At 42.3% G+C, this 132699-nt stretch overlaps 1 protein-coding gene across 1 annotated transcript; it reads left to right on the top strand.

Moving 5' to 3' along the window:
- Nucleotides 1-63374: 63374 nt before the first annotated feature.
- eif2s2 (eukaryotic translation initiation factor 2, subunit 2 beta) lies at nt 63375-119992 on the top strand. Its single transcript, XM_080204601.1, has 9 exons — nt 63375-63526; nt 75334-75517; nt 84661-84755; nt 94338-94464; nt 96277-96377; nt 101455-101603; nt 108042-108098; nt 117967-118052; nt 119309-119992. The coding sequence occupies exons 1-9, from the start codon at nt 63512-63514 to the stop codon at nt 119482-119484; spliced, it is 990 nt and encodes a 329-aa protein (XP_080060727.1). The 5' UTR covers nt 63375-63511; the 3' UTR covers nt 119485-119992.
- The last annotated feature ends 12707 nt before the right edge of the window (nt 119993-132699 follow it).

Raw genomic sequence — 132699 nt, forward strand, 5'->3', positions numbered from 1 at the left:
GAAGGAATTAGCACATAATTATTTTTGATGGCCAGGTCTCAAAACTCAGATTGAAGAAAAAAATGGAACAGTTGTTCCTGTGCATGAAAAGAAATATACCACCATTGTCTCCTTTACAGCCTTGGGATTGGAATAAAATGCCATGGCAATGATTGCATGTAGCTTTTACTGGTCCGTTTGAGGTTACATGTGCTTAGTCATAATTGATGCACACTTAAAGTGGCCAGAAGTTTTTATCATGAGATTTAGCAGAATTTGAAATGATTGAAAAACATAATGATATTTTTATTATATTTGGTATACGAGAACAGACTGTTAGTAATAATGGTTACAATTTACTTCACAAGAGTTTGAGGATTATTTCAACATAAATGGTACTCAGCATACAAAATCCACACCTTATCATCCATTGACAGATGGATTAGCTAAAAGATTCATACAATCCTTGAAACATTCTTTGAAAGATTCAAGCGAGCAAGGTTCATGATCACGTTCTGGCATCATGTAGTAATACTACTCATGTGAAAGAGGAAGCTGAGAATGACATTTGATTTGTTATTACCTCCAGAAACTTCAGAGACAGTACAGTGTCAGCAACAATCTCAAGTTGCTGGATGAGACGTGACAGCAAAGCAACAGTCATTTCAATAAGGAGATCAAATGTTAGTGTGTAATTATACCATGACTGAGAAATGAGTATCAGCCATAGTTTTAGCAAAAACAGTTTCAACTTCTTACCCCATTCACACTGAAGATGAACTAGTTTGGTGACGTCACGCTGACCAATTGTCATGTTCAAGTGATTTCTCAGAATCATCTCCAGAAGTACCAACTTCTTTAGTCCCTAGATTTGTGAGCACTGATATAGAAGACTTAATTGAATCTTAGTTGCCTGATAATTGTGTCATTGCTACAATGCCATGTGAGAATGATGCAGAATTAGTTCAAAAAGAAGAAGTGTCTACTGAATAATACTTCTAGGGTCAAGGACATCCATTGTATACATGATTTGATAGGAATGTCATTGGGGTGTTTCACAGGGTCCTGCTTTAATATCATTGCAGTTTTGTACATGCAACAGCTCCAACAATAAATCTATTGCTTTTATTTTGAATTTGTGGGCAGGATTTTACAGCCTTGCTCATCCCAAAACCTTAAAATCCCACCTGAGGTCAACAGACCTTCCCATGCTCTGCCCCTCCACTTCTGATTCCCAAAATTCCAGCCTATGTGTGCAAAATGCATTTTTTTTAAACCCACAATGCCTAAAGGGTGGCACAGTGGTTAGCATTGCTGCCTGAAAACGCCAGGGACCCAGGTTCCTGCCTTGTGTGGAGGAACATGTGTGGAGTTTGCATGTCTTGTCTTTTCATTTCGGTCTCCAGTTTTCTTCCATACTCCAAAGATATTCAGGTTAGGTGGATTGGCCATGCTAAATTGCTCCTTAGCATCGCAGGATGTGCAAATTAGGGAGATTAGCCGTGGTCAACCAGAAAACCTTTGACAAAGTGCCTTACAGGAGACTGCTAAATAAGCTAAGAGCCAATGTTGCTAAAAGCAAGGTACAGGCATGGATAGCAGATTGGCTGACAGACAGGAGGCAGAGAATGGGGACAAGGGGGTCCTTCTCAGGATGGTAACTGGTGACTAGTGGTGTTCCACACCGGTCAGTGTTCGGACCATAACTTTTCACTAGATACATTAATGATCTGGAAGATGGAACTGAGAGCATGGTTGCTACATTTGTGGATGATACAAGACATGTAGAGGGACAGATAGTGTTGTGGAAAGGGGGAGGCTGCAGAATGACTTAGACACGTTAGGAGAGTGAGGAAAGAAGTGGCAGATGGAATACGATGTGGGAAAGTGTGAGGTTATGCACTTTGGTAGGAAAAATTGAGGCGTAGACTATTTTTTAAATGGGGAAAGGCTTCAGAAATCTGAAGCAGAAAGGGACTTGGGAATCCTGTTTCAGGACTTTCTTAAGGTTAACCTGCAGGTTCAGTTGGCAGTTAAGAAGGTAAATTCAGTGTTAGCGTTCATTTCTAAAGGGCTAGAATACAAGAGCAGGAATGTACTGCTAAGGCTGTGTATTGCTTTGGTCCGACCCCATTTGGGATATTGCGAGCAGTTTTGAACCCCATATCTAAGGACGAATGTGCTGGCCTCTGGCGCCCAGAGGAGGTTCACAAAAATGATCCCAGGAATGAAGCATTTGTCATATGAGGAGTCTGGGTCTATACTCAATGGTATGAGGGAGGATCTAATTGAAACTTACAGAATACAGAACAGGAGGTCGGTCACCAGTGGAATGCCCCAGGGATCTGTTCTAGGACCCTTGCTGTTTGTCATTTTCATAAATGACCTGGATGAGGAAGTGGAGGGATGGGTTAGTAAGTTCGCCGACGATACGAAGGTTGGTGGTGTGGTGGATAGTCTGGAGGGATGTCAGAAGTTGCAGCGTGACATAGATAGGATGCAAGACTGGGCGGAGAAGTGGCAGATGGACTTCAACCTGGATAAATGTGTAGTGGTCCATTTTGGCAGGACCAATGAGATGAAGGAGTACAATATCAAGGGTAGGAGTCTTAGCAGTGTTGAGGAGCAGAAGGATCTTGGGGTCCGAGTCCATAGGACTCTTAAATCGGCCTCACAGGTGGAGGATGCAGTCAAGAAGGCATATGGTGTACTGGCCTTCATTAAACGAGGGATTGCGTTTAGGAGTTGGGAGATAATGCTGCAACTTTATATGACCCTTGTCAGACCCCATTTGGAGTACTGTGCGCAGTTTTGGTCGCCTCACTAGAAGAAGGACATGGAAGCTATTGAGAGGGTGCAGAGGAGACTTACAAGGACGTTGCCTGGATTGGGAGGCATGCCTTATGAAGGTAGGTTGAGGGAGCTAGGTGTCTTCTCCCTGGAGAAACGAAGGTTGAGAGGCGACCTGATAGAGGTTTATAAGATGTTGAGAGGAATAGATAGGATGGATTCTCGGAGGCTACTTCCCAGGGCTGAAATGGTTGCTACGAGAGGACACAGGTTTAAGGTGCTGGGAAGCAAGTACAGAGGAGATGTTAGGGGTAAGTTTTTCACTCAGAGGGTGGTGATTGAGTGGAATCGGCTGCCGTCGGTGGTGGTAGAGGCGAACTTGCTGGGGTCTTTTAAAAGACTGCTGGATGAGTACATGGGATTTAATGGGATTGGGAGTTACAGATAGTTCTATGGCCTGGTAGGTATGGATATCATCAGCGCAACTTGTGGGCCAAAGGGCCTGTTTGTGCTGTAGTGTTCTATGTTCTATGTTCTAATACTGAGAGACCTAGCTGGAGTGGATGTAGAGAAGATGTTTGCACGAGTGGAAGAGACTTGAACTGGAGGGCACAACTTCAAAGTGAAGGGACTGTCCTTTAAAACTGGGATAAGGAGGAATTGCTTCAGCCAGAGGGTGGTGAATCTCTGGAACTCATTGCTACAGAGGGCTGTGGAGGCCAGGTCATTGAGTGTCTTTAGGATAGAGATATATCAACTCTTGATCAATAAGGGGATTAAGAGATACGGGGTGAAGGCAGGAGAATGGGATGAGAATCATATCAGTCATGATTGAACAACTGAGCAGACTTGATGGGTTGAGTGGCCTAATTCATATCCAAAGTCCTGAGGCATGGTACACCAGCAAGACCATGCAACGGATGAATGGACACCACACGACAATCATCAGGCAGGAGTGTTCTCTTCCAGTCAAGGGCATTCAGCCTCCAATCTTTGGGTAAGTGTTCTCCGAGGCAGCCTTGGAGACACACGACAATGCAGAATTGCTGAGCAGAAGCTGCTAGCCAAGTTCCGCATGCATGAGGACGACCTCAACTGGAATCTTGAGTTCATGTCACACCAAGTGTAACCCCCAGCATTTGGCCTGGGCTTGCAAAATCTTACTAATTTTCCTGATTTAAGACAATTCACACCTCTTTAATGTATGATTATCCCTCTTTCCACTCTACTGTCTGTATCTGTAAAGAGTTGATTACCTGTAAAGACTCAATTCCAATCATTATCTTGCAGTTGTGTCTCTGACTATACGTATGCCATGTTTGTAAACCTTCCTCTTCACACTTTCTTTCTGGTTGTATCACAACTTGGTATGGTTCCTGCTCTGCCCAAGACTGCAAGAAACTACAAAAGGTCGTGAATGTAGCCCAATCCATCACACAAACTAACCTCCCATCCATTGACTCTGTTTACATTTTCTGCTGCCTTGAAAAAGCAACCAGCACAATTAAGGACCCTGCACATCCCTGATATTCTCTTTTCCGCCTTCTCCCATCAGGAAAAAGATACAAAAGTCCAACCGACTCAAGAACAGCTTCTTCCCTGCTGTTGTCAGACTTTTGAATGGACCTGCCTTGCATTAGTTGATCTTTCTCTACAACCTAGCTATGACTGTAACACTACATTCTGCACTCTCTCATTCCTTCTCTATGAATGGTATGCTTTGTATGGCATGCAAGAAACAATACTTTTCACTGTATGTTAATACATGTGACAATAATAAATCAGATCAAATTAAAAACTCACCTGATTAAGGAACAGCGCTCTGAAACTTGTAATTCCAAATAAACCTGAAATGACTCTGTTCACATCACGTCCATATATGAAGTAAATTTGGCACTATTCCAAGCACAAAGAGAAACTCTTTGTATGACACAGTTTAGGGATTAGGGGTAAGGAGCCGGTGAACCCAATAGTCATTTCATCTTAATTGATTGATCCTCAGCCAAATCAGAATGCCAGTAGTAAGGAGATCAAAGTGAGATGGCACAGGCTGTTTCAGTAAATCAAGGAAAGTATCAGCTCAGCTCACATTTTTTCACCTATTTTTATTTGATATTCTGTTTCATTTCTTTTCCAGATGTTGGGCAGAAACTTCCCAATAAAATTCTAGTATCATAGAAGTCTGAAAGTAGTAGTGTTCCATGCTAATCTTTTGGGTGAGTATTTGTATCCTTGCACAAGATTGACAGTATCCTACACTTTCTTCAACCTATGAGTGTAGTCCTCGCCACCAGAAATAACTGCGTGCAAGTTCTTTCATATGTACGACTCCTGAATGTCCTTCATGAACTTGATCCAGTATACAACTCTACTATCATGGAGGAATAATCACTCCAATCCCCCATAGAAGTACATTTGTATCCTTAATTTAAGTTCCCTTGTTTGGTGTAGCTTGACTTCCCCTCTGTATTCCTTTCAAGATCATGTCCGTGACCTTTCCCATCATTGGCTCTGACTGTGAGTGTCTTTAAACTTGAGAGACTGTAATAAGTACACTGTCAGCCTAGGAAAAGTATGAGATGTTCATATAGTTCTCTTGCGATTTGATTTTTAAGAAGCGGGTTGATGGGTTCTTGATAAGAGAGGGGATTAAGGGTTATGGGGAGAGGGCGGGAAAGTGGAACTGAGCTACAACAGATCAGCCATGATCTTATTGAATGGCGGGGCAGGCTCGAAGGGCTAGATGGCCTACTCCTGCTCCTATTTCTTATGTTCTTATGTTCTTATTTGTCCCAAATTGGTAGACCCGATAGCATCGGCATTTGCATGTTGCTGAACTCATGTGTATTTTTCCAACCCATTGGTAACCTGCTTGCCCATTTAATTTGATTTTGTTTAAACACATTCTTCTGAAAAGTACAGAAAAATTCTCTTTCTCAAAATCTAATGCTAATTTTTCAGATTGACCACTTGCTTCAAATTACAATATGATATCACCCTTCACTGGAACCAGCTCATTGTGTAAGTTCTCAGGATTATATTAGATGACTTTTAATGGTACATACTTGAGCTTTTGTTGATATAAATTTTCTGAGATAAGAGATACAGTGTCTCCTGTATCTACTTACATTTTAATTTCATTCCCATTAAGCTTTGGATAATCTTTGTGTATTGCCTTGCATTGATAATACAGTGTGTTTTAATTCATCAACCTCCACAGAGATTGTGGGGTGAGTTTTACTGTCCTACCAGCCACAGGAATCAGAGCGGACGAGAGTTGGATCACGGAAAGGTCCGTTTACCTCAGGTGAGGTTTTGGGACGAGTGAGGCCGGAAAATCCCAACCCGTGTTTTCCTGGGAATCTTCATTGTCTTCACTCATTCTATAGACTCTTGTTTTGTAGAATTGGGTGCTTCTTGCTTTTAGTCAGGTTTGAGGATACTGTCTGGTCCAACGTGCCTTAGTTATGTGACCTCTCTTGCCACAATTATGACAGTCAGAATTTTTTGGCTGCTCATGCCCTGCTATTGCTGCAAGTGAAGACAGAAAATTTGGCACTCTGCCGAATCTGTTTACTGCAGTGGGACCAGAAAATCCTGCTGACGTGAAAGGCCTGAAAGCTCTCGACACAAACATTCCTATGGATGTGCTATCTGGGCACACCTATGGCATGCTTGCATATTGAGAGGTTTTCTCATCTTGTGTATTTTGGCGCTAGCTCTGATTTGAGAAGCTTTTTTAGCGGCCAATTCCATTGACACTGCGACCTCAATAGCATGTTTTAGTTTTAAAGAGCTTTTGGTGAATAATTATCTTTGAATTGCTTCATTTCAAAGCCCACAAACAAGTCTGCCTTGCAGAGTGTCTTCAAGGGTTGTACTAAACTCACAATTCTTTGCTACTTTTCATGCTACAGCTACAAATTATGGAATATTTTCACCTTCTTCTTGGCTCTGTTGATGAAATCTGAATCTTTCCTCTATGATTAAAGGCTTGGGGGTGAAATGATCTTCAAGGATCATAATTAATTTCTTGTATATTTTGTAGCAGACTTGGCAGAATGTACAAGACTTTGTATTAGAAATAAGGTTTTCCATCCTGTTACACTCAGGAAAGTTTCTATGTTAATTTCATTTGGTACCCTGTTTGCAGCTGCCTCATATTGAAATCTCTCTTCATTGGTACTCCATGTTTCTTCAGAAGGAACTCTTCAAAATGCAGCTAATGAAAATACAACAAAACTTACTCCAACTTATAAATCAAAGAAAGAATTGAATAAAGAAGCATCATTACGCCAAACTTGGGGCCTCAGCCCAGGCCACTCCAAGCTCTCCACAATTCTACATAGTTTCTTATTTATAGTGAATCAGCTGTTCAGCTGACTATTACATCACTCTGTAATTGGTTCCATGGTTTACTGGATCAGCTGACCCTTACATCTTGTTCTCATTGGTCACATTACATCCAATACAAAGTTGTCACTGGTTACATTCTAACACTCCGTGACTCTACATTCTCGTTGAATAGTTCCAAAGCACCCCTTGTCCCAACATTGCTCTTACTAGTTCTTTAACTTCTCCTCCCCTCTAAATTATTTTATTTTCCAATTTGGTTTGTATTATTTATTTTGTTGTTTTTTAAATTTTCTTTTGGTTGGACTATAGCTTTAAGAATTTTTTCTTTTCTTTGCAAACACCAATCTGTTTTAAAAACAGAAACTTTCAGCTTTAATTCTGCTTAATCTTGGTTAGTATTGCATTTTTTTTCAGTTACTTCTCCAAAAGCAGGTTTTCCTCCGCCTCTGTGTCTAACTGGGTTTGAGGACCTGACGCTGCAGCCTGCCACATGTGATGCCACACAGCTAGAATAGACTCCCTAGCTTTAGAAATTAAATGTACTTTTACACAGCCTGCTCCCTTGTTTTGCTACCCTGCTGTTTTTCTCAGAGACTTTGAGCCCAGCAATTGTGTTAATTGACTTGTATTACTGTTGATGTGCTGGCTAAAAGACTTTTTTCTTTTATTGCCTCCGACTCTTCAAGGGCTGTAGAGGTTGCGGTCAAATAAAAAAGATTAAGTACCTGTCTGGATGTACACTCTTGGCAAAGACTAAAATCCATTTCCAACAATTCAGATTTACAACACTTCAATCGGTGTTGGAGAATGGACTCCTAAAAATCGGTCCTTGATTTGAGGTCCAGGTCTGAATTCTTTCTTCCAATTGTTTCTACAGGAAAACCACCTTTGTCAGCAGTTTTGTTTTTTACTGGTGTGGTCTAAAGTGGTTGGCTCACTTTAACAGCAAAGAGAAAAGAATGAAAACATAAGAACATCAGAAATAAGAACATAAGAAATAGGAGCAGGAGTAGGCCATCTAGCCTCTCGAGCCTGCCCCGCCATTCAATAAGATCATGGCTGATCTGTCGTGGCTCAGTTCCACATTCCCGCCCTCTCCCCATAACCCTTAATCCCCTTGCCTATCAAAAACCTATCAACCCGCATCTTAAATATATTTAGCGAGGCAGCCTCCACCACGTCAACGGGCAGAGAATTCCAGAGATTCACCACCCTTTGAGTGAAGAAGTTCCTCCTCAACTCCATCCTAAACCACCCCCCCTTTATCTTGAGGCTGTGCCCTCTAGTCCTGCTGTCCTTTCTGAGCGGGAAGAGCCTCTCCACCTCTATCCTATCCATCCCATTCATCATCTTATATGTCTCAATGAGATCTCCCCTCAGTCTTCTAAACTCTAACGAGTACAAGCCTAGTTTATTCAGCCTCTCCTCATAGTTCAACCCCCTCAACTCCGGTATCAGCCTAGCAAACCTCCTCTGCACTCCCTCCAAGGCCAAAATATCCTTGTGTAAGTGCGGCGACCAAAACTGCACACAGTACTCCAGCTGCAGCCTCACCAGTGCCCTATACAGCTGCAGCAAGACCTCCCTACTTTTATATTCAATCCCCCTCGCTATGAAGGCCAGCATCCCATTAGCCTTCCTGACCACCTGCTGCACCTGCAGGCTGGGTTTTTGCGACTCATGCACAAGGACCCCGAGGTCCCTCTGCACCGTCGCATGCTGCAGTTTTTCGCCACGTAAGTAATAGTCCTTTGATACCTTTGGTTACCTTTGATGCATCCCACCCAGCCCTGGTGCCTTATTGTAATCACAGTTTGTTTTATGCCTGAACCAGTCATTAAACAGCAATCTACAACCCATCTGTGCCTTTACAGTTTTATAGTCAGTGTTGTAATAGTAATTGACTACATAAGTTTAGTTAGCACTTTGCTAAAATACGTTGAACCAAAATATTAGAATTAGCATGACAGAAACATGATAAATTAAAGAATAAAGCCAACAGAGGTTGTAAAATTGTCAAAAAAACTATAAGACTAACTCAATTTGAGGCCTAAATTACACAGGGAGATTTCAGTGATTAAGAAAATAAATTGACCATTGCGAGAATTGGCTCACTGCACTCCCAGTTAAATTTCCACCTAGACATGTTGGATTCAACTTCTCCGAGATCTGAAAGTCTACCCTATTACTGACCCGATCTGGCTTCCAGGCCTGTGGGCTATAGCTCCGAAAAACAACTGAAACTTGAAGTTCATGGTTGCAATTTGTTATGGAAATCCCTGGATTACACAATAGAATTACAGATATAATCTCAAATGCTTGAACCCAGTCATTTCGTGCTAGCTGCATTTTTCAGTTTAATATGGCAAGGGATAAAGCTTTCCTTAATTGTTTTCTTCAAATGCAATGGAAAAAAATTACTTCTAAAAGTTTCTAAATAAACAGAATGAGGGATTCAGTGATGGTAACACTATTGAATGGCAAGGGGCAGTGGTTAGAATGTCTCTTATTGGTAATGGTCATTGCCTGGCATTTGTGTGCGCAAATATCTGCAGACCATGAACTTGGAGTTGAGGTTTCAGTTTTCAATCACTGTTCCTCAGACATCCAAAGGTTGCACTGGCACATTGGAGTCGATGCTGGATTTCATCGTCAATGTCTGCTTGTGCCGAAAGGAGGCTCCCAAGGTATGGGAAATGATCCACATTGTACAGGGGCTCTTTATGATCGGAAGGCAATTTTGTGTGGCAGGAGCAGCTGGTAGAGGACCTTTGTTTACTGGATGTTTAGTCTGAGATCCATTTTCTAAAATGCCTCAATGAATACATCAATGATGGTTTGTGGTTGAGTACAATACTGCTGCTGCTGATGGCCCACAGCAGCTCATTGATGCCCAGTCTTGAGTTGCTAGATCTGTTCAAAACCTATCCCACTTAGCATGGTGGTCGTCCTGCATAACATGATGGAGGGTATCTTCAATATGAAGAAAGGAACTTGTTCTTGTCTACACAAGGACTGTGTAATGGTTACTCCTAGAAATGCATCTGGGGGAGGCAAGTTGATGAGGATGACATCAAATGTATTTTTCCCTCATCACCTGTTGCAGTCCCAGTCTAGCCAGTAGGTACTTTAGGACCCAGCCAGCTCCGGTTGTGGTCGTACTATCAAGCCACCATTGATGTCCCTCACCCAGAGTACATTCTGCACCCTTGCCATCCACAAGTTGTATTCAACATGGAGGAGTACAGATTCATTGGGGTGGGGGTTTTTCAGAGAACATCAAGGCAAGATCCTAAGAAGGAAAAAAATTGTGGGTCTTCATAGTTAGGACATTACAGATAGGATGTGACCAGCATTGTCCAGTAAGGATCAGGGCTAGGGTCTCAACCTTTTACCACACTCATTAACAACTTAGATGATAGGTTAGAAAACTTGATATTCAGGTTTGCTGATGACACATAGATAGGTGGCATTGTATCAAATCTAAATGGAAACATTACATTACAAAATTATATTAATAGATTAAATGACTTGACAAAGCTATCACAAATGGGCAGCATGATGGCACAGTGGTTAGCACTGCTGCCTCATAGCGCCAGGGACTCGGGTTCAATTCCTGGCTTGGGTCACTGTGTGGAGTTTGCACGTTCTCCCCAAGCCTGTGTCGGTTTCCTCCCACAGTCCAAAAGATGTGCTGCTTAGGTGCATTGGCCATGCTAAATTCTCCCTCAGTGTACCCAAACAGGTGCTGGAATGGGGCAACCGTAATTAAGGAAAAAATAGCGAGGCATCTTGAGGAGAATTGTTTGATAGAACAGACGCAGCACGGTTTCGTTAAGGGGAAGTCGTGTCTGACAAATTTGTTGGAATTCTACGAGGATGTGTCTAGTGCGGTAGATAGAGGGGAACCGGTGGATGTGGTGTTTCTTGATTTTCAGAAGGCATTTGATAAGGTGCCACACAAGAGGTTGTTACAGAAGGTTAGGGGGCATGGAGTTGGGGGTAGGGCGTTAGCGTGGATAGGGGATTGGCTGTCAAATAGGAGGCAGAGAGTGGGTGTCAATGGGTGCTATTCGGATTGGCGGTCGGTGACTAGTGGAGTGCCCCAGGGATCGGTGCTGGGGACTCAGCTATTTACCATTTACATAGATGATCTAGAGGATGGAACCGAGTGTAAGGTGTCGAAATTTGCTGATGACACAAAGATTGGTGGAACAGCAAATTGTGCGGAGGGTGTGGAGAGTCTGCAGAAGGATCTAGATAGGCTGGGCGAATGGGCGAGGAACTGGCAAATGAAATTTAGTGTTGGCAAGTGTGAGGTTGTTCAATTTGGTAGGAATAATGGTAGGAAGGACTACTACTTACATGGCGAAAAGCTGCAGCATGCTACGGTGCAGAGGGATCTCGGGGTCCTTGTGCATGAGTCGCAAAAACCCGGCCTGCAGACGCAGCAGGTGGTCAGGAAGGCGAATGGGATGCTGGCCTTCATAGCGAGGGGGATTGAATATAAAATAGGGAGGTCTTGCTGCAACTGTACAGGGCACTGGTGAGGCCGCAGCTGGAGTACTGTGTGCAGTTTTGGTCGCCGCACTTACGCAAGGATATTTTGGCCTTGGAGGGAGTGCAGAGGAGGTTCACTAGGCTGATACCGAAGTTGAGGGGGTTGAGCTATGAGGAGAGGCTGAATAAACTAGGCTTGTACTCATTAGAGTTTAGAAGGATGAGGGGAGATCTCATTGAGACGTATAAGATGATGAATAGGTTGGATAGGATAGAGGTGGAGAGGCTCTTCCCGCTCAGAAAGGACAGTAGGACTAGAGGGCACAGCCTCAACTTAAGGGGGGTGCAGTTTAGAACAGAGTTGAGGAGGAACTTCTTCACTCAAAGGGTGGTGAATCTCTGGAATTCTCTGCCCGTTGAAGTGGTGGAGGCTGCCTCGCTAAATATATTTAAGACGCGGGTAGATAGGTTTTTGATAGGCAAGGGGATTAAGGGTTATGGGGAGAGGGCGGGAATGTGGAACTGAGCCACTTCAGATCAGCCATGATCTTATTGAATGGCGGGGCAGGCTCGAAGGCTAGATGGCCTATTCCTGCTCCTATTTCTTATGTTCTTATGTTTAACTACAGATTTTCACAGTAACTTTGTGTGGTGTTAATGTAAGCCTACTTATGACACTGACAAATAAACATTAAAACAAATTAATTTTTGCGCGAGCAAATGTGAGGTTATCAACTTCAACTAAGGATGGAGCTCCACTTCCTGTGGCAGACAGAATGGTAAGATTGGCCCCGTAGAATTAAAATATCATGAACAAGTAAAGAAAATTAGTAAAAAGACAAATGGAACATTGGCTTTTATATCCAGAGGAGTAGAATAAAGGAGGTAGAAGTTATGCTCCAATAGTACAAAGCCCTGGTCAGATTACATCTGCAGTACTGTGAGCACTTCTGGGCAATTCACCTTAGGAATAATGTATCGGATGTGGATGGAGTGCAGCATAGATTTACTAGAATGATGCCAGGATTCCGGGGATTGAATTGCAAAGCAATACATAAGCTAACTATTCCATGGAATTTAGAAGGTTAAGGCGTTAATGGACTGAAGCTTTCAAATGAGGGCAGATGTAGAGACCTATTTCCATTGGTTGTTGAAACTAAGATTAGAGAACATTGTCTAAAAATTAGAGCCAGGCTTTCAGAAAATCTCTCTTCTACGCACAAAATATGGTAGAAGTTTGTGACTCCTTTCTGCTTCAGCAGTTGATGCTAGATCAATTATTAATTTTAAATATTGAAAGACGTGCAACCCCCATCCGCACATCCCCCTATCCTTTCATTGTTTACCTTTCTCCAGGGATCCAATAATTAGTCCTGATGAAGGCCCAAGTGTATTACCGCAGCAGCCACTACGCTCGGTAATAGAGAGCTTACAACCTCACATTGGCCGGCAGTTCTAGGAGGTGAGATATCCACCCTAATGAGCAGGTGTTGGAGTTAGATTTCCACCGTAAAGCCTCCATGAAGCCAGGAGCCCCAGAGTAGGGTTCCCACTGAAAATTATCGAGATTTAATTCCCTTGCTTCCAAAGATTGGATTGGTGTAGGTGTCATAGGTGGAAGATATAGCAATCCCCCTTCCCCCGACCCATGGAGCTAGGCCATGATCTTAACCATGATCTCATGGTGGAACAGGCTTGAGGGGCTGAATGGCCTACTCCTGTTCCTTTGACTTCCTGAGAAGAAGTCTCATCACCAGGTTATGAGCACCAACAGGATCACCTGATAATTGCCGACTTTGGCAGTTATACTCACAGTCCAAGCATGAATAAACAAAGAGAAAAACCAGAGGTTTAATGAGTGGTCACAGGCAGTATGGCCTCGAGCCACAGCTTAAATCAAATGCAAAAAAGAAAATTACTCCGAATTAGGAAACTGCAGATGTGAAATTAAGCCATTTTCTGTCATCTAGAAATATATCAATAACAATTACAGTGCAGCTGCCTTTTCAAAGGGCCCTATCTTCATAGAAACTGCTCGCAATAACTGTTCGTGGTGGGAATATGGGGAAAATAAGAGGCTATATATAGAGTTCAACACTTCTTCTATCATGGTGAATAAGTAGCAGGGTGACATATTGTAATGTGAGTTAAATCATTTCTGTTGTTTCACTAAATGAAGAAACAAAAAGGAAAGTACAAATAGATTAGGTGCAGATCGAGGAGCTACAGGTCAGTCAGCATTTATGAAAAAGAATAATTGAAAGGCTAACAATCTAATGGATCCATTCCTCTGATGAATTAAACTTTAATCTGTTGTACCCCGCATTGTTGCTGATATCTAGCAATTGGCTTTTTCCTTTCAGCTCAAAATAAAATAAAAGTGGCCCATCTGACTTCTTCTTGAGACTTTAAGTAACAAACCTGTCTTTCCTTTCTCCCCCCACCCCACAGGTTCAAGCTGACGAATAATGATTTAATGCCTTTGGCTTTTCCCTTAATAACCCAGCCTGTGGTGATTTTCTAATGGAGGCATCACAGGGTGCATGAAAGAAAACAGACACCATACACACATCCTCCCAAGGGACAGAATTAGGCACAAGTCAACCAACAATTTTCACTGCATGAGGCCCACTTTAGGACTGGCATTTCAATGTTAATTAGACCCACCTGTTTCAGCCAGGTCAGACAATGATGCTGCATATAAGGAGGCGATTTGGTCCATCATGAATGTGATGGCTCTTTGAAAGGACTATGTATTCATTTGCACTTTCACTTCTCTTTCACTATCGCATTTATTTACTTTTCAGATATTTATTCAGTTCCCTCTAATAACCTTTTAGAAAGCATACTTCAGATTGTAACAACAAGCTGGGTGAAAAGTATAGCCTATTGCCCATAGTTCAGCATTGCCACACACTTGTTTGAGAAAGTGACTATTAAAGAATTGGATTTCATGCCATAGCATTCCTGTTCCACCAGAGGGCTGCCAATCAGGACAGCACGGTGGCCCAGTGGTTAACACTGCTGCCTCACAGCACCAGGAACCCAGGTTCGATTCCCGGCTTGCCTCACTGTCTGTGTGGAGTTTACACATTCTCCCCATGTCTGTGTGGATTTTTCTCTGGGCGCTCTGGTTTCGTCCGAAAGTGTTGGTTAGGTGCATTATCCGTGCTAAGTTCTCCCTCAGTGTACCCGAACAGAGTGTGACAATGAGGGGTTTTTCACAGTAACTTCATTGTGGTGTTAATGTATGCCTACTTGTGATACTAATAAATAAACTTTAAACAAACCCCATCAAGTTTTCTTGTGGCCTTCCTGGAGAGGGAGCCTTTTTGAAGTAGTTGGCCCCTTTAAGGGGCCATTGGTACAATCTTGTGACCTGAGCACCCATTGGGGAACGAGTACAGGGCTTTTTCAGCCAGAGTGGATCCTAGCGCTGGAAATGAGAACATTGTGAAAGTACTCTGTGTACGTATGTGTTTGTAAATAAACCGTTATAGTTCGTTATACTAACTGGTGGTCAACAATGATTACAGTTACTATATTGGTGATGAGGATAAGCAAAGCAATTCTGTTTGCAGTGAGGAATTTGAAGAGAACATTGTTACAAAAGTGCAGAGTGAGTCAGATTGATCCAAATCTGAAAAAGAGGGAAAGCTTGCCTCTTTTTGGGAAGTTAGAAGTCCTTGGTATGAGCTTATAATTTCCCTTGTCGTCCATGGTTCTTGAATGCTGCCATTTCTATCCTTCATGTTTGTCCTGCACTTCAATTAACTGCCTTTAAAAGCCTCCTGCATGCCAGATGTGGATTTGCCCTCAAATAGCCACATTCTGCTGGAAAGACTGTTTATTATTGCAGACATCCCATTCCGGGCTCCACTAACAGTTACAAGCACCAGGTCTGGTAGACGTTGCCCCAACCAAGGGAGGTTGGTAGTAATAATACGGCTCTTTATGCTGCATGAACTCTGCAGTGCTCCCTACAATGGGAACCCATCTCATGAAAGCCAGGAGGATGCTTTCCTATCATCTGTCTGAACTGTAAATCATTTCTGGAAGCTAGTTTGCATCATACGTCCAGGTGAGTGCACACAGGTTTCTGCTTCATGGTTTCTTCAATGCGGACCTTCTCACAGCCACTCACAGCTCCAGGTGAACACTGAGCTCAGTCTGCCTCAAGCTGCTGCTAATGCTTGTGATATCAGATATCTGTATGTGGGGGAGGGCACCATCCGAAGGGCCAGCTTTGTGCATCCCACCAACAACCATGCAACTACACTGGGGGTGCTGAAGGCATTGTGCCACACCACGTGAAGGGAGGGAACAGCCATGTACAACACCATTGGAGACCATGAGGGGGCATGGACAGTGCCCGTGGCCACTAAAGCGATGATATGGCAATGGTTGGCAGCATATGTGGCGCATCACACCGGGGATGGTGTTGGGTTGTCAACATTTGGTCCCGTGCGGACATGGGGTGTTAGGAAGGATTGAGGGCCCTGGAGGAACTGTGACTGTTGGGATTGAGCCAGCAGATCTGGCAGAAGTTGCCTTTGTTACTGTGGCAACTCACAAATATCATATCACCGCCTGCAGCAAGGCTAACTCAGGCTGGTGTGCTGCACCAGAACAACAGGGCCTGCTGGTCAGAGTCAGGACCCGGCCACTCATCGGCCCAAGGAGGGAGACAGAAGATGGTGGAGATGGAGACCTTGACTGTACAGGACTCATATGTCCTATAATGAACAGCTGGACACCATGTAGGACTAGGGGGCACAGCCTCAAGATAAAGGGGGGGCGGTTTAGAACAGAGTTGAGGAGGAACTTCTTCACTCCAAGGGTGGTGAATCTCTGGAATTCTCTGCCCGTTGAAGTGGTGGAGGCTGCCTCGCTAAATATTTTTAAGACGCAGGTTGATGGGTTTTTGATAAGAGAGGGGATTAAGGGTTATGGGGAGAGGGCGGGAAGGTGGAACTGAGCCACGACAGATCAGCCATGATCTTATTGAATGGCGGGGCAGGCTCGAAGGGCTAGATGGCCTACTCCTGCTCCTATTTCTTATGTTCTTATGTTCTTATGTGCTGCTGAAGACTCCGCCTGAGCAACAAGAAGGTGCAACACTTGTGCTATGTCCTTGTGGACCTGGAATTTCATGAGGAAGGTGGATACCCACTCCAGCTGGAAGTGCCCAACATTCCGGGCCAGGCCCAACAAGATGCTTGGGCTGCAGACTTTGCCATCATCGCCAGTATGCCTCAGGTGCAGGGAATTATAATGGCATACATGTCACTCTACGGACCACATAGAATCAGGGAGTGCCCTTCAGTAACTGCAAAAGGTTCCACTCCCTAAATATTCAAATTGTATACAACCAGCTGCTCAACATGACCAGTGAGCTTGCACAAGCCAATGGCAGAAAGACTGTAGCCAGAGTGAGGGTATTGTTATGGTTCAGGTCAGAAACTCCAAAGTGTTTTCTGAAGTCTGCCTGAATCATAAGTTTTGCATCTTGAATTTGACTAGGATAAGCATGAGATGTTTCACCACAGGTATGATTCAAGTGACCCACTAGGGAGCTTCTATCAAACAAAATTTATTTAAGAATATAGCTAACATGTATGATAATAAAATTAACAAGAACTTTTATCAATTACAAACAAGAAACCAAACAACTACAATAATGTATAACCCTTAATGAATATCTCTGATGTGTTCCAATTAAAATCAAAACCCATAGACAATAAAAAAAAACATTTTCACAGTTTTAACACAGCACAGCCCAATGCTCACATGATACAGGAATCCAGTTCCCTGGGTTGAATGCTGATTTCAAATTATCTTGAAAACTCAGAGCAGCCTGCAGTTGTATCAGCTCTTAAAAGACCCATCGAGTCTGCAAGACCACACTGCCACCCACCCCTATCCCCATAACCCTATGTATTTACCCTAGCTAATCCCCCTGACACTAAGGGGCAATTTAGCATGGCCAATCCACCTCACCCATACATCTTTGGATTTATCTACTGTGTATCACAATATCTAATAATATGCTGGCTGCTATTGATGTGTACTCATGACATTTTTACCAAGTTACAAAATGCCTTAACCCTTTATAATGATTGTATTGCAATTGACAATCATTTATTGTGCCTAGCCAACAAAATATATCATTTTTATATTGCATCTTTATTGACTTCAGGATGTTCCAAAGTGCTTTACAGCCAAAAAGTACTTTTGAAGTGTAGTCACTATTGTAATGTAGAAAACCCAGGAACCAAATTATACACAGCAAGCTCCGAAACCAACAGCAATGGGATAACAACTATATAGCCCATTTTAATAATATTAATTGAGGGATAAACATTGGCCAATGCAGGGTTTTCCTCTATTTTGTACAGGTTAATTAATACCACACTTGATCAAATGCTACCTTGATATCAAGTCACTCTCACTTTACTAGATACTTTCACTTAACTCTCACTTCATTTCTGAAGTTCAGTTCTTTTATCCATGTTTGGACCAAGGTTGAGATGAGATCTGTAGATAAGTGGCCCTGACAGAATCCAACAGACATTAGTGACCATTGCTAGATCAGTAGCTCTTGCTTGAATTGTCAATTACATTATCCATCAATTTGATATGATTTGAGATCAATAATTGGCTTGACTGGATTTCTCCTGCTTTTTGAGGACAGAGTGTATTTGGGTGATTTTCCACATTGTTGACTAGATGCCAGAACAACTTGGTTAGAAGCTTGCAATCATAGAGTCGAAAAGCGCAGCAAAAGGTCCTTCGGCCCATCAAGGCTACACCCACAATAACCAGTAAAGTCATACTAATCCTATTTTCCAGCACTTGTCCCATGTCCTTGAATGTTATGGTGTTTCAAGCACTCATCCAAATACTTTTACAAGGTTGTAAGATTTCCAGCCTCCCCTACATTCCCAAGCAGTGTATTCCAGGTTCCACTCTCCCCCCCCCCCCAAGTGATTTTTGTTTCTCAAATCCTCTCTGACTCTCCTGCCCCTTATCCTAAAACCATGCCCCTGCAAGATTGACCCCTCCATCAAGGGGAACTGCTGCTCCACACTCACCCTGTCCATGTGCCTCAATCTTGTACACCTCAATCACATTCCCCCTCAGCCTTCTCTACTTTAAAGAAAACAATCCAAGCCTATCTCGCCATATAGTTCAAATGCTCCATCCAGGCAACACCCGGATGAATCTCGTCTGTATCCCCTCTGGTTCTATCGCATCCTTCCTATAGTCAGGCAACCAGGACTACACTCAGTACTCCAGCTGCGGCCTAACCAAAGTTCTGTACAATGTTCTGGTGTGGCAACAATAATCTCTCCCTCAATGTCAACAAAACGAAGGAGACTGTCACCGACTTCAGAAAGCGTAAAGGAGAACATGCCCCTGTCTACATCAATGGGAATGAAATAGAAAGGGTCAAGAGCTTCAAGTTTTTAGGTGCCCAGATCACCAACAACCTGGTCCCCCCATGCCGACACTATAGTTAAGAAAGCCCACAATGCCTCTAGAATAATAGAATGCCACGGTGCAGAGATAGGCCCTTCGGCCCATCAAGTCTGCACCGAACACAATCTCACCCATGCCCTATCCCCATATCCCGACCCCATTTACCCTCTAACGTATATATCCCAGGACACTAAGGGGCAATTTTAGACTGGCCAATCAACTGCACATCTTTGGACTGTGGGAGGAAACCGGAGCACCCAGAGGAAACCCATGCAAACACGAGGAGAACATGCAAACTCCACACAGACAGTGACCCAAGCCGGGAATCGAACCCAGGTCCCTGGAACTGTGAAGCAGCAGTGCTGACCACTGTGCTACTGTGCCACCCACAATGCCTCAACTACGACTCTCACCAACTTTTACAGATGTACCATAGGAACCATTCTTTCCTGTTGTATCACAGCTTGGTATGGTAACTACTCTGCCCAAGTCCGCAAGAAACTACAAAAGGTCGTGAATGTAGCCCAATCCATCACGCAAACCAGCCTCCCATCCATTGACTCTGTCTACACTTCCCACTGCCTCAGCAAAGCAGCCAGCATAGTTAAGGACCCCACAAAACCCATTCTCTCTTCCACCTTCTTCCTTCGGGAAAAAAATACAAAAGTCTGAAGTCACGTACCAACCAACTCAAGAACAGCTTCTTCCCTGCTGCTGTCAGACTTTTGAATCAACTTACCTTGCAACAAGTTGATCTTTCTCTACACCCTAGCTATGACTGCAACATTACATTCTTCATTCTGTCATTTTCTTCTCTATGAATGGTATGTTTTATCTGTATAGCGCACTAGGAAAAATACTTTTCATTGTATGTTAATGCGTGTGACAATAATAAATCAAATCAAAATCAAAAACTCTAACATAACCTCCTTGCTTTTATACTCCGTGCTACAACTGATAAATATAAAGTGTCCTATAGGCTATTTAACTAGCCTATTCACATGCTCTGCTGCCTTCAAGGATCTCTGAATAAGTACCCCAAGATCCATCTGTTTCTCTGAGCTGCCTAGTGCCCTGCCGTTCATTAAATAGTCCAACATAACCTCCCTCCCGGGGCAGCATGGCGCTACAGTGGTTAGCACTGCTGCCTCAGAGAACCAGGGATCCGGATTTGATTCTCGGCTTGGGTCACTGTCTATGTGGAGTTTGTGCATTCTCCCCGTGCCTACATGAGTTTCCTCCAGGTGGTCCGGTTTCCTCCCACATTCTGAAAGACGTGCTGGTTAGATGCATCGACTTGAACGGGTGCTGGAATGTGGCGACTAGGGGAATTTCACAGTAACTTCATTGCAGTGTTAATGTAAGCATTACTTGTGATTAATAAATAAACTTTTATTTTACTTTAAATAACCCCTTGTCTTGTTACTTCTTCCACAGTGCATCACCTCGCACTTATCAGGATTCATTATCTGTCCCTGTTGTGCCCATCTGACACACAATAAGAACTCTCCATTCACCTGATGAAGGGGCAAGCCCCAAAAGCTTGCGAGTTTACTATCAAATAAATCGGTAGGACTTAAACCTGGTGTTGTCAGACTTCTTATTGTGTTTACCCCAGTCCAACGCCGGCATCTCCACATCATGACTCAATAAGGGACCCAGCACTGAGTCTTTGATATGTAACTAGACATCAGCCTCCAGTCATCAAACAGCCTTCTACCACCACTCTTTGGATAGGACTTTCTGTTCTCACTTGCCCTGAACCCAGAAAATCCTGCACGAGGTCAACGGACCTTTCCATATTCTGCCCATTTCCCAGTCTGATTCCCATGGTGGGTGGGACGGTAAAATTCATCCCCTTGTGTCCTATTACTAAGCCAGTTTCAGATCCATCTCGCCACGTTTCCCTGAATTCCACGTGCTTTAACCTTTCCAAGCATGGATAGTTCTCATGCACAAATCTTCAATGTTGTAACTAGGTGTTGTCAGGGCTCCTATCTTTTGTTATCCAGCACCTTCAGCCATGTCTTTGTATCACAAGGAGTGAATTGAATTGTCTGAAATTGACATCTTTGATCCTGGGACCTCAGGAGGAGGCCAAAATGCATCATCCACTTGACACTTCTTGCTGAAGGTAGTTTCAAATGATTCAGCCTTGTCCTCTGCTTTGATTGCTCGATTTACCCCATCACTGAAGATGTCTTCCTGTCACTAATTGTTTAATTATATTCATGTTACATAAAGAAAGATAACAAAATTTACCAAATTACTCCCGAATGAAGAAATTAGCAACAAGATTAACTTTCTATAAATTTAACAGAAATCCAGGTCAATGCAAATTAAAGTTGAATTAATGGGAAATAACAGGTAAATTTCACATTGAATAGTTGATACAACCACAAGCATCCACACCTATCCCTTCACACGTGTGGCACCATTTGCAGTTCCAAAATTCTCTGACCTTCGTTTTTTTGCCTCCCCTGATCATACCAGCACTGTTTTGCCAGCAAAATTGGCTTTGCGCCCTTAAGCTGATTGAAATATTAATGGCACGGAACAACATCCGCAATCCTCCAATCCTCCGGAACCTCTCCCGTCTCCATTGATGATGCAAGGATCATCGCCAGAGGCTCAACAATCTCCTCCCTCACCTCCCACAGTAGCCTGGGGTACTTCCCATCCGGTCCCAGCGACTTAGCTAACTTGATGCTTTTCAAAAGCTCTGACACATCTTTCTTAATATCTACATGCTCACGCTTTTCAGTCCACTGCAAGTCTGCACTACAACCACCAAGGTCCTTTTCCATAGTGAATACTGAAATAAAGTATTCATTAAGTACCTCTGCTATTTCTTCTGATTCCATACAAACTTTTCCACCGTCACACTTGATAGGTCCTATTCTTTCACGTCTTATCCTCTTGCTCTTCACATACTTGTAGAGTGCCTTGGGGATTTCCTTAATCCTGCCTGCCAAGGCCTTCTCATGACCCCTTCTGGCTCTCCTAATTTCCTTCTTAAGATCCTTCCTATTAGCCATATACTCTTCTAGATCTCTAACATTACCTAGCTCTTGGAACCTTTTGTAAGCTTTTCTTTTCTTCTTGACTAGATTTATTACAGGCTTTGTACACCACGGTTCCTGTAACCTACATAGCTTCCCTATCTCATTGGAATATTGCTATGCAGAACTCCAGACAAATATTCCCTGAAAATTTGCCACATTTCTTCCATACATTTCCCTGAGAAAACCTCTTTCCAATTTAAGCCTCCAATTTCCTGCCGGATAGCCCCATAGTTCCCCTTACTCCAATTAAACACTTTTCTAAGTTGTCTGATCCTATCTCTCTCCAATGCTATTGTAAAGGAGATAGAATTATGATTACTATCTACAAAATGCTCTCCCACTGAGAGATCTGACACCTGACTCATTGGCTCATTACCCAATACCAAATCAAGTACAGCCTTTCCTCTTGCAGTCTTATCCACATGCTGTGTCAAGAAACTGTCTTGAACACACCTAAACCTCTTATCCTAGGGAGATTCCAATCAATATTTGGGAAATTAAAATCTCCCATCACGACAACTATGTTATCTTTACACCTCTCCAGGATCTGCTTCCCAATCTGCTCCTCAACATCCCTGTTACTATTGGGCGGCCTATAGAATACACCCAGTAAAGTTATTGACCCCTTCCTGTTCCTAACCTCTACCCACAGAGACTCGATCGACAATCCCGCCATGATGTCCATCTTTTCTGCAGCCGTGACACTATCTCTGATCAAAAGTGCCACTCCCCCACCTCTTCTGCCCCACTCCCTGTCCCTTCTGAAACATCTGAAACCCAGCACTTGAAGTGACCAGTCTTATCCCTGAGTCATCCAAGTCTCTGTAATGGCCACCACGTCACATTCCCAAGTAGTGATCCACGGTCTAAGCTCATCCACTTTGTTCACAACACTCCTTGCATTAAAATAGACACATCTCAAACCTTCGATCTGAGCGCTCCCTTTCTCTATCACCTGCCTATCCTCCCTCTCACACTGTCAACAAGCTTTCTCTATTTGTGAGCTAACCTCCTCTGTCCCAGTCACTTCAATTTGATTCTGTGCCACAAAAACAGAAAATGGCGGAAAATCTCAGCAGATCTGACAGCACCTCTGGAGAGAGAATAGAGCTGAACGAGCATGAGAACGGGAGAGAATCATGCCCATCTTTTAGGTGAGTAAAAAATTCAAATCTTACCACATTTGGAAAAAAAGAGGCAAAAAAATGAGGCACTCTCCACCACCCCCTGGCGGGGCCTCAGTGGCCTCCGGTGCCACTAGCAAGGCCATCATGTCATTGGTGGGGAACCGTAACTGATCCTCGCCCGTGAGGACCTCCACCGGAGAGACCAGTAGAGCAAGTAAACTTGGACAATTTCATCCCAGTCTCACTAACAGTAACCAAATTAGGATTTAAATATTTAAATCAGCTTTGTGCCCTTCCCCGTGATGAGATGGTAAGATCATACCCACATGTTTCAGGGCTGGGTGACTCTTTGTCAGATTAATGACATCAGTTGAATGTGATTAACAAGTCCCAGATGCTATTGTCCAGCTCACTCACCTTTACCACCTCACTAGCCTCGGCTCCCCCTGATGAGAATCACGAGAATGGTCTCCACCACCCAGATGTGTTTGCCTCTCTGGGAGCATCGTAGGCTGTTGAAGTCCCACAGTGGTCAGTGGCAGGGCCAGGCAAGGCCCATGAGGCAGTTGCAGCCTGACAGTGCCTACATGTCAGCCTGGCACAGCCTACCAGACATCCTGGCTCTGCCCACCAGGCACCATAACTGTGCTGGGAGCACAGCCAAGGGGACAGAGCCAGAATAGGGGCAGAGTCAGAGTAGTGCAAAGCCAAATTGGGTGGCCCATGACAGAGGGCAGGGAAGCAGGGGTGGGAGGGAGGGAATTTGCCATGGTGGGGGGGAAGGAGGGGGGCAATTAGTGGGAGGAAGGGAGGGGGATCTCTGCTAGGGGGTGACCAGCGAGGGTGGGTGGAAAGGAAGGAACTTTGTCAGGGGGCTGATCGGCAGTGGGATGAAGAGGGAACTCTGCCAGGGAGCAATCAGTGAGGGGGGAGGAAACTCTGCAGGGGAGCAATTGGTAGGGGGAATGATAATGCCCATGGGGGAGAGGGTCCTGATGTCCGTGGGGCGGATACAGGTTTACAACAATGAAACCTGGACTTCAGCAGTTAAGTTACGAGGAAAGATTATACACGTTAGGCCTGTTTTCTCTAGAATTTAGAAAATTATGGGGTGATCTGATCAAAGTCTTCAAGATATTAACAGGAAAAGACACGATAGGTGAAGATAAACTATTTTCACTGGTTGGAGATTCTAGAAATAGGGGGCATGGTGTAAAAATTAGGACCAAACCAATCAGGAAAGATGTTAGGAAGCATTTCTGCAATCAAAAGGCTGGTAGAGGTTTGGAACTCTGTCCATAAATAGCAGTTGATCTAGATCAGTTGCTGTCTTTAAATCTGTAATAGATAATATTTTGTTAAGCAAAGGTATTCAGGGATATAGGCCAAAGGCAGGTATATGGAGTTAGGCCACAGATCAGTCATGAGCTCATTGGATGGTATAACAGGCTTATGGGGCTGAATAGCCTACTCCTGTTCCTGTGCCTTCTCTGTTCTTTCCCTGCTATGGTTGCATAGTGGTTGGCACGGTTGCATAGTGGTTAGCTCTGCTGCCTCACAGCAGCAGGAACTTGAGTTCAATATCAGCCTTGGGTGACTGTCTGTGTGGAGTTTGTACATTCTCCCCATGTCTGCATGGGTTTTCTCTGGGTGCTCTGGTTTCCTCCCACAATCCAAAGATTAGGTTAAGTGGACTAGCTATGGTAAATGCGTGGGGTTACAGTGAGCTGTTCTATAGGAGAGTCAGTGCAGACCTGATGGACTGAATGGACCCTTTCTGCACTGTATGGTTCTATGTTTTTTTGGCTTCTTTGCCTCTAGCCATACAGCATCCGTATCTTAACTCCCAGTTAGAATTACCAGGTCACCTGGACCAGTATTTCTGATTCATCAAGAAAATCACAATTGATCCTTTTACTGTTAATTCAAAATGTTAAAAATCACTTTCAAACATTCTTAAAGCCAAAAATAGATCCCATAAATATTTTAGAGAAAGCACAATTAATCCTTGTTGCTTCCTGGTCAACAGTTGTCATAACCAGTATTCACAACTGGATGTGACAGGGTCTGCAAAGCTTTGTTCTATTATGAGGTTATGGAAGCACTTAGTAATGTCTTTAGTGAGTTGCTTCTGCCGTTTAGAACACATTCTGTGTTGTATCTTCAGTAGGCTGGTACATCAGTTTTAGGTGCACTTGGTGATGCTTCCGACATGCTCTTCCATGCACACATTGAACTACGATTGATCCCATTCTCAGATGCACATGCTGACATGAGGGATAGGTCATGCCAGGGAATTACTGATTGTGGTGGAATACAATTCTGCTGCTGCTGGTGGCCTGCGGTGTCTCAAGGATGTTTAGTTTGCATTGTTAAAGCTGTTCTGAATCTGTCTCATTTAGAATGAGGTGAGTGTTGCATAGCAGAGTAGTGGGCACGTTCAGTGTGATGATAGGACTTTGTCTCCACCAGGACCATGTGAGGTTGTCACTCCTACCAGTACTTCCATGAACCAATGCATCTGTGACAAGTAGATTGATAAGAGCGAGGGCAAATAGGCTTTTCCCTTTTGTTCGTTCTCTCACAACCTATCCCAGTCCCAGCCTGGCAGATACATCCTCTGGACTCGTCCAGCTTGGTCATAGAATCATACAGTGCAGAAGGAAGCCCTTCGACCCGTCGAGTCTGCACCAACCACAATCCTACCCAGGCCCTACTCCCATATCCCTCCATATTTTACCTGCTAATTCCTCTGACCTAAGCATCTCAGGATACTAAAGGGCAATTCTTTTAGCATGGCCAGTCAACCTAACCAGCACATCTTTGGACTGCGGGAGGAAACCAGAGCACCCAGAGGAAACCCACGCAGACATAAGGAGAATGTGCAAACCCCATGCAGGCAGTGACCCGAGTCAGGAATCGAAACCAGGTCCCTGGAGCTGTGAAGCAGCAGTGCTAACCACTGTGCTACCGTGCCGCACTTCCAATCCACTCTTGGCGATGAACCTTAAAGTCTCCCTCCCAGAGTACATCCTGTGACTTGCTACACTCAATTCTTCAAGAATGGCAGAATATTAATTAATCTCTGAGGAAAAGCAGTAGGTGTTTATCAGCAAAAGGTTTCTTTTGCTCGTGTTTGACCTATTGCCGTGAGACTTTGTGGAGTCCAGAGTCAATGTGAGGACACCCAGGTCCACTTTGCCTCTACTGCTGCTAGGTCTGTCCTGCCGGTGATGGATCATGAACAACAATGTTTGGAAAAGCAGACCTGACTCGATGGGAATTATGGCAGAGTAGGAAGTGCCTATCTCCACAATGGAACAAGCATGGTTGGGAATGCCAACGGCATGCTTTTGTCAGGACCCAGCATACACCCTTTAAAGGCACTCTGGAAAGTCAGGGAGCCTGGGAATTGAGACCCAACGTAGTTTTTAAAGGGCTCTCCAGTTATCCCAGTTTATCAATTGGTTTCAAATTCCATCAACTGCTAATGTGGAATCTGAATTTATGGACAGGAATTCATGGGCAAGGCACCAAAACGTATCATTGCAGGCAGAACGGGAACATTTGGAGACCCAGAAGTCAAGACTCATGTCCCTGGAGTATTAGTCCAGACCTCTAATTACATGTCCAGTAATATTACCTCAACACATTTCATTGTCCTTTGCTGCTGCAAATCTTGGTGTCATATGCAAACTTACTTATCATTCCCTCCACATTCTTATCTGTATCATTTATGTACATAAAAACAATAAGGGACCCAGTACTAACCGTTGTGGACCACTGGTCACTGGCCTCTGATCATTCAAATAGACCTCAGAGCCCCTGCAATTTCCTGCCTCACCTCCCACAGCAGCCTGGGGTGCATTTCATCTGGGCCTGAGGATTTGTCCATTTTTAAACCCGTCAAAGCCTCCAATGCTTCCTCACTTTCTATTTCAACATCGACATGGATCATCGACATGGATGACATCATCTCACGTGAGAATACCACCCACCAGGTACACGGTACATAGTCTTGCAACTCGGCCAATGTTGTCTACTTAATACGCTGCAGGAGAGGATGTCCCAAAGCATGGTACGTTGGGGAGACCATGCAGACGCTACAACAACAGATGAATGAACATCGCTCGACAATCAGGGAAGACTGTTCCCTCCCTGTTGGCGAACACTTCAGCGGTCACGGGCATTCAGTCTCTGATCTTCGGGTAAGCGTTCTCCAAGGCGACCTTCATGACACACGACAGCGCAAAGTCGCTGAGCAGAGACTGATAGCCAAGTTCTGCACACATGAGGAAGGCCTCAACTGGGATCTGGGGTTCATATCGCACTATCTGTAACCCCCATGACTTGCCTAGGCTTGTAAAATCTCACTTACTGTCCTGTCTGGAGACAATACACATCTCTTTAACCTATGCTAATGCTATCTCCACTCAGATTGTCCGCATCTTTAAGACTTGGATAGCAGGTTAGCTGCAAAGACTTTCATTCTAATCAGTATTCTGTAAATTGTGTGTATCTTTATAATGCCTTTCTCTGATCAGAGCCTTCCACACACCTGACGAAGGAACACTGTTTCTGAAAGCTTGTGGGATTACTATCAAATAAACTGGTTGGACTTAAACCTGGTGTTGTGAGACTTCTTACTGTGTTTACCCCATGCATTTACCATGGCTTATCCACATCTTCAGACAATAATGGCCAAACCACATCTTTGGGATGTGGGAGGAAACCGAAGCACCCGGAGGAAGACTAGGCAGACACAGGGGATTTTCACAGTAGCTTCATTGCAGTGTTAATGTAAGCCTATTTGTGACTAATAAATAAACTTTATCTTTAGGGACAATGTGAAAACTCCATATTCACAGTCATCAAGGCCAGTGTAACCTCTGCACTTTTGGAATCAATTTCTCTCACAATAAATGGTAACATTCTGTTAGCTTTCTTAATTACTTACCCTTATACTAGCCTTCTGAGATTCATGCACGTGGACACCCAGAACCCTCTGCAGCTCAGAACTCTGCAATCTTTCACTGTATAGATAATTAGCTTTTTATTCTTCCTGCCGTAATGGACATACAGCTTGTGCTGCAACAGAATCTTAGCTACAAAAGGCTGCATTTTGGCCAGGCTTACACGTGCTTAGATGAAGCTGGCCAGGAAATGGGGTTGGTCTGCCAGGCCAGGGGGAGTGTCTGTCTGTCTGTGGGGTTGTCTGCACAGCAGGGGAATGGGATTGTCTGCACTGTGGGATGGGTGGATGTCGGAGATTGGGGCAATCCAGGGGTGGATGGTCAAGGCTGGCCCAGGAATGATTGGAGGGGCTACAGTTGGGCTGTGGGGGCATGGGGAAGGTGGCAGCATTGTGAGGGTCCTGGGCTGGCCAGCGATCGAGCTCACCAGCAAACGGGAGGCTGACAGTTCGGTGTCACTGCACACGCGCAGAGGCGCTCTGGTTTCACCCTCCTGGCCCCCCTCCTGCCCCCTGGAATCTAATGATTCCAGCTGGTGACCTCTGCAGTGCACAGATTGTGGGAGATTCGAGTGTGAACTCCCATTGAAAATACCAGCGTGTGGATGAACACAGCTCCCTTGGCCATCAAACCCTGGAATGGAGTTGGAACCCAGAGTTTCTGACTCAGAGGGAACGATGCTACCCACTCCACCAAGACTTCCTACATTTAAATTACCTTTTTAGGAATATTCCACAATGGGTTTGATTCAAAGTTGTGCAGATTATTAAATTATACCCTAAACTGTTGCAGCTACATAAATTTGTGAATTACTCATTTTTCCCCGAACTCAACGCTCAGAATGTTTTTGGGAGAATTCCGCTCAGGATCTTTCTCTCTTCCTTATCTGAAGTTCAGGTGTTTGGAACCAGTTGCTTACAATCCTGCAGTAAAACATTGGGCCCAATTTTACCATTGCGAAAATGTGGTAAAGTCAGACGTGAGGCCAGCTGAGCCCACCTCCTCGCCGATGTCCACTTTATCAAGGCCTGAAAATGGCTGCGATCTGATTCGCGCTTGAAACAGTCACAATGGCGATTTAAATCCATTTGCATGCATTTAAATTGAATTAATGAACTGCCCATCGAACTTCATCAGCATTTCCCCCTTTACCATCGCATTCGCGCGTCCAGATTTGGCGTGAAACAGACATGCTCAACAGAGATCTGTTTCAGGCGCTCCAGCTTTCAAGTTCAGTGCTTCCAACAGGTGTCCGAGTCAGATTGGGGCAGAGGGGGTGGCGGGGGGGGAGGCCAGATGTATCTCTGGTGGGGGGGGGGACAGTGGGAGGGAAGAAGGAGGCCCAGTCGTTGTTTGGTTGGGGGGTGTGAGGAGGGAGGCCAGATGGATCTTGGGGTGGTGGGGTTGGGGGGAGGGGGGACCGCTGCCACTCTGCAGGCGATCAGTGGGGTGAAAAGGGGTTAGGAGGTTGTGATCAGTCTGGGTAGGGGGATGGTGAGTGGACAAGGGGGACAGTTATGTTGTAGGGCTGGGTGAGGTCTGTTGGCTCCATCACTTCCGGGCCACCTTATCCACATTTTGCAGCCTGGGAGCGATGTGACAGCAGCACGATTTAAAATTTTTTTTTCTAACTGCGCTTGCGCGGTTCAGAGCTCCAATCGTTTCAGCCCCACCCACAGCGCAATTCAGACTCGCAATTTATTTTTCAGGCTGAGTGTGTACCGTGGCGCCAGAAAGCAAATTTCCAATCGGATCTGAATTGTGCCCAGATTCAGCACTTAGAATGAAAATGGTAAAATCGGACTCATTAGGCCCGATTTTACCATTTGGAATCTAAGAGCCAGATCAGGGCATAATACAGATCTGAGCCCAGAATCCTCTTTGCAGTGTGCCCATACGCTTTTTGCTGGCTCTGGTCCATTCACGCAGGGTTTAGCGCTGCCAGAACGATTGGAGTTCTGAACTGCGCATGCACAGTTCGAAAAAAATTTGAAAAAGTATGCCCGGGTCAGGAAAGAAAAAAGAAGCAGACAGAGTGGCTCTCTGACATAGATCATCCTCTGGGGGTTGGGGGGGTTGCAGGAGGAGGAGGTGGTTCAGATGTATCTCGGTGGGGAGGGGAGGGCGGAGTGAGAGGGCTGATTGTTGTCTGGTGGTGGGGGGGAGGCCCATTCGCCCACTGATGGGGGGTGGGGACGGATGGATCTCTGGTGGGGGGAGGAGGCGGGGGGGTGGGGGGGGTCTGCTGCCATACCTCCTCCACCAGAGTAACAAATCCCTCCTCCCAAAGTAGATGTGCGGCCACCCCTGCCCCCCCCGTCCCTCCCCATCGATCGCCCACAGAAAGCAGCGGACATCCCTGCCCCCCGACCAGAGATCCATCAGACCCACCTCCCTCCTCCCCCCACCCGCCAGACGATGCTCTGACCCGCCTCCCTCCTCCTTCCCCCTCTCTCTCCCTTCCTAGCAGATGATCTGGGTCAGAGAGCCATTGCAGGCTCTGAAGCTGCTTCAGAGGTTCCCCTGCAAAATCAAAATCGGCTTTGGATTTTTATTTAGCAGGTTGCTAAAAGCGCGGATCCGGAATGGACTAGGAGAAGGTAAAATGGGATTTGGTGGTAGAGTTGTGCACGCGCTTCATTAAATCAATTTAAATGCATTTAAATCATCGGGCCATCCGATTCGGGTGAAGGCCGGATCTGCGCCCAAATCAGGTGTCGGTAAAGGTGCAATCTGCTCGGATTCGGGTGCAGATCGTGTTAAAGGTCTGATGCCCGAATTTACCATGATTTCACGCCTGAAAACAGGTGCAAATATTTGGTAAAATTGGGCCCATTGTGTAGGCTTTGTCTCTGATAACCTTTCACAGGACACAGTTATTAACATGACTTATTTTCCACCATAATTATTAGCATGGGTATTAATCCCCCTCACCATCCCTAACTGTCCTCCATTTCAGAAGGAATTTGACAGTCAGCCACATTGCTGTGATCTGAAGCCACACGTAGGCCAGACAAGGTCAGGACAGCAGATACCCTTCCCACAGCCCATACATGCAGAAACAGAGGGTGCCACCAATTGAGCCATATTATACATTAACTTGACAATTGTTTTTTAAATCAAACTCCAAACAATTTATTTTGATCAAACCTGTACTAATCAACTAAAGAATTGTGATGGTGAGGCTCCAATTTTCCTTCCATAACATCACTGATCAGGAATTCTGAACACAGCTCCCTTGGCCATCAAGTCCTGGAGTAGAATTGGAACCCAGAGTTTCTGACTCAGAGGGAACGATGCTTCCCACTCCACCAAGACTTCCTACATTTAAATTACCTAATTAGGAATATTCCACAATGGGTTTGAATTAAAATTGTGCAGATTATTAAATTATACCCCAAACTGTTGCAGCTACATAAATTTGTCTCCTTATATCCAACAAATCTTTTTCATTTTGAATATAATAATGTTAATGATGCAGATCCTACATCCATCACTTCTGCCTATCTTCCATCTTGATATCATTACTGCGAATCGAATGGTCATGATCATTAGATTACAAAGAACCAGAAATGTATTGGATGAATCCTGGAAGACAACAAGGACCATTTACAAGTGCCTCTTCACTCAAGTTCTCCAATCTTGTTGCAGAAAAGCATTGGACCTATGTATTACTTTGGCATCTCCTCCACTCAGTAAGATTCAGACATTTAAATTTCATCTGGACTGATTTTCAGACCAAGAGCTGAGGATTGACGGACATACAGGTATACACTGCTGCTAGTTTATTTTCAAAGAGCCACACTCCCCACCCCCATTCCTGGTGAATACCACATGGGATTGATTGCTTCATTCAACTCCTGATTCAGATTACTCAGGGATCTCAATGCAGACAGATTGCTTGTGGTATGCTTGTAGATGTAGCTGCTCCAATCCCACCAATTACCAGTCTGTAACAATGCAGCTTTGTGATATTATTGCCCTCTAACATGATCTCCTTTTATGTGGTCCCAGTGGACATCAGCCCTTGGGCTGTGCTAGATTTTCTCAAATCAATTTAACTTTTAGTTCGTAGTTAAGGTTGAAGTGAAACCCTTTGGAAATAAACTAAACACAAAACAGGTTTCTGCCTTTATAATAAAAAATATAGCTAAGTCCTTTGAAGAAATCAGAATCCCTCTAATTAAGCTGGCTAATAAACATGCAAACAACCTCACAACTGTTGAATGTCATGTTAGTGTACAAGGACGAGAAGTCAAAATCAGACTCATGGGATCAAATATAGGCAGCTTGACTGGAAACTTAAGACTTTTAACACTTTCTCTCACCTAAGCCCAGCTTTGAAGCAAAGCTTTTCAGACTGGTATTAACTGGCTGCAACATTTGCTTTTAATTTTTGCTAATATTTTTTTAACTTCTTTGATGAGCAGTCATTTAGTTTCACATCTGTCTGATGTTTGGTAATGGTAATGTGGGGAGGGTAGATCTTGAAGAAGAACAGGATGGGAAATGCCTTAGAAAAATTAAATTGGAAGAAGTAATCAAATCAGCAGTATAGGCCGTGAGCAAGCTATCGTCATTCAGGATGTATCGTTGGGAAAGGGAAAGAAGAGAAGCTGGAGAGGGTCTCATTATCCACCAAGGGAAGATTCAGTAGCGTGAGTACTATTTGGATTAAGTTGCCTTTTGGAGAAGTTTTTTTGAATAAATTCTTAATTAAAACATTACTAAGGTTTTATTTTGCACAAGCACAAACCTTTCAGATCACATTGCATACCTCATAACCTTATCAATAAAGGCGGCCTTTTTTTTGCAGATTAGATCTCACTCAGATGGCTTTTTGTGAAAAAATAACGATTTACATAAATAGTGCCAAAATACAACAATGAGCTGAATGGAGGAGTCGTTATAATTCATCCAGCCACACCCCCTGGTGTTGTGAGATGATTTGTTTTTCTGTTGGTGTTTAAGGGAATCCAAATTACCAAGGTTAAATTACAAAAATTGCCCAGACCTCAAACTGAAAATGTTTTTAATTAATTTCAACAATCAGTTGGGAAGAAGATCAACTTAATTATCCAAAACTTTTTCCAATATGGACTACTGATTTTTATTTTCTTCAATTAGTTGCCAAAAACAATGGCAATAATCCAATCAATTTATGTTCAAAGTACTTTTATTTTAACCACTGACATTTCAAAGAAATTAAATGTAAAAATGAATAATTCTGCCATAAAATAAAATATGATCAGGATTTCTGTGTAACCTTTTGCGTGCGATGTTAAATGTTTCTAAGTTCCCTATATTTGTTTTTTTGGTAACATTTCATTGAATTTTGTAAAAGATGCATTGCATTTAAAATGCTAACCATTGATTCCAGTAAATTTAGAATTCAAATTTCTGAAGATATTTCATAGGGATATATTTTTTCCTGCTGTTTTGTAAATTGCCTTCTGTTTCTATTCTCTGGTTAGCAAATTTGTTTTATAGTTGCAAAATTTGGAGAACTGGAGAATTAACTGGTAGGAACCAAAACTCTGACATAAAGTGACTTTTTTAAACAAGAGAACAATTGGCAAACAAAGGAGGGGGAAGTGGAACAATTTAAATCTAAAAGGCAATCAGAAAGTGCTAGGAACACGCAAAAGTGTTTATTCATCCATGGAATGAGGAAAGGTAATTTAGCAATTCAGCTAAACAGCTTTTAGAAACAGCCTGAGTCCAAACCATTATATTTTGTTTCTAGACCTCGCTAGAACTGTCCTTGTTTTTACGACATTTTCAACTTGCTGCCTTTAGAAAAATAAGTCAAACCTTCAGACCCTGCATCGGGCATCTGTTCACTGAACACAGCTTTTAATAATGAGAAATCAATATACAAGCAATTCTCTGTCTGCAAATCCATTGTGAGGGAAATTATGAAAAGACTCTTTTAATATCTGATACACCTCAAATAATTCATAAATCCTTTTTAAAAATATGATAACACAATAAATTGGAATATAAGTGAAGAGATGCAATAAATTCCTTCAGCAGATAAACCAAATTGAACACATTAGACTGCTTATGTTTTGGTGTTTAATGGTCATGTTTAGCCAGGCTGGTTACACACAATAAAAACAGGAATTATGATTTGCTGCAATGTATTTCCAAATAAAGCTCCCATAAAATAAAGTTTTTCTTTATAAAGAATCTATTTCTAACCTGGAAGTGATATTTATTGTTAACCAACATATATATTAAAAAAACTGATTCATTCTAGTTACATTTAAAATGACTTAATTTCTGTACAAAAGTGATATTTTAAGATGATTTAGTTAGAAATATGTGAAAGGGTATTTGAGGCGCATATTTGGTAATTTATATAATGACAGAACAAAGTAATTATTCTTGTGATATCTTTCTGTAAAAAGAACAAACCAAAACCTTTGAAACTGAACAAATAATTTATATAATGCCAAAGTAAAATTGGAAATCAATCGACTGTACTTTCAGCATCACTAGCTATCAAAACTCCTGACAAAGCAAGATTACAAAGGAAATGCAGAAATGGGAATATTTTGTGTTCTTTTAAGAGTTTTGTGATGTATTCTATAAGAGTGAAATATTGTCCAGTAACTATTTGATCAGGTCAATCACAACGCATTCTAAGCCTTCTCATTCAATTTTGATTAATTCATAGGATCTGATCGTTCATTTTCTTTTAGCACTAACAACCAACTTTACCAAGTTTTCTTTGTTGAATTCAAGTTGTAAGATTTGACACAATAAGAACACTGAGCAACAGCCGTGGCTGAAAATAAATCTATACGGATATAAACCAATTTTTGATGAAGGGGCATTTTCTTCTGGCTGTGATAACAGGCCTGTCCTCTCATGTGCAGTGTTATTAATTGCTGGACTTGACACTTGAGCCCGTTCACCTTTCATAATACTAAAATACCTGCTGTTATAAGTGACGGATGCTGTATTTACTTAATGATAAAATCTGACAACTAAAGTTAACTTTAGCTGTCCAAAATGTTTCTGTAAAAAATCAGGAAGGACAAATTGCTTTGATTTAAAAAAATTTTTGACATTTTTTTCACACAGTGTTGATTTACCTCATTAATAGAATGCATTAAGAGAGGTATACATTATAACTTCTATTAAAAATTTAACAGTTAAATATTTTGTCAACTTTGAATTTGAGGTGAGGATGTTGAGAGCCTTCTGTACGTGACAGAACACTCTAGTTCTTCATGATTTAGAATTATTGAATGATACAATACATAAGAATACTATTTGGCCCATAGTGCTTGTGCTAGCTGTGTAATAGAAATCAAGAACAGGATTAGGCCATTTGGCCTCAAAAACCTGCTCTGCCATTTAATATAAATCATTGCTGACCCTCCATCTCAATGCCATATTCACATTTCCTCCCTAAATGCCATCAAAATCTAAAAGAAAATCTATCTGTTTCTTGAATACATCCGGTGATTCGGCCTCCACATCCTTCTGTGACACAGAATTCCATAGGTTCACTGCCCTTTGAGTGAAGACATTTTTCCTCATCACGGCCCTAAACAGTCTACTCCATATCTTGAGACTGTGACCCCTGGTTCTACAATCCCCACCCAGGAATCACTGGAGTCAGGGAGGGTCCCAGAAGACTGGAAAAAGACTAATGTAACACCCCTATTTAAGATAAGTAGAAGATGGGAAATTATAGGCCAGTTAGCCTGACCGCGGTTGTGAGTAGATTGTGGCCTCCTCCCCTTCCAAGCCATTGAGTAGTAATTGAGTGAGATCCTCCTCCAAGAATTGGGAAACTGGTCTTCTCACTGGCATCCTCCTGACTTGAATGAGACTGAGTGCTGTGGAGCCATTTAAACACAGCACCCCCTCGATTGAAGTACTCAGATGACTCTCTGGCAGATGAATCAGATGCTGTTGCCTCAGGCTTAGCATTTGTCACATGGTAAAAAAATTTTTTTTCAAAGTGCCTGAAGATTGCAATTCGAATTGTGCCACTGCAGATGGAGGGAATCACATCGATTTACATGTCAGAAATAATACTTTGTCTTTTTTTGGGGAAAATTCTGTCCAATATCTCCAAATTTGCAAATGACACAAAGCTGGGTAGGAGGGTGAGCTGTGAGGAGGATACAGAGATGCTTCAGTGCAATTTGGACAAGTTGAGTAGGTGGGCAAATGCTTGGCAGATGCAGCATAATATGGATAAATGTGAGGTTAATTTGCATTGGTAGTAATAGTAGGAAGGCAGATTATTATCTGAATAGCTATCAATCGAGTGAGGGAAATGTGCAGTGAGATCTTGGTGTCCTCGTACTCCAATTGCTGAAGGCAGCAATCAGTAAAAAAGGCAAATCGTATGTTGGCCTTCATAACGAGAGGAATCTAGTACAGGAGCAGAAATGCCTTGCTGGAGACCACACTCAGAATATTGTGCCCAGTTTGTCTGGAGAGTCCTGACCTCCAGCATTCCTCCAGGTACTGGATTCCTGCAATGTCCATGCCTCTACCTGCACTAGATCATCAGCAGTGAAGTTCTCATCAGTGAGTGACCCAGAAGCCTGTCTACTCAGTATTCCCATCAAAAGACAAGTATCTGTGCTGGTGGAGAGTGTGGGTGACTGCTGTGACATCTCTTCAGTGCTAATCTCCAATGTATTCTCCTTGGAACTGTTTGATCCATTGCCTTCAAAGACTCAGAGGATGGGTAGAACTGCTTGATTCTTTGATCTGCAAGGGAAACAAGATGGCATTGGTGCATGGCAGGGGCAGAGGATCGCAGAAACTGAGATTTGCACCAGGATTTGATTTTTGTCTCTTGTCCCGAGTGCAAGTGCAGTGCTGCTCCCCTCCAGCCAGTTCAAGGGCTCTCTGCTTGAATGGCATGACTCCAGCTGCTATGCCTGCTCACACCAATTGTGCACAAACTTGTCCTGGAATTTGACAGATGGAAAGAATGTACAGAGGACATATGCCAGGCAATGATGCCTGACATGTATGGTTGGTGAGTGGGAGGTGCATCCCCCGATTGATGAGTTCAGATGATGCCAGAGCACATGAAGCAGAGGCAGGTCGCCGCAAGTGCAGCATGAAATTTACTTCCATGTGGCAGACGATACTGGCGGACTCTTTCTTATTTTCTCATTGGAACCAACACTTCACCAAAATACCACCATCACCACTTTGATTAGTTTAAAGCCCTCTGTGCTTCCTTAGTTATGTGTTTCACAAGGACACTCATTCCGGCACGGTTCAGGTGCCTTCAGTCTCAATGGTACAATCCCCACTTGCCCAGGACTGGTGCCAGTGCCCATTTATCAGAACACGCTTCTCCCACACTAGTCTTTGAGCCACACATTCATCTCTCTAATCTTATTTGCCTAATGGTTAATTGCGTGTGGCTCAGACAATTTCTGCTTAATTTGGTATCTAGCCTCTCATACTGACTAAGCAGAACCTCTATCCTTGTCTTGCCTATGTCGTTGTACCTATATATGGACAACAACAACTGGATCCTCCTCCTTGCCACTGCAAGTTCCTCTCCAGCCCTGAACTGATGTCCTGAACCCTGGCACCAGGCAGGCAACACAGCTATCTGAAATCTTGCTCATCCCTCCCACCATGACATTTCCTGTTTGTTTCCCCAGCTTGAACAGCTTCCTATACCATTGTGCCATGACCAGCCCACCGACCCATCCACAGATCATGCTTTCATCCACATAGGTTTTTCTCAGAAGATTCACAGAATCCCTACAGTACAGAAGGAGGCCATTTGGCCTTTTGAGTCTGCACCGACCACAATCCCACCCAGGCCCTATTCCTGTAAACCCACAAAGTTATCCTGCTAATTCCCCTGACACTAAGGTTAATTTAGCATGGCTAATCAACCGCACATCTTTGGACTGTGGGAGGAAACTGAGCACCCAGAGGAAATCCACACAAACACGGGGCGAATGTGCAGATTCTGCATTGACAATGATATGAACCCGGGTCCCTGGTGCTGTGAGGCAGCAGTGCTAACCATTATGCCACTCTTGTGTGCACCTCAAATATATTTGACAATTGCAAAGTTTGACGCTCCTTCACTCTTGTCAGCTCATTCCCTTTATCTGCCTCACTCACATCCACCTGTCCCCCACTGCTGAATAAAACAGATTATCCTATTCTAAGAGGTATGACCATTTTCTGGAACAAAGTGTCCAGGTATACCCCCCTCCCTTGTGTTGCGCAGCGTCTGCAGTTTAGCTTCCAGATCCGGAAGTCCTCTAGCTGCTTACAATTCCTGCAGGTGTGTTTGTCCTGGACCATCTTGGCATTCAAAAACTGCCCTACTATTGTAACTTATTTAGCTTAGAATAATTCCAATTCCTACGGATACCAAACCTCTTTCCCCCATGCATTGAATTCCCACATGCTCTTAATTCATTACTCATTCAGTCTCCATCTCATTCCGTGTAGCCACCTGTATCTTCATGTGCTCCTTGCTTATCCAAGGGTGAGGGTATGGTTTGGTATTGGATGGCACGGATATGACATACGGAATGTATGGGGGCAAGGGGGCTGAAGGGTGATGATAGGAGGGATGTTTTTTGTTTTAATCTTTCCTTTTATTTATGTAATCATGCCAGTGCATAAAGGCAGACTTCCTGAGTCAAAGAACCAAGTAGGTTTATTATTTACTGAACCCAAGGGGAAAGAAAGATTCAATGGCGTGCACAACACCGCCCCCCCCCGCCCCCGCTCACACACACACACACACATATCTCAGAAGAAGAAAAGTTAGAGTGCAAATAAAGTTTAAAATAAAATAATTTGCTTGTCCTTCAGATGTAGATTGTTGAATGTTGCAGCTGTTTAAGCTTAGTTGGTTTCCTTGAAAATTTCCTTTAAAATTCTGGTGTTGAAGTTCAGCTGACTGCACTTTGCTGGAGGTAATCTTAGCTTGAGAGAGTGAGAGAAACTAAGTGATGCTTTACTGCTTCCTTCACAGTTTTTCCAGATGATGTTGATGACCTCACTCTGTCTGGCTTAACATAACTAACTCTTAAACCTCCTGTCTGTATATTCCAAGAAATTAATTTGATTAATATATCTTGTCATTATTGTTATAAAACAAGTAAGCAGATTTTTCATCTTTTATCTCATAAACTTTTGTCACATTTCAAGATCATTGAAACCAACATTAGATGGGGTTATTTTGTTCTCCATAGGGGATTTAGAGCGTGGGATTTTCTGGCCCCGCTAGCCCCAAGCCAGAAAATCCCACCCTAAGGTCAACAGATCTTTGCATGGTTCGTGTCCCACCCACTACGATTCCTGTGGTGGGCAGAATGGGAAAATTCCAGCCGGGGTGTATCTGGCTAGTTTGCAGTTTCCATTGTCTCGACAGAATTACCATTGATTGAAGTCCAGCACTTTGCATTTTTAATGTCTTCCTTTCAAGAGTTTTAAAGCAGACTCTGACACTGTTAGGTGTGAAATTCCATGCACAACATGTCAGAGCAACTTTGCAATACAATCCATGTAGGAATTTTCCAGAAAAATGATTAAATTATAACACCAAACATCAATTATCATCTTTGATCTGTTTCTTTTCTTGTTTTTTTTGAAAGATCTTCTTTAAAAGGTTCAATATGTTTTTGATTAGCTGGTGAAGTTATAGATCACTCACACTCAGTCACAACTTCCCATCGTCTTCACACAGTCATGGCTCAATTTGTAAATCTCTTGCCACTGAATCATAGGTTCCAGATTAAAGCCTCACTGCGGCACTTAATCAAAATTGGCATTCCAGTGCAATAATGAAGGAGCATTGCACTGTCAGAGATGCCATCTTTTGGATGAGATGTTAAATTCAACCATATCTATCCGCACAGTGGAAAAAGATGCTATGGTATTATTTCAATGACTGCAGAGGGTACATGCAATTGTAGAGACTATGATATCACTGACAGCAATCACCAGGCAGCTGCCTGCATCAAAAATGGTACAAATCTAATAAAGTCAGTAAAGAATGCACAACGTTCTTCTGATTCCTCCTGTTTCCTCTTCCACTTACTGCAGTGGAAGAAGCAGAGGGATCTAACAGTGGCAAGCAGACAATGATCACACAATATTTGATTTGATTTGATTTATTATTGTCACATGTACTAGTATACAGTGAAAAGTATTGTTTCTTGCGCGCTAAATAGACAAAACATACCGTTCATAGAGAAGGAAACAAGAGTGCAGAATGTAGTGTTACAGTCATAGCTAGGGTGTAGAGAAAGTTCAACTTATTACGAGGTAGGTCCATTCAAAAGTCTGACGCAGCAGGGAAGAAGCTGTTCTTGAGTTGGTTGGTACATGACTTCAGACTTTTGTATCTTTTTCTCAAAGGAAGAAGGTGGAAGAGACAATGTCCAAGGTTTGTGGGGTCCTTAATTATACTGGCTGTTTTGCCAAGGCAACGGGAAGTGTAGACAGAGTTAATGGACGGGAGGCTGGTTTGCTTGATGAATTGGGCTACATTCACGACCTTTTATAGTTTCTTGCGGTCTTGGGCAGAGCAGGAGCCATAACAACTGTGATACAACCAGAAAGAATGCTTTCTATGGTGCGTCTGTAAACGTTGGTGAGAGTCATAGCTGACATGCCAAATTTCCTTAGTCTTCTGAGAAAGTAGAGGCGTTGGTGGCTGGAGAAACCCACATGTGGGTGCAAAGCTTGTTTCTGTTCAGATGCAGGAACAGTGTTTGAAGAAGAGGTTTTATCTCTGGTGTCCTGGGCAATGTCTATCGCTAGAGCAACATCACCAAATAAAACAGATTATATGATCATTATCACATTGCTGTTTGTCGGAATTAGCTGCAGTATTTTCTATACTTCCAACTATGCTTAAAAACTACTTCATTGCCTGTAAATTGCTTGGAGACATCCAAGTGCTCATAAGCTATATAAATACAAGTGTTTACTTTGTTTTAACATTTTCAGTGACAGACAGCACGAAATAGTGGAAATGTGTAGCTTGGTACATATTTAGGAGTTTCACTTGATTAGCTTTGGGAATCAGGGATTTTTTATGGCGAACATTCCTTTGGGAGAGTAATGAATAATTTATGAGTATATAACACATTACAAGTCTTGCACTTAATGTGCATTTCTGACATATGTCCCATTTACTTCCTATCACACTATACAATTCATAGTGTGTACAATGGCTTGTGTGATCTGCCATCTTCTAAGGCAGATATTGGCAATGTTACACTATTTAATTGTTAGTCCATCTGAAATAAGGGAACAGTTTATAAAGGATCATCTTCCAGTATTAATTCTGATGGGTAATAAAATGTAAAAAAACAAACCCAGTAATGTCCGGACTTTTATAAAAACAGTGAAAACGACTTTGATTATAACCTTTTAGTCGTTTTCTCAAAACAGATGTTATGCCTCAGTGAAGCAGATTTGACTGAAGAGATGCTATACGATGGTAATTGATTTGAAGTAAAAGCAGGCCGGAAAATTCTAAACTCAAGGGAATACAAGCCAAATTTATGCAATCTCTCTGAATAATCTAACCCTTTAAGCCCCAGGAATATTCCGGTTAATTTGCACTGCATTCCCCCTCAGGCCAAGGCAATGGCCAAGCGTTTCCGATACCACCTGGGGTGGAATCAGCACAGACAGTACTGGAAAATTTAGAATGCAGCCAAACTTTGCTGGCGGAACCAGAAAATTCCACTCAATGCTTCATTATGCGCAGTTCTCAAAATTAAGTATATAGCAGTCTGAAAAGCATCTAACCAGAGCTCTGCACAAGTAAAACACAACTTCCTTCTTTTGTATTCTAGCCTTGTTGGGTTAAGTGTCTTTTAATTGTTTTTGTACCTCTCCAGTAGTTTCAAATGATTTGTATATCTCGAGATCAGAAAAAAATTGAAAGACCAATTTCCCACACAGCCCATGCAAAGAATGCTAGGGTGAGTGTGTAGCTTTGCAGGCTAATGAGATTCCCATTAATGCAGGATGCTATCAACTGTACAGGTGTGAAAGTAGGCCTCACATATTAATGCAGAATTTACACTGAAACTGAAAGGGCTAGCATTCCTTGAATGTGGCAGCCGATGTCCAACCATATCAGAAAGTTTGATGTGTAAAATCTCAGACCATGAGATGTGTGGTCAGTGAGGTAGGGACTGTCTGACAGTGAGATGTGTGGTCAGTGAGGTAGGGACTATCTGACAGCGAGATGTGTGGTCAGTGAGGTAGGGACTATCTGACAGTGAGATGTGTGGTCAGTGAGGTAGGGACTATCTGACAGTGAGATGTGTGGTCAGTGAGGTAGGGACTATCTCACAGTGAGATGTGTGGTCAGTGAGGTAGGGACTATCTGACAGCGAGATGTGTGGTCAGTGAGGTAGGGACTATCTGACAGCGAGATGTGTGGTCAGTGAGGTAGGAACTATCTCACAGTGAGATGTGTGGTCAGTGAGGTAGGAACTATTTCACAGTGAGATGTGTGGTCAGTGAGGTAGGGACTATCTAACAATGAGATGTGTGGTCAGTGAGGTAGGGACTACTTTTTATTGAATCTCATTGAATCAGTGGTCTGATTTCTGTTTCACATGAAGACAGATCTACTCAGCATCTCAAGTATTTTCAGATTTTCAGTTGCAATGGATTTGTCCTCTCACCCAGAAGCTCATATTTTCCACCTTAACCATTGATTAGAGTTACTAAGCACGGCTGAAAGAGCTATAATCGTGAATCACTTGTTTCGAGATTACTTACTTCCCCTTCATGAAATCTGCAGCACTTTGTTAAAATGGAGGTTTACATTGCGCAAGAACTATCGTTTCTTTCAACCGCACTTGATAGAACAGCCCTTTTAATTTCCTCGGGAGACCGTGAGTCTGCCTTGCACAATTTGGCGATGAAATTCATCTTTTAACAAAAAACAGAGCCGCAATGTTTTTCGCCATCCCCAGGATCGTGCGGATGCACGTGATTCCTTGGAATGTGATTTTGATCTTACAAAAGAAAAATAAGAATTCTTCTGTTCATGATTAAAAAAGGAATCTTGTTCCTTTAACATTAACGGAAATATGGTTAACATTTAGATCAGAGCATCCCTTTTATTGTCTGTTTGATGAACCATGGTGACACCGAGGTTGATGGAAATTGATGAACTACTCAGACAGTCCAGATTTAGTCATTAACCTTAGGTTAAGCAGGAGCCCAACAGTTTGCAGTAGCTAAATTGCCATCAGTCATTAACCTGTCAGGGCAGTAATACCTGTGAATTCAGCTTGCAGCCTATTTAACTGCTCAACCAGCTTCCCCCAAGAAAATACTCAACGCGCACTCACCGTTTACACAGGAAATGGTAGACGAGGCATTTTTAAATTCAATTTAAAAAATGATGAAGATATTGCATCCCCGCGAGGTAAATTATTTAGATTATAAGATCATTTTGTGTTTGTGGGGATCATTTTGCACAACTTGATCTCACCTCTCTGCCTCCAGATCAACCAAAGAGATAGACTAGACAGTAATCCTGCCATGATTGTCAAAATCTAGTCTGGTCCCTGGAGAACAGGGATAAGCTGGAGATGTCTTTGGAACTGTATTTCAAAAAAATGATGTGGATGTGCCGGCGTTGGACTGGGGTAAACACAGTAAAAAGTCTGACAACACCAGGTTTTAGTCCAACCGATTTATTTGATAGTAAACTCACAAGCATTCTAATCAGTAATCTCTAAACTGTCTGTGCTTTATATGCTCTGTCCGAGGCCAGAACTCTCCATTCACCTGACGAAGAGGCAGTCCCCTCGAAAGCTTGTGAGTTTACTATCAAATAAATCGGTTGGACTAAAACCTGGTGTTGTCAGACTTTTTACTGTGTTTCAAAAAAATGGCAGTCGTCAATCTGCTTAGAACGTTTGGCAAAACATCAGCCTTCTAAATTCTGCCGTTTGTAAACTACAATACAGGAACCCACGCTTAATAGTTTTTTTGAAACATATATTATCATATTATGCATATATGTATACGTGTGTGTATTATATATATATACATATATACATACATATATTTATAGTAGATACACATATATAGACTTGTTTGAAGGAAATTCATTTTTACCAAACAACCTGTTCCCTTTGTTGGGTAAACAAAACAATCAAACAAAAATTTCTTTTAAATCAGGCTGCAGAACAAAAGCAGGAAGATGTGGGCATTTTGGTGGTTTGCAGACGGCACTCATGTTCAAGTTATTTTTGAAGAACAAAATATTTGTGCAGGGCATTTGACTTGAGCCAGGAGATTGTGGGTTTAGGTCTTTGATTTTTGATTTAATTTGATTTATTATTGTCACATGTATTAGCACAATCTTAAAATTAGAATTAGCTATGCTGGATGGACATCAGAAAACAGTTTTTCAGGCAAAAAGTAGTGGAAATCTGGAATTCTCTCCCACAAAGACTGTGGATCTTTCAAAACTGAGACCAGTAGATTTTTGTAAGGTAAGTATATCGAGGAATTTGGAACACAAATGGGTAAATAGAATTGAAATAAATGTCAGCCGTGATTGAGGGACTAGACATTCCAATGTTAGCGTCCACCGAAAACTAGTTTTGTTGAAGTTGGTTAGATTTAAAGGAGCCCAGACTGTCCAAAAAAGCCGTTTGCCTGATATTTACTTTTTGCCTATTTACTGGCAATGGGCATGATGTGAGGTGCTGTGCAAAGCATGATTTGTCTGTTTGTGCATTGAGATGAAAAGGTCACTCAGCGATGAACAAATTATTCTCTCAAGTCAGAGAAACAGGAAGATGGAAAATAAACCCTGAGCTTCAGCACGAAGACCCCTCAGAATTTTTCAAAGTTTATTGTTCAAAAATGCTTTAACTAAGAGTTTGACAGGAGTGCAACCTTTGAGCTGAATGTTTTAGTTTTGATGAGGTTGGCTGGGCAGGCATCAGGAGGTTCAAAATCCAATCATTGAGTTAAAAAAATTTGCAAGCCTCTTGAGAGGTATTTGAAGCCTGTTTTAACTAATTAGTTCCTGAAGTTCAATTTAAAGGCACTCATTTAGAACAAAAATGGCTCTAATTCTCAACTTTCTTATTTTTCATCTGCACTTTGTGATGGAGTGAAATCAAAGTTATAGGACACAAAATGGTTACCTGGCACAAAATGGACTCTGGGTAAAAGACATTAAAAAGCATTGACTTTGGGCACAGACAGTTCACAGAGAGTTAAAACCTGTAGTGTTTAAATTACTGCAGGAAATAGGTCAGACCTTGAGGCACCTTAAACTTGAGATAAAAGCAGACCCAAAACAATGAGTTTGATAAGGAGATCAGCCACTGATGGGGGGACATAACTGCATAAATGTATGTACTCTGTGTACAATGATGTGCTAACTATCAGTGTCTGTACTTGTCTATGTATAATGATGTGTGAACTATCGATATCCATACTTGTCTACTCAACGTGTAATGATGTGCTAATGTCCATACTGTCTATTATCTAACAATGTATGAATGATGTTCAACTACCGTTGTGTAGTTGAGAAGGTGACTGCCTGTACTGCAGAGTACTAGCGCTTCTCCCAAAGCTTTGTCCGAATAAAAGTTTGACTCCAAAGTGGTGACTTTCCACAACATCTTGTGACCCTTGCACCTCATATCACAATCCATAGGGACTAAACATTAACTTCAACCCCATGGAGAAAGATGCATCAAGCTCTGCAGCAAACAGACAAATGGCCCTGGGGATTTCTTACAACTTTAATGCACCGTTACCGTACAAAAGATTGTAAGTCAAAAGGCAAATATAATTCTTTACCATTCTATTATAAATAACTCGAGAGACTACTGGTTTATTTAAAAATTGCTGATCTATGATGGCGTTGAGATATTAGGTTAATGGTACGTTTAAGATAGTGAAATGATCTTTTCCTTATTCTTTGATATGCAGAGAAGAGAGTTATGGACATTTAGCAAGCAAATAGTTAAGCACCAGTAAATCTTCTTGGACTAAAGATCTTCTAGAGTTAAGAGTCAGGCAAATTCTGTAGAACAGCTGCCATTTTCATATTATTATATTGTGGAATATGATGAATGAACTTCATTATCTAGTCAAATTAACTTCAAGGAGTGCATTTTCTATGAAATTTCTGATTTTTAATGCACTTATTTTTCAATCCAAAATTTTTTTTCCCATGTCCAGAAACCATTTATCAGAGAAACAGGCAAATTTAAGACCTTGCGTGATTCGAGCTCACAAACAAATCCTTCTGGTATCCAGAGGCTTATCATGTGATACAATTGGAAAGTATGGAAGGGTGACAACGGGGATTGGCAGAAAACAGGGCTTAATTGAGTGCAGCTGAATTACGGGATGGATGGCGTGGGCTGCTTATTTTCATGTCAATACAAAAAGAGATTTAAACGATTAGATTATTCCCCTATGAAGGGATGTGAAATTTTACTTCAAGAATTATTTTTTAACCCAATGATAAGATATCCACATTGAAAATGTAATGAAAATAGTGAAGTTTCAAATTTGATGTTGAAATTCTCTGCTGTGCATCAAGTGGCGTTCGAGTTATCCACCTTTTAGATGTAGGGTTGAGATCTTTGGTAACTATTTAAAGTAATGCAGTCTTAAATCTGCAGTCATTTACTGTGACCGTGCACTGGAAAAGTCAGCCTTCTCAAAATTCAGGAATGGAAATTGAACTCACAACCTTGTGACTTAGAGGCAAGAGTGCCACCCAGTGAGCCACGGCTGACATTTGATATTCAGACAAATCTGCAGGTTCTCATACCATTACGAAGAAACCATCCCCCACCATCTCCCCATAATCCTGCATATTCATTCTTTTCAGATAGTAATCCAATACCCTCTTAAATGCCTCGATTGAACCTGCTCTACCCACTCTGAGTGTTCATTCCAGATTATAACCACTTGCTGTGTAAAAGTTTCTCCTCAGGTCATCAGTGTATCTTTTTCAATTACCTTAAATCTGTGCCCTTTCATTCTCCGTCCTTCCACCTATTTTCTTCTGATTTAACTTTGTGTAGAGTTGTTTAAGAGTTACTTAGACAGGCACATGAGTGGGTTGGAGATGGAAGGATATAGGAGATTGTTTTAAATAAGGTTCAGTAGCATTGGGACGTCCCTGGTAATGTATAAGGATGTGGAAATGATACTAATGTTTTTCTCTTTTAATTCACAGGTTTTAAGTCGGTCCACCTTGTTGTCCAACGAGGGACGTACACGCAATGGGTCGTACAAGGGCTGCTCTTGGATGTTCAAGAATAGCCTAGTACTTCATGTTCTTAGTGTACGCTTAAACTGGACCAGATGCTGGGCAACACGACAGCTCAGTGACTATCACTGTTTGCTGTGCAGACACATGGATTTGGGTCGGTGTCTGTGGGAGCTTGTGCATTCTCCCCGTGCTTGCTTGGGTTTTCTCCGGGTGCTCCAGTTTCCTCCCACACCCCAAAGATGTGCTATTAGGCTGATTGGAGGTAATAAATTGTCCCTAAATTAGTTTTCCCTCAATGTGGAATGCCATAAGCATAGATAAGGGTCATGGGTGGAGGGGGGACTGGTAATGTTAAAATGGCGGTGCGGGCTCGTTGGGCCGAAGGGCCTGTTTCCTGGGCTCTTTTCGTTCTTTGTTCTTTGTTCTAGACCACTCATGATTTTAAGTGTCTCCATCAAATCTCTCAACATCCTCAAAGGAAAATTTTGGGAGGTTCCAAAATTTCTAATCTTAATGAAACTGTTGTCATGAATCTTTTCTGCACTCTCTCTAATGCCTTTACATCCTTCCTAAAGTTTGGTGTCCAGAACTGGACGCAGTACTCCAATTGAAGCTGAACTATTGTTCATGCAAGTTTCCAGTTTGCTCTATTCGTGCAAATGGTTAGCACTGCTGCCTCACAGTGCCAGGGACCTGGGTTCAATTCCTGGCCTCGGGTGTGGAGTTTGCACATTCTCCCCATGTCTGTGTGGGTTTCCTCCGGGTACTCTGGTTTCCTCCCACAGTCTGAAAGATGTGCTGGTTAGTGCATTGACCCGAACAGGCGCCAGTGTGGCAATTAGGGAAATTTCACAGTAACTTCATTGTAGTGTTGATGTAAGCCTTACTTGTGACTAATAAATAAACTTTACCATAGCTTTCTTGTCTTTGTACTATATTTAAATATTTGTCTATTTAATATTTTAATCATTGCTCCCAACTCTGAGCCTAGATTCAGCCTATGCTCTTAATTTCACTGCTATTGGATTTTGATTAATTTATTTTGGCATTGATGCGGGGTAATGAAATTATTTTGTGATGTTTTTTAATATTAGAATTATAGAGACTCAATCAACCACTCTGAGCAAATGCAAACACCTACCTATGAAACAAAGAATGGAGGATTCCATAGTGGCCGAATTTCAAGATTTTCCAATATTAGGTGAAGATTCCAACTTTAAAATGGGTTATTGACAGGTAATCTAAAATCACTTGTACCTTCAGCCAATTTGAGAGTCGAGACAATAAAGAGGGTCTGGGACCCTAGACCCAGGAAATGGTTAATCAATGTCATCGGTGATAAGTACCATTAGACAGTGAAAGAATCATATTTTTAATGTAACCTATACAACAGATTCTTCTAAGGCTGAAAATTATAGTGGTGACTATCATGAAGGAATTGTGTTGGTCTGTGCGAGTTCGAATCGGGTGATGTTAAATTCAATCAACTGTGCATTTCTGGACAGTGGTTGCATTTTTGCAATGTGTAGGATGAATTGGCTAAACTACAACTTGGAGTCTCTCAATGAGGCAGATCGATACATGGTCAACAAATATGAAAGCAGTACCTGCTTCAGGTTTGGAGATGATGACATGCTAATTTCTTCAAAAAGTGGGTAGCCATCCCTTGAGATTATTAGAGGTCAGTTTGTTCATTAGTACTGATGTGGTCTCTAGCAAGATACCTCCATTGTTCAGTTGATCAGTGATGAAAAAAACTCAGGTGATACTAACACCTTCCTATAGTGAGCTGGCCAGAACTGCACACAGTGCTCCAGTTGTAACCTAAGCAATGCTCTGTACAACTCCAACATTACCTCCTTGCTCTTATACCATGACTGATGAAAGCAAGTGTATCCTAACTATCCTATTTACATGCTCTACTAGCTTAAGTGATTTGTGAATAATTACCCCAAGATCCTTCTGTTCATTTGACCTTCCCAGTGTCCTGCTATTCATTAAATACTCCCTTGTCTTATTTCTTCTTCCAAAGTACATCACCTTGCACTTATCTGGGTGAACTTTCATCTGTCACTAGCCTATGCTTTGAGCCCTATTATTAAGCCAGTTTCTGATACATCTTGCCAAGTTTCTTTGATTTCAGTATGCTTTAACCTCCTCAATTGGTCTCTCATGTGGGATCTTGTCAAAAGCTTTGATAGAATCCATATAAAGTGCATCAACTGAACTTCCCTCACCCACACACTTGGTTACGCTTTTAAAAAATTCTAACAAATTTGTTTGGTGTGACCTCCCTCTGACAGAGGCATTATGACTATCCCTAAGTGGACATTAATTCTCTCTTTCAAAATTTTGTCCAATAGCTTCCCTACAACTGACATGAGACTCATCGGTCTGTAATTTCCCGGTTTATCTCTACCACCTTTCTTGAAAAGTGGAACCACATTAGCCATCCTCCAATCATTTGGCACTTACCCTGTGGACAGAGAGAAATTTAAAATTTGTGTTTGAGCCCTTGCCATTCCTTGTCTCGCCTTCCTAGGCAGCCTGGGATTCACCTGGACCAGGGGATTTGTCCATCCTTAAACCTGCCAGAGGCTCCAATACCTCCTCATTTCATATATCAAACTGTGCAAGTTTCACAGTCTTTCTTCTTGAATTCCACATGGCATGTTCTCATTTTTCTGACTGAAGAGAAGTATTGACTTAACACCCTTTCAATATCCTGCAAGTTTTGTCCCCAGTGGGCCTACTCTTTCCTTGGTTAACTTCTTCAATTTGTGTTTATAAAATATCTTAGGATTTTCCCCACTGATTTCCCATTCATAATGCATGCTGATTATGCCCAATCAGATCATGATTGTCCAAATGTCTACTTAGCACATCCTTTATAATAGATTCCAGCATTTTCCCTACTACTGATGTAAGGCTAACAGATAATGTAGGTCCCTGTTTTCTCTCTCCCTCCCTTCTGAAAAAGTGGGATGATACTTGCTACCTTCCAATCCTCAGGAACTGTTCCAAAATCGATAGAATATTGGAAGATGATCACCAATGCATCATTATCTTTATAGCAAAGTCTTTCAACATTCTGGGATGCAGAATATCAGGTCCTGGGGACTTATTAACTCAGCCTTAATAGCAAAAAAAAATTTATTAAACATGAAAAGTTTGACAATAATACAATACTCCCTTACTCCCAATATCTTCAAAAATGTATCCAGATTTTAAGAGTAACACAGGTTACAAAATATATTTCATGTAATAATGTTTTTGGTAAATACACAGTCCTTATAAATCAACAGGCTAACTATGGTCATACCCCATTTAGAAATCAATGAGCAGATACCATCCAATCATCTGTGAAATATTTCTCAAATCCCATCAGATGATCATCACATGAATGTTTCCACCTCCATGCTCAAAACGACATGCCTTAGAATCATCTTCCAAACAACGCTTTCTCTCAGCTGTCTGCAGTGAGGATCCACTTCCAGGATTTCCAACTCTCCTTTTGGTATTCCTCTGTCTTTAATTGCCATGTGCATTCAAGCTTTCACACAATCTCTCACTTTCCCAGCCACCAAGAGAATTATTTTGCTTCTTAGGCTATACTTAGGTCACCAACCTTAGAATTGCTTCAGATATCTGGCTGTTCTCTCGCCAACTTAACATACTTATGCTTTCACCTCTGTCTTTAGCTTCAGTGAACAATACCTAGTCCAAATTTCAGTTTGTTTTTGCTCCTTTGACTTCAATCTTCCTGGAACATGTCTTTTTATTTCCTGGTTTCTAAAACTAGCTGTATATAGGCTAAATGACACATCCAGTGGGCGATTCACCTATCCCGCTGCGCTGCTTTGGTAACACAGCAGGCCGGGAAACTCAGGCCGAGGCCGTTTCTTGGGCTCTCCGCTCAGCACCACAGCTTCTGCACATCTACAGTGCAGGATTTCTAGCGCTGTCAAATCGACGCGGAGCTGCCTAATGTATTCAAAATTTAATTTTAATATAATTTAAATACCATTACCAGGCCGGGAATGGAGTCTCCAGGCCTGCAAGCATCCCTCCACCTATCCCACAACCAGGAGTGGTTCATTCCAACGGGGTTTAGTGTAGCTCCGCTCTTGCAGGGAGCTGGAGTGAAGGCGGGACAATCAAGGCCTCTCAGAGGGTCGGGCATTGCGGGGGTGCCCCTAGGGCATTGGCACCATGGCAATGCTAGCCTGGGCCTCCTGGCACTTCCCAAGGAGAAAAGTGCCAATGCCCAGAGGACATCTTGGCACTGCCCACCAGTCATGAACAGTGCCAATGGGTGGGGCCTGATGGGACGGGGCCTCTGGAGTGTGATTGGTGGGGTTGGGTGTCCAGCTGCCACACTGCATTTGGGCTGAGTGACAGAGGGAGGGAGACCAGCAATCAGGGCAGGCCATCAGGGTTGGGAGGCAGCCTGCTGGGGGGTGTCGGGGCTGCAGAAGGGGGTAGCGGGGAGGAATTGGGGCTGCCAGGGGGAGGTATGGGCAATAGATCAAGGCGGGCCAGGCATGGAAGGGGAGTTGAGGCTAGCTGGAAATATTCAGGAGACCAGTGATCAGGTCATAAAGGGATCACACAGCTGGTGTTGCGGAGGTCAAAGGCCAATTGGGAGGCCAGCAGTGCAGGGCCACTGCACATACGCCAATCCCAGCACTGACAGATCGGTACATGTGCAATGGCCCACTCAGAGCACTGTGCTTTTGGCCTGTTCATTGGAAATAGGCCCCACCCACTGATTTCTGGAGTGATCTTTGCTCGTGCTTTTTGCAATCTGCAGTGCTCAGAGTGTGGGAGATTCACTTTGAAACTCCCACTGCAAAACATCGTGTGATTTAATCCACTTTTTACGCAAATTCGACACTTAGATATTTTTGGAAGAATCATGCCACCACCCCCCCCCCCCCCCCCCCACCACCACCCCCCACCACCCCCCACGCCCCCTGCCCCTCCCCCTCCGCACTCCCCCCCACACCCAGTGTTTGGTATTTTTCAATTAGGTCTGGTCTATTAAAAATTGGTTGTGTTCAGAGTAGGCCCAGCAATGCATTCTATAAAGGTATTTTCTGAATGCAAGTCTATGATTTCCTCCTGTGGACAGGATTTGCAGATTTGAGAAACTTGTAATAGATAAAATTATGACAGAATTCAAAATAGGAAGTTTGGCTTCTGGACGTTTAAGTATATAGGGTTGAATATTAGTCTGTTTAAATTGGTAGTGATTGTGACTCAACACGTTTTTCCTAGAGAATGTTAATAGGATCCTGAGAAATCAGGCTAGGTCCTTGCAAAAGGAAAACTCTGCAATAAGGAAGAAGCAGTTAATAAAACTTAAGTGTGCAATTAAACAGGTTATGCACACAAATGAGACTTGTGATGTTAGCGTATCTTTAAGAAATGTTTTTTTTAAATCATGTTCTCTGCAGTTAAGCGGCTTTGTGTTTTTTTCCATTGTTGCCGGGCTGTCTGCTCGAAGTTCTTTTATTGCTGCTTCAGTGGTTTAAATGGGATTAAATGGTTTCAATTCTCCAAAGGACAAAGTTCCAGCATCATGTGAGCATTCATATTTTCTGTGCTAAACCTGTGGTATTGGAACGTTTGTTTGTTTGAAACATTTTGTATACTTGTTAAGTGTTATACAATATCATGATTGTTTTTATGCATAATTCGTAAAAGTTATTGCTAATTTTCTTTCTATACATGTTAACTGTATTCTTAAACTTCATTCAACAAAAGCTCCTTAGTTGGTCGGTTGCATCATGTCTGAAGTGAAGCATCCCATGCTCACCTAGTCAAGTTCAAAGTACAAGACACATGATCCAGGCAGACTTTATAAAACACTTTGGAGTTTCTGACCTGAATTTAACAACTGGGGACTCTTTTGCGGGATTAAAATCTATATTCCTTGATTGATTTGGGATTATTGGACTCAAAGACTGAATGGTGAGCATATTTGTGTATAGGTGATATATTCAGATTTAAATAGGAAGTGCCTTGTGGAATAATGGCTCTTTCAGAGGCTAAGAAGTTCCTGGGAGTGGAAGAAGTCATGCATGGTGGTTTACAAAAGGTGATTAAAACACATTGACATTTAAAATTGCCAAAAATACAATCGGAATCATTGAAAATGGCAAGAATTCAATCACAAATGAAACAGCTTGAACCTGAAAAATAATTAAAGCAGCTTGAATTCGAAATAAAGGAGAGAGAGAGAGAGTAGTGAAAGGCAAAGAGAGTAATGCAATTGCAGCAGAAAAAGCGAAAGGGAATATATTGTAGCAGAGAAAGCCAAAGAAAGGGGGAGCCATTGCCACAGAAAGGGCCTGAGAAAGGGAGGAAGAGCAAGCAAAAGAATTGAAACAATTTGAATGAAAAAAGCTACAAGAAATGAAACTGCTTGAATTGCAGACAAGGGAAAAAGAAAGAGAGATAGTCCTAGCAGAACAAAGAGAGACAGTTTGAACTTCAGAAACTGGCAGTAAAAAATGAATGTCAGTTTAAATTGGTGGAGGTAAAGGGAAAAGTACAGTTTGAATATAGTGATGTGGATGATGAAAAAGAGCAAGAGCATTGTAGTTAAAGGCTTGATGGGGATCTATTTAAATATGTCCAAGCATTGCCAAGGATATAAAAGTCTTTCTCATTTCATTTAAGAAAGTAGCTAAACAAATGAAATGGCCACAGACCATGTGGGTATTACTGATTGAAATAAATTTGGTAGGGAAAGCTGGTAAGGTGAGATGTCACAATCAGAGGAGGTATCTGGAAATTATGATGAGATGAAAAAGTCCATTTTAGATGCATATGAACTACTGTCAAAATCCTACAGATAACTGTTTAAAGATCTGAGGAAAGAATCTGATCAAATGTACATATATTTTGAAAAGATCAAACAGGGCAGTTTTGAAAGGTGGATGAGGGCTTTCAAAATAGACCAGACGTATGAAGCTCTTAGAGAAATGATTATTTTGGAGGAGTTTAAAAATTCACTTCCTGATGTAATGAGAACTCATGTGGAAGAGCAGCGAGTTTAAACTGCGAGGTTAGCAGCAGGAATGGCAGATGATTATGAATTAGTTTATAAATCAAAGTTTGGTTTCTGACATCAGTTTTAGTCTGTAAAGGACAGAAACTGGAGAAAAGAAAAATCCTCAGGTGGTAAAAGTAAAGGAGATCTGTGTATCTCAGTTTAAAAGGAAATACAGGAGAGTGGAAGGGAAATGAAAAGCCTCTGATGTTTTCATTGTAATAAAATAAGCCGTGCGAAGTCACAGTGTTGGTGGTTTAAGAAAAGTACTGGGAAGACTGACATGATAAAGCAGGATAAGCCAGTGGGGTTTGTTAAAGTGGTAAATGGAAACCCAGTTGAAGTAAAAATGCAAAAGAATGTACTGCCTGGTCAGGAGTTGGTTAATAAGAAGGTGCCAGATTTCTCCAAAGTATTTACTTATGTGGGTATGGTTTACTCATGTGTACCAGGAGGAGTAGATAAAGAAATTAAAATTTTAAGGGATATGGGAGCAAGTCAATCTTTGATGATAAGAGATGAGGAGGGAGAGTACAGAGTAAGGGGTCACTCATTTAAGACAGAGATGAGGAAGAATTTCTTCAAGCAGAGAGTCCTGATTCTCTGGAATTCTTTATCATAGAAGGCTGTAGTGGCTGGGTTGTTAAGTATGTTCAAGGCTGATATAGACATTTTTAATCTGTAAAGGAATCAAGAGTTATCAAGATAAGGCGGGAAAGGGGAATTGAAGACTATTAATCAGATCAGCCATGATCTCTTTGAATGGAGGGGAAGACCTGATGGGCCAAATGGCCTACTTCTACTCCTACATCATATAGTCTTATGATCAAAGCCTGTACTTTCGCTGTTCTTGGCAACACACTTCACTGACCTGCAATATGCCCTTGATAAGTTCCTTACAGTTCATGAACTCATTTTTGGCAAGGCTTATTACTAACTCTGCCAATTGTATTGGTTTATATGGTACCTCCAATTGTTTAAAATGATCTTTCCTGGTGTTGCTGTAAATCATAAGAACATAAGAACATAAGAAATAGGAGCAGGAGTAGGCCATCTGGCCCTTCGAGACTGCCCCGCCATTCAATAAGATCATGGCTGATCTGTCGTGGCTCAGTTCCACTTTCCCGCCCTCTCCCCATAACCCTTAATCCCCTCTCTTATCAAAAACCCATCAACCCGCGTCTTAAAAATATTTAGCGAGGCAGCCTCCACCACCTCAACGGGCAGAGAATTCCAGAGATTCACCACCCTTTGAGTGAAGAAGTTCCTCCTCAACTCCGTTCTATATGTCAATAAATCAATATGTCATCTAAGTAAAGCACACAGTTAGAAATATTTATTACAATTTGATTCATTAATCTTTGGAAAGTGGCTTGAACATTCTTTAGCCTGAATGGCATTACTTGGCATTGGTATAGCCGATCTGGCATGACAAAAGCCAATATCTCCTTAACTCGTGACATTAAAGGTACCTGCCAATATCCTTTCAATAAATCTATCTTACTGAGGTACACGCATTGCCAATGCTGTCAATATAATGTTCTAAACAAGGGAATAGAATAAGGATCTGTTTTTGTTACTGCAATAACCTTTCTATTATCTATGCAGAAACTGGTTGACCCGTCCAGTTTATCCACTAACACTATTGGAGAGCACCGGCTGGTTCCTGCTTTTGTTTTTGGTAGCAGTCTCATATAGTCTACTGATACCCAAATAAATGGTTCCCCAAAATCCAGTATGGGAACTAAGGATGCTGGTTTGATTGTTGGTTGTGGTTTTCCCACCATCTGGCACATTTTACATAACTACACCACATCGTTGTGAAAAACTGACCAGTCAAAATGTTGATTTATTTATGCTTGACTTTCCTGAATGCCTATACATATGACCATCAGAATTTTGTGATCTATCCGTAATATTTCTTTATTATGCTTGGACAGTATCACTACTTGATGAACAACTGTCCATTCTTTCTCCTCAAGTCTGTGAACAGGTCTCCACTTCCTCTTTGGTTGTCTAGTGTTATGATGACCATGGGGAATGGTCAAAAGATTGTAGAATATGAGCTTCCCTAATAGGCGAATAGAGACCTGCCCAATAGGGAAGAAGTTGTAGGAGGTTTCAAAGCAGCTGACTCTACTGAAGGCAGCAGTCGAAAGAGTTTGGGGTGGAGCTGTACTTTGTAGTTGCTGAGTGACACCTTGAGCACATTATAAACAAAATGGAAAGGGAGGGAGGTGATTGGATCATGGTATTGTTGCTAGACTACTAATCCAGAAACTCAGCTAATGTTCTGAGGACTTGGGTTCGATGGTGGAATTTGAATCTGATTTTTTCATCAAATCTGGAATTAAGAATCTACTGATTACCATTGTCGATTGCTGGAAAGAAACATCTGATTCACTAATGTCCTTTAATTAGCCATGAGTCTAAAGGAGAGAATGTCATCGATGTATCTAGTGTATAGCATTGGTTGAAAGTCCTGTGTGGTGAAGAAGTCTTGTTCAAACCAGTGCATAAAGATGTTGGCATATTGAGGTGCTGGTCAGCCAGCAATGCCCATGTTCCGTGAATGAATTTTAAAAATCGGAATTAGATAGTTGGGTGTATTGTCTTTGATGTGATGGGTCAAAGGGTATTTTTCTGAGCTGTATACCTCTTATAAATAATTACACCTAATTATAAAGCGTTTTGGTGAGAATGCACCTTGGGTATTTAGTCCAGTTTTGGTTTCATTACCAAAGGAAGGATATATTTACCATAGAGGGAGGGCAAAGGAGGTTCACCGAACTAATCCCTGGGTTATGGGATTGTTTTATAAGGAGGGATTGAGAAAACTGGACACGTAATCTCCAGAGGTCTGAAGAATGAGAATTGAGCTCATTGAAATTTATAAAATTCTTACAAGCTTCACAGGATAGATATAGGTAGGATGTTTCCCCTGGTTGGTGAGTCTATAACCAGAGACACAGTTTCTGAATAAGGGGCAAGCCATTTAATACTGAGCTGAGGAGGAATTTCTTCACTCAGAAGGTGGTGAATCTTTGAAATTGTCTTCCTAGAAGGCTGAGGAAGCTCAATCATTGAGTCTATTAAAGTTAGGAATCGATAGATTTCTGGATATTAATGACAAAGGGATATGGAGATAGTAGGGAAAAATAGATAAGTAGACAATTGGCCATAATCTGTTTGAATTACAGAGCAAACTCAACAGATTTGAATGTCCTACTCTTTCTATGCTCCCGTGCATGGGAACATCACCACTTGCAATTAATTTCCCCTCCAAGTCACACACCATCCTGACTTGGAACTATATTGCATTTTCTGTACAGTTGCATGGCCCCGTTTATGACTGTCTTTTTGTCGGTTATGTGGACCATTCCTTGTTTCAGTTCTGCTCAGGCTCACTCCTGCAACTCTTTTTCCATTACATTGATGACTGCACCGGTGGTGCTTCATGCTTTCATTTGGACTTGGAAAGTTTTATTGATTTTGCTTAGTTTCACCTTCACATGGTCCATCTCCCTTTCTGTCTGCATTTCTGAGAGTAGTCATGATGTGGATGTGCCGGCGTTGGACTAGGGTAAACACAGTAAAAAGTCTGACAACACCAGGTTCCGCACACATGAGGACGGTCTCAACAGGGATCTTGGGTTCATGTCACACTATCTGTAACCCCCGTGACTTGCCTGGGTTTGCAAAACCTCACTCACTGTGCTGTCTGGAGACAATACACATCTCTTTAACCTGTGATCAGTGCTCCTTCCACTCACATTGTTGGCCACTTTAGGACTTGAACAGCAGGTTAGGTGTAAAGATTCGCATTCTAATCAGTAACCTCTAAACTGTCTGTGCTTTATATACTCTGTCTGAGGCCAGAACTCTCCATTCACCTGACGAAGAGGGAAACCTCAAAAGCTTGTGCGTTTACTATCAAATAAATCGGTTGGACTAAAACCTGGTGTTGTCAGACTTTTTTCTGAGAGTAGACAATCAATATTCATTATAAGCCCACAGTTAACTCAAATTAAGCTCCTCACACCCTGCTTCCTGTAAGAACTAGACCCATTCTCCAAGTTTCTCCTCCTTCCGATGATGCTACCTTCAAAAGTGGTGCTTCTGACAAGTCTGCATTTTTCCTTAACTGAGGTTTCCTGCCCACTCTCAACTAGGTTTGACCTATTTCCCACTTTCCTGCTTTACCCCTTTCCCTCCCTACAAGAACCATGACAATGTCCCTCGTCCTCACTTTTCACCCCACCAGCCTCCACATTCAAAGGATCATCCTCCCCCATTTCCACCAACTCCAGCACGACACCATCATGATACGCATCTTCCCCTGAATCCCTATCAGCATTATGCAAGAACTGCTCTCTCAGTGATATCCTGGTCCATTCCTCCATCACACCCAATACCCCACTCCCTTCCCAAGGCACCTTCCCTTGCAATCATAGAAGATGCCTGACCTTTTATCCCCTCCTTCCCCACTGTCCAAGGTCTATATATACTCTTTTCAGGTGCGGCAGTTATTCACTTGCACCTCCTTCAATTTGATGTATTGTGTTCGCTGTTCCCAATGTCATCTGCTCTAGACTAGGGAGACTAAACACAGACTGAATAGTTGCTTTGTGGGACACCTTCCCTCAGTCTGTAATCATGATCCCCAATCTTCCTGTCACTTGCCATTTGAACTTAGCATCTTGCTCCTGTCCTTGACCTGCTACAACACTCCAGTGAAGCCCAAAGCAAACTGGAGGAACAATACCTCAACTTCAAAACAGACACTTTACAGCCTTCAGGACTCAACAGTAAGTTCAACAACTTCAGATTGTGACCTTTCTCCTCCATTTTTTTATATCCCATACATCTATGTCTCAATGCAAACCTCCTACTGGTCATCTATTTGCTGTTCTAAATTTGCTACACTTTTGTTGCAATCCCTTCCAGCTACAGTGTAGTATGTAACAGATTTTCCCTCTCTCCCGACTCTGATGAAGAGCCAAACCAACACAAAATGTTAACTCTGCTTTCTCTCCCTACCAGATACTTCCAGACCTGCTGAGTTTTTCCAGCATTGTTGTTTCAGACTCCAGCATCCATAATATTTTGCTTATTACAGGAATAAAAATGTCTTGCCGTAATTGTACAGAGCCTTGGTGAGACCACACCTTGAGTATTATGTCCAGTGTAGGTCCCTTTATCTAAGGAAGGATTGAAAACTAGAGGGCGCAGATTTAAAGCAATTGGCAAAAGAAGCAAAGATGGCCTTTGGAAAACTTTTATACGTAGCAAGTGGTTAGGATCAGAAATGCATTAACTGAGAGTTAGGTCCAGACTTTGTTGAACTTCCTCTACCATAGAATGAGTGCAACAAAGGTTCACCAGATTAATCTCTGGGATGGCAGGTTTGAGAAAAGTGGGTTTGTATTTCCTAGGGCTTCTCAGAATGAGAGGTGATCAAATTGAGACTTCCAAAATTCTTACAAGTTACGACAAGGTAGATGTAGGTAGGATATGGTAGAGTGGTAAGACGGGAACCGGGGACACAGTCTCCAAATATAGCTCAGCCTTCAACACTATTATTTCCACGAAACTCATCTCCAAACTCCGTGGCCTGGGCCTTGGCACCTTCCTCTGCGACTGGATCCTGAACTTCCCAATGGAAGGGGCGGCACAGTAGCACAGTGGTTAGCACTGCTGCTTCACAGCTCCAGGGTCCTGGGTTTGATTCCCGGCTCGGGTCACTGTCTGTGTGGAGTTTGCACATTCTCCTCGTGTCCGTGTGGGTTTCCTCAGGGTACTCCAGTTTCCTCTCACAGTCCAAAGATGTGCACGTTAGGTTGATTGACCATGCTAAGAAATTGCCCCTTAGTGTCCAGGAATGCATAGCTTTGAGGGATTAGTGGGTACAATATGTAGGGATATGGAGGTAGGGCCTGGGTGGGATTGTGTTCAGTGTAGACTTGATGGGCCGAAGGGCCTCTTTCTGCACTGTAGGGTTCTGTGGTTCTTAACTCTAACCACAATCAGTAAGGATAGGCAACAACACCTCCTCCATGGTCATCCTTAACACTGGTGCCCATAAGACTGTGTTCTCACCCCCCTACTATCCTCCTTATACACCTATGACTGTGTGGCCAAATTCCCCTCCAACTCGATTTTCACTTTTGCTGATGACACCGCTGTAGTGGATCGGATCTCAAACAATGGTGAGACAGAATACAGGAATGAGATAGAGAATCTGGTGAACTAGTGCGGTGACAATAATCTCTTCCTCAATGTCAACAAAGCAAAGGAGATTGTCATTGACTTCAGGAAGCGTAAAGGAGAACATGCCCCTATCTACATAAATGGGGATGAAGTAGAAAGTGTCGAGAGCTTCAAGGTTTTAGGTGTCCAGATTACCAACAACCTGTCCTGGTCCCCCCATGCCAACACTATAGTTAAGAAAGCCACCAACTTTCTCCTCTACTTTCTCAGAAGACTAAGGGAATTTGGCATGTCTGCTATGACTCTCACCAACCTTTACTCAACTTCAAAACAGACATTTTACAGCCTTCAGGACTCAACGGTAAGTTCAACAACTTCAGATTGTGACCATTCTCCTCCTTTTTATATCCCATACATCTATGTCTCAATGCAAACCTCCTAATGGTCATCCATTTGCTGTTCTAAATTTCCTACACTTTTGTTGCAATCCAAGGCCATCCCCACACCTCCACTTCTTGTCTTCAAACAACTGCACAATCTCAAACAGACCATTGTTCGCAGCAAACGGCCCAGCCTTCAGGAGAACAGTGACCGCAACACCACACAACTCTGCCATAGCAACCTCTGCAAGATGTGCCAGATCATCAACATGGATGCCATCATCTCAAGTGAGAACACTATCCACCAGGTACATACAATACATACTCTTGCAATTCAGTCAGTGTTGTGTCCTAATACGCTGCAGGAAAGGATGTCCCGAGGCATGGCACATTGGGGAGACCGTGCAGAGGCAACAACAATGGATGAATGAACATCCCTCAACAATCACCAGGCAAGAGTGTTTTCTCAGTCGGGGAACACTTCAGTAGTCACAGGCATTCAGCCTCTGATCTTCAGGTAAGCGTTCTCCAAGGTGGCTTTCATGACACACGACAATGCAGAATCACTGAGCAGAAACTGTTAGCCAAGTTCCACACACATGAGCACAGCCTCAATCGGGATCTTGTGTTCATGTTACACTACCTGTAACCACCACGACTTGTCTGGGCTTGCAAAATCTCACTAACTGTTCTGGCTGGAGACAATATTCACCTCTTTTATCTGTGCTTGGCCACCTCTTCACTCACATTGTCTATACCTTTAAGACTTGATTACCTGTAAAGACTTGCATTCCAACCATTGTTTTGTAAATGGAGTTTGTCTCTGTATATGTCTTGTTTGTGAACACAACTCCTCACTCACCTGATGAAGGAGCCTGAGACTCCGAAAGCTTGTGCTGCCAAATAAACTTGCTGAACTTTAACCTGGTGTTGTGAGACTTCTTATTGTGCTTACCCCAGTCCAATACTGGCATCTCCACATCACAGCATTTATTGCCCATCCCTAGTTTCCTGAGGACAGTTAACAGTCAACCACATTGCTATGGCTCTGGAGTCACATGTAGGCTAGGCTGGGAAAGGAGATTTCTATCCCTAAAGGACATTGTGAGAAGTCTTGCAATACCAGGTTAAAACCCAACAGTTTTATTGGAATCACGAGCTTTTGGAGCGCTGCTCCTTCCTCAGGTAAGCAGTGCTCGAAAAGCTTGTGATTCCAAATAAACCTGTTGGACTTTAACCTGGTGTTGTGAGACTTCTTACTGTGCCCACCCTAGTCCAATGTGGGCATTAAAGAACATTAGTGAATCAGATGTTTTTTTCTGGCAATCGACAGTGGTAATCAGTAGATTCTTAATTCCAGATTTGATGAAAAAAATCAAATTCAAATTCCACCATTGAACCCAAGTCCTCAGAACATTAGCTGAGTTTCTGGATTAATAGTCTAGCAACAATACCACGAGCCAATCACCTCCCTCCCCTTCCATTTTGTAGCACTTTGAATTGAATTTATTTACTATTGTCACATGTATTGTGATACAGTGAAAAGTGTTGTTTCTTGCGAGCTGTTACAGACAAAACACTTGGCCCACAGCCTTGTATGCCTTGGCATTGCAAGCACACATCTAAATAGTTTTTATTTAGATTGTTGCTGCCAGACATCTTTACTCCTATACATTAATTCCCTTACAATGAAAGCCAAAACACAATTTGCTTTCCTCATTGAGCATTGCACCTGGATGCTAGCTTTCAGTAACTTCATTGCAGGGTTAATGTAAGCCTACTTGTGACACTAATAAATGAACTTAAAATTTTTAGTGACTCATGAACAAGGGCACTCAGGTCTGTGAGGACACCAACATTTGCTAATTTCTCACCATTCAAGAAATGTTCTGTTTTGTCTACCAAATTGGATAAACTGCCAGTCACTGACATGTGATACTGACTACCATGTAGTACTATCACCCAGTCTCTGGTTCATTCTGCAGCACAGGCGCTTGCGCACTAATGCTCCTGCCTGCAGCGCACATGTCAAATGTGCACATGCGCAGTGCGCTGGGCTGATGCAATGCTCGGTCAAGGGAGTTGGGACCGTGACGTCATGTTGACTGACAGGGTTAGGGACCAATCAGAGTGAAGGGGCCGGTGTGATGTTGACCAATGGTGATGGGGTGTGGGCGGGTCCTGTGTGCTTGGGCAGTGACAGCGGAGTCGGTGAAGCGACGGAGCCGTTTGTCCGGCAGATAACTCAACCAAACCTGTCCAAATACCACTCAGTTAGCGAAGGAAGAGTGCAGAGCAGCCCGGGGAGCCGCCATGTCAGGAGACGAGGTCTGTTTGAGGCGCTGCGGGGTTTGAATTTTCAAGTTGAATGGGGATCAGGCCTCGGGCTCCGGTAGATGTGGAGCCGCGCAGGTGTGAGCCGGCGGCCGGTGCTGGGGTGGGCGTGGAGTCGGGGGCCTGAGGCCTACCCGGCCTGTCACTCCCTCACGCGCTCGCTGTTGATTTGTTTCTCTTTAACCGTTCTACCCAGTTTAAAGGGCAAAACTGAACTTCTTAGTTACAGGGGATAAATTATCCCCCCTCCCATCCTGATATCAGCGCTTTCTTTTGGTTTCACGCATTCAGTCTCCCCTTCCCTCATTTACTTTCAGCGGTATCACAGGCTATCCCGACCACACGAGATGACCGTGCCCAGATTAATGCCTGGGTGTGCATTAGATGCCCATTAGACACTGTAGAAGTTCAAATCCCACTTGCATGAATTCTGTAATTTAAATTCAGTATGGAATGGTAGCTGGAAGGAAGGAAAATAAGTAATCATAAAAGATGTGAAGTTATTGTAAATGTTCTTAATTGAAGGAAATTTTTCATGTTCTCAAATTCACCAAGGAGGCATCTCAGTAACTTTTTTGGAAGAACTTGAGGCTTGTCTGTAAATGTTGCCCAGGTCATTGGAATAATTCTGAAAAAGCTTTTCCAGTTAGAATTTGTATCAGTCTGCAGTTTAAACTTCTCCCCCACTGATTTCACGCTCCCCCCCCCCAAAAAAAAAATCATTTGTAACACTTAAGTTTGTAAAGGATGACTAAGATAATGGAGGGATAAATTGGAATATGGGTGTGCTAGTTTTAGCAACAAATGTAAAAACAGGTAATACTTCTGTTAGTAAGTAGCTCAAGTAAATGTTAGTCTTTTGGGTGACGAGACTGGGGAATTAATGGATAAGAAACGGCAGAGATTCTGAACATGTATTTTGCATCTGTCTGGAAGAAGCATTTGGAGTAAAAGAAAATAAAGGGGGGGGGAGAAATAGTGCTAGGAAACCAGTGGGAATAATAAAGGCTGGTAAGTTCCCTTGGATTTGATTTTTATTATTGTCACCTGTATTAACATACAGTGAAATGTATTGTTTCTTGCATGCTATACAGATAAAATATACTGTTCATAGAGAAAGAAATGAGAGAGTGCAGAATGTAGTGTTACAGACGTAGGATGTAGACAAAGATCAACTTAATGCAAGGTAAGTCCGTTTAAAAGTCTGATGGCAGCAGGGAAGAAGCTGTTCTTGAGTCAGTTGGTATGTGACCTCAGACTTCTGTATCCTTTTTCCTGAAGGAAGAAGGTGGAAGAGAGAATGTCCGGGGTGCATGGGGTCCTTAATTATGCTGACTGCTTTGCCAAGACAGTGGGAAGTGTAGACAGTATCAGTGGATGGGATAATATTGTGTGATGGATTGGGCTACATTCACAACCTTTTGTAGTACCTTGCAGTCTTGGGCAGAGCAGGAGCCATACCAATATGTGATACAACCAGAAAGAATGCTTTCTATCGTGCATCTGTAAAAATTGGTGGAAGTTGTAGCTGAGATGCCAAATTTCCTTAGTTTTCTGAGAAAGTATGGACTGCATCCTAGGGTCATGAAGGAACTCTAAAGATAGTGATTGCATTGATTCTAATCTTCCCTAATTCTCTAAATTCTGAATAGTTCTCAGCAGATTGGAAAAATGGAAATATAACTTTTTGACTCGAGCAAGGATGGAGACAGAACGTGTGAGCACACGAAATAGGAACCAAAGTGGGCTATTCAAGCCTTTAAGCCTGCTCCGCCATTCTGTTTGTGTTGAATTCCGCATCCCCCATCGAGCAACTTGGCTCATGCCATTCTCCAACCCTTTTCGCATTGTCTTACAATTTTTTTTCCCCTTAAGTACTTATCCATTTCCTCTTTAGAGTCATGATTGTATCTGTCTTGATCCATTCCAGATCTTAACTGTTTGCTATATAAAGAAAATCCTCAAGTTGTTGGTTCTTTTCTCAGTTGCTTTCAGTTAATGACCTCTGGTTCTTATGCTTCCACTATTGGAAGAGATTCTATCTACTCTTTCTTACTATTGTACTCTGGCTCTGTTCGACCTCCAGTACTAAGTGAGCAAACATTTTCTCTAGCTAAATATTGGGAAGAATGATTTGGGCCCTGCCACAAACTCTTCTTCCTAACCACTGACTCTATCCCTTTCACTGCCAACTTCCTGAGGCTGAACCAGATTGTTCACAACTTTGGTATCCTGCCTAACCCTGCAGTGAACCTCCAATCAACACAAACTCACTGCCTTATTCTGATATTTGACTGAACCTCTTTTTCAGCTCATCTGTTGTGGAAACCCTCATTTGTAATTTGTTAACTCAAGACTTGACTATTCTAAGGGACTACTGGCTGCCTTACATAATTAATGAAGTCATCCAAAACTCCTTCCCATGTGCAAACTTGCACCAACTCAAATTCACCCATTTATCCCTGCGTTCATTGAACTTCAATGGCACATTCTTGTTTTCAGATCCCTCCACAGCCTCACCCCTCCCTAACCCTGTAATCTCTATCAGTCCAACAACCCATGTTTTCTATTATTTCTGTTTGTTCTTTGTAGCCATGATGTTCTCTATGTGACCTGTCTTCTATTGCTATGAGCCCCACATCTGTGCGGTTTTGAAGCAACATTGCTGCAAACCTCTTGAGATATCTGTGCTCCAATCCTGAGCATCCCAAACCTTCACAAACATAAGAACATAAGAAATAGGAGCAGGAGTGGGCCATCTGGCCCTTCGAGCCTGCCCCGCCATTCAATAAGATCATGGCTGATCTGTCATGGCTCAGTTCCACATTCCCGCCCTCTCCCCATAACCCTTAATCCCCTCTCTTATCAAAAACCCATCAACCCTCTTCTTAAAAATATTTAGCGAGGTAGCCTCCACCACTTCAACAGGCAGAGAATTCCAGAGATTCACCACCCTTTGAGTGAAGCCTCCTATGTTTTGGCATGAGGGTCCCCAATTAATGCCCATACCTTGCATACAATTTAACATGTATAATTAACATTCTGTTCTTTAAAAATGAGTTAATATGTATAACTTAGAACCATATATCTCTGCAGTGCAGAAGGTGGCCATCTGCTCTATTGAGTGTGCATCGACTCTTCAAAAGAGCATCTCACCAGGTCCTACCCTATCACCATAACCCCACGCGTAACCCACGTTAATTCACCTAACCTACATATCTTCAGTCATGAAGGGGCAATTTAGCATGGCCAGTCTAGGCAACCTGCATATCTTTGGATTGTGGGAGGAAATTGAAGCACTCGGGGGGACCCCATGCAGACACAGCAAGAACGTGTATACTGCACACAGTCGCCCAAGGCTGGAATTGAAACCAGGTCCCTGGCACTATTTGGCAGCAGTGCTAATCACTGTGCTGCCCTTGTACTTTTTGTGGAAAAACAACCCAACAGCCTACTTAACTACTCAGAACCTTAAGGTTTTGAAATTAACTGATTAGTCGAGAGGTGGCCTGAAACAATTAAATTGCCATGTTAGATTAGTACTGTCTTGCCATCAGGACCAATGATAGTTCAATTCTCTCTGCTGCCCCCTCACTTGGGCAGCATGACTGATGATCCCTCCGATGTTATTTTCACCCATTTGGTAGTGAACTGAGCCCCAAGTCACGTTTGTGCGCTGTACTTTCAGTAAAGATTGTGAGTGAGTTTTCCATTTTGCAGTGTTGTACTATCGGAGTCATGATGTGGAGTTGCCAGCATTGGACTGGGATAGGCACAGTAAGTAGTCTCAACACCAGGTTAAAGTCCAACAGGTTTATTTGGTAGCACGACCTTTCGGAGCATTGCCCCTTCATCAACAGTCATCTATGGACAAGCCCTCCGTGTACACAAGATCTGCTCAGATGAAAATCGCAGTAGAAATCTGCAGATGCTGAAAGATGCCCTTTTAAGAACAGGAGATGGTGCTCAACTCATCGATCAACAGTTCCAATGTGCCACAGTGGAAAAACCGCACCAATCTCCTCAGAAGGCAAACATGGGACATGGCGGACAGAGTACTCTTTGCTGTCTAATACTTACCTGGAGCGGAAAAGCTACAATGTCTTTTCCAGAGCCTTCAACATGTCATTGACAACAAACTTCTTGCCATCCCCACACCTCCATTACTTACCTTCAAACAATTGCACAACCTCAAACAGACCATTGTTCGCAGCAAACTATCCAGCCTTCAGGAGAACAGTGACTATAACACCACACAACCTTGCCACAGCAACCTCTGCAAGATGTACTAGATCATCGATACACATGCCATCATCTCACATGAGAACACCATCCACCAGGTACACGGTACATACTCTCATGACTCAGCCAACATTGTCTACTTGATATGCTGCAGCAAAGGATGTCCCGAGGCATGGTACACTGGGGAGACCATGCAGGCGCTATGACAATGGATGAATGAACACTGCTCAACAATCACTAGGCAGAAGTGTTCCCTTCCTGTCAGGGAACACTTCAGTCAAGGGCATTCAGCCTCTGATCTTTGGATAAGCGGCCTTCATGACACACAACAACACAGAATTGCTGAGCAGAAATTAATAGCCAAATTTCGTACACATGAGGACAGCCTCAACCGGGGTCTTGGGTTCATGTCACACTAACTGTAACCCTCATGACTTGCCTGGGTTTGCAAAATCTCACTGCCCTGGCTGGATACAGTTCATATCTTTCTTAACCTGTGCTTAACCCTCTCTGCACTCACATTGTCTGCATCTGTAAAGACTTGAATACCTGTTAAGACTCGCATTCCAACCATTGCCTTGTAATTGTGTCTATAAATGCCCTGGTTGTGAATTGAATTCTTCACTCATCTGATGAAGGAGCAGCATTCTGAAAGCTCGTGCTACCAAATAAACCTGTTGGATTTTAACCTGGTGTTATGAGACTACTTACTGTACTAAAGGAGTGATGCACTGATGGTGTGTGTAGATGCATTTATACTGAGGCCTATCTTGGCTTGTGCCACTGATTTAGGAATTTTTTCTGGCGCAGCAGTGGTTGGCACTGCTGCCTTACAGTGCCAGGGACTCGATTCTGATTGTGCTGAATGATAATGTATGGACCTCAGTCATCTTGCCAAATGCCGCTAATGTCAGCATCGAGAAGAGTTGGTTTTAAAAATGTGGTCATGACTTCCAACGATACTACTCCAGGAAAGTTAACGTTTTAATTCATGCTCAGGCTCTGGGTGTCATTGGCAAGGCTGGCATTTAATGTCCATGTTGAGTTACTATTGCGAAGGTGGTCGTGGGCTTACCCCTTGATCCGCTGCAGTCCATGTGGTGAAGGTATACCACAGTGCTATTTGGACTTTGAAGGAAAAGTGCTATTTGTCCTAGTCATGCTGGTGTGTGTGACCTGTAGGAGAACCTTCATGAATCTTTCATGATCCAGCTGCTACTTGACCTCCGTACATAATGGGTGTTCTCTGATTTATAGCTTAAACCCTCCTGCACCATCCAGCTCTTTTAACATCGTCTTCCAGTTTAACATGTTTTACAAAGCAATTCATTTCAGCGTTTAGATTTTATGCAGGTAAGGAGTTGGGGTGCTCAAACACTGTGTAACACTTAATTCCATACCTGACATTGCACATTTTGTGAGCATTCTGCTTATGAGTTTGTTATGGTTCAGGTCAGAAACACCAAAGTATTTTATGATCCAGGCAGGTTTCATAAGTTTTGCATCTTGAATTTGGCTAAGATAAGCATGATATGATTCAAATGATCCGCTAGGGAGCTTTTATCAAACAAAGTTTATTTAAGAATATAGTTAACATATATGGAAAGAAAATTAGCAATGGCAAAAACAAAACAACCAAGATAATGTATAACCCTCAACAAATGCATCTAAAATATTCCGATCAAACAAACCCTTGCCATAGACAAAACCTTTTAAACCTGTTCAACGCAGCAAAGAGTAAAGCTCAGGTGATATTGAAATTATAAACTGTCTTGTAAGTTCTAGTAGTTCTCTTGACACACCTAGAACTGTTTGAAGTTAGAACAGTTTCTCAGACTCCCAGGTAGACTCTAGTCAAGCCACTAACAGCAGATTTTCTACTTCAGGAAGACAAATCTTGCTTCCAGTTAACAGCAGAATTTTCAGAACCAGGGGGAGAGAGAGAGAGAGAGAGACTTTTCTTCAGCTTAATGCCCCTTCTAAAATTAACCTTTGGCTTAGAACTGGAAGTAAAAGAGTTCTTGTCATCTAACCCACCAACCAGTTTTCCTCTTAACAGTGCAGAGTCATAAAACTAATCTCAAAGTATCTGAGGCCCCCATTTAAACCACTTAAAAAGCAATAAAAGGACATCTGGTAGACAGCCCCGCAGCAGTGAGAAACACTGAAGCTGTGAGAGCTCCAGAGATCATGATTTTAAAAAAACCTTTCTTGAAGATACATTAATGTTACATTTCTTAGTTTTTCTTATCTAGCTGTGTAGTCCTGCAGTTTTGAAGTGTTATTAGTTTCCTTGGTGAGACTTCTCGAGCATAGGCAGTCCCACTGCTATTGCCTAATTTATATGCAACATTGTATGAATTCGGAGGTTTGTGAAGCAGGACATTTTCTTCCATAGTACAGTCAGAGCATATCAAATAATTAGATAAAATTACAAAGTGAATGTCTGCTGTTTTAATCTTGTCAGGACTTCAAATTTTATGGTGCACTTAAACCAAGAATTCAGGTCCTTAAGTTATGATCTTTACATTAAAGTAATAAATCGTGGGGAGGGTGATGTGAGCATGGGAGTGACTGTTCTCAAGCTCTGGTTCTACTCCGCTTTTAATCTATTTTTTATCTTGATTCACAACCCATAATTATTTGATCCTGATACATATGATCTCTTACATTCCTGGAAGATTCTAGCAAAGTTTTGGTGATGGGAAGCTGCGTGAAGTCAAGAAATCCCTTGTTTGATTGAGGTGGTTGGAAATAGTCAGGATGGGGCCGAGTTTGCAGTGGTGATTTTGCTGCTAAGCAGGCCCAAGCTTTGGCGCACCATGTTGATGGTTGCCGTTGAATGAAGTTATGGGACTGTCTTCACACTCCAGACTGTTAGTGCTCACATCAATGAACTGAGAGATATTCTGAAAAAAATGAAGCGGAGAAGGGAATCCTGTCAGTCGAGATGGCAATTTTCCTTGATGAAGGCTCACCTTCAGTCCTTCGAAATCCTGCTGCGTGGTATGTAGAACATCCTGGTTGATTCGGGGAGATGAGGCTGGAGAAGAAGTATCCATGTGTGTGATCTCCCAAGGGAATGGAGGATGAATTGGCCAAGTTTGAGAATTGGCTGTTATGCTTTCACAATCTCAGTTTGAGGGCTGGGTGTCTCGAGTCCAATGGAATATATTGTATCTAGTCTTCGAAGCCTGGGGTTGATCAGAGACTCTGACCACTGGTCATGACATTGTCTTGTCCTCTGTCAGTTGACAAGGGATGCAGATGGCCAGGTGTGCTGGGCCTTCACCACCCTTCGGAGCATAGGTTTCTCTTTACCAGGCTTCAGGAGAACAAAATGGCAAAGACTTTGAAATTTTGGATAGATCCAGGGTGTTTCTCAATGATTCTGTCATGGCTTTGGCCTTTTCAAGCTTGTGAGCGGTGATATTGTCTTGCTGTTAATTGTTAATCCTGAACTTTGTTCCCTTGTGATTATACTCCTGATTTAGTGATGTTGTCTTTTTATCCTGACGAGCATAGAGGCATTTGTTGCCTGTTATACTACGAAAATGGATTGTCCATTTTATCTCTTTGATAGTATTCAATCTAGGTTGCTCTGATGGTGGAACGAGGGAGGCCTTATTTTAATTTACATTAGTGTTTGCATTCAATCTTGCTTTAATGGGTGGTACCGGGGAAGCGAGGTGGGTGAGAGGGTCTGCCCACCTTGCTCCTGGCCCTGTGTTGAATCCCAGTTTTTGATTTCAGTGTTTCGGCTATATAGGGCATTGGTGAGGCCGCAGCTGGAGTACTGTGTGCAGTTTTGGGCGCCACACCTGCGCAAAGATATTTTGGCCTTGGAGGGAGTGCAGAGGAGGTTTACTAGGCTGATACCAGAGTTGAGGGGGTTGAGCTATGAGGAGAGGCTGAATAAACTGGGCTTGTACTCGTTAGAGGTTAGAAGAATGAGGGGAGATCTCATTGAGACGTATAAGATGATGAATGGGATGGATAGGATAGAGGTGGAGAGACTCTTCCCGCTCAAAAAAGACAGTAGGACTAGGGGGCACAGCCTCAAGATAAAAGGGGGGCGGTTTAGAACGGAGTTGAGGAGGAACTTCTTCACTCAAAGGGTGGTGAATCTCTGGAATTCTCTGCCCGTTGAAGTGGTGGAGGCTGCCTCGCTAAATATTTTTAAGACGCAGGTTGATGGGTTTTTGATAAGAGAGGGGATTAAGGGTTATGGGGAGAGGGCGGGAAAGTGGAACTGAGCAGCGACAGATCAGCCATGATCTTATTGAATGGCAGGGCAGGCTCGAAGGGCTAGATGGCCTACTCCTGCTCCTATTTCTTATTATGTTCTTATTATTATATTTCCTTGTTTGGGCATTATTTGAGTGTGTTCTGAGTTGCTTGAATGAATGGGGATTGTACATTACTTACCCGGTTTTTTTTATATGCTGTAATCTTTGTAGACTTTCACTGAGGGAGTTTTTTCTTGGTGCATTTATCTTTATAGATGAAATGGGTAGCGTCACAGCAGGGTGGTGGGTAGGTGGTTTAGTATAGAGGTGCTTGGTATGGCCTTAAGTCCTCATTATGGTTGTGAAAAACTCCCATTAGAACTATTGTGTTTTTCTTTTAAATGTTATCTTGGGATTAAGGAATCCTTACTTGTCTCCTATGAAGGTACAGACAGATCATGTATCCTGGTAAAGACTGGGTTTTTTCTGTCATGGGCACCTCTGGTATTGGAGTGTGAGAATTATGTACTGCCCAGCGTAGTTGGTTAATCCTTGTATATCTAACCTTTTTGGGTTGGTCTGTTCTGTATTTACTTGGTTGTTTTGGACAATGGTTCCTTGATTATTTGGCTTAAAGAATGTCCAATGGAAATATCATGTTGTTGTTGTTGTTGTTGTTAGAGTTTCTTTGAAATTCCATCTATTTCCCCTCATTGAAGATGGAACCTAAGTGCTACCTCTGGGGTGTGTCAAGATAGGGGTAGTTTGCTTTTTTTTTACTGTTTAAGATTCATGGGTGTCCTTAACCTGTTGGCCCTTATTCTAATATGTTGTTGGTCCTAGGTTAGGGTAGTAGTATCTGGGTCAGGTGGAGGGTACGTTAGGCAGAGTAGTAAGTCACCCACCACATGTCGCCTTTTGAGGGCTTCTGGGCTACTTTCCTACGTGAGACCTGGTTCCAGTAGGGCTGTAGTATCCTGAACCTTCAATTCAGTATTGTTAAAGTCTTCTGGAATATCCATTCATTGCTTGGAGATCTTGGGATGTTGGATTAGGTCCCAACTGAACTAAGAACAACAAAGTACAGCATGGGAACAGGGTCTTTGGCCCTCCAAGCCTGCGTCAATCATAATGCCCTAAACTAAAAAAACCTGCTGCCCTTACTTGATCCATATTCCTGTTCTTTCTTTATTCATGTAACCATCCAGATGTCTCTCAAATGCTGCTAATGTGCCTGCTTCCACCACCTCAGGCAGTTTGTTTCAGGCACCCAACACTCTGCGTGAAAAACGTCCCGTGCACGTCTCCCTTAAACTTTCCTCCTCTCACGTTGAACCTGTGCCCCTTTGTAATTGACACTTTCACCCTGGGAAAAAGCCCCTGATTCTCCATTATGCCTATGCCTATCATTATTTTGTAGTCTTATGTCAAATCTCCCTTCAGTCTCTGTTTTCACTGGAAAGACAATCGGCTTATTCGACCTCTCATAGCCAACACCCTCACAACCGGGCTGCATCCTGCTGAAACTTCTTTTCACTCTCTCTCCAAAGTGTCCAAGTCCTTTTGGTAGTGGTGACCGGAACTACATGCAATACTCCAGATGCTGTCTAAGCAAGGTTTTATATAGCTGCAACATGATTTCTCAGCTCCTAATCTCAGTGTCCCAGCTGATGAACGCAAGCATAACAAGTGCTTTCTTAATCACCTTGGCCACTGTGTCACTTCTTAGAGAACTGTCGACTTGCAGTCCCAGATCCCTCTGTTAATATTCCTTAGGGTTCTGCCACTTAACAGTATAATTCACACCTAAATTTGATCCTCCAAAATGCATCACCCTCACATTTCTCCAACCCATCTATATCCTGTTGTTTTCTGACGATCCCTGGCACTATCAGCAACTCCACCAATCTTTATCTCATCCTCAAAGTTACTAATCAGACCCCACACATTGTCCTCCAGATCATTTATATATACTATAAACAACAGAGGTCCCAGCACTGATCCCTGCAGAACACCACTAGCTACAGATTTCCATTCTGAAAAACACCCATTGCTGCTTTCTTGACTTCTATAACCAAGCCAGTTTTGTATCCTTCTAGCCAGTCCACCCTGAATCCATGTGATTTTGGTTTTTGCACGAGTCTGCCATGAGGACCTTGTCAACACCTTTAAAGCCCATACATCCACAGCCCTTTCCTCATCAATTATCTTTGTCACCTCTTCAAAAAAACTCAATCGGTGAGACATGACCTTCTCCATACAAAACCATGCTGCCTGTCACTAATTAATCCATTTTCTTCCAAATGTGCATATATCCTGCCCCTCAGTATCTTATCCAAAGCTTCTCCATCATTGACATCAGGCTCACTGGCCTATAATTAGTTGGATTTTACCCCACAAGGGATCCCGTATACTGTGTAGCTGTGTCTTTGTTATCCTATGAGGGAGGCTGAGCACCATGGTGGAATGTGATCATGGTTTTATCCTGAGATCCCTCATTCTTTCTAGTGTTCTTCCATTATACATACAAAAGGAGATGACGGCGACTATCACAGAACCATTTGTATGAGCATTTGCTGCTCTTTTCTGTACGTATCTGTGGAATAATCAAACCACTAAATTTTGGGGATTTGTAAAATAGAAAACCTTAAGGATTGATTGAAAAAGAATGGTATCATGTAGATTTCAAATTATGCTTTCTTATTGTATGAGTTCAAAATATGTTGAGTTTTTTAAAAGTCTCCAATATTGCCTTTCGTGCTTCCATAGAAGTTTACCATATGGTGCTTGAATATGGCTTGAAAAATCCATTTAGTAGTTTCCATCAGTTTTGTGCTTGTCTCTCTAATATTTTTCATTTGCCTTAATTTTGTAACCCTGAAACCACCTTCTGAAAGTTGAAGGCCATTGAGTGAGCACTCAATGAGATTACTTGACACTGTAGGGATGGTACTAATGTTAGGCCAAGAACATTGATTAGAACAAAATGTTACACTGTTTTTGTAATGCTTTTAACATTTCTAAAATTCTTTTAACTTTGCACTATGGCCCTTAACATAGTACTTAATGGTTGGAAGCTACTTTCCAGTACATTAATGATCCAGTTGCTTGTATTAATTAAAATAGCTTGCTTTGACTGTAAATTTCAACACATGTATTTAAGAAAATAATTCTGCGCTTAGTGCAAAACAAAAAAAAATTTGCAGTAGCACGACATTTGCTTTGTACCTTGAGCTTTTCTTCTGAAAATGAATTGGGGTGAATTCATATAACTTGTAAATTTTCCAACTGCTGTACCTGATGTAATGTCTGATTATTTTCTCTGAACAGATGATTTTCGATCCCACAATGACCAAGAAGAAGAAGAAAAAGAAGAAGCCTTTCATGCTGGAAGAAGATGGCGTTGAACAACAGACAGAGGAGATGCCAGCAACAGAGTCCAAGGAAACTATAATATCAGAGAGTGTGGAGGAGAAGATTCCAGAGGTAGATGAAGAGGACAACAAGAAGAAAGGTAGGTTTGTAACCCAGTAATTTTTTTAATTGGATGTTATGGAGAGAAGGGGGTTAATTTAAACATCCTTTTTTTTCTTGCTCTCTGCCCATATCAATAAAGAGAAAGATATTTTGATTTCCCCTTTATAAGTAGTGTTTTTTTCCAATTTTGTTTTGAGGTGATTCAATTTCTATCAATAATACCACAGTAAACTTGGGTTAGTTTATTGGCACACAATGAGCACAGAAGGAAGGTAGCAATATTGCCTCCTATTCACTCGTACGGTAAGAGGGGAGAGATAGATAGATTTCGAGGTCTTGTTTTGAGTTCAGAATGAAAAGTCCAATGATGAATTCCTTCACAAAGAGGTCAACTGGCTGAACTGATACTTTATAATTTACTTTTCCAATGGAGTTGTCTTGTGTAGTAAAATAGATACCTAGAGATGAATTAGTCTTGGACGTGAGGAGATGATAGTATATAAGCTCCAATAGAAAGGGGTTGTGGGAAGGGGGATTTCCTCATCTGCTTAGTGGTTGTAAGATGGCAGACTAATTTGCAGTACAGCAAGACAGTACAACTGGTTTGCCCAGCTTGGGGTGGGGGTTTTTATTTCACACAGTTTCCACCTTTACACTTTGGCTTTAACAAAGGGTCTATAAAATAATGAGGGGCATAGATCAGCTAGATAGTCAATATCTTTTCTCAGATGTAGGGGAGTCTAAAACTAGAGGGCATAGGTTTAAGGTGAGAGAAGAGAGATACGAAAGGGTCCAGAAGGGCAATTTTTTTCACACACAGGGTGGTAAGTGTTTGGAACAAGCTGCCAGACGTGGTGGTAGAGGCAGGTATCATGTTGTCTTTTATAAAGCATTTAGATAGTTACATGGCATAGAGGGATATGGGCAAATGCAGGCAATTGGGATTAGTTTAGGGGCTTTAAAAGGGGGCAGCATGGACACAATGGGCCAAAGGGCCTGCTTCCATGCTGTAAACCTCTGACTCTATTCCTTTGTCTGGATTCCTGAGATTGCTAATGTTTCATCATTTTTGTCCTAGTAGACTCCAGTGTCAGGCCTAGCTTGCCAGGTGTGCATGTTCTTGAAATTAGTCTCTGAGCCCACAGGTGGGTTAGCGTTCCTTCAGAGATAATGAGGTGCTAGGTGATGTAATATGCAAATAGCTCTTATTGTTTGAAGGTCACAGGCAGACATGGCTTCAGCTATTTTAAAATATTGTTCAGGTTTGAAATTATAGAAAGCAACTACAAGGATATATTTTCTAATGGCATGTAGCAAGATTTTAGCCCAATTGCATGGAATTCAGTTCAGGAAACCTAACTCTCACTGACTAGGCCCTGAAGCTGAGCTGAAACTTGTCCGTTTTGAGATGTTTCATTATTGCTCCAGAGTTTGGGGTCCTGTCTTGAGGTTTTAGAAGTATGCGGCTCCTGAAGGAAGCAGCCTCTTTTCACCCTGTAGGTTCTGTAAGATAATTGTCAAGTCCTTCCTGTCACCCTCAACATCAAAACTCATTCTCCAAATATTTAAACGTACTGAAAATATTGGCTCTTGTGGGCAGCACAGTGGTTAGCACTGCTGCCTCACAGTGCCAAAGGCCCTGGTTCAATTCTTGGCTTGGGTCATTGTCTGTGTGGAGTCTGCACGTTGTCCCCTTGTCTGTGTGGGTTTCCTCCCACAGTCTGAAAGATGGACTGGTTGGGTGCGTTGACCATGCTAAATTCTCCCTCTGTATACCCAAATAGGCCCTGGAGTGTGACAACATGGGGATTTTCACAGTAGTTTCATTGCAGTGTTGATATAAACCTACTTGTGACACTACTAAATAAATTTTAAAACCTTTTCCCCTCAGAATTCTGTCTTCAGTGGCCTGAGACAGAATTCCATATGTGCTGAGTTCCCTGTGACTTGAGACAGCTAGTCAGTGTGAACAGTTAGGACCTGGACTCACAGCTAGTAGGGTGGGATAACTAAAAAAGATGTTGCAAATTGAATTAATATGAAATGATTTAAAGGTCCTTGAGTCTATTCAAGGTCACTGAAGCAATAGGGTGATAGTAAATGTGGTAAGATGCCATCCAATTTTTGCTCTTCTACCCAGAAAGACCTGTGTTTTTACTCCTGAACTGCTATGGTAGTTGCTGTGCAAAGGATCATGTTGCGAACAGATACTGAAATCCACATTGACACACACAATTGATTTGTTTTGAGTGGCGGTGTGGCTACAATAGATGATGCTGCACCAAAAAAATGAAGCTTTGCTCCTTTCTGCCTTCAGGAGTTTATTAATACCAATTGTTTTCTATTTGGCGCAGCTGGGTTCCGACTCTTATCAGCCTTGCAACATGTCTTTAATTGCTTCAGAATCTGATACCTAACTTTTTTTAATGAAAAAGAGCTGTTCACTTTGATTTCCTTGAGGTATAATCTGCTACCCATTAGTTAGCAGGATAAATGCTTCTTTCATCTGAATGGAGTTTTTGTTCAGAGACAGTGAATAGAGAGGACAGCAAGCGTAGTTTTTTTTTACAATAGTGGTGAAAGTCAATGTGCTTTGTAATGGAGCCCAATGTCCAGTCAGCTTAATGACCATTTGAAAGACCAGGTCCTTTCTGGTGATTTAAATGAAAGTCAAATTGCCTGGCCATCAGTATTTTCTGCAATTGCTATTTGTTCTATTTAAATATTCCATGAGGTAGTTCTTTGGATTCTGGAATAGTTCCTACTGATTGGAGGGTAGCTAATGTGAGCCCACTTTTCAAAAAGGGAGGTAAGGAGAAAACGGGATGGTGGACCAGTGAGTCTAATGTCAGTACTGGGAAAGCTGAAATCTATTATCAAGGATTTCATAACTCAACATTTGGAAGGCAGTGGTATAATCAGACAAAGTCAGCATGGATTTACAAAAGGGAAACCATGCTTGATGAATCTACTGAAATTTTTTGAGGATGTAACTAGTAGAATTGACTAAGGAGAACCAGGGGATGTGATTTATTTAGATTTTCAGAAGACTTTTGACAAGGCCTCACATAATGGACTACTATGTAGAGTTAAAGCACATGGGATTGTAGCTAAAGTATTGAGATGAATAGAAAGCTGGTTAGCAGATAGGAAGCAAAAAGTTGTCATAAATGGGTCTTTTTTCTGATTGACTAGTTCAACAGGCATCAGTGCTAGGACCCTAACTGCTCATATTAGATATGAATGATTTGGAAGAGGGAACTGAATGTATTATTCACAAATTTGCAGATGATACAAAGTTGTGTTGGAAGGTGAGCTTGTGAGGATGATGCAGAGGTGCTCCAGCATGATTTGGACAGGCTGAGCATGTGTTCATCTGTATGACTGATGCAGTATAATGTGGATAAATGAGATTATCCAGTTTGGTAATAATAATAGGAAGACAGATTATTACTTGAATGTATGTAAATTGAGAGGGGTGGATACTGAATGAAACCTTGGTCTCCTCGTGCATCAGTTGCTGAAAGTAAGCGTGCAGGTACAACAAGAAGTAAAGAAAGCAAATGGCATGTTGGCCTTCCTAGCGAAAGGATTTGCGAATAGGGATGTCTTGCTGCAATTCTATAGGGCATTGGTGAGGCCACACCTGGGGTATTGTGTGCAGTTTTGATGTCCTTATCTGAGAAATTATGTCCTTGCTATAGCATGCGTACAGCGAAAATTTACCAGTTTGATCCCTGGGGTTGGCAGGTCTTTCATATGAGGAGAGACTAAGTCGGTCAGGATTATATTCACTGGAGTTTAGAAGAGTGAGAGGGTTCTCGTAGAAACTTACACAATTCTAACAGGGTTAGACAGGGTAGATTCAGAAAGAATGTTGCCAATGGTTGGGGAAGTCATAGTTTGGGGATAAGGGATAAACCTTTTAGAATTGAGGAGAAATTTTTCACCCAGAGGGTGGTGAGTCTGTGGAATTCACTACCACAGAATGTAGATGAGGCCAAAACATTGTTGGATTTCAAGAAGAAATTAATTATAGCCCTTGGGGCTGAAGAGACATGGGGGGCAAGGAGGATTGGGATATCGAATTCGATGATCAGCCATGATCAAAATGAATGATGGTGCAGGCCTGAAGGGCTGAATGGCCTGCTCCTGCTTCGTGTTTCTGTTTATATGTAATGTGGTGGAGTAATAAAGTATTTTTGAAAATTCATCTGACCTCATTCACCTGGTATATATCTAGGAGTCCAATTTGCTGTAAGTCTACTGTGGTTGAGTAGCATTTTTAAAATCTGTTTGTGGGATGTGATTGTCATTGGCTAGACTAGCATTTATTGCCCTTTCCTAGTTGCCCTTCAGAAGTTGATGAGCTGCCTCCTTAAACCACTGCAGTCTCTGAGGTGTAGGTACATCCAGAGTGTCATTGGGAGGAAGTTCTAGGATTTTGATCTAGTGACAATGAAGGAACGATGATAAATTTCCAAGTCTGGATGTGAGTAACTTGCAGGAAACCTCCAGGAACTGGTGCTCCCAGGTCTCTGCTGCTCTTATCCTTCTAGATGATAGCGGTCATGCGTTTGGAAGATGCTATCCAAGGAATCTTGGTGAGTCCCTGCAGTGTTTTTGTTGATCGTACACACTGCTGCCACTGTTGGTGATGGAGGAAGAGGGCAGCAATCGGGCAGGTTGCTCTGTCCTGAATTGTATTGAGCTTCCTCAGTATTGTTGGAGCTGCACTCATAAAATCTTAGTGCAGGAGGAGGCCATTGAGCCTACACCAACAATGATCCTACCTTATCCCAGTAACACAGCATATTTACCCTGCTAATCCCCCTGACACTAAGGGACAATTTAGCATGGCCAATCCACCTAACCTGCAAACCTTTTGAACTCATCCAGGCAAATGGAGAGTATTCCATTACACTGCTGGCTTGTGCCTTGTAGATGAAGGACACTTTGAGGTCGGGAATTGAGTTCCCCACCACAGGATTCCTAAACTTTGACCTGCTCTGGTGCCATATATGGTTAGCCCAGTTCAGTTTCTGGTCAGTGGAAAAGTAGGGAGCTTCAGTGCCAGTAGTGCCATTGAATGTCATGGGGTGATGGTTAGATTCTGTCTTGTTGGGGATGGTTATTGCCTGGCATTTGTGTTTAAAGTTTATTTATTAGTCACAATTAGGTCAATTACCTAACCAGCATGTCGTTCAGATTATGGGAGGAAACAAGAGCACCAGGAGGAAACCCACGCAGACATTGGGAGAACGTGCAGACTCCACACAGACAGTGACCTAAGCTGGGAATTGAACCCTGGTCCCTGGTGCTGTGAAGCAGCAGTGCTAGCTAGCTATTGTGCCACCCTGGTGTGAACGTTACTAGCCACTTGTTAGCTAAAGCCTGGATATTGTCCAGGGCTTGCTGCATTTTGATATGAACTTCTTCAACGTCAGAGGAGTTGTGAGTGGTGCTGAACATTGTTCATCTGCGAACACCCCTGCTTCTGACCTTGATGAAAGAAAGTAATTGAAGCAGCTGAAGATGGGTGAGCCTAGGACACTCCCCTGAGGAACTCCTGCAGTGATGATGTGGAGCTGAGATGATTGACCTCCAACCACTACAGCCGTCTTCCTTTGTGCCAGGTATAATGCTAACCGGTGGATAGTTTTTCCCCGATTCCATTGATCAAGTTTTTCTGGAGCTCCTTGATATCATACTTGGTCAAATGCTACCTTGATGTCAAGGGCAGTCACTCTTACTTCATCTCTGGCATCCAGCTCTTTTGTCCATGTTTGAACCAAGGCTGTAGAAGATTTTCACAGTAACTTCGTAACAGTGTGAATATAAACTTGTGACTAATAAACTTTAAAAACTTTAATGAGGTCAGGAGTTGAGACACCCTGGCAGACCCCAAACTGAGCATCTGTGAATAGGGTTATTGCTGCTTGATAGCACTGTTGATGACCCCTTCCATCACTTTGCTGATGAGAGTAGACTGATGAGGTGGTAGTTGGCCATGTTGGATTTGTCCTGTTTCTTGTATACAGGACATACGTGGGCAATTTTTCACTTTGTTGGGTAGATGTCAATGTTATAACTGTATTGGAACAGCTTGGCTAGGGCCACACCACGTTCAGGAGCACAAGTTTTCAGGATTGTTGCAGGAATATTGTCAGGGCCCAAAGCTTTTGCAGTATCCAGTGCCTTCAGCCATATCTTGATATTATGTGGAGCAAATCAAATTGGTTGAAGACTGACATCTATGATACTAGGGACCTCTGGAGGAGCCTGAGATGGATCATCCACTTGACACTCCTGGTTGAAGATTATTGTGAATGCATGGATGTTCTGGGTTCCTCCCTAATTGAGGATGGGGATATTTGTGAAACCACCTCCAGTGAGTTGTTTAATTGTCCACCACTAGGTGTGGCAGGACTGCAGAGCTTGGTTGATTCATTGATTGTGGGATTGCTGCTAACGCTGTTTGTCATGTCAATAGCCCTGTGTTGTAGCTTTGTTTTTAAGTATACCTGATGTTGTTCCTGGCATGTCCTCTTGCACTCCTCGTTGAACCAAGGTTGATCCCCTGGCTTGGTGGTAATGGTAGAGTGGGGCTATGCAGAGCTATGAGGTTACAGATTGTGGGTGAGCACAATTCTGCTGCTGCTGACAGTTCAGTGCCCAATAGATGCCCTATCTTGAGTTGCTATATTTGTTTGAAATCTATCTCACTTAGCACAGTGGTAGAGTCCCGCAACATGATGGAAGATATCCTGTCTCCACAAGGACTGTGTAGTGCTCATTCCTGCCTGACCTTGTCATATACAAGTTCATTTGTGCCAGGTAGGTTGGTGAGGAAGAGGTCAAGTATGCTTTTCTCTCTTGTTGATTGCCTCAGTACCTGCTGCAGTCCTGCTCTAGCAGCGATGTCCTTTAGGACCCGCCCAGTTTGGTTTGTGGTGGTGTTGCTGAACCGCTATAGCTGATGGATGTTGAAGTCCCCCATCTAGAGTATATTCTGCACCCTTGCCACTCTCAGTGCTTCCTCCAAGTTCCCTGCTGTCTTCAGACTTTCGAATGGAACTACCTTGCATTAAGTTGATCTTTCTCTAACCTAGGTACAACTATAACACTACATTCTGCAGTCTCCCATTTTCTTCTCTATGGACAGTATGCTTTGTATACTAATGTGACAAATCAAGTGGTGTTCAACATGGAGCACTGATTCATCAGCTGAGGGGGCACGGTACACAGTAATCAGGACGTTTTCTTGCCCATGTTTAATCATGAGGTTTCATGGGACCCACAGTCAGTGTTGAGGACTCCCAGGAGAACTCTGTCCCAACTGTATGCAACTGTGCCGCCACCTCTGGTGAGATAGCACGTACCCAAGAATGGTGTCTGGGACATTATCTGTAAGGTGTGATTTGGTGACTATGACTGTATCTGGCTGTTGCTTGACTAGCCTGTGGAATAGCTCTCCCGATTTTGGTACAAGCCCCAGATGTTCGTAATGAGGACTTTGCTGGATCCATGGGGTTGGGTTTACCATTGTCACTTGGTGTCTAGGTCAATGCTGGGCGCTCAGCCCGGTTTCACTTTTTTTGTGTTTTCTTTGTAGTGGTTGGATACAACTGAGTGGCTTGCTAGGCCATTTCAGAGGGCATTTAAAAGTCAGCCACATTGCTGTACCTAGTGACGAAGAGGTTTCAACAACAGTGATCCATTTAGTGTTAGGAAAATAAGACAGCTTTATATTAATTTATATGGTCCACAAAAACTTTGTACAGTAAAATTTCTGTTTCCTGACACTCTGCCAACCAGGATTCTCTATCAACCTGAACTCTGCAGTTATCTGTTTTGATTGAAGATGTTACTCACTAGTAATAATTACCAACTGTTTGTCCTCACTCCAGAATTAGCCTCTCAATTGTTTTGTGGCATCATCTCCCCTTGGCGCTGCTCACTCAATTTGCATGCTCCTGCAGTGCTCAAGACCTCAATACCTGTGTTATCATCTTGGAGCTTTCTCATTTCGGTTAAAACGTCTTACATCTTAGTTGGCCAAATATTTGATTAACCAGCATCTCCTATTGGCAGAGCATGCTAAAAATCAGAGATTTTTCAGCAATAAGTTTGGTTGAGTAAATTAATTCCCAAACAGAATTCTGGCACTGTGTGAGTGCCAGAAAATGCGTAACAAGTATCGTTGCCCAGATAATGTTGCAGTGTCTAATGGAAGAGAATCTGCTCTGTGCTGCAGCTTTGCATCGTTTGCACAGCAAGGTGTATTCAGAACACAGTAGCAACATTGAGGCTATTATCACAAAGATCCCACAAACGCAGCTAAAGTCCCTAATAAAATTTGGGATGTCCATGTATCCCAGCAATGTAAAAGTCATCTCTTGCATCATCACCATCCCCACCTCCAAAAATCGTGATCCTGGTGGTTACCGTTGACCAGATTTGAACTGGACTAGCCATATCAATAATTTGGCTCCCAGAGCAGGTCAAAAGGCTAGGAATCCTGCAGCGAATAATTCACTTCTTTGGACAGCATCTTCCAAACCCACAACCACTATCATCTAGAAGGACCAAAGCAGCAGATATCTGGAACACCAGTACCTGGAGGTTTATTCCAAGCCACTCACCATCCTGACTTGGAAATATATCACCATTCCTTTACTGTTGCTGGGTCAAAATCCTAGGATTCTTTCCCTAACAACACTTGGTATACCGACACCTCAGCGACTGCAGCAATTCGAGAAAGCAGCTCACTACCACCTTCTGAAGGGCAAGTAGGGATGGGCAATAAATGCTGACACAGCCAGTGATGCCCACATCCCATAAATGAATTTTTAAAAATCTTGTACCAAATGAAGAAATTTTATTTCATGAATAACTTGATGCCAGGTAGGATAACCATAAAACTATATGGTCTCACCTTGCAACGGATTTTTAGGAAAAAGCTACACAACCAACCTAACATTTCCTAAAAACACATTTTGTAAATGACTTCCTAAAGAATTAATGTTTTAGCCTAGCCAGTCCCTGAGGATTTAAATAAGGGTAGATTGGCTCACAACACTGGGTTAGAACTTTGGGTATTTTGGCTTTAAGTATAAGGCTAGTCACCAATGAAAATTGATTTTTTTTAATATTGTGTATGTATATATTTTGTCAAAGATGCAACTGATGATTTAGATGACTTGGACTTCTTCAATCAAAAGAAGAAAAAGAAAAAACCCAAGAAGCCTATTGGGATTGACAATGGTGTAAAGGTTAGTAAACAAGGGACACAGTTGGACCTTTTGGCTCTTGGGAAAATTCTTGCCAACCTTTTTACTTGCAAAACAAAGATTACCAACACTGTAATTATTTTCAACTAATAGCCCAAGATGCAAGTTGTAACATGTTTGTAGGTTGACATCTTGCTTTCCAGATGTTCTTCCCGTTGGGACTTTTTAATTCATTCACAGGATGTGAGTGTTGCTGACAAGGCCAGGGCTTATTGCCTCGAGCTAATTACCCCATGAGAAAGAGATGCCTTCTTGCACCACTGCAGCCTGTAGATTTCAGTGCTATTTGGTTGGAAGCTTTAGGGCTTTGATCCAGTGATGAAGGTGGAACTGTGATGTATCTCCAAGTCCGGATGGTGTTACTTGGAGGTGTTGATGTTTCCTTGCAGCTGCTTCACTTGTAGCTTTCTTTCCTGTCAGTCTGTGTATAATGAAGCAAAAATTTAAGATTGTAATCTTGCTGCATGTGGTACTGAACAAAGGCGAGAAGCCAGATTTGCCCTGGGTCAGCTTGGGCAGTGTTGGCATTTGAATGGGCCTCATTGCCTTTTGCATATTGACATTGAGGTGGGTGGAGGTTTTCCTGTTTGGTGACTTTTGCTGGAAGGTGTGTGTCTGTGGACGTTGGGCAAGGACAGAATTCTGCTTGATAATTCAGGCCCCAGATTGGGTGTCATATAAAATATGCTTTCTTGGGAAAAGTTTCTGGTTCGAATCCACACCTCAAGTGAAATTAGAATATGCAAATGCTTAGGGTTACGGGGATAGGGCCAAGATGGAGTTGTGGTTGCTGCAGACCCAAAGAGGGCCCCTTCTGCCTTGTATGATTTTATGATTCTATGTAAACTTGACTGTATTTCCCTAACATAAAAAATAGGAGCAGGAGTAGGCCATCTAGCCCCTCAAGCCTGCCCCGCCATTCAATAAGATCATGGCTGACCTGAAGTGGCTCAGTTCCACTTTCCCGCTTTCTCCCCATAACCCTTAATCCCCTTGCCTACCAAAAACCTATCTACCCTTGTCTTAAATATATTTAGCAAGGTAGCCTCCACCACTTCAACGGGCAGAGAATTCCAGAGATTCACCACCCTTTGAGTGAAGAAGTTCCTCCTCAACTTAATTCTAAACTGCCCCCCTTATCTTGAGACTATGCCCTCTAGTCCTGCTGTCCTTTCTGAGTGGGAAGAATCTCTCTACCTCTACCCTATCCATCCCCTTCATCATCATATATGTCTCTATAAGATCCCCCCTCATCCTTCTAAACTCCAACGAGTACAAGCCCAGTCTGTTCAGCCTCTCTTCATAGTTCAACCCCCTCAACTCCGGTATCAGCCTAGTGAACCTCCTCTGCGCTCCCTCCAAGGCCAAAATATTCTTGCGCAAGTGCGGTGACCAAAACTGCACACAGTACTCCAGCTGCGGCCTCACCAGTGCCCTGTACAGTTGCAGCAAGACCTCCCTGCTTTTATATTCAATCCCTTAACATAGGGTTAATTTTACAAGAGAATAGAAAAATTGTCTTGATCAATTTCTATCTCCTTTTTTGGAGCGATGTTTTATTCTAATTTGTGTGTCTTTTAGTCATTCTTCCAATATTCAAGTGAAAGCTTACTCAAGTTTGCCCAACCTCTCCATAACTAATACCGTCCAAACCAGGCAACATCCTGGTAAACCTTTTCTGTACCCTTATGTCACCAATCTTGGGATGTATAGATGGTGGGCACACTTAAGAAGTTAGGAAGTGAGTTGCTCGCCGCAGAATTCCCAGTCCCTGACTGGCTCTTGGAACCACAATATTTTCACCAGTTTCTGGTAACCCCAGGATTTTGATAGTGGGGGTTCAGCAATGGCAAACTTCAGTTTTGGTGTCCTTATCTGAGGAAGGATGTCCTTCTATTGAGGGAGTTTGGTGAAGGTTTACTAGGCTGATTCCTGGGATGGCAGGTCTGTCATATGAAAAGAGACTAAATTGGTTAGAATTATATCCACTGGAATTTAGAAGAGTGAGAGGGGAATCTTATAGAAAATTAAAACTCTTAACAGGGTTAGGCAGGGTAGATTCATAAAGAATCTTCCCAATGTTGGGGGAGTCCAGAACTAGGGGTCATAGTTTGAGGATAAGGGGCATATCTTTACAACTGATGTGAGGAGAAATTTCTTCACCCAGAGGATGGTGAATGTCTGGAATTCATTACCACAGAATGTAGTTGTGGCCAAAACATTCTGATTTCAAGAAGTAATTAGATGTAACTGTAGGGGATAAAGGGATATGGGGGCTGATCAGGATATTGAATTTGATCAGCCATGATAAATGATTGGCGAAGCAGGCTCGAAGGGCCGAAAGGCCTACTCCCGCTTCTTGTTTCTGATGCCATTGAAAGCCCAAGTGTATGGTTACCTTAACTTTAGAAAAAAGGTACAGACCATTGAGGGTGCAAAACAGATTCACTATGATGATAGCTACTGCATTGTCATTTTGAGTAGTATGTTCCTATAAGCCTTTCCTCCTATAGAAGTGTTAGGTGTCTGCTAAGGGTTCAGAACATGTGCTTTTATGTCTGCAAGACCTATTTTACTCATGCTATAAAAACTATTACTGTTTCACTGTTCTGCATTACTGTTAAATTTTGTTACCTTTATTATGTCAAGAAGATCATTTAAAACACACTCGCTATGTTTTATTGTAGTCAAGTTATCACAATAATAAAAAGTAAACTTAACACGAGAAACCAGGGTTCTTCATCAAGCAAATATAGTTAAGTGTGGTCTAATAGAGGTGTTTGAAAATTCTGAGGGTGCTGAGAAAGTGAATTAATACAATTGTAACAAAGGAAATCAAGAAAGATGTTAAAATATAAGACCATAAGACATAGGAGCAAAATTCGGCCCATCGAGTCAGTTCCACCATTCAATGATGGCTGATATTTTTCTCATCCCCATTCTCCTGCCTTTTCCCCATAACCCCTTATTCATGAAGAACATATCTATCTGTGTCTTAAAGACACTCAATGATCTGGCCTCCACAGCTGTCTGCAGCAGAGTTCCACAGATTCACCTGTCTCTGCCTGAGGAAACTCCTCCTCATCTCTGTTTTAAAGGATCGTCCCTTTTAGCCTGAGGTTGTGCCCTCTGGTTCTAGTTTTTCCTACTAGTGAAAACATTCTCTCCACGTCCACTCTATCCAGCCTCGCAGCACCCCGTAAGTTTCAATAAGATCCCCCCTCATCCTTCTAAACATCAATGAGTACAGACCAAGAGTCCGCAACCGATCCTCATGTGACAAGCTCTTCATACCAGGGATCATTCATGTGAACCTCCCCTGGACCCTTTCCAAGGCCAGCACATCCATCCTTAGATATGGGGCTCAAAACTGTTAGCAGTATTCCAAACTGGGTTTGATCAAAGCCTTACACAACCTCTGAAGTATATCCCTGCTCTTGTATTCTAGCCCTCTCAACATGAATGCTAACATTTGCATTTGTGTTCCTAACTGCCGACTGAACCTGCACGTTAACCGTAAGAGAATAGTGGACAGTGGAAAAGAAAAATTACCTCCAGTTGTAACGGGAACTTGATCAATTGGGCCAGTGGGCTGATGAATGACAGATGGAGTTTAATTTAGATAAAGCTGAAGTGATGCACTTTGCTGGATTGAAGCAGGGTAGGACTTACTCAGTTAATGGTAAGGCATGGGGGAGAGTTACAGAACAAAGAGATCTAGTGGTACATGTTCATAGCTTTTTGAAAGTGGAGTCACAGGTGGACAGAGTGGCGAAGAAGGCATTCGGCATGCTTGGTTTCATTGATCAGAATATTGAATACAAGAATTGGAATGCCTTGTTGAAGTTGTACAGGACATTGGTAAGGCCACACTTGGAATACTGTGTACAGTTCTGGTCACCCTATTATAGAAAGGATACTATTAAACTAGAAAGAGTGCAGAAGAGATTTACTAGGACGCTGCCAGAACTTGATGGTTGAAGTTATAAGGAGAGGATGGATAAACTGGGGACTTTTTTGTCTGGAGCGCAGAAGGCTGAGAGGTGATCTTATAGAGGTTTATAAAATGATGGTCATTATCTTTTCCCCAAGGTAGGGGAGTCTAAAATTAGAGGGCATAGGTTGAAGGTGAGAGGGGAGGCATACAAAAGGGTCCAAAGGGGCAGTTTTTTTCAGAGGGTGGTGAGTGTCTGGAACAAGCTGCCAGAGGTAGTAATAGAGGCGGGTATGATTTTGTCTTTTAAAAAGTATTAAACAGTTACATGGGTACTGTGGATATAGAGGGATATGGGCCAAATGCGGGCAATTGGGATTAACTTAGGGGTTTGAAAAAGGGCAGCATGGACAAGTTGGGCCAAAGGGCCTGTTTCTATGCTGTAAACCTCTGACTTCATAACAATGACTCCCAAGTTCCTTTGTGTTTCTGATTTCCTAAGCATTTTCCTCTTTAGAAAATAGTCTATGCCTCCATTCCCCTTTCCAAAGTACACAACCTCACACTTTTCCCTGTTGTATTCCATCTGCTGCTTCTTTGCCCAGTCTCCTAACCTGTCCAAGTCCTTATGCAGCCCCCCACTTCCTCAATACTACCTGTCCTTCTATATATCTTTGTGTCATCTGCAAACTTAGCAATATATAGCTATATACCTTTAGAAATGAAGCATCTTACCAAAAATGAAATTGAATTAAAATGATAGCCTCCCTAAGAGAATGAGATGAATGATTGAAAAATAAAAATTGGGGGGGGCAGTGTTAGAGAAAGAAAACTGAGGAATGGGACCAAGTGGACACCTTTTTGGAAACCAGTATAGATACAATAAGCTGGATGGCACTCTCCTTTATTTTAAATTTCTGTGGATCTGCTTTGAATAGTTTTGTTTTGCTGAAGGGTTTGTTGTGGAATGTTTTGGCTTTGTGAAGCAGGTAAATGTTTTGATTGCATCTACTACGAGGAGTAATTGATCATTTGCACATTCTTGGCACAGTCATATTTGAGTTGTTAGCAATCCAGGTTGAAGCCTGAAAATAACTGGCTCGTGATTTCCGATATAATCTAGTTGGCTTGGGAAATGAAGGTTCATTGGACCTATCGTGTTTGCCAATCTTTCAGCAGGTCGCAGATAGATCCTCCTCCGTGTAGGAAGTTGCTTGAGGTGGAGGAGTGATGTACGTGTTAACTGAATCTTCGGGAGGGCCCCAGACCGCTTGGGATTTCCCTAATTCAAGGCAAGGATCAGCTGTCACTGATGTTGATGGAATGAACTATGATAGATTTCCATATGCTGTTAGTAGACACATCATCATCCCAAAATGGTTCAAGTATCTTTGATTAAAAATCCAGTTTTGTATTAATGAAGATATCTCTCTTTAATCAGCAAATTCCACGTGTAAATATAGGAAATTTAAGTTGAAGAGATTCTAGGCGTTGATTGACATCTATTGTGAGTGACCACACCAACATGCAAATTAGGAGCAAGATTAGGCCATTCGACCCCTCGTGCCTTCTCTGCCAGCCAGTAAGATAATGGCCAATCTCATTGGCTTATCCACCTACCCCGGTAAACCTTAGCTTCTTGATGCAAAGGGGAAGTTGGTATTCGATGGGCCGAATGGTCTCCTGCATGTTAGGGATTCTATGGTTTAAAGATATTCAATGACCTGCATCCATTACTCTGGAAAACAATTCCAAAGACACTTGACCCTCAGAAAAGAATGTCTTATCTCCATCTTAAATTGGAGATCCCTTATTTTTAAACTGTGTTCCCTAGTTCTCACCTCTCTCCCAAGGGGAAACATCCTTTCAACATCCACCCTGTCAAGTCCATTCAGGGTCTTGTAATCTTCAATAAAATATGGGGTGAAGAAATTTATTTGGAAATGCAGAATTCTGAGAAATTTGTGTAATTTCACACTATAAGAACATAAGAACATAAGAAATAGGAGCAGGAGTAGGCCATCTAGCCCTTCGAGCCTGCCCCGCCATTCAATAAGATCATGGCTGATCTGTTGTGGCTCAGTTCCACTTTCCCGCCCTCTCCCCATAACCCTTAATCCCCTCTCTTATCAAGAACCCATCAACCCGCTTCTTAAAAATATTTAGCGAGGCAGCCTCCACCACTTCAACGGGCAGAGAATTCCAGAGATTCACCACCCTTTGAGTGAAGAAGTTCCTCCTCAACTCCGTTCTAAACCGCCTCCCCTTTATCTTGAGGCTGTGCCCCCTAGTCCTAGTGTCTTTTTTGAGCGGGAAGAGTCTCTCCACCTCTATCCTATCCATCCCATTCATCATCTTATACGTCTCAATGAGATCTCCCCTCATTCTTCTAAACTCTAACGAGTACAAGCCTAGTTTATTCAGCCTCTCCTCATAGCTCAATCCCCTCAACTCCGGCATCAGCCTAGTAAACCTCCTCTGCACTCCCTCCAGGGCCAAAATATCCTTGCGCAGGTGCGGCGCCCAAAACTGCACACAGTACTCCAGCTGCGGCCTCACCAATGCCCTATACAGCTGCAGCAAGACCTCCCTACTTTTATATTCAATCCCCCTCGCTATGAAGGCCAGCATCCCATTCGCCTTCCTGACCACCTGCTGCACCTGCAAGCTGGGTTTTTGCGACTCATGCACAAGGACCCCGAGGTCCCTCTGCACCGTCGCCTGCTGCAGTTTTTCGCCACGTAAGTAATAGTCCTTCCTACCATTCTTCCTACCAAAGTGGACCACCTCACACTTGCCAACATCAAATTCCATTTGCCATTTCCTGGCCCATTCGCCCAGCCTATCTAGATCCTTCTGCAGACTCTCCACACCCTCCGCACAATTTGCCTTTCCCCCAATCTTGGTGTCATCAGCAAATTTCGACACCCTGCACTCGGTTCCCTCCTCCAGATCATCTATATAAATGGTAAATAGCTGAGGCCCCAGCACCGACCCCTGGGGCATGCCACCTATGCTGGCACAATGGCCTGAATGTGTGGCAGTAACAATGGCAAAACTGAGTATTCGGTGTTGTTACTCCTCTAACACTGACAGTATTGTCTGAATTCTACATGGATGCAGTTAAATGCAGAAATCAGTGTGATTCTGCACTTTTCCAGAGTGTGCACTGTTGAGCAGCTCCAACACCCTATTAACTGTAATCAATGGGAAATAGTTGAATGTCTACTCTTAAACGTTCTTAGTCTTGCTGTAAGCAGACACATACAAAGGTTGATTGAGATTTAACTGGATTTTGCATGGCACGTTAAGTTAATATTTACTGCTCAAGAGTCCTGAAATAATTGTTTTGTATATGGTGTTGGGATTAGTTGGAGACTAGTAACTCTTTGTTTAAAGTGGACAAAGTTTGGAATCCCAGTTACCCAATGTGAGAATAAAGCCACAAAATTCCAGTCTTTTTAATGATGCAAAGTCACCAAATATCTTATGTTCAGAATTAACATGAAGTAAATATGAGGCAAGCTGTGGTCAAACACATCACGCTTCACATTAAATTGCAGATGTGACCAAAACAGATCCCACAGGTTTCCACATACTTTATACATTATGCCAAATGGCAATTTCCTATGCTGCAGCTGTCCTATAATTCTGAATGTTTAAATTTTGCTATTTTCACTTGCAGCTAAATTTCTTATGTCTTGCAACCATCTATTTCCATAATAGTGGAGGTTAAAATGAAGGACTTCAGTGGTTTTTACTTGACAAATTAGACAAAGTGGCTGTTTACTCAAATTGGGATCTCTTTGGGTGTCTGGCGATCCCCATCTTGGCACCAGATTTAAGGTATTGCCAGGAAAGGGGAAATCCTGCCACGCAGATTGTTAGATCAATGGCAGCTTTCATTGAGGTCCGTAATGAGCCACTGACTGCAAAATCCAGATCTATCTCTTTCTCCTTGGTGTACAACTGATAAACTTCATTGATGAAATAATAAATAATGCAGGGAATCAGATGAACATATGAGATAAAACTCTCCTGAGTTGTTTCACTTCAGTGTGGCTGCTTCAGAGAAACTGGTAGATGTAACAAAGTACCGCAGATGCTGGAAATCTGAAATAACAGTAATTGCTGGAAGCACTGAGAAGGGCAGGCAACATCTGTGGAAAGGTCATCAACATGAAATGTTAATTGTTTCTCTCCGCATGTGCTGAGTGTTGCTACTTTTTTTTGTTGTCATTTGGAATGTTAATGTGTTGTTTTTCTCCTAGTCAATTGAGTCAAAATCAATTGGTATAAACTCCCACTAAAATGTCATTTTCTTTTCCTTCAAGACCTGAATTGTTCAGTTTGTTTTGTTGTTTGCATGTCTGACTCTAACCTTCTGAAGGTGCCAAAAGTTGATGTGAACTGATCGCTTGAAAGATTTTAACTTGCGTAGAGCTCACCCATTTAACAGGTGAAAACAGAGCTTGTAGTGCTAAGTAAGCGTATTCATTGTCAGAAAGATTAGTAAAAGCTGGGCCTTTTAGATTGGGAAGGAAATGGCTTAAGGGGACCTTGTAGATTTATGAGGGATTAAAAGTAAATCTAGAACATTTCTTCAAATTTAATTCATGGCAGTAGGGCAAAGGGATGCAGTTTAAGAGTGTCATATTTAGGAGTTGATGTATGAAGTTCTTTAAAGTATGATCAACAGATGGGATAGATGCCTGGCTGCGTTGGTTAAGGCAACACACAAATCATTTCAAAAAAAGTTGAGTGATGTGTTCGCTGTGCGGCAACAGACCTTATAGAAACCTGGAATGTTTTGTGCATTGGAATAAACAGATCACTCAGCCTCGTGAAAGAACAATGTTCTTTAAAATGTTAGCTGCATAAGACTTTAAAAATGTAGCACTCGAGTTTGTAGCTGCCTGTTAGAAAGAAAATTTAGAGCATTGCTTTGTTGAACGGTTTTGTTTCTGAAAGAGTATGAACTAGACTGAGAACAATGGCCTTCATCACCCATTTTGAAATGGCTTTGTAAGGGTTACCGTTTATGAAGTCAGTTGATAAAAGATTGCACATCCATAATGGAATTTGTCCTCTTACCCTAAGAAATGAGTGTTCTAGTGTGAAGTGAACATTTCATGTTAGGATTTTCTGAGGTTGAGTTTGTGACAGAAGTAAGCATTATTCTGCATCCAGATTTGATTTGACTTGTACCATTTTCACTTATGTTTGTACATTGTTTGGTCCCCTCTTACTACTCCCAGATCAAGAGTGTGTAATAGGATTACGTATGGCTGTCCAAGTGTGCCAACTAGTAACACAATGTCTAGAGAGACCAGGTGGATTGCCATCTAGTGTTTCTTCTTTCCCCACCTCTTCAGTAACAATTGGCTACTCCTGGCACCCAATAGTTTGTGCGCGGGCACACTGTTTAACTTGCTTTCATAATGCTCTGCCTTTTGAAACTAGTTGCATGCAGGGCCATTGTGCAACAGGCACATACAGCTTGCAGGGGTTTTCAAAACTACTATAACCTTGTAAACACTGAAAGAAAACTGGTCAAAGCTGTTTTAATCAGTGTTGATTTTTCTCGTCAGTTGTGAAAAGTGTAATTTACAGGAGTTTTGCTGTTGCAGATTGATGGTGAAGTGACTGAGCAGGGAGATGGTGACGATGATGCCTTTGATGTGAGCATGATGAAGAAGAAGAAACCAAAACCTGTAACCTTCATGGATGAGGAGTTGAATGAAAGGACAGATGACCGTGAGTATTTCATTCAGTAGCCAACTATCTTTGGTTTTCTCCAACCAAAGATGCACATGTTAGCTGGATTGGCTATGCTAAATGCCCATTAGTGTCCCAAGAGTATAGGTTATGTGGATTCACTGTGTTAAGTGTGTGGGGTTAAAGAAATGGGGTGAGGGAGAAAGCCTGGGTACGATAGTGTCAGAGATTTGATGCAGAATCAGTGGGCTTAATGGTCTCCCTCTGCACTGTAGGGATTCTATGACACTGAGAGGGGACATTTGGTGAAGTATAATTGTGCTAGATCAGAATGGCTAGCAGGAACGGTGGGTAAACAGCCCAGCTTCCTTGGAATTTTACAGGGGGGCAGTGAAAGGGGTGGTTTACTTTTAACAGAAAGGGCTGAAGCCATTCACAGGGCACTGACACTCTAAATCTCTAGTGTGTGTGAAATTGCTATTGTCTTTATGTTGGTTATACTGGAAGACTACAGTGAAAATAGGTATCAGATTTTTCCATCTCCTTTTAAAGAGCCTCATTAGCGCAGTAGGCAGTGTGTCACTCTTTCAATCTGAAGGTTGACTGTTTGAGCCTCACATGGGCACTGCTTTTAAAAAGTTATATTGTATGCATCGTTTGCTTCTATTTTATGAATTATTTTTAATGTTGTCAAATCATTGTGTTGCAAAATTGTTGACAGCATGTGTAGTAGTAATATGTCTGTATTTATGGAATGCAGTTTTGGAGATCAAAGTAAATCTGTGCAGTTGTCACTTGATTCCTTGAGGGTATCTCATGAGACTTCTAAGGACAAACTGACTAATTCTTTGAAGGATATAAAAGGAGAGAAATGATGTACGTAAAATTATTTTGGGATGCTGAGAATTGGAGTAACAGATTTAAAATGTTGCTAATAAATTTATTTTTGGGTTGTCTGACAGGTTTTTCATATAACACTTACAGCTATATGTCTTGTTTGAGTCTGCAGCTCCACATGTGGTTTGAAGCACTCAGCTTCAATGCTGTGCCATAAGGAAATTTATTGCTTTAAATTTTGAGAATCTAGTAAACCATTTTAGTTTGTTCCCTCTTCATTTGAAAAGGAAGGTGGACCTTCTGCTACACACAAGTTTGTGGAAACTTTCTGGACCTTCTTCCCAAGGCCATCCTTTGTCTGATGGTGACCGCCAGCTGATTTACATCAGCCATGCAAGGCACCATAGATTGACTTGCATTTCTGCTTAATATTCATTCCTATGCATAAATTACAGAGAATGTTACAATAAGCACTAGTCTGTGTTACTGTTTATGCCCCCGCCCAAACCATGACACCACCACCACCACACACACCTCCCCCCCCGCCCCCAAAATCAAAATCTTTATCAGTTATTGCTTAACTTTTTTTCCCATCTGCTGAAGCCCAGAAATGTTGACTGGTTTTCCACTGCTGTCTAAGCTCTGATTATCTAGCTTAGCGTAGCAGTGGATTGAAACTGGATGTATATGGAAGCTGACTTTCAGCATGACATGTGCTGCAATGAGAGCAATGCTGTCCTGCCTGGTGTGACAAATCGTAAGTGAGAAGATAATTTCAGACAATTTACTGGTTTTACAAATACACAAAAATAAAATACATTATACATGTGCAAAAAATAAAATGTATGTGCCAAAATTAGAATTTATCTCATGATGTCTTTGCCCAGATTTGAGAACTTTGCAGACGCTTTTACCATTTTGTGGGTTATTCATTTATATAAACTTGGATGAAGATGTAAGGTACGAGTACATATAGCTGCAATTTATGCTGCTTGATATTATTTGTTTTTGCAGAACTAGATGATGATGAAGGCAAAAGAGATGATGGCATCACTTTTTCCACTCAGAGTGGCCCGGCTTGGGCAGGATCTGAACGAGACTACACTTACGATGAGGTAAAAATGCAAATTACCCATTTGTGTATTGATGCATGTTCATACATTGTTGCTTTCCTCACTTCTGACCGTATTCTCTCTCTGTCTTGCACCCTCTCCAGTTCCTACAATTTGTGAAATGAAGAATATAAAGACATATTTGTAACAAGGAGCAGAAGTAGGCCTTTCATTCCCTTGAGTCTGCACTGCCATTTAATAAGATCATGGCTGACCTCAGACCTGCATCCTGCCCATTTTGAATAACCATCATCTTGCTTCCTGAGAATCTGTGGACCTCTGCCTTAAAAATGTTCAAATATTCTGCTGCCACCACCTTTTGAGGAAGACAGTTTGAAAGACTTGTTACCTCTCAGAAAAAAATTTCACCTCATCTGTTTTAAATGGGCAATCCCAACCCCTAGTAACCCCTAGTTCTAGATTCTTCCACAAGAGGAAACATCCTCTCCACATCCACCCTGTCAAGACCCTATCAGGATCTTAAAGATTTTGATCAAGTTTCTTCTTTTTCTTCTAAACTGCAGCATTTGCAAGCCTAGATTGTTCAACCTTTCCTCATAAGACAACCCAGCCATTCCAAGTATTAATCTGATAAACCTTCTCTGAACTACTTCCAACAGTTATATCCTTCCTTGAATAAGGTGACAAATATTGTACACTTCAAATGTGGCCTCACTAGTGCTCAATAGCCTCCCTATTTTAGTATTCAATTTCCCATGCAATAAATGATAATATTATATTAGTTTTCCTAATTACATGCTATGCCTGCACACTAGCCTTTTCTGATTCATGTCTAAAACACCCAGATCCCTCAGCATCTCAGCTCTGCAAGCTCCCACCATCCTACTGAAATGATCAATTTTAGATTTTCCCACATTGTACTTCCATTTGTTAGATCTTTGCCCACTCGATGTATTTATATCATTCTGTCCTCCTCACAACTTACTTTCCTACCTATTCTTGTGTCAGCAAATTTGGCAACCATCTGATCCATAAGAACATAAGAAATAGGAGCAGGAGTAGGCCATCTGGTCCCTCGAGCCTGCCCCGCCATTCAATAAGATCATGGCTGATCTGTCGTGGCTCAGTTCCACATTCCCACCCTCTCCCCATAACCCTTAATCCCCTCTCTTATCAGAAACCCATCAACCCGCGTCTTAAAAATATTTAGCGAGGTAGCCTCCACCACTTCAACGGGCAGAGAATTCCAGAGATTCACCACCCTTTGAGTGAAGAAGTTCTTCCTCAACTCCGTTCTAAACCGCCCCCCCTTTATCTTGAGGCTGTGCCCCCTAGTCCTACTGTCCTTTCTGAGCGGGAAGAGTCTCTCCACCTCTATCCTATCCATCCCATTCATCATCTTATACGTCTCAATGAGATCTCCCCTCATTCTTCTAAACTCTAACGAGTACAAGCCTAGTTTATTCAGCCTCTCCTCATAGCTCAACCCCCTCAACTCCGGCATCAGCCTAGTAAACCTCCTCTGCACTCCCTCCAAGGCCAAAATATCCTTGCGTAAGTACGGCGCCCAAAACTGCACACAGTACTCCAGCTGCGGCCTCACCAATGTCCTCTATAGCCGCAGCAATATAGCCGCATCCATCCTTATCCAAATCATTTCATAGAATCCCTGCAACACAGAAGGAGGCTATTCAGCCCATTGAGGCTGTACCGACCACAATCCCATCCAGGCCCTGTTCTTGTAACCCCATGCATTTATCCTGCTAATCCCCTGATACAGGACAATTTAGCATAGCCAATGCACCTAACCCGCACATCTTTGCACTGTGGGAGGAAACTCACCCAGACACGGGGAGAATATGCAAACTCCACACTGACGGTGGCCCAAGCTGAAAATTGAACCAGGGACCCTGGTACTGCAAAGTATCAGTGCTAACCACTGTGCCAATATGCTGCCCAATTTATATAAATTGTAAATAGTTGAGGCCCCAGTACTGATGCTTATAGCACACCGCTCATTCCATCCCCCCTTCCTGTTAGCCAGTTAACGTATCCATGTCAATATGTTACCCCTGTACCGTGAGCTTTTCATTTTCCTCAGTCACCTTTGATGTGATGCTTTATCGAACGCCTTCTGGAAATCCTAAGTACAGTACATCTCCTTTTCAATAAGTCGGTTAACCATGATTTCCCACGCATAAAACCATGTTTACTCTCCATGATTACCTTGAACCAAGTGCCCTGCTATCGTTTTAATAATAGATTCTAACATTTTCCCCATGACTGATGTTAAGCTAATTGACATGTTTCTTGTTTTCTATCTCCCTCTTTGAATGATGGCGTTACCTTTGCTATTTTTCAATCTAAGGGGATCTTCCCCAAATCTAAGGAGTTTCAGAAGATTGAAACTGTCAAGTATCTCACTAACCATTTCTTTTAAGACCCTAGGACTTGGGCACTTGGCAGCCTGCAGTTGCAACAGTTTATTTACGCAGTATACTTGTAATTTTCCTGAGATCCTCCTTCTATTTCCAGATTTAAAGCTGCACCTAGGATATTACTTGTATCCTATAGTGAGGACTGATGCAAAATACCTGTTCAATTCGTCTCCTGTTTGCTTGTTTTTCATTATCAATTCTCCAGGCTAACTTCCTATAAACTGATGTTCACATTGCTAGTTTATTTATTTTTAAAATATTTAAAGAAATCCTTACTCTTTTTATATTCCTGGTTAGATTCCCTTCGTACTCTTAATTTTTCCATCCTTATTATCTTAATCATTTTTGTTGTCCTATTAGTTCACCCTCCTGACCTTCCATCTATATGCAATTATATGCTTTTTCTCAGTCTGAACCTTTCTTTAACCTTTCTAGTTAACCCTGGATGGTGTGTCTGTCCCTTGAACTGTCTCTTATTTGTGTATTCTGAAATATCCCGTTAAATGTTTCCCATTGCATCTCTATTGACCTGTCCCTTAAGCTAATTGACTAGTTCACTTCAGCCAACTCTGCTTTCATGCCCTTATCATTGCCCTTTTTTAAATTTAAAAACAGTCTTGGATCCACTCCACTCTCCCTCAAACTGAATATCAAAAAAGTCAGTCATTATGGTTGCTGCTATCTGCATTGGAAAGAATTTCCAGCAACCCTCGTGTGGTTGACTGGTGTTGACTTCACTGTCCTCCCATTTCCAGGGCACTGTTCCTCCTATTGTGAGGTATGCCAACACATCACAACAACATTTTTTCTACTAGGTTAACTGTACTTCTCGGACATATTGCAGAATTTCATCATTAACATTTACTTGTCAATTGTTACAGATGTGTCTTGTTTGATCTTGTAGCTGTCCTTTTTAATTAGATACACTAATAGAAAGAGAATGTAATGCCTTTCATGTATTGTTATGTATGTTGTGTACTATGACATTATTTTGCAACAATTGTGTCAGCCTCAGTATTAGCAGCATTGTGATACTTCTCTGTTCGCATACCAGTTGCTAGTTGGAATCAGTTCTGAGCTTTTGCCATTCCCCAATTATTCCAGACTGAATTCAGTCTGTTACAGAACCAAAAGCGATAAATCCAGGGCACTTTCCAGACCTTCTTTGTTCTTACGAGATGATTTACTCCTAAAGGAAGGATTATCAACAATCTTGATGTACGATTCAAATATTATAGCAATTGTAGTCATTGAGCAGTGGCTGTGCCCAACTTTATGCTCAACTATTCAGTGTCTTTATATTGTATGTGAAATGAGTGGCATGGACAAGTTGGGCCGAAGGACCTGTTTCCATGCTGTAAACCTCTAGCTATGAACATAGGCTGAAATATACATTATCATCACTATCACTTTCTCTCTTCCCAGGCAATGAACTAGACCACCATTTATTTTTGACTATTATCTCAGCTGTGATAGCCTTGGTGTCACTGTTTTATTCAGACTTTCAGAAATGCTTTTTTAAAAATTTTCTTCAATTGTTGCTGTACTTGTCCAGTTAGGTCAAGTGTAACATCCTGTGACACTGGCTGCAATTTTTCCCACTTGCTGTTGTGATGTAGTTTCTTGCCTGACTGGCACAAAAACATCCAAGAGCAATTTACAATACAGCAACAAATCTCTCGCCCTAACCAATTGTTCTCAACTGACTTACAAAACAAGCAAAAATTTATAAAAGGAGCCTATATGTACATGGCATCTTATTTGCAAAAACAAACTAACTTCTTTTTAAAATAGTGATTTCTAATGCACAGCTTGTTTTGCTATTGAGTTGGCCAGTTTTTGAACAATGCTGCCAATGCAATTCATCTGGCCTAAACGTTTAGTCAAAAGGAGAAAACCTGGATGCTATTTTAGGAGTTAGAATTTCTTTGCCATATGCAGCCAATAGTTTTATGTCATTCAATCTTGCATCCATAAATAACTGAAGACAGCTTGGTTGTTTTATTGAAGGGTTTGTCATATATATGTGTCTTCACAGCAGGAATGACTGTAGGTGGAAGGGAGTTCACACTGTGCGGTGATTGGAATGATTAAAATGTTTCTCCACAAGGCTTTTGCTGGTATTTCAGTAGACTGTCCCTCAATTTGCCATAATCTGCAAGTTGTATGTATTATGAAAAATCTTCTGTTTCAACACAATTTCTGTCAGGTTATTCCACTCCCAATTCACGTCCACGTTTTTTAAGCCTATGTAAGCTCTTGATTTGGCACTTACAGCAGCCTGTCTTGGCTCCAGTCAGGCAATCCCCCTATAAATTCTGCCAACCTTGCAAGCATTCCACCATTGTCAGTTGCACCTTCGATGCCCCCCCCTTACCTCAGATGAAGCAAAGCAATTGTGCCTTGTCTAGTCTTGATAGTCCATTTTGCATTGCTGCAAGGGGTCAGCCAACAAAATAAATATTTGTTTTATAATAATATGCGGTCAAGAGTTACAGAAATCAAAATCTACAGCTCTTTCTATCCCTTGCATAAAATAAGCTTCCATTTATGTAATGGGACCTCCTTTGCTGGTGCACCCTTGTTAGTCTCTCATCAGTTGTTTATTTTGTATGCTTGTGTTCCAAAGTCAGGGCATGCCAATTGTTTTAATATGAATTGTTTCATTTCTTGTTCTTTAGTTGCTGACTCGTGTATTTAATATAATGAGGGAGAAAAATCCTGATATGGTAGCAGGAGAGAAGCGAAAGTTTGTTATGAAACCACCACAGGTGGTCAGAGTAGGAACCAAGAAGACATCGTTTGTGAATTTCACAGATATCTGTAAACTGTAAGTTCCTTGCATTGCTTTCTCAGAGCTGCATTTCGTGGTAGATCTCCAGTGATAATTTTTTCATAACCGTTTCCTCTTTCCCTCTGATCAACATCAACCCAAATCTGGAGTTTGCTTCTTACAGGCAGTCCTTGGCTTGCAACACAATTAATTCCTAAAAACCATGTTGTAGTATCATAAGTTGAAACCGATTTTTCCCTAGCAGCAATTGTACAAATGGGGATTGGTTCCTGAACCCACGCCAGAAATCCCTCCTGGGGTGCTTGATGATAGATGCTCTCCACTCTTACCCTGTCCAGTTGCTGAGACAACTGTTGATACTTGCATTCAATTAGCAAAAGATATAATGAAGCAATTTGATCAGTTGTCTATTTAATCTTCTGTGAGTCTGAATGCTTATTAAATGCAATATGTATATAAATGTGTTAAAATCAAGACGGTTATACCAAAGAAATTTAATAGAACACACTCATTAATAAATGAAGGCCGTTCAACCTATCTAATCATATAGGTGGATAACACAACGTCAATGTGCACATCAGAACGTACTTTTAGATTCCTTTGTAGCGTTGGTATTTTATCCTTCTCTCTGTGATGAAAATAGATGCAGATTTTTAATTTAATTTACCTGACATTTTGTTTGTACTTTAAAGTATCATCTGCTCCTGTCTCTCATTCCCCCTACTTATTAATCTTTTCCCTCAATCTGGATGGTCATAAAACATTAGATAGGGGTCATGGGTAGAGAGGTGGACTGGTGGTGTTGAGATGGCGGCACGGGCTCGTTGGGCCGAAGGGCCTGTTTCCCGGGCTGATTTTGTTCTTTGTTCTTTGATACAAGTATAAAATCTATACTGTTTGTTTTCATATTTATTGCAAATTTTTGAAACATGCTCTCTTGCACTTTCTTTGTATCCTCTCGTGGCTTCTTGCAGCTCTCCCAGTCTATTATTCTGTTATTATTACATTCTGACCCAATTCTGATTTCCAACAGTATCTTTTACCCTCTTTCTTTGTAGTTGCTTAACTCAATGTGTGAAGCTTCTGTCTTTTTGGCATATGTAACAGTTTTGTATTGCGTCAGTACTTCTTTTGAACACTTCCTGCATGTTGAAAGCCAATGGCATATGTAGGAATACGTTGAAAAAACTCAGGATATATTGATAAAACCCTTAAAGTATATAGCAAACATTTCAATCGTTAGAGTGAAGTGATATCAAAAGTTTTGCGTTGAATTGTTGTCAGCATCATAAAGTGTTAAATGTTCTTGCTGACATTTCATTATCATGGCCAATCTTCAATGCACAGTTCCTTTATTTATCCTTGATGGTACTGCACAGAGCTGTTCCAAGTTACTGTGTGGCCATGCACAAGTGCAACTAAGTGGGAACATTACAGACAGTGATAGACCATGTACAATTTGTCTTTAAATGGAAAGATCAAAGGTTTTAATGGCATGGAATTTGTTCCTAGCATAACTGGAAGCAATGAGGGTGCTTATAATGCGATGAGGATGTAGCATGGAGTTAGATTAATTTCAAGATGGCTAAAATCAAAACAATCTCCAAATAACATTAATTTGTATACATTGTGGTATAATGATGCAGTTTCATGGATTGACTTCCATCAATTGGAAGTTACATCTGCTTTTCAGACTCCATACCAGCAAAGCCCTGGTTCGTACAATTTGTATCATATATCACTATTGATTCGCCTGAATTTTATCAGGTGTAACATGATATAACTCATCAATTAGTGTTTTTTAAAAGCTTGAGGGCTCTAGAGACTATGGCGTCAAGCAATCTGTATCATAATCCTTGCAAGCGAACACTGGGTGCATTTTGTTCTGTCGCAGCCTTCGTGAAATCATAGATTGCTCTCTCTCAAATTTCAGGATATGAATTTTGCTGGCAAGGTTGGCAGTTATTACCCATCTCTAATTACCCTTTAAGATTGTGTGAACTGTTGCAGTTAGTGTTGGTTTTGTCACACTGGTTGGGACCCAGTAGTGATGAAGAAACAATTAATGTCCCAAGCCTGGATGTTGCGCAACTTGGGGCGGGAGTTCCTGTGTAGATGATGCCCTTCTAGGTAATGGAGGGAGGTCTGGGAGGTGCGTCTGCTCCCCAAATATGATTTTCAATTTTTCCCCTCTTTAGAGACAGCCTTTTGATTTATTATTGTCACATGTATTAGTTAGTATACATTGAAAAGTATCATCTGTACTGCCTTATAGGACTACAGTACCATTGCTGCCTTTCAGTTCTCAAAGAATTCTACATTTCTGAACTTTGAAACTGAATGTCCGCAGGCTGTGTGAAAGTCAAACTAATCAGTCGTCATACAAAGCAAATGCATCTGCATTTTGCAAAAGCAGTTGCTCTTTTGTCCTCTGTTCCTTATCTCCTAGGTGTTGTGAGCTCAATTACTGTCCTAATTAAAATCAACTGTTAACACATCCAAGGGATACAAAACTGGGGTCCTCCGGTCTCCACTAAATGTCAGGTGCTTTAAGAGTTAATTTAAAAGAAAGCATTTGGTAGCTGGCTGTCCTTGTATTTGTGCATCCCACTCTCTCTGCTTGGTTTATGCTGTTAACCCTGCTGTTGTTCAGAGCCCTGCATTCCCCTTTGTTTAGATACACACAGATTATCTTTCTTTGCCTTTTCTTTCTAGTGCTATGATTGTGGAAGGGCTTCTATCGTCATCTGCTGCCTCTCCTCTTTGATTTTATAGCTAATAAAAATTGAAGGACAGATCTGCTCAGAAATGTGTAATAACTCAAATGTTCTGACTGTGTGACATGAGCCTTACAGCAATTTACATGGTAATAATTCAGCCAAGTGTGCCTCATAAACTGTTTTAAAGCGGCTAGAACTTTCCTAAACTACAGCAGAATCTCTTCACTGAAATGCCAAATTAAACTTATTACCATGTGTTAATTACAACATGTTGTTTTCTTTAAAATGTAAACTTTTTACTTGACTGTTTTATTGCAATTCCTAAGATTCCTCTTTGTTTATTGAAGTTGTATCTTGGGTAGAGAAAGCAATTTTTTTTTAAAGTTTGGCAAGAAGACATTGTATTTACATTTTAAAGCATCGTTTTCAGCCTCCCAAGAGCGTTGCAATCAATAAATTACTTTGAAGTTTAGTTATTGTTGATGTGGGCCAGCATGGTAGCAAGTTCATAAGCGATACAGCTCCAAGCCAAGTTACAACACTGGGTGAATTAGTCAGCAAGCAAGTTTCTGTCCAATATGATGTGAAACCAGTTGTAAACAGTGCCCAAGAGATAACTGTGGCTCATGCAGAGCATGAACACAGGCATGGATTTGTTGGACCATTTGGCCTGTGACTGCTGCAAATGCTATGTTTAAAACTTACCCAAAGCTTAAATATCTAAATGTATTGAGAATATGCCTATGTCTCTCCAGAACTGAGCCTATGTATGTGCAAAATAAGCATGTGAGCAAACTTTGTTTTGGCAGAAGACTTGAAAGCTGAGCAAATATAAGCAATATACAGCTTGGTGGACACGTACACATACTCAGATAAAAGCAAAATACTGTGGATGCTGGAATCCGAAACCAAAACTGTGCTGGAAAATCTCAGCCACTCTGACAACATCTGTGGGGAGAGAACAGAGCCAATGTTTCGAATCTGGACCCTTCGTCAGAGCTAAGAATGAAGAGAATCAGCAGAAATTTATACTGAGAATGGGGGGTGGGGGGGGCTGGAATGGGATAAAAGGAATGTAAATAAGGATAAAGAAGGCTTAGGAATGGGCAACAAATGTGGCCAGTCAGCAATGTCCACGTCCCACAAATGATTAAATTAGTGTCCATTAAGTGATCAGAATGTGTGAGTGATGGAACAGAGGTACAGATGGTTAAGGAACTGCCTGGGGATTATGGCAGTTGCCCTGGAGGTGGGGGGTGGTGGGAAGGGAGAGAGAAAAGTGAGAGCTTGAATGCAGAAGTAGAAAAATGGAAGTGAGAAAGAAGGATGATAAAATGGATGAATGAAATGAAACAAAATAAATGGAAATGCGATTAAGGTGGAGGGAAGAGTTCATACTCTGAAGTTGTTGGACTCAATGTTCAAAAGGTTGTGAAGTGCCCAATCAGAAGATGAGGTGCTGTTCCTCCAGTTTGTGTTGCGGTTCACTGGAACATTGCAAAAAGGCCCATGACGGACATGTGGACAGGAGAGCAGGGTGGTCTGTTGAAGTGGCAAGCGACAAGGTCTGGATCCTGCTTGCGGGTGGACCGAAGGTGTTGCGGTTGCCCAGGCTGCATTTGGTGTCTCCAATTATAAAGTACATCACAATGGGATCAGATTGCAATAGACTAGATTGAAGAAGGTGCATGTAAAGCGCTGCATCACCTGAAGGGGATGTTTAAGACGTGGGATGGTGAGCAGGGGGGAGGTAAAGGGGCAGGTGTTGCACCTTCTACAGTTGCATGGAAGGTGCTGTGTGTAGCGATGAGGTGTTGGGTGTTATGGAGGAGTGGACCATGGTGTCCCAGAGAGAACAATCCCTGCAGAATGCTGACAGTGGGAGTGAAGGGAAGGTGTGTTGGATAGCGGCATCGTGCTGGAGTTGTTGGAAATGGCGGAGGGTGATCCTTTGAATGGGGAGACTGATGGAGTGAACAGGACAACGGGTACCCTTTCTTGGTTCCGAGAGAGGGTGAGAGCAGTGGCCCAGGGGATGAGTTGGACATGGTTAAGAGCCCTGTCAACCACTGAATGGAAAATCACGATTGAGGAATATGGGAGACGTATTGGCAGCGCTGCTTTGCAAAGTGGCATAGTCAGAACAGATGCCGTGGATGCAAAGCACTGAGAATGGGATGGAGTTCTGACAGGAAGTGGGGTGTGAAAAGCTGTAGTCGAGGTGGCTATGGGAGTCGGAGGGCTTGTAATGGATACTAGTGGACACTTTATCATCAGAAAAAAAGACAGGTCATGGAAGGGAAGTGAGGTATCAGAGATGGACCATGTGAAGGTGATTGAGGGCTCCCAACCACATCCAGCTTCACCCCGCTTCCATTTATTTTTTGAAACAAAATGAAATCTCATTCATCCATTTTATAATCTATCTATCTCTCTCCCATTTTTTCACTTCTCCATTCCAGCTCTCCTCCCCACCCTCATAGTATAAATCTCTGCTGGCTCTCTTTGCTCTTAGCTCTGATGAAGGGTCTCCTAGACTCAACATTGGTTCTGTTCTCTCCCCACAGATGCTATCGGACCTGCTGAGACTTTCCAGCATTTTCTGTTTTTGTAGACCTATAAATACCCCTCAGACAACATCTCCACCTTTCTGTGAGCCATTATTGTACTGCTGTTCGTTGGAGCTTGTGTGCAAACTGGCTGCCTTATTTCCTACGTTGCACCAGTGATTTCACATCAAAAAACACTTAATTGGATTGTAAAATGTTTTGGGTGTCCTGAGCTTGTAAAAAATGCTAAGCAGCACAAAGCTTTCAAAGTCAGAAACTGTTTAGATTCTACATTGTTTTGCTTTATGTTGTCTACATAATTTGTCTGTTTCTCAATTTCTTTTCAAATGTTTTTATTTAAGCAGGTTTAGCTGATGGCATTATTGGGATTCTGGTTGGAAGGAGTTAAGCATGATCTTTTAATGAAGTTACAAAAATCCAGGCATTATTCAAAATTAACTGTTGATTCAGATTCCTTGTATTTCTGCGTCTAAGATATCAGCTGCTGTTTAAGCAGGATTTCCTTAAACATTTAAGCGAATGGAGTGCATAGAATTTTAATAGTTGAACAATTTTCTGGTTTTAAGTAACAATTAAAAAAAGCTAGAAGTCTTCAGTAGATCTGACAGCATCTGTGGAGTAAGAAACAGTTAGTGCTTCAGATGTGATGATCTTTTATCGGAGCTAATGAACCAAACAAACTTCTGATGAAAGGTAATTGACCTGAAATCTTGCATCAATATGTGTTGATTTAGTGGAAGGATTAAAAAAACACACAACAGCACCCGTAAATTTTCCCACTCCCTTTTACGTGCCATGAATATTATAAAGCTAGCCTGATTAATTGCCTGTTTCTCAGTTGGTTACTTTGGAAGTTTAATAAAAACATGCATAAAATGCTGTGACAAACAGCAGTTTTAAGCCTTTGGCTGCTTTGTGTAAGCCCTGTTAACAGCTGGGAACTATTCATTTATATATTTTGTCATATCATTCAACTCTGATCGTTCATGAATGGAGAGTTAATCTTCGGAATAGGTTTGCAGCTTAACTGGTGAGGTCCAAAAGAATCCCTTGGCCCTCTTAATAAAACATTGTTATCTCAGTGGCTTTCATACCGAGGCAGGTGTAGATCAGTAACTTGCAAGGTTGTATTTGATCTGAAAAAAGTCAAGAATTTTCTTTTTCTTTCTGTTCTCTGACTTTAGGTTACATCGACAACCTAAACATCTTCTGGCATTTTTATTGGCTGAGTTGGGTACAAGGTAAGAGGGTGTTTTAAGAAATATGTAATTAGAATATAATATAGATTTTTTTGAACACTCCAGTTCAACATTGTAGGAACAGTTAAAATATTAATGAAACCTTACACCAATAGTCTTAAAAAATCAAACTCTTGCATTTTAATTAATTCTATCGCTGAGCCACCTTAAAATTTGGAAAATTGTTCAAAATGTGTTAAAGAACTTTTATTATTTTGATGGGATGTGGGCATTGCTAGGCAAGGCCAACATTGGTTGCCCATCCTTATTGCCCTTGAACTGTTTGACTTGATAAACCATTTCAGAGGGCAGTTAAGAGTCAACCACGTAACTGCAGATCTGGAGTCACATGTAGGCCAGGCTAGGTAAGGATGGCAGATTTCCTTCCCTAAAAGACATTAGTAAACAACTTGGGTTTTTCATGGTCACTATTCCAGATTTTATTTATTAAATTTAAATTGCACCAACTGCCATGGCAGAGTATTAGTTTTGGCCTCTGGATTACTATTCCAGTGAGATTGCCATTACACACTATCTTCCCAGTTTATCATGCCATCGCTTTTAGTTCAGTTACATCATACACACTTGCTGTTTCTGTGATATGTGATAATTTCAGAACAAAGCAAAATAACGTAATGCCATTCTTTTTAACACCCTACACCATCACACCCAATTTGCAATCATGATATGTCTTAACTGTTGTTGCTGACTTCTTGATTGGACAGTTATTCTGTGCTTCCCTGCATGAACTTTGGTGCTTCCTGTGCTGGTCCAGTTGAGGGCAGCTAAGTTGACGCAGACTTTTTGGTGCATGTTATCTCAGGTTTATCACAGCTGTACGAGGTATCTTGATTTGCTTTTATTTTCCTGTAGAATTTGAAGTATTGGTCTAAGTTACAGAGTAAAATATAGGTGAACAGGTTCATTGCCTTCATTAGCTGACCTTCATTGTGCTTTTGGATGCATTGCTGAGTGATGGCTCTGATTCCTCATTTGGTGAGCAGGCAACATGAATCAGCAGTCTTCTCCGCCCATTCTAGTAAAATAAATTAAGACAGATTTGCCTGCCCCAGCAGTTGAGATTACTTGCTTCGCATCGCCATTAAAGCAGAGCAAGTATTCTGGCTGGTACGCAAACTGTATGCCAGGCAGTGTTTGTTGAATGCTGTCACCCCTCATACCACTTTTTAAAAAGTATAAAGACATGCCTGTTGCACTTGGCTTCACGTTTGTTTACGTTCTTTGCCAGATTTGAAAGCAGCTTGTTTGATGTGAGGTGCTGTGGAAACACAAATCTTTTTAAGATGGGATTTCAAAGCAAGAAAGCCTTTTATTCCTAGTCATTATATGTACATCCTCATTTCAGCAACATTTACAGTTAATTCTACTTTTGAAACAGGCGCTTGAGTTCAATCTAATAGCTTTCATCCGCAGGGGGCATGTGGCCTTGAGAGAAAATGTAGCAGTTGAGTTAATTGCAAAATCTACCATGGGACATTATTGTCGTCTCGAACTGCCTGTGAAATACTGGCATGGTCTTTCAATTTAACACTTTGAACAGAATGTTGGTCCTTTTAGTGCATTGGTATTTTAATCAAACACTTCTGAGTATTGTAATTTTGGTTAACAATGACAGCCAGCAACTGTAACTTCATACAATGCTAATACCTTATTACCCAAATTAATGGTGCATTATTTTATGAACATGGGAATCTTGATGCTAGGTGATGGATAGTATGTTCAGCTGCTACAGTGACACTGTCCTTTTTAAGGCCACAAAGCCTAACCATGTAGTGTAAATGGCCCTTTGGTCTTGTGACCCTTCTAGATCTGAAAAATATACCTTCTGTTGCTGAAGGTGGGATCAGCAATGTTTTCACTTCTGTTTGTTATTGTTTGTAATAAAAAGAACAATACAACATAGGAATAGGCCCTTCGGCCCACCAACTCTGCGCCGACATAGATACTCTCTAAGCTAATATTTTCTTGCCTGTACATGGTCCTTATCTGTCTATTCCCTGTCTAATCATGTATCTATCCAGATACCTCTTGAACATTGTCATATAATCTGCCTTCACTACCTCCTCTGGCAGCACGTTCCAGGCATTCACCATCCTCTGTGAAAAATGTCTCCTTTAAACTTTTCCCTCTCACACTCAATCTATGCCTCCAAGAAATTGACCCTTTAACCCTGGAAAAAAAGATTCTGACTATCCACTGTCCGCCTGTCATAATCTTGTTAATCTCTATCCGGCGCGCACACGCACGCGCACGCACACACACACACACACACACACACACACACACACACACACACACACCATCCTCTGCACCAATGAAAACAATCCAAGTTTGTTCAACCTTTCTTCATCGTCCATATCCTCCAAACCTGGCAACATCCTGGTAAATCTGTACATGTGCAAGCAATATATCTCAAAAACTAATGCATGAGTTTCATTGAATCTTGATGCTTAGATTTCCTCAAAGTAGTGCCCTTAGACCCAACTATCTTCAGCTACTTCTTCAATGACCTTTAAGGTCAAAAGTGGGAATGTTCACTGACAATGTTCAGCAACATTCATGACTCTTCAGATACTGAAACAGTTCGTGCCCGAATGCAGTATGACCTGGACAATGTCCAGACTTGGGCTGGCAAGTGGCAAGTTACATTTGTGTCACGTAAGTGAAAGCAATGAGCATCTCCAACAAGCGAGGACCTAATGATTGCCTATTGATATTCACTGGCAATTATCTGTCAATCAACTGAAGCCTGATTAGGGCCTCAATGGGTGTGGCCGCATAGGAATTTCAAACTGGTGTGAGTGTCATCCCAGCTAACCTCTTTTGTATATAAAGCAGTGGTTTTAGCAAGCACACGACTCGTAAGCTCATGCACACTAATGGGAGAGAGACTACATCAGTGGGAGAGATTCTGCAGCCTTCCAGGGCAGTGAATGTTGTATATATGGATTTTAGTAAAGTCTTCGATAAGACTCGTCATGGGATGCTGATACAGAAGGTGAAGTTATATGGGATCAGAGGTGAGCTGGTAAGATGGATACAAGACTGGCTTGGGCATGGAAAGCAGAGTAGCAGTGGAAGGGTATTTTTCTGATTGGAGGTATGTCACAGAGATATTCCACAAGGATTAGTGCTGGGGCCTCTGTTTGTAATAACGTAAATGATTTGGAGGAAAATGTAGGTGGTCTGATTAGTAAATTTGAAGATGATACAAAAATTTAGGGAGTAGCAGATAGTGAGGATTGTCTGAGGATACAGCTGGAGACATGGGGCGAAAGATGGCAGATGGAATTTAACCCAGACAAATGTGAGGTGATGCATCTTTTGCAGAAGGAAAGTATACATCAATGGTAGAGTCCTTGTAAATACTAACAAACAGAGATCTAGGCGTGCAGATCCACTGTTCCCTGAAGATGGCAACTCAGGTGGACAAGGTAGTCGAGAAGGCGTATGACATACTGGCTTTCATCAGTCAGGGCATTGAATATAAGAATTGGAAAGTCATGTTGCAGCTGTATAAGACTTTGGTTAGGCCACATTTGGAACATTGGTACGGTTCTGATTGCCACACTACCAGAGGATATTGATACATCTTGGAAAGAATGCAGAAGAGATTGGATTATGAAGAAAGGTTGAACAAACTTGGATTGTTTTTATTGGAGGATGAGGGGGGACCTGATAGAGGTTGACAAGATTATGACAGGCTTGAATAGAGTGGATAGTCAGAATCAAAGGGTCGGTTACCTTTTCTCGGAATCAAAAGGGTCTGTTACTCTGGGACATAGAGGCAAGTTTTCTGCAGGGTGGTGAATGCCTGGAACTCGCTGCTGGAGGTAGTGGTGGAAGCAGATTCTCTAACAATGTTTAAGAGGCATCTGGTTGATAAATAAGCAGGGAATAGAGGGATATGGGCCACGTTGAGGCAAAAAAAGATTAAATTAGAGCAACGCCTGTTCCAGCGCAGACTTGGAGGGCTAAAGGGCCTGGGCCTGATCCTGTGTTGTTCTGTCCTTTATATTACCATCGCTGAATCTGCCACCATCTACATCCTGCTGGTTATCATTGACCAGAAACTGAACTGGTCCCATCATTTAAATGCTGTGGCTACATGAGTAGGTCAAAGACTAGGAGTGCTGTGATGGGTAATTCGTCTCTTGACTGTCCAAAGCCAGTTCACCATCAAGGCTCAAGTCAGGAGTGTGATCAAATGTGCTCCATTTGATTTGATGAGTTCAACTCCCACAAGACTCAAGAAGCTCAACACCATCCAGGGTAAAGCAGCTCACATGATTGAAACCCCTTCTACAAAAATTCAACTCCTCCATCACTGGCAAACAAGTGTAACAGTTTACCATCACTACAGAAACTCATAGGCAGCACCTTCCAAATCCACTACCATCTAGAAGGACAAAGGCAGCAGATACCTGGGAACACCACCACCTGGAGGTTCCCCTCCTCATCACTCACCATCCTGACTTGGAAATATATTGCTGTTCCTTTACTTGCTGGATCAAAATCCTGGAACCCCAGTCCCTTAATAGTACTATGGATGTACCTACACCACAGGGACTGCAGCGATTCAAGAAGGCAGCTCACTACCACATCTCCAGGATAACTAGGGGTGGACAATAAATGCTGCCTAGCTAGGGTAGGCCACATTGCATAAATGAATTTTTAAAAAAACATAGCGTATGTATGGCTCAAGGAAGAACTTGACGAAGATCTGGATCTTGGAATATTTTAACATTGGTTGATAGTACACAATGACTTTTTTAATAATGTGGATTGTTTTGTTTAAAATGTTGTGGATTGTCTCAGCTGTCAAAGGGTGAGCAGAGCTTCAGAGCAGATCGTGGGATGTGGTTTAGTCTGAAGCCTTGTTAGTGAATCCCTTAAATAAATTTCTTTAGCTAAGAGCATCAACAGGTAGGGAAAAGCCTTGAAGGCGAGCTGTTCAATTGTAATAAAGTTGAGTTAATCCAGTGTGATGTGTACACTATACAGAGTGCTCGCTTCACATTTTTTAAATATTTATTTTGACTTGATTTCAATGTCTCAATTGCCCCAGAGGAAGTTGATTGAGAACTAATATTCAGCCAGTGGGTGTTGACGTACTGGCTGCATGTGCTCTCTTTTCACTCTTGATCTGTATTCCTTTTCCTTAATACCTTAGTGCTCCTTCTGGCTCCCATATTGAAATTACTGTGGGTGATGCATATATAACCAAAGACTACACCCTTCTATCTGCTTTCTGAAATATTTACCCTATCAATTATTGGCATATAATGACTATCAGCTGAATAGTCATCATGAACTTGCAAATTGTTATTTTCCAAATGTTTTCAGTGTCCTGTGCTGTTTGCCCAATACATTCCTGCGTCCTATTTGCTTGATGCTGTGTCCATTTGAGATTTAGTAATTACAATGTGTTAACCAAAGCTACAACTGTGTCTCCTGATCTACGACACCATTCACCATCAGAACCTGATGTCCTGGGCTATTCCAATTGGATCTCAGTAAGTAACTACTGCAGCATTACTTGTTTTTGTCACTGGAGTTCAGCAAAATCTGTCAGTGGTGTCGTGGAGGAGCTGTGGCCATAAAGCATGAATGTCAATATGTAACAATATTTGTGATTAAGGTTCAGACACAAAAATGTTAAATTGAAGCCATCACTCCATCATCCCTTGTCATGCAATTATTCAGTCGCCTGCCTGTCTTTCAACTTGGAAAGCTGATGGTAAGGAGGTAATCAATACTTCGAGAAAACATGGGCATTTCCAAAACAGCCATAGTGTTGTAACAAATAAAAGGATTTAGAATCATAGTACTATTTTATCATGGTTAGTAGCCAAGGTGCCTGGGCTAGTTGTTGGTGAGAATGAATTTCTCTCATTCCTCCTCTGCTCGCTCTTAGCCTAATAAATTTTATTGCTTCAAAAAAAAATTCTAATTCTCTTTGGAAAGTGATTATTGAAAATGCTTCTAAGCACCTTTCAGTCCGTGCATCCCTGCTCACGACTTTGGGGAAGGAGCAAAGAAGTTGTCATTGTTTTGCCTCTGGTTCTTTTACCAATAATCCAAATTGGTGTCCCCTGGTTACTTTCTGTCACTAGGAACAATTTCTGATCAATGGGGTGAGATGAAGTGAACTAGGGAAGAAGCTTGTATGGATTGTGAACATCACCCTAGACCAGTTGGACCGATAGCCCCATGTATTTGCTGTAACATTCTTTGCAATTATTTTAGCCGGTTCTACACCTACTCCAATAGTGGATGTGCGGGTTAAGTTGATTGGCCATGTTAAATTGACCCTAGCTTCGGGGGGATTAGTGTGTTTAATACATGGGATTACAGGGGCAGGGTGGGATTGTTGTCATTGCTGGCTTGATGGGCCAAATGGCTTTGTCCTGTGCTGTAGGGGTTCTATGAATGCAAGTACTTGCAAACTTAATGTGTTGGTGTTGTTGGGTCCAAAAGCTGTGTTTTTTAAAATATAAATTTGAAGAAGTAATTGTTTTGAATTTACGGGCAGTTCAGTTGGGGTAGTAGTTTTTGGTTGTGCCTATGTGTTCCTTGCTATTTGCCAGACCACATTAAAGGAGTTAATGCCAGAATTGCTGTCAACCCTGTGACTACCAGTAAATATCTGCACTCTACCCCTTGATACAAACTATTGCATTTTACTGTGACAGCATATAAACAAAATGACTTGGCTATGGTGCCAAAAGACTGGTTTTAAATTTAATTGCAGTGGTCAGAATACCCAGGTGAACTGGCCTGAGAGCATATGAAAGGGATTCATTTGATGAGGTAATAAATTGTCCAGATATTTATTGACTGTTATCTTTATCTTTAAGAGCTTTGTGATGTTTGGAATTCTATAAAATGTATACGGTTACTAGCAGTTTCAATGCTGCAAGCAATTGCATGACTGAATTTGCATTTCAAATCAGTCAGATATTGTCAAGCCCAGCCAGATGTATGCAGCATTGATTACAATGGGTAAAGCTGGTGCTGCCACATTTATTGCCCATCTGTAATAGTTCAAAGGCAGCCCCACTGCCAATTCCCTGGGGAAACATGATGAGTACTTTTCCAGGCACCATGATGAAATGCAAAATAAATAATAGCTGCTAGCGATAATACCATCTCCGTATTACCAATAATATCCTTTTAAAGTTTCTTTCTAATGCAGATAGTTTATATATGCTGAATTAATAAATGATTTAAATAATTAAACAGAAGCTTGCACATTTTGGGAAATTGGCAGAAGAACCAGGTGAGATGAATGGAGTTTTTCATGCAGCAAGTTGTGAGACGCCTGAACTGGCGGTGGAAGCAGATTCAATATGACTTCCAAAAGAGAATTGGGTAAATACCTGTAGAATAAAATAGTTGCATTAAGAGATGGACAATGGGACTGACTGGATAATTCAGCACATGCGTGAGGGAAAGAACATGCTGCTTTTGTGCCACCTGCGACACTTTACCTATTAGAAATATAGGAAAGAATTTCACCTGCAGCAGTTATGAACTCATTTGTCACAGCACCAAAAAAAATGAATAATCTGTTTTAGTTGTGTTGGCTGAGAAGGTAATGTTCACTCAGGAATCTTCTTCCATTATCAATCCATGGACCTTTTACTTCCACCAGATTAGTTAAGTGATAGGTTTAGTATCTAGCCTCAAGGGGCACCATCTCGAACAGTGCTTGCATTCTTTCAATGCTGTCCACTCAGTCTCCAGTGTGCTTTATGTCACACTGAAAAGTCTTGGATGTGTTATAATCATGAATAAAAAAGTGTTACCAGGGAAAAGGTTTCTGTTTTTTTTTTAAGGGAGCTGATATTTTTCCCTGTGTGTGGGATTGTGTGTGTGTTTGCTGTATAAACTCTGAATTGAATTAGCTATTCCTCAGAGTAGCAATGAAACCTGTTGTTACTTAAACTGAAAGCTGTAATCCCATGCAGGCTTACTTTGTGAGCTTGTCTGATCTTATAAGAGACAGAAGGATCAATATTTTAGTGAAGCAAGGCCAAATATAAATTAACAGGTTGGTTTGTTTTGCAAATCATACATGAAAAGAGTAAGAATGATCTTATTTTGTAAGATTTCTTATCCCTTGGAAAATGGCAAGATGTGACAGGCTGTCTGTTAATCAGATAACTTTCTGACCAGATAGTTTCCACCTGCACTATCTTAAGGAGAATGATGTCAGTCCCTTTGGCTGTGCCAGCTTTTCCAAACTGCAAGTCCCAGACCATACATTCACTAGTTAGATGGGAAGCCACATTCTTTTTATCAATTTTTCTCCCCACCCTTCTCCTCCCCCCACACCCCAAAAAATTCTGTCTGTCATCTGTCAATTGCCAGTTCAGCTGTCAGTGATAACCAATTATCATTTAATGCCTAATATCCAAATCACCGGAAAAAACACCGGTGCATATTGAAATAGCTCTGGGCAAAACAGTTACAAGGGGCAGGCCAAATACCATCTCTGGAGATGAGGCTTGCAGCTGGTTTCTGTCTGTTAGTAGAAGCAAAGTTAACTAATGATACTTGCGCTAAATGGTACTTTAAGGAAATACAGTTAATTTCTTTGCAGATCAGAAAGCGTCACTAAGGTGCAAAATCGAGGTGGGAATTCCATTCCAATATTGGAAAAGCACAGCACTGTCAATATGCTGCTCATGAGGCCCATTTCATGATTTGGGTGAATGAACATCTGCCAATATTGTAAAAGAGGCTTTTTGACCATATCTGTACTGGTACTTTTTTCAAAGGAGGCACCCTAGGTTAATTGGAAGCTCCTGCTTGCTTCCCTTACTCAGAGTTTACAGTACAGAAGAGGCCTGTGGAGTCTGAGCCTGTGGGTTGACCACCTCCCTGCATACTAACTTAGGATATTCTGTCTTGTGGATGCTCAAGTGTCCTCAGCTGCTGCTCCAGCTCCAAAACTTGGACTTCCAGGAGCTGCAGCTGGAGACATTTCCTATACACGTGCTGACCCCAAGCACTGGAAATGTCCCTGCCTTCCTTCAAAGAACATGAGGAGTACACCATAGCTTTGAGCTCTCCTGCTATGACTTACTCTTTTAAATTAACCCTTTTGGAAGAAGCTTAATGTCAGTTACCCTAGGGCCCTTCTTCCTTGGTCCTTGTTGCTACAGTAATCCTCCTCAATTCACAGATTCTGTTTCAACAGTGGCAGATAATTCCATGTTTTAAACATTGATTGTGTAAATACTTTTTATTTTTGCATGTGTTTTAATTATTAATTGACTTAAATTTATGTCCTGATTACCATCCCCACTGTGCACTGACGCAGCTCTATTTACCCTTGCTGTTAACATTTTCATCTCTAGAAAAGGAAGCTGTAACTTCTCAAGTCTTTATTCATTTCTAATTATCAAACATATTTCTGTATTCATAGAATCATGTAGCACCAAAGGAGGCCATTTGGCCCACTGTGCCTGTATCAGCCCTTTGAATGAATTGTCCAATTGTCCCCTGCTCTTTCCCTGTGATCCTATGTAAGTAAATAAAACAGTTCCCTTCAAATATTTACCCACTCAAACTTAATTGACACCTTGAGTGATGTTTGGTGCTGCTATCTGCTCATCTGTTAGCCTATCCATATCGTGCTGCAGCCTTAAAGCCTTAGAACGATGAGTTGTGCCTCCTCTTAGTGAGTCCCTTGATCAGTAGTGCCAAAAGAAGGTGGACTGCTCAATGTGCCTCTGATTATCAATGATTGCGGTATTTATCTAAGTAATAGTCACTGCACATCCAGAGCAATAAATTTGATGAATTTTACTTGTAACGCAGACTTTTTTCCTTTTAACAGTGGATCTATTGATGGCAACAACCAGCTTGTAATCAAAGGGAGGTTTCAGCAAAAACAAATAGAAAATGTGTTGAGGCGATACATCAGTGAGTATGATGGATACTATAATTTATCTTTATGGGGTTACAGGAGTTGCTACCCCAGAAAAAGGAAAAAAAACAGGAGTTGCTACGAAAAGGGCTTATCTCATGGTTAGAACAACCATGTTGACCAGGGTGGCACAATGGTTAGCACTGCAACCTCTCAGCACCAGGGACCTGGTTCAGTTCCAGCCTCAGGTGACTGTCTGTCTGTGTGGAGTTTGCACATTCTCCCCCTGTGTGCGTGGATTTTCTCCAAGTGCTCCAGTTTTCTCCCACAGCCAAACAGTGCGCAGGTTAGGTGGATTGGTCATGCTAAATTTTCCCTCAATGTAGAATACCATAAACAATAGATAAGGGTCATGGGTGGAGGGGGGGACTGGTAATGTTAAAATGGCGGCACGGGCTTGTTGGGCTGAAGGGCCTGTTTCCTGGGCTATTTTTGTTCTTTGTTCTTTTGTTTTAAATTGCCCCTTACTGTCAGGGGAATTAGCAGAATAAATGCATGGGGTTAGAGGGTTAGGGCCTGGGTGGGAATTTTGTTGGTGCAGGCTTGATGGATTGAATGTCCTCCTCCTCCATTGTAGGGATTCTATGACCAACAAAAATGTAAATGCGGCTTTGGGACCATTCACTAAACTGCACAGCTCAAGTCCAAATTGCAGACATAATCCTGAAAATCACATTTCCTATTGTTTCTCCTGATTCTGCCCCTTTTAATTTCCCAGCCTTCTGGTTTTCTGGTCTGATTTTATTCCATCACCACCTCCCCATCCTGCCAAGTTGAAGCTTATTTCTAAGTTAGTTTGAAAGTACCTTCCACTTCTTGTTTCTTATATCTCAATGTTTCTAGTAAATTCTGATGTTTTACTCATACCTAAGCATCTTTAATTTTTGTATTTCATAGAATCATAGAAATCCTACAGTGCAGAAAGAGGCCATTTGGCCCATTGAGTCTGTACTGGTCACAATCCCACCTAGGTCCTACTCCCATATCCCTACATATTTACCCACTAATCCCTCTAACCTACGTATCTCAGGACACTAAGGGGCAATTTTAGCATGGCCAATCAACCTAAACTGCACATCTTTGGACTGTGGGAGGAAACTGGAGCACCTGGAGGAAACCCACGCAGACACAAGGAGAATGTGCAAACTCCAGAGTTTATTTTAAATGATGCAAATTCTATTGGATTTTCTGTGAAACATTTTATACAACACTCATTTGTACTTTTTATTCCCTTCCCCACCCCAATACACAGAGGAGTACGTAACCTGCCATACTTGCCGGTCACCAGACACCATCTTGCAGAAGGACACACGGCTGTATTTCTTGCAGTGCGAGACCTGTCATTCACGCTGTTCTGTGGCCAGCATCAAGACTGGCTTCCAGGCTGTTACTGGCAAGCGTGCACAGCTCCGTGCTAAAGCGCATTAACCTAAACCTTAACCACTGGAGAGAACAGGAACTGGGAGTTAAATGTAATAGGACTGTTTTACCAAACAAGGGGTGGGTTTTAAGCAAATTAAAATCTTTAAACAAAAAGTTAAATGCTGCTGACTCGGTCATAAAAAAACAAACGAGAATGGTGAGCATTATTCTATGAAGCCCTCCCAAACCAGTTCATTGTAACAACAGTACTGTTGCACTGCTCTCTGTTTATATCCTGTCCAGTCAGCAGTATAAGTGCAGGAACAAAATTGCCTTTTATACCTTGTAGGCTGCTGGAAATGCAACTCAATTTCCTTGAACTTGGGAAGTGATCCATCAAATGTTGCTTAAGGGTGCGTAATTTGTTGTTGATCGTACCCTCACCCTGGCTGTTGGTTATTCTGCTGTCTGGCTGCTGTATTTTTTTAATGGAGGGAGGGTGGGGAGGAGAGGGAGTTGGCCAAATTGTGCTAAATACGTTTGGAAATTTATTAAACAAATTCCCTGAGAAATATTTAAAATTGTTGATTTTTAATTAATTGCATTGCCCGAGATCACAAGTTTTCAGATGCCAGGGTGAGGTCTGAGTTACAAAGCATAATCTCTGGTTTTTGCAGTGGAAATGAAGCTTTATCCATTTTCAGCCATGGATTAGTTTGAAGAGTTTTAAAACGCAACATCTTGTGTTGAACTGATTACAGGCTCCAGGCTGAACACCAACCAATGACAAGCGTGCAAGAATAAGATGTAATAAAGTAGCGAAAATAGTGGTTAAACACAGTCATTCTCCTTTGCTTCTGGTAATGTATTTCTGCAAAACTCTCAGCGAGCTGCCTGCTACTGGTGACCTTTTGTCGCATGTTTAACCACATGATTTGCTGGAGGTTGGCAGCAAATGCAAGATACGCTTACAGTCTCAGAAAACAAGCGTGTCTCATTGGAGATGTGCTTTCTATCGGGGGGTCAGGAGAGTATGGCAGTGCTCTTCAAATACAGTGTCTCAAAAGCACCCATTAGGCATAACTAAATTAGCTAGTATTACAGCTGAAATCTGATCTGGATCATTCCAGTCCAGTGGAGCTGAACAGCATCCTATTTTAGAAATCCCTTTAAAATGCAGTGACAGGGTGAAAGCAGCAATCTGATTGCGGGACAGCTTTTATGTAGTGGGTGGGAAAATTCACACCAAAAGAAATTTGGCGTTATAAAACTTTACCTCAACATGGATTTGACCATTTGGAGTTTGGATTATTTAGTAATTTGCCTGCTGTGACATTTATCTGCTCTCCACACCATGATCATGTCAAGTCCTCCCACTCACACATCACTCCTATTGGATGCAGTTTTTGTTTTGGATTGGGATGGAATGTGGGCAAGGACGACTAGGAAATGCCAATTATGTAAGTTTGCTTGCATTGCCCCTACACCATGACCAGGTGAACAGTACTGGACACCTGATAAATTAGAAGACAAATCCCCTTTTCCTTCCATCCAACTTCCATTTAACAATAGGACTGTATAATTATCCCATGGAAAAATCCAGGCAAGTACGGCCGGTTTTCACGTTCTGCTGAATGCAAAGCATGTTAATGTGGTTCAAGCTTGTGCAATTGCTGGGTCCAAATCCTCCAGGCTCCTGGGAGTGAGGGGTTTTGGGGAGGTGAGAGCTGTCCCTGTAACATGCATATCCTGCCATAGGCTTGGAGCAAGCTAAGCCATGCCCACTTCCTGATTGCACCAACAACATTTTCTTCACTGTTGCGTGACTTAAACATTCTACTACTTTAAATGCTTTGTCAGCTCGCAAAAATTGGACTTTTGTTGTTAGGAAGGAGATGAGAATAAATCAAATCTGGGGTGGCAGATAGCAAAGTTGACTATTTCACAGCGCATTTGCGGGAGAGACTGAGCACGTAACAACAGTATAATCAGTTTAAGTATCTCATTAGCTTACTGAGTGATCCTCTAGAGATTTAAAAGTATTATAAGGCAATTAAATCCACAACCTCCCTGTTCAGAATTTTGCCATCTTTTTGAAACTAAGGACTGAGATCTGAGCGTGGATATAGTAGATTTGTCGCATCCAGTTTAATACAAGTACGGCGGGATGCTTTTCTGACCTTTTGAATTACTGTCTTTGCCTTTCTAAAAGTGACATTAAGAAATGTTATAGGTGCTGAATAAAATGGGTTTTTGTAACTAACAGCACAGCACACTTGCATTCAATTATTTTGGAAGAAGCTGCTACCTTGTTCCCAAAAGTCATACTGAGAGAAGCCACTGGGAGAACAGTGGAAGGCATTGAGAAAATGAAGTGAGAACTCAAATGTGGGCTGATCTGGTCCAATTTAAAATAACTCGTGTCTGACAAATTTACTGGAGTTCTATGAGGATGTGTCTAGGGTGGTGGATAGAGGAGAGCCGGTGGATGTGGTCTTTCTGGATTTTCAGAAGGCGTTTGACAAAGTACCTCACAAGAGGTTATTGCAGAAGGTCAGGGGACATGGAGTTGGGGGTGGGGTGTTAGCGTGGATAGAGGATTGGTTGTCAAATAGGAGGCAGAGAGTGGGGGTCAACGGGTGCTATTCGGATTGGCGGATGGTGACTAGTGGAGTGCCCCAGCGGTCGGTGCTGGGGCCTCAGCTTTTTACCATTTATATAGATGATCTGGAGGAGGGAACCGAGTGTAGGGTGTCAAAATTTGCTGATGACACCAAGATTGGTGGAACGGCAAATTGTGCGGAGGGTGTGGAGAGTCTGCAGACGGATCTAGATAGGCTGGGCGAATGGGCTAGGAACTGGCAAATGGAATTTAATGTTGGCAAGTGTGAGGTGGTCCACTTTGGTAGGAATAATGGTAGGAAGGACTATTACTTACGTGGCAAAAAACTGCAGCAGGCGACGGTGCAGAGGGACCTCGGGGTCCTTGTGCATGAGTCGCAAAAACCCAGCTTGCAGGTGGTCAGGAAGGCGAATGGGATGCTGGCCTTCATAGCGAGGGGGATTGAATATAAAAGGGAGGTCTTGCTGCAGCTGTATAGGGCATTGGTGAGGCCGCAGCTGGAGTACTGTGTGCAGTTTTGGTCGCCGTACTTACGCAAGGATATCTTGGCCTTGGAGGGAGTGCAGAGGAGGTTTACTAGGCTGATACCGGAGTTGAGGGGGTTGAGCTATGAGGAGAGGCTGAATAAACTAGGCTTGTACTCGTTAGAGTTTAGAAGAATGAGGGGAGATCTCATTGAGACGTATAAGATGATAAATGGGATGGATAGGATAGAGGTGGAGACACTCTTCCCACTCAAAAAAGACAATAGGACTAGGGGGCACAGCCTCAAGATAAAGGGGGCGCGGTTTAGAACGGAGTTGAGGAGGAACTTCTTCACTCAAAGGGTGGTGAATCTCTGGAATTCTCTGCCCGTTGAAGTGGTGGAGGCTGCCTCGCTAAATATTTTTAAGACGCGGGTTGATGGGTTTTTGATAAGAGAGGGGATTAAGGGTTATGGGGAGAGGGCGGGAATGTGGAACTGAGCCACGACAGATCAGCCATGATCTTATTGAATGGCGGGGCAGGCTCGAAGGGCCAGATGGCCTACTCCTGCTCCTATTTCTTATGTTCTTATGTAACTCGAGTTTATAGCTTGAAAGATTTGGATGGTTATGAGTAGGGTTAGATGGCATGGAAGAGGAACAGCACTTGCATGATTCTTCTCCCTTTCTCTTTTGGCTGAGATTTAGAGGTGGATAATATATTTCAAACCATTTTATGTTGTCTGCCAGTGAGAATCATACATCTGGAACACGATCATAATCGATAACTATGGGCAGAGATTATTTAAATTGTCCATAAACCCAGAAAATCCTAACGGTCCTGGCACAGGAGAAAGCTATTTAGTTCCATCATGTCTATGCTCTCTCTGGAGGAGCTACTCTCTGCTGCCTTGTCCTGTACGTTCTTTTTCAGCTAATCTACTACTTGAATCTCTTTACTGAATTTGCTTCCATCACTTCTCGGGCAATACATTCCAGGTGCTAATCAGTCACTGAAAAGGTTTTCCCTCAGGTTTTCACTTTGCTGAATACTTTAAATCTATGCCTCAAGTTCTCGATCCTTCCACCAATAGAAAGTTTTGCCCTATGTACTCTGTCCAGACTCCTCATGGTTTTAGCTTTCTCAAATCTGCTCTGTGTTCTTCTCCAAAGTGAACAATCCTTCCTTCCTTCAAGTAAGCTAATTTCCTCCTGCAGCTATTTCAACTTGTAGCATGTTTCAGTATTCATTTTTTCCCTGTTGACTTGCCCAATTTTCACTCACCACCTGTAGATACAGCCTCCTGGAAACCTATCATTCCATTTTTGTAACAGCCTTGTTACCCAAAGTACCCAAAGAATGTTCCTGTGCCAGCTTTACCATTGTCTACTGTCAGCATAACTAGATCAAAGAAGTTAAAGAAATCTCACCACTTTCTTAAGGGCATTTCAAAATGGAGATACCAACTTTGCCAGTGACACAACATCTGAGATCTTTAAAACCTTGAGTTTTGTGAGGTGCACCATCTCCGCATTGCATCCGCAATGGATGTGGTTCTTGACAATGCCTTAGCAGAGGATGAATCTCAAAATGCCACGTGACATGGTCAGATTAAGGAGTGGGGGCATTTTCTAGGTGTTGGCTTTTTAGAGTGATAACAGTCATAGAGGTTTAAGAACATAAGAACATAAGAAATAGGAGCAGGAGTAGGCCATCTAGCCCTTCGAGCCTGCCCCGCCATTCAATAAGATCATGGCTGATCTGTCGTGGCTCAGTTCCACATTCCCGCCCTTTCCCCATAACCCTTAATCCCCTCTCTTATCAAGAACCCATCAACCCGCTTCTTAAAAATATTTAGCGAGGCAGCCTCCACCACTTCAACGGGCAGAGAATTCCAGAGATTCACCACCCTTTGAATGAAGAAGTTCCTCCTCAACTCCGTTCTAAACCGCCTCCCCTTTATCTTGAGGCTGTGCCCCCTAGTCCTACTGTCTTTTTTGAGCGGGAAGAGTCTCTCCACCTCTATCCTATCCATCCCATTCATCATCTTATACGTCTCAATGAGATCTCCCCTCATTCTTCTAAACTCTAGCGAGTACAAGCCTAGTTTATTCAGCCTCTCCTCATAGCTCAATCCCCTCAACTCCGGTATCAGCCTAGTAAACCTCCTCTGCACTCCCTCCAGGGCCAAAATATCCTTGCGCAGGTGCGGCGCCCAAAACTGCACACAGTACTCCAAGAAACCAAGCATGCTGAATGCCTTCTTCACCACTCTGTCCACCTGTGACTCCACTTTCAAGGAGCTATGAACATGTACCCCTAGATCTCTCTGTTCTGCAATTCTCCCCAATGACCTACAGTGCAGGAGGCCATTCAGCCCATCAAGTCTGCACTGACCACAATCCCACCCAGCTCCTATCCCCATAACACCATGCATTTACCCAGCTAATCCCACTGACACAAAGGGGCAACTTAGCACAGCCAATCCACCCAACCTGCACGTCCCCCTGACCGCGGGAGGAAACCAGAGCACCCGGAGGAAACCCACGCCGACACGGGGGGAGAACGTACAAACTCCACACAGACAGTGTGGAAACAGGCCCTTTGCCCAACCTGTCCATGCCATCCTCTTTGTTTGAAAGCCCAAAGCTAGTCCCAATTTCCTGCATTTGGCCCATAACCTTCTATACTCATCTTACCCACATAACTGTCTAAATGCTTTTTAAAACACAAAATTGTACCCATCTCTACTAATGTCTCTGGCACCTTGTTCCAGACACTGCCCTCTGGGAAAAAAATTTCCCCTCTGGACCCTTTTGTATCTCTCACCTTAAACCTATGCCCTCCAGTTTTAGATTCCCCTACGTTTGGGGAAACATACTCACTATCTAGCTGATATATGCCCCTCATTACTTTGTAGACCTCTAAGATTGCCCCTAAGCCTCCTACACTCCAGGGAATAAATTCCCAGTTTATCCAGCCCCTCCTCATAATTCAAACCATCAAGTCCCATTAGCATCCTAGTAAATCTTTTGTGCATTCTTTCTCGTTTAATAATATCCTTTCTATAATAGGGTGATCAGAACTGTACACGGTATTCAAAGTGTGGGTGATCTGTTGAGGCGGGAAGCATGTCAAACCTTAAAGTTCAGCCCTGGTGAACGTTGTAGGTGGTTTTTTTGTTAATGTTTGACCTCCTTCACAGCCCTGATACTTCCTAGTGATGAATATGTATTCTCCAAAGGTGAAGTTTATGAAATGACCATACATTGTCTGTCTTGGGAAGAGGTGTATTATGTTCTCTTACAGCATGAAGGAGGATGCTGCAGTGGACAGTAGTAACTGTGCTTTGTAGGGAATTTGCCAAACAGTCTCAGTAACCAAAGTTTTTGTCTACGATGCAAAGACTGATTCAAGCATGTTCCACCTGAGCCCTACTGACCTGTTTGGAGATGTCCTCTACTGAGGAAGCTGACTCAGATACAACTATCAAAGCTCATCGAACTCAACACTTCCATTGTTCCTGGGTTTGGATGGAACACAACTCTCCCAGCAGTCACATTATCCACTATGCCCAATTTCTTCCTAATTTTGCCTGATTAATGAATGGAAATGCACAAATCTGCGTGCAAAAAAAGTCTAATGTTTTCATTGGTATTTAAACAACTACAACAGTGTCACCCAAATGAACCACAAAATGCATTTAATGATGGTGGCCTGTGCACATAGCTACTCCAATGGCTTTTCCTTGGTGGCAATGAGATGGAGGCAGCTGGCTTACTTGTTTCTGCATGGAGCTGAAATGCTGGTGATGCTTGTCTTTTGGTATGGTGATGCCAATGGAGCTTCTCCACAGGTTGCATTAGTGTCAATGTAAAGGTAGCCTCCCTCACAGGGCTTTGCCTGGTCCCTCAGAGGGGCCAAGGAAGTAGGTAGTGTGAAGTGCCCCCCCCCCCCCCCCTTGTCATCAAGGTGCTTCAGGTTTTCATGATAAAGTTTATCATTCAAGGGAAGCACCAGCTAGAATGCTACTGACATCCACTCCAGGATTGTGACACCGTTAGCACTATAGTCAATGTTAGAGAAAATGGCATACATTTTTGCACAGCTTCTGCATCTATTAAATAATGTTACATCTGATTCTATGGGAGGTTAATTGTGTTCTCAGTGGAAGGGGTCAAACACTCAAAACCCAAACCAATACAAAGCAAATGTGATGAATGAACTCCATTTTTAGCCCATGATACTTCTGCCTCAGAGAGTGTCTGATTTGGGCACACGTCTATTACTGTGTGACCCCGGAGAAGGTGCAGCACTGCCTGGCTGAGCATAACTTTGTCTAACCTTCATCCCATTGCTGCCTTTGTTATCTCTGCCTATTTACTGATACACTCTCCTCAACTGGTGCTCAATCCTGCTTAGACCAAGTGATGCCAGAGTGAATCAGAGGATGTACTTGAATATGTAATGGTACAGGACCTGATGCCTCATCCCCCATGGACAATCCTGATGACATTCTCTTGCAACTGCAATGGCTGCCTGGCTGTTTCCAACCAGAAGCGACTGCCACAGAAGAGATGCCTAAAGATTGGAGGGTAGCAAATGTGCCTTTGTTTAAAAAGGGCTGCAGGGAAAAGCCTGGCAATTATAAGCTGGTGAGCCGAATGTTTGTGGTTGGTAAATTGTTACAAGGTATTCTGAGAGACAGGATCTGTAGGCATTTAGAGAGGCAAGGACTGATTAGAGACAGTCAACGTGGCTTTGTGAGTGGAAAATCATGTCTCATGAATTTGAGCTTTTTGAAGGGGGGGTAGTCTTCAGAAGGTAGATGAGGGCAGTGCAGTCAATGTTGCCTACATGGACTTTAGCAAGTCCTTTGACAAGGTACCATATGGTAGGTTTAAAGTTTATTAGTCACAAGTAAGACATTAATACTGCAATGAAGTTACTGTGAAATTCCCCTAGTCGCCATGGTCTGGCGCCTGGCTGGGTCAATGCACCTAACCAGCACATTTTCAGACTGTGGGAAGAACCAGAGCACCCAGAGAAAACCCATACAGAAATGGGGAGAACGTGCAAACCCACAGTGGCCCAAGCCAGGAATCGAATCCAGGTCCCTGACACTGTGAAGCAGCACACCATGCTGCCCCATGTTCCATAAGGTTACATCTCACGGGAGCCAGGGTGAGGTAGCCAGTTGGATACCAAATTATCTTGACAACAGAAGACAGGGTGAATGGAGAGGGTTGTTTTTCAAACTGGAGGCCTGTGACCAGCGGTGTGCCTCGGATTGGTGCTTGGTCCACTGTTATTTGTTACTTATTAATGATTTGGATGAGAATTTAGGAGGCATGCTTAATAATTTTGCAGATGACACCAAGATTGTTGGCATAGTGGACAGTGAAGATGATTATCTAGATTGCAAAGGGATCTTGATCAATTAGGCTAGTGGACCGATGAATGGCAGATGGTATTTAATTTAGATAAATGTGAGGTAAGCATTTGATAGTTTGAATCAGGGTGGACCTACCCAGTTAATTGTAGGGTGTTGGGGAGAGTTATCGAACAAAGATATAGGGGTACTATATGAACCTGTACCCCTATAGGTTCATAGTTCCTTGAAAGTGGAGTTACAGGAGGACAGGGTGGTGAAGAAGGCATTTGGCATGCTTGGTTTCACTGGTCAGAACATTGAACACAGTCTTGTTGAAGTTGTACAAGACATTAGTAAGGCCACACTTGGAAAACTGTGTACAGTTCTGGTCACCCTATTATAGAAAGGATTTTATTAAACTAGAAAGAGTGCAGAGATTTACTAGGAGGTTACCAGGACTTAATAGTTTGAGTTTTAAAGAGAGGCTGGATAGACTGAGACTTTTTTTCCTTGGAGCGTAGGAGGCTTGGGGTGATCTTATAGAGGTCTATAAAATAATGAGGGGCATAGATAAGGTAGATGGTCAACATCTTTTCCTATAGGTAGGGGAGTTTAAAACTAGAGGGCATAGCTTTAGGGTGAGAGGGGAGAGATACAAAAGGCTCCAGAGTGAAAATCTTTCCACACAGAGGGTGGTGAGTGTCTGGAACAAGCAGCTGGGGTGGTAGTAGAGATGGGTACAATTTTGTCTTTAGACAGTTGCATGGGTAAGGTGGGTATAGAAGGATAGAGTCAGAGAGGTTTACAGTGTTGATATGGGCCAAATGTGCACAATTGGGCCCAGCTTAGTGGTTAAAAACTGGGTGGCATGGACAAGTTGGGCCAAAGGACCTGTTTACAGCATGGAAACATCTATGATTCTATGCTGATTCCTAATCACAACTAACCCTGTGGGAGATAAAAGAGGGCACACTCTGACAGCAGATGCTTCTGAAGGGCTGAGTCGTAATACTCTAGTTGCTGTATTGGCAAGGCAACAATTGGATTAGAGTGCAGCCCTTCATCCTGTTTTGAGTGTAATCCAATCTCTTCATTGCCCATTCCTTAATGTCGTGCCATCCTCACCATTTTGAGGACTGCTTCATCCATGGAATTAATAGCAAGCTGGGGCACTCCACCATCTGTGCAAGCCCTGTGCCATTGTGTTCCCTGTTCTAGTTTGAGATAGAGATAGTTATGATAGAGATTGTTATGATAGAGATTGTCTTAACAATGCTGCCCTCCCTCAGCACTTTCAGTGGGAAAAATCACATACTGTTCAGTGGTGTTTCTCTGATATTCAGAAGCATTGAGATTTGGTGTCACATTGCAGTTGCCCTATTAGATACTCGGAAGCTGGGCTAGCGCTTAATATAGAAAAGGATAGCAAGAGTTTTTATAAATATATAAAAAGGAAGAGGCTGGCTAGGGTGAACGTTGGACCTTTAGAGGATGAGAGGGGGGACTTAGTGGTAGGGGATGGGGAAATGGCTGAGGTCTTGAATAACTTTTTTGTTTCGATCTTCACGGAGGAAGATGTGAATAATTTGCCGGGTAGTAGCGATGGAAAGGTGGTAGGACTGGAGGGTCTCAATGACATTATTGTTATTAGAGAGGCGTTGCTCGACAGACTGGAGGGACTGATTGTGGACAAGTCCCCAGGACCGGATGGAATGCATCCGAGGGTTCTGAAAGAAATGGCGGAGGTGATAGTGGATGCCTTGGTGGTTATTTTCCAGCCGTCGATGGATTCTGGGGAAGTGCCGGAAGATTGGAAAGCGGCTAATGTTACGCCGTTGTTTAAGAAGGGTGCCAGGCAAAAGGCAGGGAATTATAGGCCGGTTAGTTTAACGTCTGTTGTAGGTAAAATGTTAGAACCCGTCATCAAGGAGGAAATAGCGAGGCATCTAGAGGGGAATTGCTTGATACAGCAGACGCAGCACGGTTTCGTTAAGGGGAAGTCGTGCCTGACAAATCTATTGGAGTTCTATGAGGATGTGTCTAGGGCAGTGGATAGAGGAGAGCCGGTGGATGTGGTCTTTCTTGATTTTCAGAAGGCGTTTGACAAGGTACCTCACAAGAGGTTATTGCAGAAGGTAAGGGGGCATGGAGTTGGGGTAGGGTGTTAGCGTGGATAGAGGATTGGTTGTCAATTAGGAGGCAGAGAGTGGGGGTTAATGGGTGCTATTCGGATTGGCGGTTGGTGACTAGTGGAGTGCCCCAGGGGTCGGTGCTGGGGCCTCAGCTATTTGCCATTTATATAGATGATCTGAAGGAGAGAACCAAGTGTATAGATTGGTGGAACGGCAAATTACACGGAGGGTGTGGAGAGTCTGCAGCAGGATCTAGATAGGCTGGGCGAATGGGCCAGGAAATGGCAAATGGAATTTAATGTTGGTAAGTGTGAGGTGGTCCACTTTGGTAGGAATAATGGTAGGAAGGATTATTACTTACGTGGCGAAAAACTGCAGCAGGCGACGGTGCAGAGGGACCTCGGGGTCCTTGTGCATGAGTCGCAAAAACCCAGCTTGCAGGTGCAGCAGGTGGTCAGGAAGGCTAATGGGATGCTGGCCTTCATAGCGAGGGGGATTGAATATAAAAGCAGGGAGGTCTTGCTGCAGCCGAATAGGGCATTGGTGAGGCCGCAGCTGGAGTACTGTGTGCAGTTTTGGTCGCCGTACTTACGCAAGGATATTTTGGCCTTGGAGGGAGTGCAGAGGAGGTTTACTAGGCTGATACCGGAGTTGAGGGGGTTGAGCTATGAGGAGAGGCTGAATAAACTAGGCTTGTACTCGTTAGAGTTTAGAAGAATGAGGGGAGATCTCATTGAGACGTATAAGATGAGGAATGGGATGGATAGGATAGAGGTGGAGAGACTCTTCCTGCTCAGAGAGGACAGTAGGACTAGGGGGCACAGCCTCAAGATAAAGGGGGGGGGGGCGCGGTTTAGAATGGAGTTGAGGAGGAACTTCTTCACTCAAAGGGTGGTGAATCTCTGGAATTCTCTGCCCGTTGAAGTGGTGGAGGCTGCCTCGCTAAATATTTTTAAGACGCGGGTTGATGGGTTTTTGATAAGAGAGGGGATTAAGGGTTATGGGGAGAGGGCGGGAAAGTGGAACTGAGCCACAACAGATCAGCCATGATCTTATTGAATGGCGGGGCAGGCTCGAAGGGCCAGATGGCCTACTCCTGCTCCTATTTCTTATGTTCTTATGTTCTTATGTTCTCACAGTGCCAGAGACCTGGGTCCAATTCTGGCCTCGGGTCACTGCATGGGTTTCCTCCAAGTGCTCCAGTTTCCTCCCAAAGTGCGAAAGCCATGTTGGTTGGGTGCATTGGCCATGCTAAATTCTTTCAGTGTGGCAATTGCAGGATTTTCACAGTATCTTTATTGCGGTGTTAATGTAAGCCTACTTGTGAGACTAATAAATAAATTTTAAACTTTAAAGAAAAGATTGTGGCACATTCTCCTCTATATGCTGTGGCCATTTGTAGCATGAACAAATGCAGCCCAATCTGCTTCAGCAACTGCCTGGCTTTCCTCTGCTTGCTTCCATTTCCAACAACAGCTGGAGGAAGGTTAGGCTGCCGACTGCTCGCCTGTTGTTTTCCAGTTGACTATCCAGCCATCGACACAATGTCAGCTGATCAGGCTCACTGGGTACAACTCCCACCTTTTCAGGCCTGTCAGCCTTATCTGGAGGACAAATCTGACCCAAGTAGGATGCTTTACTTTCAAAATTCTGGTGTGCAACTAATTGGCTCAGGCTCCAGAGCTGAGAATGTTCCTGCTGCTGGCATCCCAACCCCAATAGTTCAGATCAAACCCAGGTACACCGTGCAGTATTCATTCGAGTATAAAAAGAGTTTATACAGCTTCCTGTTTCCAAATTCTGTTGCTCGAAAGATGTGGTTTACAGTATTCAAAAACAAACAGCAACCTCCGTTTATATGAACCGTTAACCAGTCCAAAGTGCTTCACGGCAAAGTTATCAAACAACATTTGACAGCAAACCACATCAGTAGATTGGTCAAAGTGACAGTTTTCAACAGCATTGTAAGTAGAGATGAGAGAAGTAGAAGTACAAAGAGATTTAGAAAGGGAATTCCAGAGCTTAGGGCCTGGCCTTCTGAATTTGTGGCTATCGATAGTGATTACATTGTTGGGAATTGGGGGAACTGGCAAGGTTAGAATGGTTGCAAGAGGCTGCAAAGATAAGGATGGTGAGGCTGTGGAGGGATTTCACAAATAAAGAATTTTAAAATCAAGGTGTTGGAGGATGCAAAGCCAATGTTGGCCAGTGAACTTTATGGAAAATGTAATACAAATTAGCATAATGGGCAGCAGATTAATGAATGAGCTTTAGTTTTTAGAAGACGAGAAACAGGCCAAGGGGAGTAGTGGAATCAAGTCTATAAGTAGCTCACTTTGAGGAGCTGATGCAACTGGTTCAGAATAGATCTTCTGATGTTAGAGACTGAATGGTCTGCTTCTTTGCTACCTTGTTCTATTATTCTAATCGATGATTAAACAGAGAGAGATTAGTTTCTCAATATTCATCAGGTCCAGTGTGCTGGAATCCCTGATTTCTATTAGGGATGGGGAACTTAGGCTCAGCATCATAGCGTTACAAGGGCTGGAGCCAATTATGAAAAAAACAAATCATTGACATTAAACCAGGCTGTCACATCATCTGGAGTCAATATCTCTGATAAACTACTCTGAATCTCTGAAATGTAATTCCAGTTACTGGGTTGCTGCCTTGTACCTTATTGCACA

The sequence above is a fragment of the Carcharhinus amblyrhynchos genome, chromosome 16 (assembly GCF_965287045.1).
Source record: "Carcharhinus amblyrhynchos chromosome 16, sCarAmb.v2.hapA, whole genome shotgun sequence".
Classification (NCBI taxonomy): Eukaryota; Metazoa; Chordata; class Chondrichthyes; order Carcharhiniformes; family Carcharhinidae; genus Carcharhinus; species Carcharhinus amblyrhynchos.

Coding starts and splice junctions, on each gene's coding strand:
- eif2s2 (XM_080204601.1), top strand. Junction 101,604..108,041: donor TTCACAGATATCTGTAAACT/GTAAGTTCCTTG, acceptor CTCTGACTTTAG/GTTACATCGACAACCTAAAC. Junction 118,053..119,308: donor TGTGTTGAGGCGATACATCA/GTGAGTATGATG, acceptor CCCAATACACAG/AGGAGTACGTAACCTGCCAT.